The following is a 120,406-nucleotide window of genomic DNA, read 5'->3' on the forward strand; positions in this document are numbered from 1 at the left end:
GTACTTTGTTTTATTTCAGCAGGACAAATGTTTGGCTTTGTTTCAGAAGATAAATCATCAAGAATTTATATTCTAACACAACACTGGTTTTGAGTAAATCATAAAAGGTTATGAAATATTGAATAGTTATAAACTTAAAAAGTCTTGAGTTCACACAGTTGAATAAAAGAGTTTTAATACTCACTGCTACATGCAAAACATGTTCTTTGTTCTTTACTCGTATTTGCAGAGTTAAGAAAACAAGGCATTGGCAGCCATAGGTGAATGGCATTATTTCAGCACCCATAGGAACACACTGGCACAACCCACCCCTCTTCCTGTTAGTGAAAGGATTCTAGAAGACTCGCTACCTCCTTAGGAGAGGAAACATGTCACAGAGGAAAGAATGCAGCTTGGGGAGCAGACAGATGAAAAGCAGGGTCTTTCTAATGCCTGTCAGCTGAGTGATCTTGGGTACATTATACACATGGAGCCTCCATTTCTTTGCACAGCCTGGTGGGGGCGTGGGCTCGGTTATAACCTTGATTAACTCTTCCTCTTTGCTTGTGGTGCTGAAAACACTGATACAGGGTTGCCCTTCAGGTGCAGCTTCAAGGCCAGTGAAAAGCAAAGAGCACATTCCATTCATGAACTCAAAACAAAGGGAGGGCCAGAAAATTATTTTGTCCATCCTGTTAAGTAATTATATGTTACTCCTTTAAGAATCTCTGCTTAAAGGAGCAACATATAAAAATGTAAACTAACTGTGAAATGTATTCCTAGCTTTCCGGTATGATTTCCCTTCTTCTCTTGCTGGTCAAAATTTTATAATCATTTGCAAATAACCTGAAGGTTTTACACTCATGTGTGTTTGTGTGTGGTGTCGGTGGTGGTTCAAGGAGACAGAGGGGAGGCAGGGAGTGGGGAAGAGAGAGATGGAGAAAATCATAATAAAGAGAAGGTGATGCCTCACACTTAGATGAATACAAACACAATTACAAAATGTAGTCCGAAGGCTCAATATAACCAAGTGTTTTCATGAGGAACCCTAACACCTTTCACGAGTAGATTCTCTCTCCTGTATCCGTTCTCTTGCTCTCTCATTCTTGGTCTTTCTTCTCTCTCTCTTTCCCCCCAGAGAACTACAAATAAGATTGATACGGGTTTGTCACAATCAGAGCAAATCCCCAGCTCACACACTGGTCAGTTGAACACCTACTTTCTACTGTGGTTTCTTTCTCTACATACATGTGGAAATAAACAACGTCGTTTGACTCCTTAGACTACACGTTATGCTGTAACAATTGGCTGACAGCTGTCCTATAGGAAGCACTGTTGCTGTGTCCACCTGAGAGACTTGCTGAGATCTCCCGGGAGGACGGACAGCTGGTTGAGGCAGCCCCCAGGTGGGGGGTGATTTTGGCTTGTTCTCTGAGTGTGTTCCTCCAGTCACAATCTGCCTCTATGCGCTCGACCCTCTCATGTCCCCACCTTCCTCTGCTCACTCCAGTTTCCTTCAACCAATTTGAAATTTCAACTCAATCTCATTCTTACACAATGCACACTTCTCCCTGCCCTGAGGGTGACCCCCTGGAATAAAATTTCCTGCAGTCAGCAACAAAGACCTTTAGTCAATGAAATGGAACTAAACCATGTAGACGTAATGAATTCAAACACTATTTCTATAAGTGGTAAATGGGTTTGTTTATTAATTTGCTTTAAATGACAAAATTAATGCATGTTTTTAAAAACTAAAACATACAAAGCATATAAAGTAAAAAGTGAATATCCTTTACAGTGCATACTGCTAATAAAATCATTTAGAAAACTTCCTTTCACTCGACAGTATAATTTCAGTTGGATACAAGCCAGATGTGAATCACATACAAGTCATCACCTTCTATTCCATTCAGCTGGAAGGCTTAAGGGGAAGAGTGATGGGGAATTTCTTCTAGAGGAAGCCAGCTAATGTTTACACTATTTAAAATATGATTTCTAAATTGCTTAAGCATATCTATCAGAATCTAAATGGGACGTTTAAAGTCAGCGTCATATAAAAGCAATATTCTGTGAAATGATTTCTGAACTGTGGAGATTTGTCTTTCAGACTGAACATCCTAGAGCATAGAAACTGGGTAGATTGCTATATTGGAAGAGTCACCCGAATTTCTCCCGAACTTGGTACTTGATCATATGGGTATATTCCAAGGAACATAGGATCCAGGTTTGTCTCTTGGAATCTAGAATAAAAGGACAAATGTGTACGTTTGCATTTGGAAAACATCTGTGACAAGTGAAATAGAGCAGAATATAAAATAGGATAAAGACCACCCCCAGGGCGACCAGGACGAGAGGTCTGGCAATGGCAGCATGAGAAATGTGGAGGAATCCAGGAGAGGACTCAGGGTTGGGTGGGGCAGAGCAGCTACAGGAGTTTTCATCCCATTTTGAAGAGGGACAAATGAAAAATGGAATCGATCTGTGTTTCTCCAGAGAGAAGAGGTGACTCATGGGGTTAGGAAGAGCTATACCAGTAAGGCGTGCCACAAAGAGCCAGCATGTGAGGAGATATGGGGGCTCTCCCATCAATATAGGGATAAACAAGGAATAACTTGTTTATAGTTGAGAGGTCACTGGGAATTCCTTCCACAATTAAAAATCCCATCACTGAAAATGACCAAGGAGAGCTCAGATGTTTGCCAAGCAGGGGTGTGGATGTAGGCAGGATTCCTGCTACTGGGGGCTGGGAAAGGGCCCGTTGAGTGTGTGCAACTCAGACCAGGAATTGTACACGCCCAGTGCCTGGGAGGAGTGGACTGAGATAGACCGGCTGCTGGAGTGGCCCATAGTCTTGGCCTGGGTTCTGAGGCTCAGGGCACAGCTCCTGAACTTCTATCCTGGACCAATGTGTTATGGGGGAAAAAAACAAAAAACAAGGGAAGAACGTAACTGATGATAAAACAGAAACCTCCTTTTTTCAAGAAGTGCAGAACCGAGCCTCAGGACTCGTACTGTGAAATCTTTCCTGCACAAAGTCAAGAACCCACACACCAGCAGCTGGCCCCAGGCAGTCCCGCTCAGGCCTGGGTCCCCTTCCTGCTAACAGGGCCAGGCTGATGGAAAGTGCACTTCAAGGCCACGCTGCTCTTCTCCTGCTCAAGTGCCCTCGGGATTCTTGTCACCTTTTCTTCCATGGAAAACCGCCATGGTGGGCTAATAACACTTGACCACAGGACAGGGGACAAAAATTCAGAATTTGAGGACTAGAGCATACCATTTTTGTGAACTTATCTTCACAGGCCATTCGAATCTTCTCTGGGGTCAGTGGGCTATTGAGCTTCAGCGGTTCACGCAGGCCTCTCTCCTGTCGCACTGCACTCACTGCGTCATGGATGGCGAAGAACACTGAGCAGCCCAGGAATATGCCAGACTCTCCCAGGCCCTGCAAGGGGACAAGTAAACCAGATTCATTCTCTCTCTCTCTCTCTCTCTCTCTCTCTCTCTCTCTCTCTCTCTCTCCCCTCTTTCCAGGTACATGTGTGCATGTATAAAATATAAAATATAAAATATGTAACTTTCCCCTTTAAAAAAAGCCATTTACTATTTAATCCTAATATTCTCATTCTTAGGATTCCAGTTTAAGGAAATGATCCGAAATGGATTAAGGAGATAGAGGCATGAAGATGAGTATTGCAAGGTGAAAATTCAGATGCAACCTGATGGCAATAGTAGTTTGCATTAGGCTACAAGATTTGGAGTATTTAAAAAAAATTATAATGCTAAATTATTTTATCATTTAAATGTTTAATAAGGCCTTTTCTCTACAATCTTGGTAAGAACTCCAAATAACCAAAAGATGAATGCTGCCCTTCCCTCCCTGCAGGAGTATCTCATCAACATGCATTTATTCATGGAGCATAACTTACCTTAGATGAATACAGGGTATTTGAGTCTTGAGATGGAGGCAAAAAAGAAACATGAAACTCTGTGGGGATGTCACAGATGGTGGGGATTTTGTATTGGTCTGGACCACGAGTGTACAGGACACCCTGAGGAGAATAATTCAGTTCCTCGATTGTATAGAGTCCCATGCCTTGAATAAATGCACCTTCGATCTAAGGCCAAAAAAATAAAAATAAAAATAAATTAGAATTTCCATGTATGAGAAGATAGTCATCAGTAGCATTTCAACTTCATGCTGTTTACCTGAATTTTTAAAATACAGTGCAAGATGGGGTATTCAGTATGTCTTGGAAAATGTCTATGAAGTTTACGTAAAAGTTTGCCTAAAAGCCTTTTAAACACCGTATGAGCGCTAAGTTCAATGTCAAAGGCCTTGAGTTCAAATCTCAGCCTGACCTTAGCATGTCAAGGGCCCTGGAAGAGGCCTCAGGAAGCCTGGAGCTCCAATGCCCTCGTGTTTTCTTCCAGATGAAACTCTGACTGACGTGTCCACAGGTCCCAGCCCAGTAGGAAAGGCTCTCGGGCCTCTGGAACCAAATCACCCCTCCTAACATCCTCGCTCATGAGCTGGCCGGTCTCACACCTCTGGACTCAGTTTCCCCACTTGTACCATCAAAGGTTTACACGTGTTCTTCAAGCTTCCCAAACAGCTTTGAAATGCTCCAGCCCTTAGATGGGGTAGACATTTCAATATTGATGGAAAACAGCTTGTGATTTTTCAATTTTGTCAGTTACTGCAAATTTAAATAAAAATCATCTGGGGGCAACAAAGGCTGCCTCTCCATCACTACTGCTACAGTTATGTGACATTTGTTATCCCGGCTCAGCTTCAAACCCCTCGAAGCTCAAGCTCGTTGTAGGCCGAGGCTCAGCACTGAGCACCCTACTTTACCTCCACCCCACTGTGGGGCTCTGTGGGGGTCGTTCTGTCCCCTCTAAGCTTAGCCCTCCCTCGTCCCAGGCTGCACATTTCTTCAAACACGACCTAAAACACCTTTGTTTCCTTCCCCTTCTAAACAGTAAGAGATGTGAGTTGTGTGGCCTGTCTGAATAGAAAGATTCTGACTCCGGGGTAGAAACGGGAGATGATGAATAAGTTAGGAGGATGAATGAATATGTTTCCCCTGAAGAACCTCATAGCAGCCTTGGCTTTTAAACAGGAAGCGAGGCAAGTCAGGTCCACATACCTGGCCTATGTCAATGGCTGGATTTATACTGCAGCCAACATCCATGACGATGTCTGTCCTGATGTTCTAGTAATTAAAAAAAAAAAAAGTTAGAATGTTTACTGTGATGAACACAGCAGGGAGGGAACGCTGAGAGATAGTCCTGCCAGGGTGGCGTGGCTATACAGGGGTCCTCAAACTTTTTAAACAGGGGGCCAGGTCACTGTCCCTCAGACCGTTGGAGGGCCGGACTATAGTTTAAAAAAAACTATGAACAAATTCCTATGCACACTGCACATATCTTATTTTGAAGTAAAAAACCAAAATGGCAAAAACACCCGCATGTGGCCCGCGGGCCGTAGTTTGAGGACGCCTGCTATAGAACCTTTCTTTGGGCCACATTATACTTCAGGAGAAAGAAGCAACATTGTATGTCACCACGTGTATTATGTATGAATTTCAGAGTTCCACAAATACTTTTAACCCGTTTAACCACTGATTGTTTTTATTGGAAACAACAGGAGAGGGAAATATTGACTTGGCTTTGGTTCCAGCTGAGTGATGTAACATACCGAGTTCAAGCCAGTGCATGACATGAGACACGACACAGAAAACAGAAACCCTCTATGGCCCTCATGGTCCTCGTTGCGAAACTTTGTGGTGACTACAACCCAACACCCAGCTGGCTGCTTGCTGTGTCCCGGATCACAGAGCTCAGGTTGCATCAGCAAAGAAAGTCTTTCAGTTGTTATCTGCTGTTCTAGATTTTTCATTTTTAGCGCTGAAGAGACAGTAAATCTAACATTGAAACTTGGTGACTAAACATTCTCCAGTAACCTACCAATGAGGAGCAGGGCTGTTGGCACACCTTGGCTCTCCGGCGAGCCTGCACCGCCTCTGATGGGACATAGTGGTTTCATAATGGCGATGGCAAACAGATTCTACTCATAACTATTAATGGGACGAAGGAAACCCAAGAGTGTCCTTATTTGAAGAGGGACTTTCAGCTGACATTTTTCTTATGAAAATCAGAGTGATCTGGAATGTCCCGCTATAATAAAACATCAGGCCCTCATCTCTCTTATTTAAAGACGCAATGAAGTGTCAAGTTCTCTTTGACATCAGTCAGTAAGGCTGGCCGTCCATGAGACCCGTGGCCCCCATTGGAGGGGAGGGAGTGCTCTCAAGTCTGCCATGTGAGTGAAGCTTTATTTTCAAAGCTGCGGACTTACAGGGCTGGAGAGAGTGGCTTTAGGTTGTGGTTGCCAGCCTCCAAGATGGCCCTAAATGGCCCCCACACCTTGGTATCATAAGGATGAAGCCTTCTGTGGTTCCTTCCGACATTTTACCAGGATGGGTTTATGTGACCAATAGGATATGGCAGAAGTAATCGTATGTCACCCCAATATTTGGCTATAAAAGACTGTGGCTTCTCTCTTGTTAGCAGATTATGGGTGCTTATGAAATCCTTCAAGAATGTCATATGATGGCATTTCACCAAAGTGGTCACCATTGCAAGTTGTCCCCACAGTCTACATGGAAGCCCCTTGAAGTGGCTTCCTTCCTTAGTCCATTAAAAGGGCCAGGGGAGTAAAGAAGAGAGGCCACTGGTTGTTTTCCATGGGAGCAATCATAGCACCAAGGGAACTGCTGAGCTTCTATTTTCCTCTCATAATACAGAGAATTGTCTCCAGGCCAAATTCCTGGTGCTTCCTCGGTGCTCAGTAGAGGTGTATGTGGGATTGAGGTGCATCCAGCGTGCAGCCCGGAGATGCTCTCCATCAGTACTGACCTTATAAGCACCTGTCAGGCAGTCTATTTCAACCTCGGAACAGGCAGCTCCATAAACGAAGTATTCGAAGGGATGGCCTTCGCCTGTCTCCCAGTTCATGTTTGACTCGTAACCCCTGGAGGAAAGAGAATGCTTGAGGAATGTTGTTATTAGAGCTGAGCTCGATTTGTATGTCCAACCAGATGAGTAGCATGTGCAATGATGTGCCTGCACATACATGCAATAAATATGTTGAATAAATCAGTATTTACTTCCTCCTAATTAAATTTGTTTTGCCTGATAAAAACATCCCATTGTTCCCTACCAATGACTCCGTGGGCCTGGAAGTTAACTGCTGAAGTATGATTATCCACCCCATTGCTTTGAGCTAATATTGGCTCAGACAATCCTACTGTCATCAGATTGGGGAATTCCACCTGCTTCTTACACAACACACTACTTCAAAGGTTCACACTGACCTGTTTATTTGTCTTTCTGGCCCCAGGATTTAGCCTCCTGTGTGAAGGATAAGGCACCTCGGCTATCTCTTTCTTGCTTTGAGACTACTCCAATCTCCCACTATCAACCCACCTTTAAGGACACCAAATGCATATCCACCTTCAACCCATCTTTTAGGACACCAAGTGAATGTCTGGTGAAAGAGAAGATGAGCCAGCAGCTTTCCAGGACTTCCTACCCTTTTCTCCTGCTTCCCCAACCTGGAGGTGGCCATTACTAATGCTTCCAGTGCTTATTCTCCATAGCCAGACAGTGCCTGGGACTCCCAGGACAACTGGCAAGGCGCCCAAATCAGGTCAGCCTGCTCTCTGATGGCTTCCACTCTTCATATGAATAATCAGATAAATTGTTTTCCAAAGCATGGGAATTCCACTTTAGTTATTATCACATCTGGTCTTTTGCCAAGCTGGAAAGTGTCAATGCTGTTTATCTTATTATGGGTTTGATTTGCATTTTTTTCACCTTTGTTTTTAAACTTAAGGAATATACTGAGTTTTCAACAAAAGGTCAGCCACTGCTATAGGTTCCTGTCAGTGCCCTTCACTAGCCCCAGAGAACCCTCTAGAACAGTGGTTCTCAACCTTCCTAATGCCGCGACCCTTTAATACAGTTCCTCATGTTGTGGTGACCCCCAACCATGAAATTATTTTCGTTGCTACTTCATAACTGTAATTTTGCTACTGTTAATGAATCGTAATGTAAATATCTGTGTTTTCTGATGGTCTTAGGCTCTACAGCAGCGATTCTCAACCTGTGGGTCCCCACAGGTTGAGAACCGCTAGCAGGGTCACCTAAGACCATCGGAAAACACAGATATTTACATTACGATTCATTAACAGTAGCAAAATTACAGTTATGAAGTCGCAACGAAAATAATTTTATGGTTGGGGGTCACCACAACATGAGGAACTGTATTAAAGGGTCGCGGCATTAGAAAGGTTGAGAACCACTGCTCTAGAACTACCCAGTAGGATCCGAATCATTGATTCAGCTGTATTTTACTTGCGAGTCTATTTTCCCCAACAACAGCCTTTCTGGACATTTGGATTAAGTGGCAGCTAAACGTTCTTTATTACAGTGGGTCACTAGAAGGTACAGTTGGGGCCACAGCTGCAAACAGAAGCGAAACGCTTCCTCTAGATGCCCCTGCCGCTTTCCAGAGCCGAGCCAGAAAGGACGGGTTACCTGAAGTATCCGGTGGCTGAGAGGCTGATGCTTTCGTTGAAAGCCGCCTGCGCCTGTGGAAGAAGGGGTGTTGGGACACAATGAGGTGGTTTCAATCAGAATCGCTGGAAGCCTCCATTTTAACCTGAGTATGTTAAATAAAGCTCTCACTGGTAATAGCTAGGAAGAACCAACATCAACTTATTCCTTTCGGCATCCTCCATCTCCACCGGCATGTGTGGTTCACTGGTTGTGGTCCCAACACCTGTTCAATGTATGTCACTGTCATCAATGATGCCAGGCATGCTACCCGTATAGCCTGGACTGGGCAGCACATATTCTGCTCATAAAGACTTTCGCTCAGTCATCTGGAAAGACTAAGCCTATTAACACGGAACATTTCAGGAAACAATGGGTGGTTGCATGTTTCATTTTAACATCATATATCCGTAACAGTCCTAGGAGAGAGGTGATATTGTGCTAAATTGTACCATTTGAAGCAAACATTCTCCTGACTTTGCAGCGCACACAGATGACTAATAGATGGAAAAATGGGGGTTAGGCCCAAGTCCCCAAGTCTGAGAAAGAAAATAGGAGAAGTGCAACCAGACAGCAGAAAGTGGGCTGAATGGCAGCACTGCCCAATGGTGGAGGACTGAGCCTCTTGCCCTGCATCTCACCGCAGTGCGATGGCGTTTCTCCAACCAGGCTCCTCAGCCTTCCGCGCCCAGCCAGCACAGGCAAGAGGGCAGAATAAATATTCCCCAAAGGGACCGAGTGCTCCCATAAATGTGAATTATAGAGCAAGTCCTAACTCAATGGAATAGAAGAAGTCATTTCTAAGTAAGACTTCCCAAATGTTATTTCCTCCAGACCCATGCTTCTAATGTGACATGCTAGAGCCGTCGTCACGGCACACGCTCCAGGGCTTTATTGATACCCATTCCAAGTCACCTGGTGCTTTAGAACCTATTACTCGGAAAAATTTGCTGGTTGACTTTAGAATGGGTGTTTTCTCTTCCAACTACCTCACACGTAGATCAAAGGAAGCAGTTAAATATTTCCATTCCATTTCAACTATTGGTTGAGTATATAGCCAATGGCTCGCTTTCCTATTTCTAAGTAAGTGTTCACATAGTTTTTAGTTTTATAGGAAGAGAATTGGGAAGTGTTTTCTTCTCATTTTAGGAACAGCAGAACCCAAAGAAGGAGAACAAACAGATTTACAGCTATTATCTAGAAAACACCTTAATTCTTGCTTTAAAGTAAGAGTTCTAATAGGGAGTAGAGTCAGTAATATTGTAATCACCATATATGGTGTCAGATGAGTACTAAATTTATCAGGATAATCACTTTGTAAGTTATAGAAATGTCAAATCACTATGCTGTGAAAAAGTTTAGACTATATGATTTCATTTTTATAAAACTGTAAACAAATCAAATTGATCTCTAGTCACAAAAAGCAGATCAATATGTTTGGGGATGGTGGGGTAGGCATGGGAGGAAGGGATAAGTGGGAATGGAACACAAAGGAACACTGCCCATCTTTTGGGGGTGATGGGTATGTTCACTCTCTTAACGGTGGTGATGGTTACATATATGTACCCATCTGTCAAAACTTAACAAATTGTACACTTTAAATGTGTGCAGTTTACTGTAGGTCAATCATTCCTCAGTAAAGATATTTTAAATAAAAATAATAAATATATTAAAGCATTTTAAAAGGAGTTCTAGACAGAAAAACCATCTTTTTCTCTGATAGAGGATTTTCCCAGATGTAGGTTCTTCCATCATCCTGTGATACGATTCCCACGTGCCGGGAGCCCAAGGGCCGCTTCCTACCCTACGTAACCACAGCCCCTGTGACAGCGCTCTTTCTACTGCTATTCAGTTCATGCATGTCTCTTTCACGCCCCGTCTTTCATTCTCACATAAAACACGAAGCGCGTCTCACCCAGTCCTTCCAAGTGCCTCGAGGGTTCTTGCTGACGATGGGCTCCAGGCGCTTCAGGAGAGTCTGGCAGGCGTCCTAGGGATTATTTTTTCGTTAAAATCATAATCATAATTTCACGCCAACACCAATATCAACACCGCATGACATGTGCCCTTACACAGGCTACTTGAGAGGCCCAAGGAACACAGAGAAGGAAGAGACCCATCCTGTAAGAGGTGATGTGACAGGTCTCACGGGGGTGGGCTGACATGTGGCAGCCTACGCTGGGGGCCACGCGAAGAAGTCAGGACTTCACAGGAAAACTGCTGGCAAACCACCAGCCACTGTTTTTCAGCACAGCCTGGCCAGGTTTACTCTGTGGCAGCATGAAACCACGTGGAAGGCCATGTAACTGGGGCGCAGAAGGAGCCCGCAGTGGCCGCGGCAGGGGCCGTGGTCTGAACCCAGCAGCCGTGTTAGCAGATCGGGGCGGTGGAGATGTCTCCATAGAGACATTTTTGCGTAGAATTGAAATGACCTGAACACCAGTGAGATGTCAGGAGTGAGCGAGGAGAAGAGGTGGCGTTTCCAGCTCAAAGCGCCTGGAGCTGCACCACCAAGACGGGGAAGGACTTTCCACCAACAGGGTGTGGGAAGGGGATCAGAGATGGATTAATTCCCAGCATCTTCCGAGTGCCACCCGTGTACTGGTCCTGGCGGAGCTGACGACCTGGATGGCACAGCAATGCCTCTCACCTTTACTGCCAGCCCGTTGAGATCCGCCACCACGGAGCCCCCGGAGACGTTCGCATTGGGGACGGTTTCTGTGCTTGTCCCACGCAGGTGGACATTGGACAGGGGCATCCTTAACTCACGACTGGCCACCTGGAGTTTAGAAGAGAGCTGTTTTGTTTTCCCGCCAAATACTTTGGTGAGTCACACGCCCGTGCACCTGCCCACAGGGTAGCACCGGCGGGAAGCCCTGATTCGCCCACTGGGGACCGGCGGGCAGAAGCACAGGTTCTTCCAGCCGCACCAAGTTCCTCGGTATAAAAACCCGTGGCTCGTCTGGACCCCAAGTCCTGTGCACATGCTCTTTGTCTCCAACTGTCTCCTGTGCAATAGCATCAGGAAGGGGAAGCAATGCCCGGAAGGAAGAAGTGCTTTATGTCTTTGTCGTCACGAAATCAACACCGCTGAGGCCTCTCCGACGCCGCACTCTGCAAAACTGTACAAGGGCCGACCTTCTCAGAGGGGAGATGCCCTCCCCACGTTGCCGGAGGAGCTGCAGGAAAGAGCACTTCTGAGAAAGAACAGTGGCCTCATTAAAGCAGCAGCACCTACATGATCTCAAAGGAGACGATGCCAGGGTCGCTGGCCAGCACAGGACGTAGCTGGCTGCTGTGTTCTTCCTTTGTTTCTAGAGCTGGGAGGCAAAATCATACTACTAACTGCAGCTCATCCAAAAGTCTCCTCTTTCCTGCAAGCAGTATAGCTTAATAGAATTTGCTCATAGCTGTGATAAGGCCATGGCCATAGGGAGTCCTGCTATACCACTGACTTTCAGAAGAACGTCTACATGAAATGCATCAGCTCAGACATAAAGGTCTGGTGGCCCACGGAAGAAAACAAAACACCCCCCAAATGGGCAAAGATATGACCAGACGATTCTCAAGTGACTGATCACATGAAAGAAAATGTATAGTCAACATTTCTCTACTCAGAAAAATGCAAATTAAAGCAATAATGAGATACTATCATTCACCTATCAATTTATCTACAATTTTAAAACAACCCATAGCACATAACATTGGTTAGTGGTGTAATGAAATGGCTACTTTCTGGAAAACAAGTTAGTAATATGTGTCAAATGATTTAAGGCACACTCTGTGACCAGTAATTCCTTTTCTGAGAATCTATTCTAAGAAAACATTCATTGATTTGATCACAGGCTTATGTAAAAATATTCACTGAAATGTTCAACAATTGGGGAAGGTTAAATAAATTATATAGACAACCCCATGCAAGTCGTGAGGGCAAAGGATTCTAATGCCAGGAGGCAGGACTCACTCTGTGGAAGGACAGGTGAAAAACAAGGGTACAAAAGTTTATACACAGCATGTTGGCAATTTTTGGAAAAAGAAAAAAGTCAAGCCCGGCTAGCGTGGCTCAGTGGTTGAGCGTCGACCTATGAACCAGGAGGTCACAGTTCAATTCCTGGTCGGAGCACATGCCCAGGTTGTGGGCCGAAGCCCCAGTGTGGGGAGTGCAGGAATCAGCCGATCAATTATTTTCTCTCATCATTGATGTTTCTATCTCTCTCTCCCTCTCCCTTCCTTTCTAAAATCAATAAAAAAATATTTTTTTAAAAAGTCAAGATGGGAAAGGGCCCAAAACAGTAATTATTGCTAAATGATGGAATTGTGTAGGATCTTCTAAAAAGAATTATTTGCCTCTTACAAATGTTTTACAACCCCTGTTATTACTGGTATGATTAGCACAATAGAAACAGTACCTAAAAATTAATCTAAAGTAAATGAGCCACGAGAAAACTGGTGAAGTTTGATTAGAAATATCACATGTAATTTATAGTATCCATTTTTTAAGAGTCCTTACTGTGAAAAAAACAGAAATCATGCGGCACATCAGAATTTATGCATCTTTCTATTTTTTCCAGCAAAGGTTTAAAAAAGACAACTCACTTGTTCTTATGTCCAAAGGAAAGCGGCCAACTACCACACAGCCTTGTTCAGCAATGAGACTACTCAAGACTCTTCTGCCACCTCCTTTTAAGAGGGTCCGTTACTAACTGGATGGTTAAGCCAGTTTCTGCTCATAGCTTCACCATGGACAGAGCTAAAGTCCCCTCTCCTTTTGACTTTGGAACCGAGAATGTGCATCCGCGGTTTCTCTCGCAGGCACACCCCACTCCCCCCAGGGATCTGCGTCCTTACCTGGATCATTTTCGTGTGGACCCCCTGGCCCATTTCAATTCCTCCGTGAGTCACCAGCACAGACCCGTCTAGGTAAATGTGGACCAGGGCAGCGGCCTAAGCAAAAAAAGATACAAACGGCTTCCATGATCCTCTGGCTGATAATTGTCGTAGGTCTTGTCAATGAAAACATTCTCCCTGGAAAGGATCCCTTCCCTTCCATCGCCTGCCAAAATACACACTTTTCCTGGACACTTTCCCGTCACCCTGAGAGCACTGCGCAAAGCCAGGGCCACGCTGGGGCCCCTCGTGGTCACCCACGAGAGGCCAGAGTGTCGCTCTGAGGCTGGGGCAGGACCCTGCTCCTGGAGCGACTATGTCCTCAGTGGGACATTTGAGGTTACCGGCTGGTGCCTTTCAAGGACCCCCCAACATGGGTGGAGCAACAATATAGGTTTGGGGAGGGCGTTGTCAGTTCTAACAAGCCAAGTTAAATGTAGAGAGTTAGAGGAACCGGGAGAAGAATTATTTATGTGGACACATAGTCCCACAGTTGTAGGTTGCTGAAAAAAGGCAAAAAGGAAAATCCAAGGAAGATGAAACAGGTGATTTTTTTTTTCACTGCAAAGCGAGCTAAGCCCACTCTAACTCGTCTTGGCACAGGATTTCGGAGCTTCGGTTGAAAGGGAACTTGGAAGTGATCTTATCTAGCTGTACAGCCCCCCACAGCGATCCAGAAGGAAGCAAACTGCTAACAGAATGAAAGGCGGCTGCAGTCGGAAACATCCAAACTCGACGCTCAACATGTTTTACATTGAACAAGAATACGCCGTCTTGCACGTCCGCGCGTGCTAAACCAGGGCGTACGGAGACAGGGCGGAAACAAGGCAGCGCTCTCGGGTCGCGTCTCCAGGGTAAGAGCAACGTGAACGCGCGTGGTTTTCCGAAAGGCCATGTGCTCAGCAAGAGTGCGAGGCCCCCCCGTGCAGCGGCTGCCCAGGTGCGGGCTGGAGCTGCCGGGGTCACGTCGAGCTATCGGCCGGGTGTCTTAGCCTCTGAGCTTCGGTCAGAGGGGCACAGTCACCTAGGATTTGTAAAGGCGGGGCCTTCAGGAAGTTCTGTAACAAGCTATTTCCCACCTACCAAAGCTATAACCTGAGGAAGGCTTTACGACTCGCCGAGATGACGTATAAACAACCCAGGTCCTAAACCAAAGTCGATGGACTCGCCTGTCAATCACCAGATCCATCCCGAGGAAAGGACTCATTCCTGGGCCCATCCTCTGTCCCGGGAGGGCCTCCGTAGCCACCCGCCAGCCACGGGCCGCACTTGGGGAACTGCCTCTTTAATGGTGTCCCAAGGCCCGCGTTACCCCAGCAAACAGCAAGCAGAAGCCTCTACTGTTCCAAATAACACTCTGACAGTGGCAATGGGCCGTCACCTGGTCCCAGTGTAAACTAGGGAAGCATGGGGACATAGGGACACGGGTCACCCTTTCTCTGAGGACAAAGACACATACATTCCCAGCCCAGGGGAGAATTTCGGAGCCTTAAGGAAGGCATGGTGCCATAATAACCAGCCCAGGGCCTTGGGGAGGTAATGTCTGTTAACACATGGTTCCTAGAAACGCTGTCTTCTGCTCCTGGCCATTTATTCTCAAAATAATAAAGACAAGGTGTGGCATCCTCTACAGAGAGCCCGGAGCTGGCTGCCCTGGGTGCTGCCCATCGGATGCCAGCTGGTGCCCGGCAGTGGCTGCTCGGGGCTCCACCTCCCTGTGCTCTGCTGGAACGCGAGCCCCTGAAAGGAGACCCGCGTCCTGGGGCAGCCCTTGGAACGCAGCACAGCCTCTCACCCCAGCCAGCGCTCCATGAAGGTTTGATAAGTGAATTCGCGACAGCACGGCCACTCTGTCTGTTTCTTGAGCTTGTGGGCTCCGTGTTTGGTGTCCTTGGCTCCGCCGGCATGTCAGACGTGGCGAGTGAAGTCGGCAGCTGGCGCCTGAGGCTGAGGGACACTGCAGCGGGCGGTGGCCCTCTCACACCGTGTGGCCTGCTGGCAGCGTTCCCATCAGCGGCTGCCGGGTGACCGGTTCCACAGCTGCTGCAGGCTCCTGGAGCCGTTTCAAATGTCAAATTTGGTTCCGTGAAATGGCACCACCGGATGGTTCACGGTGAGCCCCGCAAAAGGTCATTCCACGGAGCTTCACCCACGCAAGCAGCACGCCTGGAGAGCTAGAGCAGACGGCTCTGCAGGATACACTGGGGACTGCGTCGGTGACATTTAAATCTTCAAGCTGTGACTGCGGTGCTGGTGAGACGCTTGCTTTGGTCCCACAGATCCCCAGATGTCTGAGCCATGCCAACATGTGAGTCCCTGCTCTGCGCCAGGCTCCATCCCAGGACGCTGGGAAGACAGAGGTGACTTAGCTACGTGTGTCCTTCGGTGTTGACGGTTAGGAATGAAATATGATGCAGGTGAGGTATGCTTGACCCCGCCGCTGTGGGGAGCACAGGCTACTTCTGCTCAGGGAGGCTGGTGGAATGATAAAGGCATCCCTGTGCCCCCCCCCCCCCCCCCCTCCCCCCGCAATTCTTAAGTCCGATCCCGGCTCTGTCACTCACTGGCTGGATGTCCTCGGGCCAGAGAGCGAACCTCTGCAGGCGCCGTTTCTAAAATACGATCACACCTACCCAGCAGACAGGGGCTCAGTCAAGTGGGAAATTACAGATCATTCAGCCTCGGGCCTGACACACAGAAGGGGCTCGGACATCACTTCTGGCTCCCTCCTGCTTGGCTGGCGTCAGAGTAGCCCTTCGGCATCTGGCACCGGGAAGCAGCTTGGCTGATCCCGATTTTGTGAGGCAGCCCTAAGCTCATGTTTTAAACATGGGTGCTGGTTAGTTTCCGGGGGGCGGGGGAGGGCCTGGTGGCTGGGCCAGCTTCTCAGTGGCCTCAGAGAATGAAGCTGTACTGGTGGCTGCTGTGTGGTTTCTTCCCAGCTGAGCGGAATCCCACCTCAGTTTCCACGGAAAGGCTGAGAAAGCCCTGCTTCTGGCCCCGCGCCCTCCTCTCAGCAGCCGTGGGACTCAGGCAAGTCCTTTAAGCTCGGGGCCTCCGTCTCTCATCGCCGAGATAAGGCTACACGTCTTACAGGTTGGCCTGAGGGTTGAACGCGATAAAATCTAAAAGAACTTCTAAACGTAGAGGGTGCTTAGCCATCCTCATTATTTTTTAAATCTAATTTTTTGAGAAATGCCTGATGAGGGAAATGAGACAGACCTGGTCCACCAGAGGCCAGATGTTAAGTGATGGCAGCCATTAAGCAGGCACAGCTGCATGCCTACCACAGCCCACAGCCCACGGATCTTCCTCCAGCCCACAAACCAGGCAGCTGTTGTCCTGGGATCCCAGCCAGCCCACACCAGGACAGCAGTCCCGACTGGCTGCCGGCTACTGGCGAATCAGTTTCCCCAAAACTGTGTACCAAGACTCCCTGCTCACTCCTCCTTTTCTAGCAGCACTTCCCCCCTTTCGAATAACCTTGTTTTTGTCTTTATTCCTCAGCCTCAGCCTCAGCCTGTCCCCCTCATCTGGGTAAATTGGGTGCAGATGAGTAAACGACTCTGTGTTGTTTTTGTCATCGCAAACAGACAAGAGATGGTTCAGCTGTAATAAGATCACCCCTTGTCGTGTCACATTGCTCCTCTGGGCGAATCCAGCTACAATCAAAACTGCATGAAACGTTCTGATGATTACACCGAAGCTGAAGCAGGATGGGCAGGTGAACGGATGACTACGGGGATGAGGGAAGGGCCTTCCCACCCACTTCTCTTGGCCTCCTCTACTCCCTCGACTCCCAGCCTATACACTAGTGCCCCTCACAGCCCCACCCCCATTTATCGGTCTTCTGTCATCACTTAGCACACCTGCCACATCTTCATCAGGCCTCAGCCAAAGGTGTGAATACTGCAAAGGGGAGTGACAATCATATTGAGGGCTCTGCCACCTTATTCATATATATTCATAGAGATAATATACTAGTGTGTGTGTGTATATATATATATATATATATATATATATATATATATATACATACATACATATATATACTAGTGTGTGTGTGTGTATATATATATATATATACACACACACACACACTAGTATATTATCTCTATGAATATTGGTAATAGGGTCCCACATCACAGCTATAGAATGAGCAAGGAGAGACCAGTCCTTCTTCAGTTCTTCAGGGTAAGTTGCATTCAAGAAGGAAGAGATGGCAATAGTAAGTGGGATCTAGCAACCAAGCAGGGAGTTTACTTAATCAATGAAAGAAATTAAACTATAAGAATAGATTTTCAGTCTTCCTCTTCACACTTTCAATGCTTATGAAGTGAATAAATTGCTAAAACTGTGTTCTAAAAATTCTTTACATGATCTACTTATCATTTAGCTTACCCCAACCCACCAAAACAAGCGCCTTGCAGCTGCCTGCTTCTAGGTCACAGCCCAGAGACACCGAATCACAGAGGAGTTGAAAGAAGAGTCTTGGCCGTCACTGGTCCCACCTTTGGGGCCGAATGAGTTGACTCAGCTGCTTCCTACTAGGGCCAGGAGTAGAAACTGGGTCTCCCAATTTCCCAGGAGGGATGCTTGTCACCAACCCCGGGGATGTGGGCAAAGAGGCTCTGGTCTCCTCTAGAGAAAAGCCAGTTTGATTGAGCACAACTGTGGTGACGTTTAGCGAGCAGATACTGCAGCCACAGGGCTCATTCACCTCCACGGAAAGTTTCCCGAACACCTTCTCATCTGTCTGTCTGGAGAACTGACCTGACCAGCAGCCCGGGAGCCAAGGCCCACAGGATACTTCACGGGGACCATGGCCAGCCCCTTCTTCTTCCAGGAATTCTCCGAGTTGAACTTCTCCACAGCCGCTTTCCTCAGGGAGTAGGAAGACGTAGCCAGACATTCCTTCCAACACTGGATCAGGACCTTGGCGTTGATCTCTTGTTTGTAGTGTGTTTGATCAATTTCCTTGTACATGTTTATGGTTCGGACCTAGAAAAGGAAAGGAGATGAAAAAGATGAGGGCGAGGGGACGTGGCAGACAGACTGTTCCATCCACTGTCCTCTTAGTCGAAATCCGCTCACCCTGTAAGGCCCAAACTGAGTTCAATGTATGCCTCGTTGAAGCCTTTCCCAACATGTAACAGTCTCCTCTACTCGGAGCCTCTGTCGAATGGTAGCACTGCCATGCTGCCCATGCAGCTCTCATGTAAGTTAAGGGAAGGCATCCTTTCCTCGTGCTTCTCAAAGAACTAACCCAGTGCAGGTGCACTGTGGACTCTTGATACTGGGTGAATAATTGCTGAAGGGTAATCCCGAATTTAATTTCCAGGCTACATGATCTACGTGATTCAGATGATAGAGATGCTGTGGCAAGATAAGATCACTTCCTTCCAAAAGGAAAATGTGAAAGTTTGTTTACATATAATCCACAACTAGGGTGAAAAACCCTGGAAAGGTTCAACCCCAGGATGTCTGAAGCACCGAGTAGAATCCTTCCGGAATTCCCAAAATTGGAGACTAAGACCCACAGCTGAGAATGAAAGGTCAAGTACTTCACGTTCTCAGTTGAGAAAACTCGGCAGCTGAGGCCTCAAGCTGAAAAGGGCCATTACACACATCTAGTCTCCCCATCCTCCTAAAAAATTCCCAGATCATTATAAAAAGATCACTGGAAGGAAGTTAGTGAGCTGTGCCATTTTGGGCAAGGCAGTTATTATTATTATTTTTAATATGTATTTTTATTGATTTCAGAGAGGAAGGGAGAGGGAGAGAGATAGAAACATCAATGATGAGAGAGAATCATTGATCAGCTGCCTCCTGTGGGCCCCCTACTGGGGACTGAGCCCAAAACCCAGGTATATGCCCTTGACCAGAATCAAACCCAGGACCCTCCAGTCTGCAGGCTGACACTGTCCACTGAGCCAAACCAGCTAGGGCTAAGGCAGTGTTTTTAAGGATGGCTATTCTTTCCTTCAACTTTCCCAGGGGATGAAAGGCGGTCATTATCTGATGTTCTTCCCTAGCACTACCAAGTGTGACAGAGCATCAGGGAAAGGGGCTGTCGTCCGATGGCCAGGAAGGGTCCCCCACAAGTTCAAGGGACATGAAGATGGCTCCTGCCTGTGGTCACAGGTTCTCAGGCTGCGGGGGAAAGAAGTTATGGGCTTTCTAAGGATGGCTGCAGCATGGGGCACAAGGGCATGGGCGTCAGGGGATGCCACACGAGGGGCCAGTTAAAGGGCAGGTGAGACTGAACTCCCCCTCACAGAGGACTGTCGATTTTCAAGAGAACTGGCAGAAATGGAGCCCAGATACAAGACACTTGAGAAGTGGCTGCATCTAACCAAGGAGAGGACAGAGAGCTCGCAGGGAGCAGTCCCACAGGCAGATGCTGCCTGTTTCCCTGGTTCTCCCTTCCTCCTGCCCCAACATTGCAGCATAAGACTGAGGGAGAAGGGGCAGAGAGCACCAAGTCCCCCACCTAACTCCACTCCGGGACCCTGGGTGGAAGAGTTGCAGGGAAGGGCACAGAGCTGGAATGACGGAGTTGAGACTGAGACTGGAAGAACTGAAAGGAGACCATTGTGAATGAAGGGACTGGAACTTGCCTGAGACGCTGAAGGAGCGAGGAAAGAAGGGGTGACAGAACCTGTCGGTAGCAATTACACCCCAACCAATGGAGACTTCTCACTAAATGAATTAGAATCCAATGCTCACTTTTCAATATCTCCTAGGCCCCACGATTTATTTTATGCTCTTGGTTAGAAAATGGTTGCAGTAATACATCAGAAATATGATATGTTTTAAAGGAGATTTCCTTGTTGTATTAAAACTCCTGATAGAATTTTGGGCTTTATGCCTGGAAGACACAGTAGTGATTAACCTTCTGAATTCCCCATTTTATAACCAAGAAAAATGGGTAGAGGATTTTTATAAATTTTTAAATAAATCTTTTTATAAATTTTTTATTTATGGTTGACAGTATTACGGATGTCTCCCATTCTCTACCCCCCTTGTCCTGTCCCCAGGATTTTTGAGAAGCACCCTGAGCGGAACAAGGATCACTGGACTTGGGGTCCCAGGTGAGTTGGGTTACCCAGGGCAAATCACTAAGCACCAACAGGCCTCGTCCTCCTCAGCATGAATGACCCTCAGTGGCCCTCCTACCTTGAAAAATCGGTATCTTTTGTGTGTGGGACTGATTTAGCCTTACCTCTTCAGGGGACAGGCCACACTTGGCTGCCACATCCGTGATGCAGGCTTCGGTGATCAGCCCTGCCTGCGGGAAGCCGAACCCACGCAAAGCCGTGTTGGATGGCAGGTTGGTTCTGCACGCCCACCCTCGGCAACGCAGGTTGGGGAACTTGTAAGCATTATCCAACTTCAGGAGTCCCATTTCCACCACCTGGGGAAACCCAGAGTTGATGTGATGAGACTTCGTCCTCTGTCCCTGTTGCACCATCCTGAGAGCTCAGGAATGTCCAGCCCCCTCTCCATCACATCAAACATGCTCAAACAGATCCAGAGCTCAACTTCAATGCATCTTTGCTGTAAAATAATATTTAGGGACTTGGCTAATTTTTCTCGGAAATCATTTTTTATTTTCATATTTTAGAGCAGATGCATTTTTTTCCAGGTTTCAAACATTCCCAAAAGTCTGTGAAGCATGCATAGGCCCTAACCACTGAACCCCTAGAAAGTACTGAATATGAATCGTATCCTAGAAAACAGGGGAAAAAAATGTTTGGGCATTTGGATGAACGCATTGGTTCTCAATGAGGGGCAAGTTGGCCCTCTTTCCCCCTGGGACACGTGGCAGTGTCTGGAGACATCTTTGGTTGCTTAGGACTGGAGGAGGGTAGCTGTGCCACGGAAATCTGCTGGGTAGAGGCCAAAATACCACCAAACATCCCACAATGCACAGGACAGCCCCCACCACAAAGGACTACCCAGTCCCACGTGTCAGGAGGGCTGAGGTCTAATGCTCGCATCTGGGGAAAGAGCTGGGAGTTTCGGAAACATGGAGAGAGCACACGGGTTCAGACTTAGCCAATATCTTCGGGCTCACAGTGGGGCACCAATACCATGTGGCTATCCCTGCAAGGAGGGTCTTTATGCTTTCCTATTGAAATATAGGTGGCTGTTGGAAATTTTCTAGAATAAACCTTTTTATATAACACGTTCCAGAATGTGAACTTGCTCCTTAAAACACTTACAAGTAGTGACTCGTCCAGGGTGGCGCCTCCGTTGCCATAGTGCTCCATGTCCAGGGCCAGGATCCTGCCGTCCTTCATGAACCCCGCCTGCGGAGAGAGAATTGGCCTCTGACACCCCAACCTCGGCGTGTGGGGGGCCGAGTCTAAGGGTGCTCTGCCACTTGTGAAAAGCTTCATGACACTGGATTCGGTAATGATTTCTTGGATATGACGCCAAAAGCAGAGGCAGCGAAAGAAAAAATGGATAAACTGGACGACATCGAAATTTAAAAATTCTATACATCAAAGGACACAATCAACAGGGTGAAAAGACAACCCAGAGAGTGGGATAAAATATTTGTCAATCGTGTATCAGTTGAAGGGTTACATTCAGGGTGTATAAAGAACTAATCCAACACAACAGCAAAACAACAAACAACCTGATTAAAAAATGGGCAAACTTTTTTCTTATAAATTATTTTCTGCTGTGGAAAAATTTCTGGGACAGTTCTACAAAAATACCCTGATATGCCTAAAAATGAAGAACCTGTTGGCAAATCATTATAATTTCACATAACACTGTTGTTATAGGAATCATTCTATATTTAGCTCTTTTTATGGGTGGGAATAGTATGCTTATCAGATCTACTTTCATGGACTTATATACTCATATTTTTTCCAGTTATTCCCTCTGGATCAGCCAGTACCAGCCAGCACCTTTCACAAGTTGTCATCTAAGAGCTAAGCAGCAACGTTCCAATCCTATCAGCCAGTAACCAAGCAATTAGCACAAGAAACAGGAAGTTAAACAGAAGCCCAGTTCGTTGGTTTGCTCACTGTTACTCCCCATTACAGAGGAGCCATGTGCTGCCGTCTGCACTTGGGGAACGTTACAACACGAGTAAACATACAACACGCTCCTCCCTCCCTCCTTCTACTCACTTTGTACTTCCCAAGGTAAGGGTGGCGGCCCGCAGTTATTAACATGTCTTCTCCCCGCTCCAGGATGCAGCGGACTGCACGGCCATGTCTAACACAGAAAAGAGCGAGAGAGGTAGATGCCACGTAGGTATCCTCCGGGGTTTATGTAATCCCTTGTGACGGCTTGAGTGGCATGCACACGCATGACAGAGCAGAGCTACTCCCTGAGCCCAGGCTGTGCCCATCTCAAGTGTACACAGTCGGTCAGGGGGCCGTGGCTGGCATTCACTGCTTATGGGAGGGGGGCTCAGGGGGGGTCCACAGTATTGCTCTGGGGGTACCTCCCCCTGGGCCAACAACCTCCGCCAGAGGCAGAGTCCAAAGACCGGTTCCCAGTGGAGGTATGCAGGTGGTGTTGATTGCCAAGGGCTCCCCGAGAGGACAGGCCTGGAATCAAGGCCTTTTGTGTCACGGGATAGAGGGCCTGACCTATACTCTCAGCACAGAGAGGGAGCCTTTAGGAGAACCTGCTCAAAGCCAATTCCTGTGGAAATATGTTGAGCTTCTTGAAGACAAATGATAATTTAAACAAAGGTAAGCACAACAAAAGCAGAACCTCCATTTAAGTCAAGGGAACACACACACACACACACACACACACATGCACGTGCACACGCACACGTGTGCTCAGGCTAAGTAAGCGCCACCCTTTCAGGACCTGTTTCTGTCTGCTCTCCAGGTAAACACTTTAGTATTTTCACTGTAGTTTTTATTATTTTCAGTAATTGATTTTCATTTTGGTTCTTTTAGTATGTAGTTTGACAATATAAGATAAAAAAAAGTTGTAATAACTGGTATAGAGTCTGTGATTTTAAATAATCTCCACCTTGGTTCTTTCTCTATAATTCTGATATTGCTAATATTCAGCACACCCTCATTTAATTCTTAGTCTATTTAGCAGATTTTCTCCACTTACTTGTTGGCTGCAAATGCGGTGATGGCTGCCAAGACCCCAGTCTTAAACGCCTTCCCCCCGAATGCTCCGCCAACACGCTTCACATGACACATGACCTTGTTCGCCGGGAGATTCAAGACCGAAGCAACGATGTCCTGGGAATGATAACAGTTCTCTTTAATCGAACCCATCTAACCCATCTCTTTAATCTAACCCATCTCTTTAATCTAACCCATCAGTAGCAAGGGAGGTGGGACAGCCCTCCCACGTTTTGATTCTATAATGTACATGACACACTTAGTATAACTGTGTGGTTATACTAAGTAACAGGACACTTTCCAATGACCCAGGCGTGGACCCATGCTCCTCTTAGTGGGATTTGGCTACAGTGACATTGCCAAAACTATCATTAATATTGAGGAGTCTGTTCAGTAGCAATGAGATATTTCTGTGCTAATAATTTTTTACAAATTTTTCCCTGTGAACTATACCCCAAGTATCCTTTCACACTGATCCCCGGGGATACATTTCCCGAAGCAGTGAGGTTTTGCAGCCTTCCAAACCTCGTTCAGGTCGGGTCTTCCCCTGCACTCTACCCCTCTCCGCTGGGAAATGCTCTCTTCTCGCCTCCTGTTTGGATTACTGCCGTAGTTGGCCAGTAGGTCTTCCCTGGATGCAGGTCTTGCTCTTTTTTACATCCTAATGTTTAGAGGTCATGTAACACTTCACAACTCATTTTTATAGTTAGGGAGCCCAAAAGGGATAAATGAGGGGCCCAATGTCACACAGGACGTGGGGAGCAGAACAGGACTGGAATGGAGTTTGCTTGACCCTTCTTAGTGTTCCACCTTCTACTGGCCTCCTTCTCCACATTCCCACATTCCCACTTGCTCTGTAACAACACTGCTCTGGTAACAACACTCCTGAATCAGGACCCCTCTGCTTTGTCCCCCTTACTTTCACCATGATACTTAAACTAGCCACTTCTAAGGTGCATCCTCCATCCCAGCTTGGGCGGTCCTTGTATTATCCCTCCTGTTTTATATGCATGCTGCCTGATATATAGGCAATACGTGTTTGCAGAAGGGGCAGGTGAGTGAATGGATGAATGGATGATGGATGGATGGATGGATGGATGGATGGATAGATGAGTGGTATTTGATCATGGTGTGAAATTGCCTGGAAATGGCATCTCATCTCACCATCTAGACCAAGATTGGGGAATGTTCGGCCCGCAGGCCTTATGAGGCCCCAGAAATCATTTGGTCTGGTCCTGCCAAGGCATTAGGGGTGAGTTAATGAAATGTTTGACTAAATACAGCAGGCTAATTTTTAAGTTGGTAATTTTGTATGGCCTGAGAATGATGTTATAAATATCCAAATAGCCCTTGGCAGAAAAAAAGGTTCCCCATCCAGATCTAGACAAACCTCATTCTCAGTATAAATCCAAACTTAAGACTTCACCTCCAGGGGACTTTCTGGATGATTCTAGTTCTTAGCAGCCCCTGTTCTCTTAGCTCTTCCATATACTAGTATGTAAATTAGCAGATTCACATCAGGTTGCATTCTCCTCAACACGTTTTCCTAACTGCTTCATGTGACTTTGGAGGGCAAACCGTCCACTTTTTTCTTTTTTCTAGTTTTATTGAGAAATAATTAACATATATCACTGTGTAAGTTTAAGGCGGAAAGCCTGATGGCTTGATTTACACATACTGTAAAATGATTACCAAATAGGTTTAGTTAACATTCATCATCTCATAGATACAATAGAAAAAAATTCCCCTCAGGAGGATAACTCTTGGGATTTACTTTCTTAACAACTTTCTTACATTATCTTTCAACAGTTTAAGTGAAAGTCATCACTTCTTTTATATTCTTAACAGTGTCGAGAATATAGCAAAAGAGCCCTAGCCAGTTTGGCTCAGTGGATAGAGCATCAGCCTTCAGACCAAAGGTCCCTGTTTGATTCCTGTCAAGGGTCAAGGGCGCCTACCTCAGTGCAGGCTCCTCCTCGGGGTCAAGGGCACCTACCCCAGTTGCAGGAGCTGGGCCCTGGTAGGGGTGTGTGCAGGAGGCAACCAATCAATATGTTTCTCTCACATCGATATTTCTCTGTCTTTTCCTCTCCCACTCTGAATACCAATGGAAAAATATCCTTGGGTGAGGATTAAAAAAAAAAAAAAAGAGTATAGCAAAAGAGACGTGCAGATTCCATATCATTTTACAGTTACAGATCCACAACAGAAGGCCTCTACTCTTTTAAAAATATATATATTTTTTAATTAATTTCAGAAAGGAATGGAGAGGGATAGAGAGATAGAAACATCAGAGACATCAATAATGAGAGAGAATCGTTGATCGGCTGTCTCCTGTACACCCCACACTAGGGACTGAGCCTGCAACCCAGGCATGTGCCCTGACTGGGAATCTAACTGTGACCTCCTGGTTCATAGGTGGAGGCTCAACCCCTGAGCCACACTGGCCAATCAGAAGGCCTCTACTCTTATAATACTAACTTAAAAGATTTAAAATAGATGGTTATTAATACCCAAATGGATATTCAGTTTCTGAAATGACATTTTTATTTGTAATTGCTCTTGGTATACTTTGCTGGTAGAAACCATTTAACTACATCCTCTCCATCATGGCCCTATGTTACCTGTATGCCTTTGGGATATTGTGTGGACACGTAGATATCCATTTCTTGATCCTCTCCTTTGGGAACAACAAGCATGCTTTGGGTTTCCATATAAAAATGTTCTTGACCTCCCAAATGTATTTCACCTGTAAGAGGAAAAGACACCAGAATCAAGAAGGCTGTCAGATTAGACAGGTAGCATCTCCCAGCTGTTTTCTCATTATGGAGACAGTCTACTGGCAGTGCTTTTGCTGACAGGGCCACAGACAATAATCTTTAGCTGTCATTATACCTGCAGATCTAAAGTACAATTCTGTAGAGGAATCTGTCGTGTCTGCCACTACAGTAGATCACGTAGTCCTAAGGAAAGTGGTATGATCTTGGTGTGAAATTGCCTGGAAATGGCATCTAGAGTAGAAATGTCTAGAGTAGAAATAATATGACAAGGAGACTTCTAGTTTTAAGACAAGATGGTGTAGATACACATCTCCCTGTTCCTTCTGCTAACAGCCTGGACATCCTATATAATAAAATCCTAATATGCAAATCGACCAAATAGCGGAATGACCAGTCGCTATGACATGCACTGACCACCAGGGGGCAGATGCTCAATGCAGGAGCTGTCTCCTGGTGGTCAGTGCACTCCCACAGAGGGAGCGCCTCTCAACCAGAAGCCGGGCTCATGGCTGGAGACTGCAGCGGAGGTGGCGGGAGCCTCTCCTGCCTCTTCAGCAGCGCTAAGGACCCCTCGGGGGATGTCCAGTTGCCGCAGGGAGCGGGCCTCAGCTGGCAGTTGGACATCCCCCCTAGGGGTCCCAGACTGCGAGAGGGTGCAGGCCGGGCCGAGGGACACCCCTCCATTGCATGAATGTCATGCACCGGGCCTCTAGTTATATATAAAAGAAACATAAGAAGACTCTCAAAGATAGAGAGGGCAAGGCATCAGCTAGGGACTTTGGGACCCAAGGGAAGATACAATGGTGAGTTCAGTGGGTTATGCTGCTGTTGTTTGCTTCTGATAGCCTATACTTGGTACCAGGAGAGTCAGAAATCCAAAAACACTACCAGGCAAAGATGGAAAAAAAGTCCCAAGAAAAGCCTACTTTCTCTAAATGAAGGACCAAGAAAGGAGAAGCCTAGCAAACCAGAAAGCTTTTTTTTTTTTTTAATATATTTTATTGATTTTTTTACAGAGAGGAAGAGAGAGGGATAGAGTTAGAAACATCAATCAGCCGCCTCTTGCACACCCCCCACTGGGGATGTGTCCACAACCAAGGTACATGCCCTTGACCAGAATCGAACCTGGGACCCTTGAGTCCGCAGGCCAACGCTCCATCCACTGAGCCAAACCGGTTTTGGCCAGAAAGCTTTTATATAAAAACCACTCTACTTCAGCCTAACACTACAGAAAAAACTGTGGACCTCTCTTTGTCTGCAAAAGTTGAATGGAGAGCCTAGTCTTCTACCCTTATCAGGTTGTAATGAGGTACTGAAGACCCTCTGCTGGGTGATGTCATAGAGACTATATAGGAACCTAGACTTCCACTCTCTACCTGGCAATAAAAAGGCATCACCACCCTTTTCACACCAATACAGGGCCAGAGGAGTTCTGCTAAAACAAAAGGTTTAAATAAGATCCAGAGTCTTACAACATAATACCCCAAATGACCAGAGTACAATAAAAAATCACTCATCATAACAAGAATTCAACTTGAATGAGAAGAGACAATCAACAGATGCTACCACTGAGAGGACACAGGTCGTGAAATGTTCTGACAAGGATTTTAAAGCAGCCATCATAAAATAAATGCTTCAATGAGTATTGACATGAACACTTAAAGAAAATTTCAACAAAGGAACGAAAGATATAAAATATACAACTGGAAATTTTAGAACTGCAACAACCAAAATATAAGAGGCTCAATGACTGAAATAAAAGATAAAAAATTTGTGTCATTGAAGTCAAGCATGTGAAGAAGTAATAGCTGAAAATTTCCCAAACTTGGTAAAAGACACAAAACTACAGATTCCAGCAGCAGAGTAAATCCTAAAGGGATAAACCAAAGAAATCCACGCCAAGACATCACAGTCAAACTTCTGAAAACTAAACACAAAGGAAATACCTTGAAAGCAGAGAGAGAAAAACATTCCCTCATCTATTAGAGAAAGATACTTCAAAAGACAGCAGATCAGTAACCATGAAGGCCAGAGGAACTGGTAACACATTTTTCTTCAAGTTCTAAAAGATCTGTCAGTTTTGAATTCTATATCCAGTGAAAATAGCCTTCAAGAATAAAAAGGAAATAAAGATATTCTCAGATGAAGGAAAACTAAGAGAGTTTGTCTTCAATAGACCTATCCTAAAATAACAAATGGCTAAGGTAAGTTCTTAAAACATACAGAAAGTGATTAAAGAAGATCTTGGAACATCAGGAAGGCAAGAGAGCAATGGAAAGAATAAATGTACAGGTAAACACAATAGACTTTCCTTTCCTCTTGAATTTTCTAAATGGTATTTGACGCAGAATTACCACGTTGCCTCTGGTGATTCTCAATGTATGTAGAGAACATTTTACAGACAATTATGTTGTAAATGAGGGAGAGCATATCTGGGCCAAAGGAATAAGGAATGTCCCATACCATGTCCAGGTGTGGTTGTCCAGTAAATGTAATGAAGATAAAGATTCACCACTTCATCCTATACATTAGTTACCTGTATACTTGTCACCACTTCCAAAAATCTACAAACAGTTAACATGGATGAGAACTGATCACTGATTGTCCAATAAAGTTATAAAACAAAAACACTAGTGATAAATCAAAATGGAATTCTAAAAAATGAGTTAAGAAACTCATTGGATGGCATGGAAAAAATTAAAAACAGAGGTTAAAAAAAAAACTCATTAAAAAAACAAACAAACGGAGCACAACTATGACAGTCATCATGCTAGGAGGGAGGCAGATTTTTTTTTTTTTTTTTTTTTTTTTTTTTTTTTTTTTTTGCTAATCCTCACCCTGAGAAGGCTAACCCCTATTTTGTAAAACTACTGTTTGAAATTCTCTGCTATTTAGACAGTCCCTTATTCTGTAAAGTCAAGTCTTCAATTTTTCGACAGCCCCTTATTCTGAAAAAATAACTTTGCTTTCTAGCCTGCTTGAATAATAAGGAAGATAAACTTAGCTGTCTGACCTTGTAGGCCAGAGACTGTTTACTCCCATGCTCTGCCAGATGTATTGTTTTAACTGAATAGAACTGTGTTGTTTTCAAGGCCACGAGCTTCCAGTGAGATAACGACTAAGCACACACAGGGCTGGCTCTTTAATAAAAACAAAACGTCTGCTTGTTGCTCCGCTCAGAATCTGAAAGACATTTTCTCCGGGCCGACCGGGGTATAATAAAGTGCAACTCCCATCTCTCTAAGCATTGCTTGGTTCTTCCGGGCTTCTGCAACAACTCAAGGATATTTTCCCCCCACTGATTTTTAGAGAGAGTGGAAGGGAGAGGGAGAGACACAGAGAGAGAAACATCGGTGTGCAGGCACCCCGATCAGGGCCAGGGATCGAGCCTGAAACGGAGGAACAAGCCCTTAACGGGAATTGAACCCACAACCCTTTAGTCCAAGGGCCAGTGCTTCAACCACTGAGCCAAACCAGCTACGGCAGACAGGACTTTTAAAAATTAAAAATATACCCAATAGTAGTGATTTGTAAATCATGTGAGGAAGATTCCCAAGGAAATCTTTTGTATTGGAGTCTGGACTTCCTAGCTCATCCACCATCTGAGTAAAGAAAGAGTGAAAAAAGGATGGACAGGTTCTGCTTCATTTACAAAACACAAAAACTGAAGTGTCAAGAGCTCAGATCTTGGTAGCAATGTAAGCTTTTATCAGGGCCTGTGCATTGAAAACCCCACTTAGCAGCAGGCTCCAGTTCGTGGTTTGCAATATTAATGATTGCACCTATCCACTCAAAACTAACTTTGTTAAATAGGCACTTCACTTAAAAATATGCAGAGCTAAAATAAATACTAGACAAGAGCCAGTTCTAGGGCGCTGCTATGTGGTGCTGCCCGCCCCTCCAGCCCCACACCCCCGTACCCTCCTCCACCCTGGGCATTGCTCTCAACGCTCTAGGCCGGAAACCAATTTGTTCAGCTAATCCCTGCGATAAAATTTCATCCCAGTATGGGTTTAGGAGTGATTCCTCCAGGCATATTTACATTTTAATACCGGCCCTTAAAGAAGGCAAAGCCGTCCAGATAGGAGGTTTATCTGTGCTGTGCCCAGCAGGACCGGCTGCGGGGAGGTAATCTCGGTCCTGGGGCTTCAGGCCTCTCGCAAATCTTGCTACAGAGATTGCCATCTCCCTCTCCGGCGGAAAGCCCGTCCCAGCCACGGAAAATGTAAAGAGATAAATGAGAAGCGGCTTAATGCAGAGGAGAGAACGTGCTAACTTCGGAATTGGAGAACTTAGGCTTGATGCCTGCTCGATCGCACGCCTCTCCGGCCGAGGCTGGCTCATTTGTGCGCCGTGCTCTTTAATGCCGGTGACCCCGGGGTGCAGGGGGGCTGAAATCCATCTTCACAGCCGGCAAAGGCAAACAATAACATCACCCTCTTCCAGAACACAGTGTAAGACTTGACGTAAGGCTGCCTGCATTTTATCTTGTAAGCACTCTTTGTTCTTGGAGCACCTGTTTCCCTAAGGGGCAGATCGAGGGCTGTGAGGACAATTACCTCCAATTATCTCCCATTGAAACAAGCAGTCAAAACATCTTCACCCAAATGACAACTGCCCAGTGAGAAAAACAAACAAACCTGGTGAGTGAAGAGAATGAAAACTTAAAAGCCCCCTTTTGACCTTCCTGTATCATTTGTATGTATACCTATGTACAGGGTGTGGTGCAGGTAGCAGGTTAAAATTCAGGTAAGAGACAAAATGAACACATTACCTAACTGAAATAAATAATTAAGTAAGATGCCAGGACCTTACATAAAAACATATTGTGGCACAGTGGAAGAATATTGATATTTCCTAAATATTGGTATTTCCAAGATGTTCACACCATGGACTCTCTATGCTAAACATGCTCCCTCTTCTCCCCCAAAACAAACTCAGCCTCCGAGTGTTTGCCACTTTATTCACCCTAAGAGTCACCCGGAGCACTGTTAAGACTGATCAGAAAACAGACTCCTGGGGTGCCCTGGATCCTCCAACTCTAGAATCCCAAGAAAGGGGTACAGGAATCTCCAGGCTGGTTTCATGAGCGTCTTCTAGTGAGAAAAACTGGGAAGCGATGGGTTTGATAAATGCATGCCGGCCAGGCCAGCATGTGAGCTCAACAACAGACAACCTTTTCTAGAGAAGAACAAAAACATCTTAAATAACAGTAATTGTCGCTAACAGTTACCGTCTCTGACTCTGTGCCAAGCACACATGTATTCTCTTTTACAATCTTCACAATGGATCTCTGAGATCAGTATTATTTTATCCATATAGAGGCATATTTCATTTTATTGCGTTTTGCTTTGCTTTACTGAGCTTAACAGATGTTGCTTCTCCTCCTCCTTCTTCTTTTTTTTTTTTGCAAATTGAAGGGGAGACCTTCCACCAGCCAAAAGATTACAACTCACTTTATTGCAGTGGTCTGGAACTAAACTCACAATATCCCTGAGGCCGGTGTATGCACTGGGAGGAAGAGAAGGAAGGAGAAAGGGAGGGAGAGAGTAGGAAGGAGGGATGCAAACTCAGAGAAAGAACCCGGGCTTGGGAAATCATTAAAAAAAAAAGAAAAGCTATCAATTCCAGACCAACTTTATCACTTAGTAGCTGTTGTATGAGGTCATGCCCCTTAACCACTCCGAGCTTCAATTCCCAGCCTGCAAGGTGGTTGTGAACAGAAATGTAACAACTATGGCCACAAGGCTCCCCCTTCATTTTTTCCCCAGGTAGTTTTACCGTCAGGAATTTGATCAACCACTTTATTTTTTTACTTATTTATTTTTAAAATATGTTTTTATTGATTTCAGAGAGGAAAGGAGAGGGATAGAGAGATAGAAACATCAATGATGGGAGAGAATCATTAATCAGCTGCCTCCTGCATGCCCCACCCTGGGGATCGAGCCTGCAACCCAAGCATGTGCCTTGACCCGGAATCAAACCGTGACCTCCTGGACCTCCTGGGTGACCTCCTGCTGACCTCCTGGTTCATAGGTCACTGCTCAACCACTGAGCCATGCCAGCTGGGCCGATCTACCACTTTAAGTGCTTCATCAATATTTCTATATTCCAATTTCCTTTCAGAGTAAGTGGTCACTGCATGGGGCTGGCATGGCCAAGGCCTCCCACTGTGCCTCCCTGCTGTGCTACACACACACATTCACACACACACACACACACACACATGCATTCACATGCGTGCACACACACATACACACACCACAGAGGGGACCGCGTTTATGAGTGAGGTGCCTGTTCCCCAGGAGCAATGTTAAATGTGACGCGCTTGGAAGGTTTTCGGGGTAGCTTCCCCTTCTCATCATTTTCCCCCCAGATAGTTTTACCTTCAACGATGTGATCAACCACTTTAAAAGCTTCATCAACGTTTCCACATTCCAGTTTCCTTTCGGGCTCAAAGAAGGACTTGTGTTGTATAGCTTCCTAGAAAGAGAACAGAAAAGTGAGGCCTCCAGGATGTGCTATCCAGCGCCACTCAGGAGCCACATGCAGGGCGTTGTCCGAGTCTGGGCAGCAGTCACCCCTTGCTCTGCCACCACACGCCTGCAGAGCTGAGCTGAGAACACACGCCTGCAGAGCTGAGCTGAGAACCGGGCTCCAGAGAGCTCCCCACAGAGCAAATACAAATGTCCTCATTTTGTGAAAAGAAAGACAGCATGCTCAGAAAAATCCTGGCACCCACTTGGTCCCAGAATGGAACTAATAATTCCCAGGCAGATTATTCTCTTCGTTCCACAACCCCACTGCACACGGCCAAGGCCACACAGAGCGGGGGCTCTAGGCCCAGGCGAGTTGTGTCCGGTTTTCCCATTTATTAGCTGTTTGACTGCGGGTCTATTACTTCACCTCTCTGAGTCGCATCTGTCAAAAGGGGGGTGCAGCTGTGCACACAGCTCCACGAGGGCGGTGGAGAGGAGTAAGCGCAATGAGGCACCTAAAGAGCTCACATGGCATAATGAGCGCTCAGTCAACGCCGTGAAGACACGCTAATGCTAAGGATCCGGGAGCCCTGCCTGCCAGCCCCACACTCCTCCTTTGGGGAGATGAGCACAGATTTGCACAGGGCAGGCAGTAGGGCACCTGGGACCTCCAGTCCTGGAGGTAAGATTCCATTACCAGCCCAGCATGGGTACCACAGATTATACACTGGCTCTTATTGGCTTCCCCTGGGTGCCCAATGAAGGGGAACAGTAGTGGGGACACATAACCTGGGATGCAGTGATAATAATCTAGGTTGGTTTTCTTACCTATCCTTAGGGATTTATCTCACTGTAATCCCTGTGCCAACTGGGCAATGCCACACTCCAGCATCATCTCCCACGATGACTGCCCATCCGTGGGATTCCCGCCTGCTGGCAGCTGGGATTCTCCTAATGCTGGTTCCCCTTTAGCCACACCAGTAGGTGTCTATCAGTACCTTACAGGGATGTCCTATTGGGATCCCGCCATTTCCTACACTGGAAAAGGGATTGATTTGTTTTTACTTCCGTGGGGCACAGATTCTTTGACAGAGTGTTTATTGACTGTTTCTATGACTGACCAGCTGTGTGCCCTGGGGGGCAACCCAGTCATTTAGTTTCCTCACCAGAATGGGGATAATAACAGTTTTTAATCTCATAGGATTGTTGTGAGAATGTAGTGAGTAAATGTAGGAAAGGAGCTTAGCACTATATAACTGCATAGTGAGCGCTGTGTGGGAATTAGCTAGTGTTGTTGATCATGATGACTGATGGGAGATTCTGGTCAAGAGCATATTTTTTTCTCACCAGGGTTATTGGCCTGACCCTTTGAGCCAAGAGTTTGCCCATTCAAACTATTAAAAACTCTAAAAAGCACAAGCTAGGTGAAACCTTAGAGATTAGTGACAGCGACATATTTTTTTTATCCTATTTTGACTGATACCACACTTTTCTACTGGAATCAATTCATGTGATTTTCTTATTAATCTAAGACCAGCTATTTCAGGTCGGAAATGGAAGTTGTTCTATAAATCCTATTTTTAAAAATTTAATCTCTTTCTACTTCACTTGCTGCTTGCTCTTTGAGCAACGTTGAGCCAATTTCCTGAAAAATTTCTGGTCAGGAAAGTGATAAAAATAACTTCAATATGTAGGGAGCTGGGCATATTTCCCTGCTATAAATGACTTTGATTAAATCTACTCTAATCTACTTGATTGACTTTGGAGAGCTTAATCCCTGATAAAAACACAAGATGGCTCTACTCCACAATGTCCAAGTTTCTTATTTGATGCTGGTCTTCTCTGGCAGGCAACAGAGGTCTGCTGACTGGAGTTGGGAAGGACAGAAAGAGAGTCTTATCTATTTGCTTATTTAGAATTGAATTTAGCTGGAAGGTAGGGGAAGGAAGAGAAGATAGCCACTGGTATTGGGCAAAGGATTACAAACAAAACTTTTGATGAAGCATTATGTAAACAATTTCTTATGGAGAAGTAATTCTAATTCTAAAATAGAATGTTGGGGGGGGGGGAAATAGAGTAAAATAAGGAAGCAGAGCAGGCAAGATATGATTGAAAAGGGTCTGAGAAGGGAACAACATGTTTGAACTTGAAACTGGCCAGGAAAATTTAGAAAAACTAATCACTCTTTGATTCCAATTAAACTTCCATATTTTTGTTTTCTTTGCATGATTTTATTTTAATTTTAAAACACAGAGGACACTGTCTAGAAATGAACTCTGAGCTCCTAGGCATAAAGCAGGAGATAGGCCAACTTTTCCTGGAGACACTAATCTTGGCCAAGTCATGTCCCCATTTCCTGCCTCAGGGCATGTGAGTGCCTGGAGAGCAAGGTGTCCATTATGCTGGGAAGATAATATTGCATTCCCAGAGCATATGGAGTCTGTATGTGCTGAATCTAATCTGTTCACGCTGCTTTTCCAACTTTCACATTTTGATTACTCAGTAAATTTTAAGAACCAATGAATTTATCATTTATCATTACATGGAGATGAGTCTTAAAACCTTTATAAATTTCAAACTCCTTTCTAAAATATAGGATAGGAAATGCAATTTATGTTGCCAAAATACCTGTAGGCATCATAGGATATGTTTCTCACACTCATTTAAGATATACATGAAAGAATCTAAAAATAGTGTCTCCAATGCTTGCTCCCTAGAGCATCTCGTTGGTTCTCACTGTGCCTGGGTGGAGAGTGTCTGGGTGAGTCTGGTTGAAGGTGAATACAGTAAGTCCTCACCCAACATCCATGGGCTCTTGTAACTGTGACAAAATGACATATAACAAAACCAAGTTTACCACGGGCTACCTGATGATGGAAACAAGAGTTAAGTTTTTAAGGCATCTCGTCAACATCATCACTACACAACGTTGAACGAACCAATGTTATTCAGGGACCTGCTCTATGGAGTTATGGGGTGTGTCTCCTCTTGGGGACATTGTTGGTTGTCCATCCAGCATTCCTCTCACCTGTCCCCTTCTAAACGATGCTCAGATTTCTGTTCAGGTCTCTACCACTCCCCCATCCAGCCCTTATCCTTCAAAGAAATCTGACTTTCCAGCAGTAATGAACAGATCCTCCGTTCCCCTGGTCAGTCATTAACCCAGAGCTGGACATGTGACTAAGGGGCCTGATGAGGCTGGATTTCGGGACTCATGGAATGCTGGGAAAACATTGTTCTCTCTTGCTTCTGGGAGCTCCTGGCTGCCATCCTGTGACCACAGGGGATAAAGCTCCTACTGTGGGCAGCAGGGAGAAGAGTTGGAAGATCAGGCTTCTTACTAACCCTGATATATTTGGGGCCAATGAAGCCCCCACTTTCTATCAAATGCTGTTTCCTGTTACTGTAACCAACATTTTTACTGAAACACCACAGAAATCCGCTCTTCTGGCCCCACCCTTGAACTCATTACCTCAATGGTTAGGATCACTGGCTCCAAATCCTGGTAGACAATCTTCACTCGCTTCGCAGCTCTCCTTGCCTGAATCTCAGAATCCGCAATCACGGCACAGACAAGCTGACCCACGCAAAACACCTGCAACAGAGAAGACCTTTGTGTTCCAGAAGGGCAGGCACCAGGCCCTCTCCTCTGGCTCACTCTTCTCTTCCCTCCTGGCACAGAGCTAGCCACACCGTCAGGGGCCCTTCACTAGTCCAACACGGTGCCATGTGAACAATGGCTTTGGGAGGACAGTGCACTGGTCAGAGTGAGGCTGCTGCCCCGGGCGCTGGGGAAGTTCGGGTCTTTTTGCTGCATCATTGGCAGTGGTGGCCGAAGAGGTTGAGAGTGATGCTGCCTCCCGTACAGCAGACTCGGGCTCCATCTAGGCCAAGCCCACAGAGCTGCCCAAGGGCCAGCTGGCCGAGGAGAGCCAGGCCCAGGGCATGGCCTGTGGTTGCCATCCCATGAGCAGGGCCGTTCCGAGAGGTAGCTTTTGGCTTCCCAGACGGGGAGGACCAGGAGGTGACAACCTATCTCATCCAGAGAGGAAGGAGAGAGAGGGGGGTGATGTGACACTGCTGGTGAGCAAATCTCTGCCCCAAACTGTGGGGGAGCAGAGGCTTTTCATGAGCAGACATGAGACTGGACTAGCCACGGTGTGACCAAGCACAGAACGCTGATCCTGTCACCCGCAGGTGGGTAGGCGGCCTAGGGAGTTGACACAGGGACCAGGCACAAAGTTGATGGAAAACAAAACAAAGACAAGGCTCCAGAAAGGTAAAACACTCAGGACTGAAAAAGTCACCAGGACCTTTTGTTCTCTCCCCCATCTTTTACCATGATCGCAATGAAAACGTAATCATTTATTTTTAAAATCTACATTAGACTAGTAGGTCTTTTCTACAGGGAACATATAGTAGCTTTATCATCAAGAAAAAAAAATGGTAGCAAAGCAAGTTAAATCCAGAATACACACACACACACACACACACACACACACACACACACACACACACACGGCATGTTTGTTGGGTTTGGGTAGGTGGGGGCAGTGGGGTGATAAATGAAACAAGAATGGCAAAACGTTGACAAATGTTGAATCTCTATTTTTGTGCATGTTTACATTTTCTGCAATGAAAGAATTTTATTTTTTATTATTATTTTAAAATATATTTTATTGATTTTTTTACAGAGAGGAAGGGAGAGGGATAGAGAGTTAGAAACACCGATCAGCTGCCTCCTGCACACCTCCTACTGGGGATGTGCCCGCAACCAAGGTACATGCCCTTGACTGGAATCGAACCTGGGACTTTTCAGTCCGCAGGCCGATGCTCTATCCACTGAGCCAAACCGGTTAGGGCCTGCAATGAAAGAATTTTAAAAGGCATAACATGCTATAGACAAATGTTGGAACAGGAATTGAACTAACAAAGGCAGTCCTTGACAATGACTCTGTTCCCTGCTCTCCACAAACACCTGGTTTTGCCTCTGTGACCCGGCACACAGACCTGGCCCCCAGAGGTTCACAATCAACGTAGCCACACCTCAGAGAGCAGGAACTCTTGTGCAGACAGGAATGGCTTTGCTTGTTTCGTTAGCATCGATGCAAAGGCCACAGTTCTCATTTTCTTCTGCCAAAGCCACACTCTTGGGGGAGTTCCAACCTTGACCTGAAACTCTCAGTCATCAAACTTTCGTCTTTATTAAACGAATCTGCTAGCAAGAGCCAGAGGCAGGGGCTGCCCCAAATGATGAAGCTCTTTTGGGTAAACACTGAACTGAGAAGCCTGAGTTCTGCATAAAACCTGTTGAAATGCCTTTACTGCGTTTTCTGATGACTGGAGATATGGTAGGCAAAGTTTTAATCATTTGAAACTTTCAAACAGCATTATTTCTCTACTCATTGACCTTGCTTCATGGAAAGGGGTGTGCGGAATATACAGATGAATCAGACATACAGCCTCATTCAAGGACTTTCACCAGGCCAGGGAAAAATATAGGGTGCCCTCCCAAAATGTACACACACACTTTGAATAATTATCAAGGCCGTATTTATTAAAGCACATCTCACGTTCAAAACTGAGCTATCAGCTGTTAAAGTGTGTATACATTTTGGGGGCACACCCTGTATCTAAGGCATGGAAATAAATAAATAAGCTTAATCCAAGGTAGAAGGTTCATGAAACGTCCACTTTGCCTTCTCCTCCAGACTTTAAGCTCTATGAGGGCAAGGACCACACAGGTCTTGTTCAGCTACAGTGAGCAGCCACAGTAGGTGCTCAGTTAAACAATGCCTGTTGACCTTGAGCTTAAACTTGAAGGAGGAATCAATAGCTAAGTAAACGAGCAAAGGAAAGCTGGACTCAAGTCCCATGCAAACCTCCTGCTCTCCAGACCTGAGGCTGTGTGGGGGCATTGCCCTCTGTGGACAAAAGGGCTCGAAGGCCCCTGGAACAGGAGACCAGCTCAGTTCCCTGTGTCTGCCGGAGCAAACCGGGAGAAAAGTCAGTGACTTCAGAGTGGCATCTTACTGCTTGTGTCACAGAATGGATCTATTCTCCCACCACCGCTCCCCAAAATGAGAATTAGGGGGCCAAGACAGAGCTGAACCCTAGTAAAGGTCGGTGGGGAATAACTAAAGGCCACCCCAGGATGCAGAGAGTGAGGGAAGAACACAAAAGGGAGTGACTGGCAGTTACTAGTATGTGCAAAGTTCCCTGCACATACTAGTAAGGGCACCAGGCACGCCAAGATGGTGACAGAATGTCACCTGACGTTAGACCAACAATCAGTAACTACAAGGCATGTGAGCACCAACTGTTCTGGGGTCTATTTTATTTTATTTTATTTATTTTATTTTATTTTATTTTTATTTATTTTTTAATCCTCCCCGAAGGATATTTTTCCATTGATTTTAGAGAGAGTGGAAGATAGGGAAAGACAGAGAGAAACATCGATGTGAGAGAAACACATCGACTGGTTGCCTCCTGCAAGTGCCCTGACCAGGGCCCAGGCCAGGCAGGAGCCTGCAACTGAGTTACATGAGCTTGGCCAGAATCAAACCCGGGACCCTTCAGTCCACAAGCTGATGCTCTATCCACTGAGCAAAACCGGCTAGGGTGTGTCTCTCTTCTTTTAAAATATAACTATTAGTTATAACTATACACAGATATACTTAGTTCAATGTTTTCACAAGAGATTTTATATATGATAAATCTATTAAAGCGACCAATACATTTGCTTACAAGGGTTACTGATTATTAAGGCTCTATTGACTTTCAACTACTACTAAGTTCCCACTTAGATGTCAGTGAGCCCCAACATGAAAATTGTAAACTATAATGCTTACGTGTCTTGTAAATATTTGATCAACGTGTTGTTGGTTGTGCTTTGCCAATGTGTGGATTCTGGGAAAGTGTGTATATCTGTTTCTTTTCGTATGTGTGCATTTCTGAGGGCATATTTGTTTAACTTACTTTTCACAGTGTTAGTTCCACACCCAAGGGCATATATAACCAATCCAATGTACAAAGGAACAAAAGCCTGCCCAATACATGGCAGTATGAGTGGATGAGTCAAGGTGAGTTCAGACTGGGAGAGAGAACTCCTGGATTAAAGGACAATGAAAGGCTTCATGGGGGAGACACCACTTGAACTTGGACTTGGACGTTGGACACACTGACTGGGGCCATGGCAAGAGATTCTCAGGAGAGAGATTAGCAAGTGAAAATGACCACTCTTCTCTCCTCATTTGTTCTTCTGTACTTGTTAGCAGTTAGGGTGTCAAACAATCTCACCAACTAGAAAATGTCAAACCATCAAGTACCTTTTACATAATGACTCAGCTTCTTATGTGGAAAATGAATATATGTGAAGTCATTCAGCATTAGAATATAGTGTTTTATAATAAGCATTAAAATATATAGGAATCCTTTGCCATGTGCCAAATGCAATGCTATCTTTGAGAAAATCGACGTGCCATGGTGGAGGAAGTTATTATTAAAACAGAAAGCAAAAAATTCAGTACCGTCTCTGAGTCCAGCAGTTTCTCAGGTTGGCCCAGAAAGCAGAAGGAGTTCACGCCTTGAAGGTGCTCCTCGGTTAGGACGTCCACCACACCTGGCAGGCTGAGGGCTTCCGACAGATCAATGGACCTGGATAAAGACACAGAGCAGGCTCCTCAGAGAGCCCCGCAGCCCGGGGACTGAAGGGGACAGGCTCAATTGGGGAACAAGATATGAGAGAGGCAAGATAAGTCAAAACCACTCCAGTAGTTCTCTGCCAGATGATCAGGGAAATCCCTGGGCCAAGGAAGCTATTCAATGGAGGGACAAACTAGTAAATCCTACATTTGGATCCCACCTCACCTCTAATCTTCATTGAATATCACCAACAAGTAGCTTGCCCTCCTCACACCCTTACTTGTCACTCATGTGACTTAGATGAGAAGGGAATCGTTCATGTCTACTGACGATTCTGATGAGTAAAAACTTTAACACTTACACAATCTTAGCATGAGCTCTTGAACTTGTTACAAAAGCCAAGAAAAGTTCCCCGTCCATGGCAGGCATGTCATCAAGGTAGATGGCTTCGCCCGTGGCATGCTTAATACCAGACTGGTGCATGATGGGATGGCCGATTGGGTCTTGAGGAGGCTGCTTTGGGTCTACCTCCTGTTTAATCAACAATCAGCATATCAGCTTTATAATCATATTATACACATCTCCCATAAGATGGTAGCTATATAATTAACATCTAAACCAGAACACTTTTGAAAACGGAAACTACCACTATTAACCTTTTGCACTCGGATATCGAGATTAAAATTACTCTTTGAATGTATCAATAATTTGAAATATAAAAAAATCCAAATAAATAAGTTTGTATGAAAAGAAACTCCAGTTTTTTATTCTATTGCCGCGCTTTGTAAAATCTGGGGTATTTAAAAAATTAAATCCCGAGTAGAATAAAGGAATCGAGAAAAAAGCAAGCGAGTGCAAAGGGTTAATAATAATACCAGGACAATAAGCCTATTTCAATAGTTCAATCAGGAACCTGGGATGGATGCCTAGCCCTGATGTTATTCTTATCTTTTTTCCCATTTTTTTTTAATATAGACCACAAACATCTCTAATACAAATCACATTTGTATAAGTAACTGAATATAACCCTTCTTGGTGATGTAAAATTATGCCTTTTTGCTAATGCTCATGGATTTCTTTAAATTTTACTATCAAAATATTTTTACTGTATGTATCTAAGCACAGCACATATATTCTGCTGAAGAGCACAATGACATCGTGACTATGTTTATAAGAAATGTGGAGGACATGTCTATTTTGAGTAAAGAAGCCTGCCAAGAGATTGAAGAAAAGTCCCAAAGGCTATCTTCGTCCTATTCTATAATCAAATACGAACTGGATTATTTTAGCTGAAGGCACTTGCTGTTTGGTAGTCAGCTGTGATGAATCTCCTGGGGAAAGAGGTTATGTTTGATGCTTGCTTCTATTTGTTCTGTGCCTAACGATCTGATGGAAGAAAGAATGCTGTCCCGTAAACTGCTGGTCTCTGGAAGCCGTGACAAATGCTTTCAAAGCGAAAGAACCGGCAGGGAGACAATGCTCATCATGAGCATGAGCGCGGAAGCTGCTCTAGCAATGTGGGTATCTCTGTGCGAGAAAAACCACAGGAGAAGCAACAACACTCATCTCTGGGAGGCACGCTGCTTCCAAACCCTGGCCTGCAATCCTTGATAGCAAACTCCCTTTTAAGGTTGTCAACTCCACGGAGATGGTCACTTTTCTCTGAGTGATTTGAATACCCATTAATCTGTTGTGGTTTCTTCCTATCGTTTACTCCATTGTCAAGGTTAGGTATTTATAAGCTAAAAGTTGTAGCTGTCTGATTTTGCTGACTACAAAGGTAGGTGGCAGCCGTTTTCTTTTTTTAATCCTCATCCAAGGATATGTTTTTAGTGATTTGAGAGCAAGAGAGAAAGAGGGAGAGAGAGAAATTTGATGTGCGAGAGAAACATCAATCAGTTGCCTCCTGTACTTGCCCCCACCAGGGATCAAACCTGTCACCTAGGTATGTGCCCTGATTGGGAATTGAACCCGAAACCTTTTGGTGTAGGGGATGATGCTCCAACCAACTGGGCCACCCAGCTGGGCTGGCAGCTGTCTTCTTTCCTTCCTTCCTCCCTTCCTTCCTTCCTTCCTTCCTTTCTCCCTCCCTCCCTCCCTCCCTCTTTCTTTTCTTTTCTTTTCTTTTCTTTTCTTTTCTTTTCTTTTCTTTTCTTTTCTTTTCTTTTCTTTTCTTTTCTTTTCTTTTTTCTCTTTCTTTCTTTCTTTCTTTCTTTCTTTCTTTCTTTCTTTCTTTCTTTCTTTCTTTCTTTCTTTCTTTCTTTCTTTCTTTCCAGCTGTTTTTAACAGTCAAAATAATCACTTTAAATGGAGTATGGTGTATCTGAATTTTTGAACATATTAAACTTAAACCCTGAAGGGCATACACCAACTTCAATATTCATTGCAACATACTGTAAGATTTTATAACTAAATCCAACAACATATTCAATGCTCTTGACTTAATAACACCCTCCAGGTGAAGTTTCTTAATAATAATTTCAAGGAAAAACACATGGAGTCTTATCCAGTTTACCAATGGGATGACTGCAGGTGATATTCTTATGATGTTGTGGCAGAAAATGCCGTTTGAAATGTCTGAGGGACTCTGTTCTCCCTGATAGTCAGTTTTCATTTAGGGGAGCTCGAAATAGCCCTTAGAACTTAGGTTTGATCCAACTCTAAAACATAACTCACAGAAAAGCCCCTGGGTGAGTGGGGATGGGGAGCAAAGTAGATTCACATCCAAACAAAATAAATTAGCAGCTCTTTTACAAACATTACTTCATGTCATCAACGACCAGGGCCTGTGTTTTTTGGAAATAAAAGCAAAGCGGCCCCAGGGCCCTGACACAGAATGAGACTGTGGGGCTCCGACTTCCACATATCTTTTTCCGACTTCCGACTGCCAAAGGCAGAACATGTGGCAAGCCAGCAGCTCACGCACATGACAGTACAAGGCCACAGAGCCTAGCACACCGCCTTCAAGATCAAAGCAGACATTTTTTTAAAAAAATGGCCATTGGTGCCGAAACCGGTTTAGCTCAGTGGATAGAGCGTCGGCCTGTGGACTCAAGGGTCCCAGGTTCGGTTCTGGTCAAGGGCATGTACCTTGGTTGCGGGCACATCCCCAGTGGGGGGTGTGCAGGAGGCAGCTGATCAATGTTTCTCTCTCATTGATGTTTCTAGCTCTCTATCCCTCTCCCTTCCTCTGTGTAAAAAAAATCAATAAAATATATTTAAAAAAATAAATAAATAAATAAAAATAAAATGGCCATTGGTAGCTTGGTTTTCAGTCACAATTCTTCATTGATTTTGAAACTTTACTGAACAGGAAAGAAGGCTGTGAATTCACCAGAGGGAGCTCGGCTTACTGGGCTTGAGAATCACTGAGGGTGAGTGGGTCTGCGTGAAGGAATTATAGCCAGGCCCGTAGAATAAAAAATTAAAAAAAAAGCCACTTACCTGGTACTTCAGTGCACTCTGGCGAGGCCTAGAATGAAGGTCTTCTAGAGCACTCTCATGCTTATCTGCAAGGCTAGGATAGTGAACAGGGTCCTGAAAAGTAGAACCAGCGTGGATATGTAAAATGTGCTCGAGTGGCCTCCAAAGGGAGGCTAGCGTGGTCCTTAACCAGCGGCTCTACTCTGAAGTCTAACGTTTGCAGAGGCCTCCCCCATCAGAGCCCTGGAAATACAGCAGCTCGGGCCTCCGGGCCACACGCCCTGGAAGGTCACACTGAAGAGCCGAGTGGACCTAGCAGGCCACTGCCTTCCAACAGCTCTGTCTCCTATGGCTGTCTCACAGGTTTGGTACTCAGGCACCAATAATGCAGGGAGATAAAAGCTAAATAAATACAATGGAAAGGGGTAGAATGCCTAAGCCAGGAGAAAGAGTCAAAGCACACCACAACAATGCATAAAACTCTGCACTGCCAGCCACTCGCCAACTCTCCGAGAGAAAGGACAACACAGAGGCCCACCTAGCTGCAGCCCCACCAAGGAAGCTTTCCAGGGTCCCAGGAGGAACGCTCCTTAAAACCAAGGGAAATGGGTCATTTGGGTCATTATCCAAGGCTTTGAACAATACACCTAATGGTTATTTTTCACATTAGTTTTTTAAATAGTAGGCTATTATTTTTAACTAAAGGCCCAATGCACAAAGATTTGTGCAAGAATGGGCCTTTCTTCCCCTGGCTTCCGGCACCGCCTTCGCTCCGGCCCAGAGCCACCTTTCCGCCTTCCCACACCGCCCAGAGGTCTGGAGCAGCTGGGACAGTGTGGAACACCCTTCCCCCAGCCACTCAGCGCCTGTGTATGCAAATTAACCCACTATCTTTGTTGGGTTAATTTGCATACTCACTCCTGATTTGCTGGTGGGCATCATGGAAGCACAGTTAATTTGCATATTACTCTTTTATTAGTGTAGATAGTAGAGGAATACTGAATAGAGGAAGTTGAATTGAAAGTATGAGACTATAAGGCAGAAGCTTTGAATTATATCACTCAATTCACCCAAGAAATTGTATTAGTTTGCTGTTAATTGGAGGAGTCTACAATTGGCTTTAGTTTTTTTCTCTTGTGATTACCTGGTGATAATATGTCACTTATCTATGATTTCAAGCTTTTGTTCTCAAAAATTTGATGCAACTGTTTTGGTTCTTAGTTGTTCCTCTATATGATGAGAAGATACCTCCAGAAGCAATGAGAAGAGAGAACGTGTGTCTCTCACTTAACCTTTTGCACTCGGATGTCGAGTGTGACGGTTATTGAATGTATCAATAATTTGAAATATAAAAAAATCCAAATAAATAAGTTTGTATGAAAAGAAACTCCAGTTTTTTATTCTACTGCCGTGCTTTGTAAAATCTGGGGTATTTAAAAAATTAAATCCCGAGTAGAATAAAGGAATCGAGAAAAAAGCAAGCGAGTGCAAAGGGTTAACGTGCTCATACTAATTTCTATACCACAGAAAGGATGTGCTTGGCTTCTGCTCAGTTGGTTGTAGTGTGGGATTAATGAGGCCAATATGGCTCAAGTTCCCTATGAGCCCAGCAAATTCATTCAGAGAAATTCTTTTAGTTGTGCCCTCCCTTGCCAACAATCTTTTAACTAAATGTCTGTCAAAAGGGAGACCAGGCAGAAGAATGCCTGGATGAATACTGCTCTTATTGAGGCTAGTACTAGGCAGTCTTCATCATGTTCCTCTAAAGCCCTGGGCTGAATAGCGACCACAGTCAGCCCTGTTCCTATGATGGCCCATTTCACAATGACCTTGTGGAGTGGCTGCCATCATCAGTTTACAGGTGAGGGAAATGAAGGTGAACCAGAGAAGAAAGCCAAACTCATGAAGGTAACCCCCAATCGGTGGGAGAAGTGCTTTCCCTGAGGGAAAGTATATTTAAATCATAAACTAGTTTTCTGCACCCCACCTAGACAAACAAGGGATCAGAAACAAAAGAACTGAGTGGTGTTAAACACAATCCTATACAACTGCATGCTCTACTTGCAACTCTCCCCCAAACTACAGGCCATCAACAGACAGCCTGAAGTAGGCCCAGCAAGCCCACGGGTTCCTAATCTGGATTGTCTTTTCTGTTCTACAGCCATTGGGCAGGGGGTTGTTGCCTCCACTTGGGGTATCCCCCTGGCCCCTAAAGCTGGGAAATACATGGTCAGTTCACTTACCATCCTCCTTAAAAGCTGTGACACTTCCAGGTAGAACTTGAAGAGGAAGCTGATGATGAGAGTCCTCTTGAACTCCACCTTCCCGCCCGGAGCTGAGCCTGGGAGGGAGACTTCGTCCAGGACCAGCCTGCAAGCTGCGTCCAGCATCTCTTCATTCCAGGGCCTGTGAGGGTCAAAAAGAGGACTCCTTGCCTGACAGGACTCCTTATCTCACAGGCTCAGCCAGTGTGCGAGACAAATAGCCACAATCTAGTGCAAGCTTCGAAGTCAGGCAACCCACATTCAAACCACAGTGCACCACTCTCAAATCGTCTGGCCCAGGCCCCCTCTTTGTCATCTGTAAAAGGGAAATAATAGTAGGATCCACCTCGGGGAATGGTCATGAGGAAGAAATGACAACCTGTGTTAAGTCCTCAGCCCAGGATCAACACACTCCTGTATCACTAGAATGTTGACTGAAAGACAGGTTTTGGTTTTAAGCATCTTATATGTAGTCATGCATTTAATCCCCTCAATTGTCCTGCGTGGTGGGGGTGACTGTAGCCTTTTGACATAGGGAAATTGAGGTATCGTAATGTTAAGTAAACTGACTGAGATCACACAATTAATAGGGCGTGAACTGAGATTCGGACCTACGCAATTTGGCTCAATCGAGCTCATGTTTTAACTATCTATTAGGAAATGGTAACTGATACCTGGAAGTATTCAAGAAATATTGGCTACTAGTATCACCTAAAAAGTCAGGTAAGCAAATGCATTTAGCAATTTATGATAAAACAAACTACCATAATCTGTTTTTCATCATAGTAAATTATTCTCTCAAAAAAGAATGATGTACTCATTTTGCTTACTATGTGCTATTGGGATATGGTCTCTCTCTCTCTCTTTGTCTCTCTGTCTCTCTCTCACACACACATACATATACACGCACACAGACAGACTATATGATTCTCACTTCAGAATTCACTAAAATCAAGAGCTATGGAAATAATTATAAAATCATATTGGAACTCCATGCCATTAAATAAAATGTAGTCAGCATGCTGCTTCTTACAATTTCATGTCATAAAAAAAAAAAAAAATAAAGAGCTGCTCTGTTACTTGGGGTCTGGGGACATGATGCCGTACCTTCCAATGAGTTTCTGGCAGGAATTCTGTGCGCAGATGGTGGCTGGGCCGACGCCTCCATAGGAGATGGATAACTCCCTGATGATGCCATCCCCTTCTCCAAAAAAGACTCTCATTCCCGAGTTGACTATCGCGAGCGCGTTCTGTTGCCGCTGGGCTTGTCGGAAGGCTGACACAAATTCCCACTGGAAGCCAAAGTGAAGTGGTGCGTGTAGAAACACACTGAGTTTCTAGGCAGTTTTTGTACATGGCCTCACAGATCCTTGCCACACTCCGTTAGACTGAATTGTGTCCTCCCCGAGTTGAGGCAATTAAGTCCTAGCTCCCAGGACCTGGAACGTGACTACATTTGGAAATAGGATCTCTAAAGAGGCACCTCGGTTAAAATGGGGCAATCAGGGTGAACACTAACCCAACAGGGTGGTGTCCTCATCAGAAAAGAAAATTTGGACGCATAACATGACAAAGGAAAGACCATGTGAAGACACAGGAGAAGATGGCCAGCTACAAGCCAAGGAGAGAGGCCTCAGAAGAAACTAGCCCTACTGACACCATGATCTCAGACTTCTAGCCTCCAGCACCACGCGAGAGTAAATGTCTGCTGTTTAAGGCAGCCCGTCTGTGGTGCTAGGTGATGGCAGCCCTAGCAGACTAACGCACCCTCCGGGGCAGGCTCAATTATTCCCTTTTTATAGGGAATCCGAGGCTCGGAGTGCGTCAGTAATCAGTTCAGGGTCACAGCAGGTCGTAAAGAGGATTCGACTTGAGTCTAACTCCAAAGGCCCTTTCCCCCTATGTTCTATTGCAAGGGTAATTTTTAAGCCTCCTTCAAACCTCCAGATTTAGGTAGAGATATATTTTCAAGCTTTATTGAGGGAAAACACTCATGGCACAAATATATATATTTTTTTAATTAGTAAGAAAGTAACTTTAGAGTTTGGGGTAGCGGGAAAGTTAGAGAGAGGGACAGAGACAAAGGTTTCCTGATTCCAGGAGTGACAGGAGATTGCATGACACAGATAAAAAGCAACTACAGTAGTCGCCATCGATTTTAGCTGCCTCAGCACAGGATTTTATTTTCCTTCCCTTCAGTCAAGAACTTCTACCTTTTCACTTAAAAGAAGCACCGCATGGCTTCATTGGCATATCCTCAGTGCCAGCATCCCCACTCTTGGGCTTTGGGGCCATTAGAAAGTAAAATAGGGGCGACTTGAACACAAGCACTGTGATACCACACCAGACAATCAGATAACCTAGACCAGTGGTCGGCAAACTCATTGGTCAACAGAGCCAAATATCAATAGGACAACGATTGAAATTTCTTTGGAGAGCCAAATTTGTTAAACTTAAACTTCTTCTAACGCCATTTCTTCAAAATAGACTCGCCCAGGCCGTGGTATTTTGTGGAAGAGCCACACTCAAGGGGCCAAAGAGCCGCATGTGGCTCGCGAGCCGCAGTTTGCCGACCACGGTCCTAGAAGGCCGCTAAGTGACTAACAGGCGGGAGCATAGCCACTGTGGAGACGCTGGACAAAGGGCTGACTCACCACCTGGGCAGGACAGAGTGAGACGGCTCAAGATTTCATCACGTTACTCAGAACAACATGCAATTTACAACCTGCGGTTGTTCATTTCTGGAATTTTCCATTTAATATTTTCAGACCAAGGTTGACCATGGGTAACTAAAACTGCGGAAGGGAACCCGTAGATAAGAGGGAACTAATGTGTGCACAAGTCCTCATAATCTCTCCTGCAAACACTGCGCACCGTCCCCTAACCCTCTGCGTGCTGGAACTCACAGCGGCAGGCTCTCAGGGAAACCGAGGAACGGAAAGGGCAGCCTCACCTTCCTGGAGTAGGGGATGCTCACTGAGACCAAGATTTCTTCAGGCTTGAGGTCCGCACTCGGGCACTTCCTGAGAAACTGCTCGCTTAAAGGAATCTGCCGTGCCCCTTCTGGGAAAAGAAACGACACTTTCCCTGGAATCTGTGCTATTAAACGATCAAACTCCCAAAACGTGGGCAACAATTCTACCAAATATCTGAGGAAACTGGGAGAAGAAGTGACCTTCTTACCATTAACAAATCTTTCACCCTATAATGGCATTTTGCAACATTTCTTTGCATCTGGGTTCCACCTTTTCTTCCTTCCTTCCTTCCTTCCTTCCTTCCTTCCTTCCTTCCTTCCTTCCTTCCTTTCTTCCTTCCTCCCTCCCTCCCTCTCTTCCTCCCTCTCTCCCTTCCTCCCTTCCTTTCTTCCTTCCTCCCTCCTTCCCTCTCTCCCTTTCTTCCTTCCTTCCTTCCTTCCTTCCTTCCTTCCTTCCTTCCTTCCTTCCTTCCTTCCTTCCTTCCTTGGCTTATAAATAAAAATATCTGGCACAGTAGCCCAGAGGTCGGGAAGAATAGGACCTTAGTCCCCTTCCTGAACAGCATAATTCATTTTGGGCTTTGTAAATAGGGAATAGATACTAATGCCCCTTTTGATATTCCCATCAAGTCATTCAACAAACATTTATTGTTTATCATTGGGATCCCTAGTAGGTTCAGTAGTAAATAAGTAAATTGCCTTCAATGAATCCTTATATTAGTGATCTGATATCTTTTTTTGTTTATATCTTTTTCCAGCACCTAAAGGAACTCCTGTTCTTTAATCAATATATTTGAGGGAGAAGCTGTTTAAAACTATAATGAAATATGATGCTGGGATAAAGCTAAGAAGCTTCTGATTTTTATATTCACATCACAAGTCTCTTTCGCACTATATGATTTTCTTAGAGGGATGTTACATAAATTAATCATTCTGAATGCAGATCTTCCTCCTTAGGATGATGTTGTGGTTTCAGTGATATGAAGAGTCGTTCTTTGACAATGCAGATAATAGAAAGCTAGTCCATATTTTTAAATTTTAAAAAGAGATTTACAGAGGACCAATTGGAATTTCCCAATAATTGTTGACTATGCTAGCATAATAGAAATAAATTAAAAGTCCTGAACTTAGTTGCAAAAACAAAACTCAAGTAAATAAATACAGAACTAAGCCAAACCATCGTTCAACAGAAAAAGGTCAGGAGGCTTCCATTCACGACAAATTAAGTATGAGCCCACAGCACGATGTGGGAGCCACCACGCTCCTGAACCCCTGCGAAAAGCCTTCAACAGAGGCCCAGTCATTCTCAACAGCCTGAAGTGTCTCCACGCTTGGGTCACATCCGGACACCACCAAGTGTGGCCAGTGCCGGGTGACCAGGATGGGAAAATATCTAGCACTAGACCCCAAAAAGAAAGAGAGGGAGACACAGGAAGTGTACAGAATTAGGACCAGACTGGTCACCTTTCCAGCTTCCAGAAAGGCAGAGAGCGTTATTAACCTTTTGCACTCGGATGTCGAGTGTGACTCGACACGGTTAGCATTAGAATAAAGGAATCGAGAAAAAAGCAAGCGAGTGCAAAAATAGTATAAAGGAGGGTCACTTTCAAAACTGGGCTTCCTGGGCCCCCCGAGAAACGAAGGGTAGGAGAAGCCAATTCAATCACCCTCCGAAGGAGCTGCCACTTACCTTTCGATAGCAAGTTGAGGGTGCAGCCGCCCACAGCCAGGATGGGATTTAGGTCAGAATCTACATGCCTGCTCACGACGTGGCCCCCTAAAGACTTTTTAAAACAATGAGTTAGTCTCACGCCAGTTGTACAATCATCGCAACACAAGTGATCAAATAAGAATCAAGCAAGGCTTTGGAGAACTATTCTTTCGGCCTGTCCCCTAAGAGTGAAAATGTTCGGATTTGCCGGGGACAGCCATGCAACACGCCAGTTTACTGTCACCGCATACATACAGCCACGTTCCGGATCTGGGCTCCGGCCAGAGTTCCCAGCTGCTTCAGGAGAGCGCGGAGTGTCTGTGTCCGCTCCTCCGGGAGCTTCTGCACCGCAGCAGCCAGCGTGTCCTTCACCTGAGCCAGGCTGAGGCCGGCACCTAAGGTCAGCCCTGAAATGAGATCATGTGTGAGTCATGCAGTGTGATCGCTGCCGGCGGAGATGTCCATTCGGTTTCAGGTTACAGATACAGGACCGTCCTGCTGCGTCCTGCTGCCCTGCCCGTTGGTGGTGATGGTGACAGAAGTGGTGTTGGTGATGATGGCTGTGATGGCGGCTCAACGTTTGGAGCACAAGCACTCTATTGAATGCTCCACAGAACCGCCTTGCACCCTAACAAGGCTTTGAAATGTTATTAGCCCTATTTCACAGATCAAGAAACTGAGACTCGCCCTAACCCGTTTGGCTCAGTGGATAGAGCGTCGGCCTGTGGACTGAAGGGTCTCAGGTTCAATTCCGGTCAAGGGCATGTACCTTGGTTTCGGGCACATCCCCAGTAGGGGGTGTGTAGGAGGCAGCTGATCGATGTTTCTAACTCTTTATCCCTCTCCCTTCCTCTCTGTAAGAAAATCAATAAAATATATTTTAAAAAAAAGAAAGAAAGAAACTGAGACTCAGTTAAGAACTTGACTAGTTTTTTACAGCTAATATATACACTAGAGGCCTGATGCACGAAATTCGTGCAAGAGTAGGCCTTTGCAGCCGCAGTGGCTGCCTCGATCCCGCAGCTGCAGCCCCGGCTTCTTCCAGAAGGTCGTCCAGAAGGACGTCCGGACGGCCATTTGGTCGATTTGCATATTATGCTTTTATTATTATAGATATAGATAGTCAGGAATTAGACTCCAGAGCCAGACTTCAAACTCTCATTTATATCGCTTCTCATCCTTGCCATGAAATCCACTTCCTTTATCAGAATGAAAAGAATCTGTAAGCTGCTTAATGCATAAACTTGCTCTGCTTACTCCTGTGCTTCTGGAGGCAAAGACTGTGTTCACGCATCTCTGTCTTCTGCCCAGCACTGCACAGTGCCCTCTGTGGAAGAGTTACGTTTCTCCGATGTGGCACACACAGAAAACTCCTCAGTGAAAAGCTGACTACTCAGACAATTAGTACCTCATAAAATTACAGAGAATTCCCTGAGCCTCCTCCAGAATGTTATCCTTCTTATAAGAAGGGAATCTCTCTGTCTATTATAATTTGGAGTAATTCTTTTTCTCATTATCTTCTGGGCAAAGAAAATCAATTGATTAATTCATTTTAACTAAGAAAGCAGGGACCTTTAGAACTTACCATTATTTGCATAGTTTACAACATTCAGTTCTTCAATTCTATCGGGAGAAATGATAACGGGGTGAAAGACACCTTTAAATTTCACTTCGGGCCCTAAAGGTTTAAAAAAAAGAAGAAGACTAAGATAAAGGGGGCTAACCACCTTGTTAATTTTGAAATTGGGATTCAAACTGATGTCTTTAAATATATAAAAAGTACATATTCTCCTACTGGTCTGTTCATGGCCAAGTCACACACGCACAGAGAACAGCCAGCTGAATCTTCATTGCACGAGGGGACCCTTTGCATTGTCAGCCTGAAAACTTGGCTGATGAGTCCAAGACGTGTGGCAACTCAAAATTCCCTTTGGGCCCGGCCAGTGTTGCTCAATGGTTGAGCATTGACCTATGGATCAGAAGGTCATGGTTTGTTTCTGGTCAGGGCACATGACCGGGATGTGGGCTCGATCCCCAGTATGGGGTGTGCAGGAGGCAGATCGATAATTCTCTCTCATCATTGATGTTTCTTTTCTTAAGATATATATTTTTATTGATTTCAGTGAGGAAGGGAGAGGGAAAGAGAGAGAGAACCATCAATGATGAGAGAGAATCATCGATCTGCTGCCTCCTGCATGCCCCCTTACTGGGGATTGAGCCTGCAACCCGGGCATGTGCTCTGACCGGAAACAAACCATGACCTCCAGGTTCATAGGTCAATGCTCAACCACTGAACCATACCAGCCAGGCTCACCATTGATGTTTCTTTCTCTCACTCTCCCTTCCTCTCTGAAATCAATAAAAGTCTATTTTTTAAAATCCCTTTGGAAGGACCCTGGGAGCCTCCTCAAAGAGGCAGGCGGTCAAACTGAGTTCACAGAGCAGACAGTAGGAGGAGCCGGTAACTGCAGCATATACCTACGGAGACACCTCTGAGAGGAAACAGCCGTTTCAGACACAGCCCCAGATCGGCCTCCACAGGGAACAAGGACAGGACTGCTGTCCCTGGAACTGCTGCTCCTCCCCTCCCCGCCCCCAACCTGGTGCAACTCTGTGCTGGGCTCCCAACAGGGACAACAGGAATCACTTATGTCAGGAAGCTGTGAGATTCTTGTGAGCAATGCCAAGGAAGCCAAGACTCAATCCAGCTGATGCTCCTGAGACGCGCCTATTTGAGGTTCTTTTCCCCAAAGCACTCTTCCCAGGTATCCCCTTAAGAAGCCCCCGGGGTTCTGCATACCCGTAGAGGTGTTCCCCATGACGACAGGGGCCTGGGGGTACTTGGCTTTAGCCTCTAGAAGTTCCTTCAGGGTCACCGGGGAAATCCACGTCATTCTCTCGCCAGCAAAAACCCTGGTCATTGGTGGCTGTTTCTCAGCCAGGATCTGTTGCAGAACCAGTAGGGATTTGAGATTACTTTATGAGCATGTTTCCACCTGGGTTTGCTCTATCTTTGTATAAACAGGCGAAGGAGATAGAGATTTAAAAAATAAATAAGTAAAAATGACCTAAAGATACAGCCTCACTAGGAACCAGAATGAAAATGGGCAATATTTCACTCCTTCTGGAATCTGTTCCAGTGTCTCCTTTTGGTGCTTTTATATCTCAAAGGAACTCATTTCAATGTTTACAGAGGTTTCATCATGCTTAGTTTTGTCACAACATTCTACGGAAGAATAAACTCGGGTTTCTGCTAGAAGTAGAAAACATGTCTAAGTCTACAAATGTGATGTCATTTCGTAGCATTTTTTATGGACACTAACTGCTGCCTCTTATAGTCACTGTCTCCTCCAGGTGACACCCTCCCCACCCCCTGCATTGGTCCCACGCTCTTTAGACCTTGAGCGGAGGACAACAGATGGATATTACCTGGTTGCCAATCAGCCTTTGAGAGGATCCGTTAGGAAACACCCTTCCTGCCATTTGACCATGAACTCCTCTAGGACGACCCCAGCGTTGCCTTCACTTACCATTAGCTCGGGAGGAAAAATCAGTTCCTGAGTTGGATCCAGTGGCAGAAACTCCTCTTCTGAGAAGAGTTTTGAACTTGTCTTAAAAAGAGAAAGTACAATAAGTAACTGTCATCCATCAACTCGAACTACAGTACTTTAAACCCTGTGTGGAATGAGCTCAGAAGAAGACAGACACACAGCACACACACACACCAGAAAGCAGCTGGCCAGCCACAGTCCCTGGGCTATGAGTCAAGGGCTCTGACACAGACCTGGTCCTTAGCAATCAGCGTGGTTGGTGGGGAGCCCCCAGGCCCTGCACCCCTGCATGTTCACCTGGAGTCTGGGGAAGCAGAGGATGCAGCTGAGTCCAAGAACATCTCCCTGAATCGCCACCTGTTCTTTCATCACCCCGACATCTCTACTGTGCTTCTCACTCTTGAAAACAGACTTGAAGGAGGCTTTTTTTAAGACTAAGAAAGAGCCTGGCTGGTATGGAGGTCACAGCTCGATTCCCAGTCACAGCACATGCCCGGGTTATGGGCTCAGTCCCCAGTGGGGAACGTGCAAGAGGCAGCCCATCAGTGATCCTTATCATTGATGTTTCTATCCCTCTCCCCTTCTCCCTTCCTCTCTGAAATCAATAAAAAATATCTTAAAAAAAAAAAAAAAGACTAAGAAACACTGAGATATCAATGTGCTTTCTCTCCTACAGATCGCTGTGTTTTGAATGAGAGTAACATCTGGGATGAGGAATGCAGTTGTTAGGATAGATTTGTGCGTGCACGTGACAGAGATGGAGTGAGCATGGGAGAGGGGGACATGCTGACAGACCTCCAATTAATTTAACTCAGGCAGCTGTTTATTCTTCCTAAAAGTCAGCTGGTCTCTGACTATCTCCTGAGAAACCCTTATAAAAAATGCACATGTCACTGACCTTATTTCCTTCCTCAAGTTCTGGAAATCCGTTTATCCCTTGATTCAAACAGCAAACCCCATTCTCCTTACTTTGGCAGCAGCCAGAAGTCTAGGGGGTGAAAAATAAATAATGGAGAATTTATTGCTGATTCTATTAAGAATTTTTTCAGCTTTCTTGATGTATAATTAATAAATAAAATTGTATACATTTAAAGTGTACAATGTGATGATTTGATATATGTATATTATGTTAAATGATTATCACAGTCAGTTCATTAACACACTTATTATCGCACATAATTACCATTGTGTGTATGTGTGTATGTGTGTTTGTGTATGTGTGTGTGTGGTGAGAACACTTAAGGTCAAGTCTCTTAGCAATTCTCAAACACACAACACAGTATTATTAACTATTGTCACCATAATTTAAAGATCGTATAACAAAGTCTGGCACATAACAATAAATATTAACAATGGTTTTTAATATTAATATTTTATTAATAAAATACAGAGCATTATTATCACTCTGTCCTTATTTATGATGTACTGATGTCATAGTTTAACTTCCAAAGGGCAATCTTATGTCCTTCATTTCAAGGTCGTTTGTTCACTTATCATTCAACAAACATTGATCGAGGGGTTACTCACTGGGTGAATGGTGTCCAGTCTGGAGACACATGGCCTCTACTGTCAGGCAGACCAAAGTCTGATGAACAGACCGAAGAGCAAATGGGCAATTGCCCCATCATGTGACCAATGCTGTGACATGGGCATGCACAGGGGGGCTGCAGGAGCACCATGGCGGGGTATGCGACTCAGGCAAACAGGTCAGGAACAATGACCCACAGCCAACATCAAAGTGCTTAGTGCTCATTACGTGAGTAGCAGGGCCAGGCCAGTGAACGAGGGTAAGCACCGTGCCCAAGACCAGATAACAAACACCGTTACAGGCTTTGAGGTAAAAAGTAGCCCTGAACCAGTACAAATGGCAATTCCCCCAGTCACACCTCACAGCCCCTACTGTTCTGTTTCACTGGGAAAAAATACACCTACTAACATGTTCCTTTCTACTCACGTTACAGAAGGTCTTGCATGCATCAACGATGGGCCTGTATCCAGTGCAACGGCACAGGTTACCTGAAGGAGAAAAACCCAGCTCTGTCAATCAAGGAACCTAAAGAGAGGCACAGATGGCCAATCATGAGGGCCATAAGGCCCCCATCCTAGAAGGAAGTCCTATTTGACATTTCAGTGCATCTACTCCACAAAGTCAGATTTCTTTATCAGCAACTTGGGATATTTGGTTGATATATAAAGTTACTGCAAAGAGCAAAGGATATCATCTGAACATAGCATTTAATACTGCGTGTGGCACATGGCAGATGTCCACCATTAGTGTTCATCATCATCATTCAAAAACGAAAGCACACACACATATAACCTACCACCAAGGGCATCAGTTAACTGGTCCAGGGTGGGATCCGGGTGGTTCCTCAGCAGTGCGTAGATGGACATCACCATCCCAGGGGTGCAGAAGCCACACTGTGTGCCGTGGCACCTGGCGATCCTCTCCTGGAGGCACAGGAGGCATAGACATGCAGAATCTGGGGCCCCACCCCAGACCTACTGAATCACACATGCCTGTTGACAAGAGCCCCAAGCGAATTGAGGTTGGAGAAGAGGCCCTAGAAGATCCTTCTCATCCTAGGGGTCTCCCTTTCTTGGGCTGAGTGGCTGGGAGTACTGGTCCTCACCAGCTTTTGAGCTTCATTCAAGGTTCTCAGCTTTCAGAATCAAGAGGGGAGTTTAAAAATGTCCAAAAGCAGCACCCAAGATCAATTGACTGAGAATCCCCAGGGGTGTGACACAGACATATAAAGATTCCCAGGTTGCCCGCTGGTGTGGCTCAGTGGTTGAGTATTGACCTAAGAACCAGGAGGTCATGGTTTGATTCCCACTCAGGGCACATGCCCAGGTTGTGGGCTCCATCCTCAGTAGGGGTCGTGCAGGAGGCAGTCGATCAATGATTCTCTCTAATCATTAATGTTTCTATCTCTCTCTTCCTCTCCTTTCCTCTCTGAAATCAATAAGAATATATTTAATAATAATAATAATAATAATCAAGATTCCCAGGTGGTTTCAATTTGTAGTCCCGAACGGGAATCACTGAGATAAGTAATCCCAAGGTTACTCCCTGGAAGTCTTTCAGGGAAATGAACTGAATTATACTCAAGTGGAGGGGAAAAAACTAACAACAACCAACAAACCTCCAAGTATTTCCTGTACCTGCCCACTACTGCCCTAATTCTGTGGCACATAGAAGTTTGTTTACAAAGTACCATTATTGATCCTGGAAGTGATCGAGAAGGAAGCATTGCCTTTATTTTCCTCCCAAGCCTTTCCCGCCCCCCCGCATGTTCTCCTTGGAACCTAACTGCAAAGTTGCACCCCCCTTTTGGAGGCTGTCTTCCGGCTGCATTGCAACCAGGAGAGGAACAGCAGTGACTAAAGGAAAGTGTTGTCATGCCTGTGAACAGGGAAGTCTCCCCAGGGTATCCAGGCAGAATTCACTCCCTCTAGGTATTGGGGTTTCATAGAACATAAACGGAACCCACGATTCCTTCAAGTCCAGAGAATTTGAAGTTTGGCCATTTTCTTTGTCACCTCAATCGTTCCCCTCTTCAGCCCTCTCCTCATAAGTGACCCTTATCAACTTAGAGAAAAACATGTAGTAGCAGCATTTTTATGGCAAATGCATCAATAACCAAAAGACTCAGGGGTCGGAGGTGCCCTTTCACTTGAGGCAAAGTTCTAAGAAGGTGCTGCCTTAGGAGAAAAAAACCTCAAAATTCATTGACCATTCCTATTACCTGTCTTCTGAACAAGTCCCAAATTTAACAAATCCTTTGGTAGCTGAGATTTTCATCCAGCTTTAAAATCATGTTGTTTTCCACTTTATAAAAAAAAAACACAATAAAATTATATTCCTCAATGCACAGAGCTCTCGTTTCTTTGTAAGGTTGGAAGATGCAAAGCGGACAGTGGGTAGGTGCCATTTAATTAGAACATAGAAAACAGACTGATGAGTCTCCGAGGGAAGGTGGGGGAGGGCGGGAAACAATTAACCAAAGAACTTGTATGCATAACCCACGGACACAGGCAATAGGGTGGTGAAGGCCTTGGGGGTGGGAGGGCACGGGAGTCGGGATGTGGACTAGAAGGTGTCAATGTGGAAAAAAAGGGGGACATCTGTAATACTTTCAACAATAAAGATAATTTAAACATTTAAAAATAAATAAATAAATAAATAAATCTTTTTAAAAAACTCAATGAGGTCAGTGTTTATTTGTTTGTTTGTTTTTAACCAAGTCCTCTAGTCTTCGGAAAGCATCTTTCCAAGAAGTCAGTCACAAAAATCCATGTGGCCCAGGTTCCCCTCCTGGTCCCAGCTTGATTTCATCTGTCGGCTGACCAAGCAGGAGGACCCAGGCTGCTCGACTGCATTCATCTCAGGGGCTCATCATGACATGAATGGTTTTCAAAGCCCAGAAATCCCCTGAAGAGGCCCATCCTCACCTGAACTGGGTGAATCCTGGTCCTGGTGCTGCCAATGCCTTCCACTGTGGTGATGGCAGCGCCGTACACAGAACAGATGGGCATCAGACAGGCGTTGGCTGGGTAATGTCTTCAGGACGCAGAAGAAAAGCACAGATTAATCGTAGCCGATGGGAAAGGGGCCTGAACATTCACTGAGCACCTCCAATGTGGAAAGTTTGGAAGAATGTTCCAGGCTTTGTTTGCATATACATTTTATCCTTAGCTCACGTTCATTTTACAAAAGTAGAATCCGAGGGTCAGAGTGGCTTGCTTAGGGACACAGATGGAGGGCCAGAGACAGGATTCAATTAGACCTCCAAATTCTGACTCCAGAACAGGTCCCACTAACTTTTGTTGTTTTTCTTGTGGATGAGGGGCTAACATTCTCCTCTGTAGTCACCTGTGATTAATCAGCTAGAGCATATTCCATCTTCTGGGCAGGTGCTGAGCCAGGGGTTGGTTGGGGAATAGAGTGAATTTGAAATTGTGCTTCAGAAGAAATAGGGTATGGGATACAGAACTCCTCAATCCCATAAAACCTACTGCTTGAAAATGTCCAACTCAAAAATGACAACTAAAATGTTCTCATTCACCAAACAGAACTACAAATGGCCAATAAGCACATGAAATATATATTCAAAATAACCAAGAGAAATTCAAATTAAGCAATGAGAAACACAATTTTTTTAAATCAAGGAAAATGACAAAGATTTTTAAAGAGTGTAATGTGCATCATTAGCAAAAATTTGGAAAAAAGAAACTCATGTACTGCTGGATAACAATGTAAATTGATAGAGCTCTTCTGGAGACATTTCACTGGATGGCATAAAAACCTTTCAGATACATACACATTCTTTTACTCTGAAATTCCATCTCTATGGACTGTCACAGATATATGTATATATCACTGACACGTTGCTTATAATAATGAAGAACTGAAAACAATCTAAGTGATTAGTATTTGGGGATTGATTTTGGTGCACTCAAGCAATGGAATATACACAACCATTAAAATTATATTTATTACTTTCAAAAGATATTCATGAGAAGTTAAACAAAATATACAGTTCTCTGAACAGTATAGGCAGTCTGCTTCTGCATGTGCACTCATGAAAGATCAGAAGGATATTATTCATTTATAAATAAATATAAATATTTATTGAGTGCCTACTATGTGTTAGGCAGTTGCAGGTGCTAGGATTTATTGGACAAAACCCCTTCCCTTGTAGAGTGTATAGTTTAGTGGAGGGAAGGTAGACAATACCTATGTATACAGACAAAATGGCTTGGCTGCGGAACACAGACAGATCTCTGAAGTCTGACCAGTGCTCAGATCCTCTGCCTTCATCTGAGATGTAGGGAATGATGTAAAATGGTGTAATATGTGCATAATTGGAGTTGGGGGAATGGGGGAGCGAGAATAAATAAACATTTGAAGAGATAACTTGAGAAGTTTCCACAGCTGATAGAAGACATCAACCCACAAATCCAAGAAACTTGGCAAACATGAGAGAGAAGATGTTAAATGTAATGGGAAGCCATTGGTGACTTTGAAGTATGAGAGTGTTGCAATCTGATTTATACTTGAAACAGATCTGAGTGATGTGTAAAAAAGGTGCCGTATGGGGGCAAGGGTGGGAGCAAGGGGATTGTTAGTAGGCTGCAGTAGGGGTATAAGAGTGTGATGATGGCATTATTCTCCCCTGCCATTTGAGCCCTTCCTTTCCTCCCAGACAGCACAGGGTGTCAGACAGCCTTTTAACTTTCAATGGGGGATTCTTTGTTATCCTCACTGATGGCACATTTTTAATAATGCATTCATATTTCTGGGATAATGTTTGTCTTGTCACTGTGTCTCCATTATCTGACATAGTTCCTGTCACATAGCAGGTGCTCAATGCATATTTACCAATTAAAGGAATAAAACAAAGTTCAAAACTACAAAAAAATCAACCATATCTGCACTTGGCTGCCAGGTACCTGATCCTCTTGGTAACGGGGTTATATCGTGATATCATCACCGTGCAGGCACCACAGCCTCCCCCTCCACAGCCATACTTAGTTCCCGTGAGTCGAACTGGGAAAAGCACAGTTAAGGATAATGTATTTTTCATAATTCTCTTTCCAGAATAGCACTGGTCTTAGGAGACAACACTACCAAAGACTTAAATATATAGTTAAATTAGTACATAATTACCAAATGATGGATGTATGGATGCTATTATTTAGAATGATGTGAATTCTTAATTTCCATTTGTGTGTTATATCAAGTCTCCTCCCTTTCAAAACAACTGGGCCTCAGGTTGCCAAAAATTGGGCCAAACTAAGAAAAGGGAGAGTCTATTACATAAGGGCTTAAATATTTGAAAGTATGAGTACGTTGTACATTTGTTCTCCACCTTACCTGTGTCTTTGATGACATACAAAGTAAAATGTCAACGTGTAAGTAATTCTTGGAATATTTCTATCACATTATCCACGTTGGCCATCTTTCTCTGCTTCTTGGTGGCAGAAACTACGGGTTGTCCCCCAATATCTTTCTTCCTTGGTTATAAAATCCTCAATTCTTAGCTACACACATGGTTTCCCAGGATAAAAAAATATATATATTTTTGCAAGCCTCCTCTACAGCTAGATGGAGTTATCAACAATGGTGGCCAATGGGATGTAAGCATCAGTGTGTATGACTTCCAGAAGGGAGATGTCCTCAAAAAGAGAAGGGTGCCTGTTTCTTCATCCCTTACTTCTTCCTATTTGCTGGAATTCAGATATGATGGCTGGACCGCAACAGTCATCTCTGACCAGGAGGAGAAAGCTGCATGCTGAGGTGGGGGAGGGGGAGCAGCAAGATATAAGGAGCTTGGTTCCCTGACTACGTTGTGACACTGCTTTACTAGCCCTGACCTACCTACATTTGGGATCCCTCTATGGGAGTATGATAGCCATGAGAATGTGCCTCACACCCCAACTTCAACAGGGAGGGTATTGACCAAGAGACCCAGCAGCTGCACTCTGAAATCTATCCCTCCAGTTGTCACTGGCTCCCTCCCTATTTCCTTTCACTCTGGCATTTCATTTAATAAGACATTTAATCCCATTTTTTTAGTCTCTGCTTCCTAGAGGATCTGAACTAATACAATGAGAAAGGAATAAACCTCTATTTTTCTATCTTGTTTATTGCTATTGGGGATTTTCTGTCACTCACATATGAACTGAATATGAAATATTACACATTAGTACGATGGATAACCAGGAAGTCAGTGTTCATTGTTTTTACACCCAAAGATCTTAAATGACTTCCAGAAGATAGTTATTGATGCTTTTTGAGTTGTGTACTCTTTGGGGAAAGAAAGAAATATACCAACTCCCATTGTCACACAATTTTGTATATAATTTAATGAGGTCTACAGAACTCTGGGAGCCCACTGGAGTTCATGCCTACCAGGCTGAGAATCCATTCCTCAGATAATTTATTTAGAAAGTTTTTCTAAGGTACCATTCTCAGGCTTAATTTCTCCATTGTTCTTTTACTTTAGTTTCAGGAGATTTCTGTGCTCTCTTTTTCTGATGGGCATGATGATTAGTCCTCAAAGACAGAATGTCAATATTGTGACTCTTGATTCTAAAGGATGCTTAATTAAGCCTTTCAACATCCATTGTTTCCATCCCCACCGCTAGCTTCTCCATCTATACAGTATACTAAGTGCCAAAACAGAGATCGGAAAGAAGCTGGTTCTTCTGACAGTCTCAACTGTGCACTGCCTACAAAACTACAATGTCAGACTTTCTCAAAGAACATAAAACCACAATAGTAGAGAATATATGACTTAGTATGACTTTAAAAAGATATTTGAGCCCAGCCAGCATGGCTCAGTGGTTAAGCATCGACCTATGAACCAGGAGGGTCAGGGCACATGCCCAGGTTGTGGGCTCAGTCCCCAGAGGGGGCCATGCAGGAGGTGGCCAATCAATGATTCTCTCTCGTCATTGATGTTTCTATCTCCCTCTGTCTTCCTCTCTGAAATCAATAAAAATATTTTTTTATAAAAGATATTTAAAATATCACCTGATGAGGCTTTCAGAACCACCCCTCTCCCCCCTCCTATCCCACCTCTAAACACACTCAAGCACAAAGCAAAGGAAAGGATACGCTTCTTTCTCAGATATGGTAACAGCATTGTTTCAGGATCAACATTTTTTTCTATCACCTGCACCGGAAGGAAAATAAGAGTTAGGCACACACATTTGAGAGAGCTTGTGTCATTTTATAGCAGGTTTATGTTAATTTGATGGAAATGCATGTTAATTAACTCTCTTAAGTATACTAGTAAAGGCTGAATCTTGGGCCCCATCACCACTTTGCCACTGTCCTTGGTCCTGAATCATCGCTGTACACTGTTCTCCAAGGCAGTGGTTGGTTCTATTAGTAGGAACACTAGTGACTTCTGTCCAGCTTCTGCTAGAAAGTCTAAAAAGGATAATATATTAGTATAAAAGAATGGAGAGAGAGGGAGAGAGGGAGAGATAGACAGGGGAGAAAAAGAGAGAGAGAGAGAGAGAGAGAGAGAGGGGAGAAAAAGAGAGAGAGAGAGAGAGAGAGAGAGAAGCTGCTAGAATAGAATAGCCACTGAGAAATTGATACAGTTTTCTTTTAAGACTCATTTGCTTATCATGTTAAAAGAACAAGTTTCCAAAAGGAGATCACAACCAACCATTGCCCCAAAATACAACCAAAACACAGAAGAAGGTAAAATGTGAGTGCCAAGTGATCCAAGAAGGGGAAGCAAGGACACCCTGGGAAGCAAGTCTGAGCAGCACAGCTGTAGGACAGAGCACACAGATGTGGCCTGATCGAAATGTCACAATTGGTTATGTTTTCCAAAGTGATCAAGTTCTCTCTCTTTTGATTAAAGATTTGGATTTCTCTTAGATTCACAAATAAAAGCATGGCTTACAAGTTCAGAAGTAGAGTCCCCTTTCATCTTGTTTCACTAATGTTCCCTTCTGGGAAGTAGATGAGGAAAGGACAACGCTTATTCTATGGATGCCTCCTAACCCTTAATTTTAAGTGGCCATACACCCAGCAAAGAAAGATATGTGCCAATTACCAAGGTCAGATACATGCCCTAGAGAGTCTGTAATACAGTAAGGAAGATGTGGTGTGTGTGTGTGTGTGTGTGTGTGTGTGTGTGTGTGTGTGTGTATACACATACTGTAATACAGAGGAGCTCCCTAGGCAAACCAAACTAAATTGAACCTCAAATGGAAAACTTTATTTTACTTATTTTCCCCAATTCATTTAATGGCTTCACCATCTGCTAGGTCAGTGGTCGGCAAACTCATTAGTCAACAGAGCCAAATATCAATAGTACAAGGATTGAAATTTCTTTTGAGAGCCAAAATTTTTAAACTTAAACTTCTAACGCCACTTCTTCAAAATAGACTTGCCCAGGCCGTGGTATTTTGTGGAAGAGCCACACTCAAGGGGCCAAAGAGCCGCAGTTTGCTGACCATGGTGCTAGGTCATCTAAGATTAGAATTCTTAGCTATTTTAAACTTTTCCTTTCTTTCGATCTGCCATAATCAGGGTTGCCAAGTCCTGCCACGTATACTTCCAAAATGATTCTCTAAACACCCTTCACTTCTACATCCATTCCCCGAAATCAGCCCTTATTACCTCCCACCTGAACAATTATCACACCTCCCTAACAGGCCTACTGTCTCCATTCTTGGCACCCGCGATGCCACCCTCTATGCCACTACCAGAGTGATCTCCCTAAAATCCAAGTCCGATCATCTCCTGTATCCACCTAAATTCAACACACACCCCCGGCTGCCAAACTGCCATGCTGTGAATTCCCCAATCACTCAGGGTACGTGTTAAAATGAAACCCTATGGAATCAGAATTTCTGGGGGAGGGAACCAGAAAATGTGCATCTATAATGAGCACACTGAGTGGGTATTGAGTGAATTTACATTCAAGAGTACCTGGATATGCCTGGCTGGCTGTGGCTCAGTGGTTGAGCATCAACCTATAAACCAGGAGGTCACAGTTCAATTCCCAATCAGGGCACATGCTTGGGTTTCAGGCTCGATCCCCAGTGTGGCCCATGCAGGAGGCAGCCGATCAATGATTCTCTCTCATTACTGATGCTTCTCTCTCTAAAAACACATTTTAAAAAATGTGTTTTTAGAGAGAGAATAAAATAAAAACACATTTAAAAAAAATACCTGGAATACAAGAGATTCAAACTTCTCGGAATAGCCCACAAGGCCTCTGTGATACACTGACCATCATCTCCAGCCACTCAACCCGTCAGGAAGTATCTTGAAGAACCGGCCGATCCCAGTAGTGCACGAACCTTTATCCTTCACCACACGTGCTGATAGAACCCCTTCTGCCCTGGAAGCCCTCAGATTCTTCTAACTTGACGGAATTCTGTATGCCATCCAACGCCCTGCTCAAATACTCTACGGCCCCCGCCCGCTCTGCTCATCCGCTCTGTGCTCCCAATGTCCACACACCTCTCACAGAATGTTTAACCTGCATCACAATTACTTGTGAGGTATAAGTCCTTCTTGATCCCTGAGAGAAACCACCTTCTGCTATTCTTCTTTGTGCCAAACACTGAGCTAGGTGCTGGTGATATATCATAGGGACACGATAAATGCTAATTAATTTAAATGAGTCGCTTGAACATGATATATACAATTTGCTAGGAGAACACAGCATGCATTCTCCCTTTCTTCCTTCCTGCTGCCTGGAATAGGGATGAAATGGCTAGAACTCCAGCAGCCCTTTTAGGCCATGAGGCAACACCTTAAGAGCAGCAGAGGAAAAAGAAAGAAGGAACCTGGGTCCCAGATAACACTAAAGCTTCTGGAGCAGTTCCACAGTGTCTATCCCCAGATATCATTTCTTTAAAAATAAAAAAATAAGAAGAACTTACCTTGTTGGAACCACTGTTAATTTGGAATTTGTTGCCATTTGTAGCTGAAACTAATCCTAATTAATACATATGATGGCAAATGCACAGAAGCCCAATTTGAATGGAGAGACAGGATGTGGGGAGCCCAGAGAGCAAAGAATAGTGTTTGAGGCTGGAGACACATTGTATTTTTTGGAAGGAGTTAATGGAAGCAGCAGGCCTTGTTTGTTCTGGATGTCTCAAGAGATTAGAGTTTGGCTCAAAGTCTGCTGGTTAAACAGGTTTCTTTTTCTTGATTTGGTGGATGGCATATTTGGAGGAGGGGAGTGGGAGGAAGGATCCAGTGAACACCATGTCCTGGAGGGTCTTGGCGTGAAACAGGGAGGTCAGGACCAAGATGGTGACTAGGGGTGGGGAGGGAGTGAGGCACAGTTATCCTCACTGACGGGGTCAGAGTCATTGCACATTCCCGTCTCAGGACGGCCTTGGGTGTTGCAAGAACAGAGTGTGTCCCTCTTTTTCTCCACCAGCCCTCTGGGAGATTTCAAGTTCACGTTGCATAAGGATGAGAAACCACGTTCCTCTGGGCCGGGCTGAGGGGACTTGCCAGGTCCAAGACAGAGGCAGAAAGAAGAAAGAGAAGGGAGATTAGGGGGAGGGAGAAAGGAGGTGAAAGAATGGAATACGAAAGGGAGAGGGGCACATGTGAAAGGACCAGGCGGACAGGTAGAAGGGGGAGAACGAGGTATGTATGGAGGGACACTGTTTGCAGAGAAGAACAATAACCCACAGCAGCATTAGGGCAGGGGTTCGAGGGGACAGCCAGGGAGGACACTTCTGCCTGAGCTTCAGGTTGCTATAAAGTTCATTTTACTTTGTGGTTCTTCCTGCCATAGCCACCTCCAACCCCTCCGATTTTCTTTGAATTATCACAGCCATCGCAGCAGCCCCAAAATGTCCTCTCCCAGCCCCGTAAACCGAAAGCCCAGGACAGCTCTGTCCAGATTCTTATCTTGACATCAAGCCCGTACATTTTGTTGAGCAAATCATGCTCAGCTACCTTTTGGCCCCCTTGGTACGTCTGGGCAGGTTCCGGCTCTATGCATGAGACAAACGATTTTCCATCCAGGTCTTAGAAATCATTATGGAATGCTTACTGTGCGCCAAGTACCTTGCTAACCACTCTCCATGGAATTTAATCTTCATCCCAATTCCAAGCAAGAATGTATTGCTATTAGGTTCGTTTTGCAGAGAAGAAAACTGAGACTCGGAGATATTTAACAGCTTTTCAAGGCGCCAGAGCCGCTGAGTGGCAGAGCAGAGAGGGCAGGAGTCAAACCCATGACCAGCTAGTTTCAAAGCCCACACCTGTGATCGCTACACCTCACTGCCACGTAGAGGGACGTGCTTTGGTTCCAGAGTTGTATTAGAGACTGGCATCTGGGGCATGATCCACTCAGGGGCTCCTGCCCCTTAAACTCCATGTTAACTGGGACGCCTGCTCTGGGGGCCCCTGGTAGAGCAAGGCAGTCCTCAGACATCTCTCTGCAACTAAATCTCTGACCAGTGGTCCATGGTCTCAGACCCTGCTCAGCCACACCTTTTGGAATCTTGGGGGGGATTTCTCATAAACCACAGACCACAGGCCAATCACATCACTGAGAGTCTCCTAATCGGCTTCTACGCTTCCTTTCAAGGGCAAGTTTGTTTTTGTTTTTTAAATATTTTTTTTATTGATGTCAGGAAGGGAGAGGGAGAGAGAGATAGAAACACCAATGATAAGCGAGAATCATCAGCTGCCTCCTGCACGCCCCCTACTGGGGATCAAGCAAACCCAGGCATGTGCCCTTGACCAGAATCAAACCCCGGGCCCTTCCGTCCGAAGGCCGATGCTCTACCCACTGAGCCAAACCAGCTAGGGCGAACCCTTATTTGTTTAATATGCCATTCAGTTATGCCAAAGAAGAAAAAGTGACATAATGCTTCCCCCCATTGCCACGTGTTACTCTGCAGATTGGGAACAACAAGCTCGGCTTACCCAGTGGGAAGCCAGACAGCAGGGGCAGAGGCCGGCTTTATGGGAGCTGCAACCCGTGCCGTTTGCGCGTGGGGAGCAGTCCCCTTTAAGGAAAGTAACACAGAACCACAGAGGCTCAGGGCCCTGGTGCCGGACCTCCCCCAGCTTCCTGGGGAGACCCTCGCACCAGCGGGGGAAGCGCTGTGGCTTCTGTGACCAGGAGCAGGGGTGGCAGGTGGCTCCGAAGGCGCTGGCACGTGGGAATGCAAGTAGCACGGCTTTGGTGGTCAGCTCTTCAGGAAGCCCCTTACCTTCCTGCCTCAGTTTCCCCCTTGCAAAATGATGCCAACATGCTGGGATAACATTCAGAGTGACAGGCCATGGCATGCGTGCCGGAGCTTGGGGGTGGGGGGGGGGGAAGTTTTGTGAAGGGTGCCCTGGGGCTTCGACACCGCCTGGAACCGCCCCGGGGTTCTGCAGGTTCAAACCCATGACCAGCTAGTTTCAAATGCCGCCACAGATGCCAGATGAGCTGATGTATATTTACAATCACATTGAAGTATTTATCATTGTTACCTCATTGAGTACTTTCTTAAAAAATCATGAATAACTGTTGAATTCTGTCAAGTGGCTTTTGGCCTTGATGGAGATTGTATCAGTCGGGGTCCATCCAAGGGAAGAAACCGCAATCGTTTTATAAATTGTTAACCCAATGCTAGAGAACTGACAAGAGGGGAAGAGGCCGAAGGGACCAGTAGAACATCGAGGAACGAGAGGAACGGGTGGGATTGGAACGGAAAGGCTTGGAGGCAGAGTTGGGGACTCGGAAGGTGTGCCCTGGCCGGCAAATGGCACAGGGCAGACGCCACACCAGCTGAGAACCCTCTGAAGACCAAGCCCCAGAGCCCAGCAGGGACTCAGCTCTGCCAGGAACAGTCTGTGACTTAGAATTTCCTTATCTGTGGAAGGACGGAGTGGTCTGAGCTAGTTCACCTCCTGGCCCTGTCCCAACTCCGAATTGCTCCTGCTCATCCACCTCTCCCCCTCCCCCCAACTCCCCAGCTAGCTCAGCCCTGAGAGACGTTCTCGGTCTATTGAGAGACATTTTCCCGAGGGGTTGGGGGAGGGAGAGTTGGGGGCGCTGACCTTGATGAGTAAGAAGAGCGACTTCTCTCCCTGTTTACGGGGTGAGGTGGGTGGTCATGGCCTGTGCGTCCCCACGCACTCGGGCGTTCCCTGCCCCCGGGGCGGCGGTGGGGCGCTGGGGCAAATCCGCTGGCCACCCGCAGGCTGGGGCTCGCCGGGGCTCCCCTGCGGGCAGGAGCGGGTGCCCTGAGCCCGGGGCGCCCGGCAGGAGGCCTCCCTGCGGTTCGAGGGCCCGGCGCCCGGTCCCGCGGGCGCGCTCACCTTGCGGCCGTTCACGTAGAAGAGCAGCGCGGCCGCCCCGTCCATGGCGGAGGCCGGGTCTGAGGCTCCGAGGGGGGTCGCCGGCACCTGGGACCCTGCGACGCCGACCGGGACAGCGAGCCGGGGCAGCTGCAGCGGGAAGTCCGGCACAGAGTCCCGATCAGGATCCCGAAGTTCTGCGAGCGCCTTCCAGATAAACTCCCCGAGATGAGATGCCGGCGCTCACTGAGCGGGCTCCCTGGCCTGGACTTGGCGGAGCCCGTCCCTCCTCGGCGCCCCTCCTGCTCCCTCCTGCTCCCTCCCGCAGGTCCTCCCGGGGGAGGGCGGTCTGCCAGCTACCACCCCCCCCCCCCCCTCCCCGCCCCGCCGGGAACAGCAGGTTTTCTCCGGACTTCCCCTCCAGTTAATAAACAATCCCATTTGTCCCAGCCCTACAGGAGAGTTACTGAAGGACAACCAATGGTTTTGCAACTTTATCTCCGTTTTATAAATCAGTATCCAAGTTCATTTTCAAAATCAAGAGCTACCTTAATATGGAGACCAACTTTTTAAAAGTTTCATCACTATTCATGGTTTATCTAGTTACTAGTAAATAACCACAAAGTTCATCTAGTAAATATCAAGAGGTGCAAAACATCTTGGAAAACTTTTTTAAAAACGTGGGAAGTGCTGAAAAGCATAAAAATAAACATCACCCATCGGCCTGCCTACAACTTAGCATTTACCGGTTAACTTGGTGGGTCTCTCTACGTTTTTGAAATCTGTGCTAGAACACCTGTTAAAGATTCAAATCAAGCAGCACTGGGCATTTTCCAGGCTAGGTTTTACTATTCCACCCTGGAAGCTGGAGGAGGGAGAAATTTCCAACCTCCATGGCTTCCTATTCCTGCCTCAGTAGCAACGGGGGGCTCCAGTTCGCAGCTTTCTCACCTTCTCCCCCAGACTGGCTATAGCCCTCCAGGGAGACAGCACCGGCCAGGGCACACCTTCCAGCGTCCCGGAACTCTGCCTCCAAGCCTTTCCGTTCCAATCCCACCCGTTCCTCTCGTTCCTTGATATTCTACCGGTCCCTTCTGCCTCTTCAGCTCTTGTCAGTTCTCTAGCATTGGGTTAACAATTTATAAAACGATTGTAGTTTCTTCCCTTGGATGGGTGTTTGAGGGATTTAATACAATCTCCATCAAGGCCAAAAGTCACTTGACAAAATTCAACAATTATTCATGATTTTTTAAAAAGCACTCAATAAAGTAACAATGATAAATACTTCAATGTGATTGTAAATATACATCAGCTCAAAACCTGGCATTTTATTCAATGGGGTAAAACCAGAGGCATTCCCATGAAAATCAGGAACAACGGACATGAAAACCACTATTCCTACTATTTAATATTTACTCAAGGAAACAGCTACCCAATCAGACAAGAGAATGCAAAGAGCAGCATAAGAATTGAGGGGACCTGTCAGAATGGCTATCATCAACAAATCAACAAACGACAAGTGTTGGCGAGGATGCGGAGAAAAAGGAACCCTCGTGCACTGCTGGTGGGAATGCAGACTGGTGCAGCCACTGTGGAGAACAGTATGGAGTTTCCTCAAAAACTGAAAATGGAACTCCCATTTGACCCAGTAATCCCACTCCTAGGAATATATCCTAAGAAACTAGAAACACCAATCAGAAAAGATATATGCACCATGTTCATAGCAGCACAATTTACAATAGCTAAGATTTGGAAACAGCCTAGGTGCCCGTCAGCAGATGACTGGGTCAGAAAAATATGGTATGTCTACACAATGGAATACTATGCTGTCATAAAAAAGAAGGAATTCTTACCATTTGCAGCAACCTGGATGGAATTGGGGAACATTATGCTAAGTGAAATAAGACAGTCAATGAAAGAAAAATACCACATGATCTCACTCATTTGTGAATAATAAAGAACATTATAAACTGATGAACAAAAAGATAGATACAGAGGCAGTAAAGCATCAAACAGACTGTCAAATTACAGGGGGAAAGTTAGGGAGAGGTGGGGGAGATATGAGATCAACTGGTGGACTTATATGCATGCATATAAGAATAACCAACGGATGCAAAACATTGGGGGATGAGGGCATGTATAGGAGTGGGGTGGGGTGGGCAATGGTAAGATATGTACACATATAATACCTTAATAAAAAAAAAATATATATATATATATATATAAAGAATTGAGGGGAAAGAAGAGGAAAAGCTAACTTGGGTTTCAGGAGACATGTCTGGAGAATACTACAGATTATACATAATAATTAACATACAGAAATCAACAGTTTTCATCTATGAAAACAATAATCAGTTAGAAGAGAGAATCAAAGAGAAGGTCCCATATATATTAGCAAGAAAAAAGGTAAAATACCTAGGCATAAATCTACCTTCAAATGTATAAAACCTCTATGAGGGAAACTTTGAAATTCCCCTAAAGTCTCTATAATTTAAAGAGATGGTAGTGGGGCACAGAAAGACAGACTAGACAGAAAACTGAGAAATAAATGTAAGTGCACATGGGAATATAACATTTAAAAAGGTGGCATTTCAAATCAGTAGTGGAGAACATGGACTTTTTAATTAATGGGAAGTCAGTTGGAAAAAAATAAAAACTGCATTTATAACGCAGACCATACCATTATACTTCATACCATACAACAAAATACATGTGAATCAGGAATGTAAATGTAAAAACAAAATGAAACCATAGGGAAATGTGTTTATAATCTGGGAACAAGAAAATTGTTCCTTACTGTGACCAAATTCCACCGGCAACAAAATAAAGGTTGATAAATCTGACTAAATAAGATGGAAAATAATTTGCATAGGAAGAGAAAAGAAGACAAACTCACAGAAAGAGGAAAAATAAAAATGAGGAATAGGATGATATTGCACATAGAAAACCCTAAAGACTCCATTAAAAAAAAACTACTAGACGTAATAAATGAATTCAGCAATGAAGCAGGATACAAAATTTACACCCAGAAATCTATGGCCTTTTTATACACCAATAATGAACTCACAGAAAGAGAAACTAAAAAAAATAATCCCATTTACCACTGCAACAAAAAAATTTAAGATACCTAGGAATAAACTTAACTAAGGAGGTAAATGACCTGTACTCAGAAAACTACAGGATGTTGAAAAAAGAGACAGAGGAAGACATAAACAAATGGAAGAATATACCATGTTCAAGGATTGGTAGAATCAACATCATTAAAATGTCCATACTACTCAAAGCAATCTATAGATTCAATGCAATCCCCATTAAAATACCAATGGTATATTTCACAGACTTAGAACAAACTCTCCAAAAATTCATATGGAATAAAAAAAAAACCCTGAATAGGCGCAACAATCCTGAGAAAGAAGAACAAAGTAGGGGGATCTCAATACCAGATATCAAGTTATACTACAAAGCCACTGTTCTCAAAACTGCCTGCTACTGGCACAAGAACAGACATACAGACCAATGGAACAGAACAGAGAACCCAGAAATCAACCCAAGCCACTATGCCCAATTAACATTTGACAAAGGAGGCATGAACATACAATGAAGTCAAGACAGTCTCTTCAATAAATGGTGTTGGGAAAACTGGACAGATACATGAAAAAAAAAAATGAAACTAGACCACCAACTTATACCATACACAAAAATAAACTCAAAATAGATAAAAGACTTAAACATAAGACGGGAAACCATAAAAATCTTAGAAGACTCCATAGGCAGCAAAATATCAGATATACATATGTCGTAGCAATAAGTTTACTGATACAGCTCATAGGACAATGGAAACTAAGGAGAAAATAAACAAATGGGACTACATTAAAATAAGAAGCTTCTACACAGCAAAAGAAACTATCAACAAAACAAGAAAGCCCACAGCATGGGAGAACATATTTGCCAATGTTATATCTGATAAGGGTTTAATCTCCAACATTTATAGGGAATTCATATATCTTAACACATTGCGGATGGTTCACAAGAATTCTTGCTTCATATTACACAGTGTTTTACAAAGTATCACACTTTAAAAAGATATTAGCTTGTAAGAACATGCAATAAATAACTTCAAAATGCAATGGGTATTTAATTTTAAAGCGTGCCTTTAACATTTATGTAAAACGTTTTTTGTACTCGTTCAACAGAAACTTATCTGGCCACTGGGTAAAGCTAGCAATAAAACTACTGGTCCACAATGTGTTAACAAAAGGAGGATAAACAATCCAATAAAAAAAATGGGCAAAGGACCTAAATAGACACTTTTCGAAAGAGGACAGAAGGCCGAGACATATGAAAAAATGCTCCAAATCACTAATCATCCGAGAGGCGCAATAAAAGAAGACAATGCGGTACCATCTCACACCTGTCAGAATGGCTATCATAAGCAAAGGACTAGTGCTGGCGAGGATGCAGAGAAAAAGGAACCCTCGTGCCCTGCTGGTGGGAATGCAGACTGGTGCAGCCACTGTGGAGAATAGTATGGAGTTTCCTCAAAAAATTAAAAATGGAACTCCCATTTGACCCAGTAATCCCAATTCTAGGAATATATCCCAAGAAATCAGAAAAGATATATGCACCCCTATGTTCATAGCAGCATAATTTACCATAGCTAAGATTTGGAAACAGCCTAAGTGCCCATCAGCAGATGAGTGGATTAGAAAATGGTGGCACATCTACACAATGGAATACTACGCTGCTATCAAAAAGAAAGAACTCTTTACCATTTGCAACAGCGTGGATGGACATGGAGAGCATTATGCTAAGCGAAATAAGCCAGTCGGAGAAAGATAAATATCACATGATCTCACTCATTTGTGGAATATAATCAACAACATAAAATGATGAACAAAAATAGAACCAGAGACCTAGAAGCATCGAACAGACTGTCCAACCTGATGGAAAGCAAGGGGTGAGGGAGTAAGAGATCAACCATAGGACTTGTATGCATGCATATGAGCATAACCAATGGACACAGACAGTTGTGGGGGGGCGGTGAGGCCATGTGCTGGTGGGGTGGGAACGGCTGGGGAGAGGTCAATGGGGGAAAAAGGAGACATATGCAATACTTTAAACAATAAAGAATTAAAAAAAAAAAAGGAACAGGCACAAAAATATAATCCCAGAGAATGACTGGGAGGTCCAAAGACTGAGTAATAAGTAACAGGAGTACAGGAAAGGGAACAAAGATTGCCAGGATACCAGCTCTTAACCGCTGTGCCAACGGTTCCTTAAAAAAAAAAGCCTCTGGCCCCCATTCAACCCACATTGTTGACATAATGAGTAAGTTCTGTGGGACTCTGCACTCCTACAGCAGTTTTTCTTAAAGTCTGATACTAGGACATCTGCCCCAGAATTATCTAAAACATTTGTTAAAAATGAAGACTTCTGGGCCTACCCTGTCAGTTGTCAGATACTCTGCTTTCCCATCTAGGCAGAATAGAATTGGACTAGTGATTTGAATATACAATAAGCTATGTTCATTGGTCTCAAATGAGTAAGAATTATTACTCTTACTACACTAGTAAGTGATCTTTAAAATACAGTTATAAAAACCAAATTCAAGAGAGCCTGAAAGGTTAACCTAACCCCTCAGCCAAGTAATCAGATTACACAAAACAGAAGTAATACAGAACCTGACACCTAAGTAATTACGGACCAAGTATTCTGAAAGAATGAAAGAATGAAGGGTGAGAAAACTGGCCAGCGCAGGAGACTTCTACAATCTTAAAGGTGTTCACATATATTAAACGATTTGAAAACAAAACTAAACAAGTTAGCTTGATATACAACAAGATAACCACTGCAAAAGTATTTATTATACATTTTATTGGTTAAAAGGTTAACAGCTATTGTTTAGTTAAATCTATTACGTTGAAAAAGGTGAATGAGCAGGAATATAAGTTATAGAATAACAAAAAAGATTTTAAATTTTATAATACAATTTAATATTACAAAATAGCTGTATTATGCACATATATAAACATAAAAATGGATAAATCAATACTCCATGAAAAGGCAGAAAATGAAAAAAAAACTTCATGTATTTCCTCTTCTAATTATATCCCTGTTTTGACTCATTATGGTTTCAGATTTCAGAAAAACCAGAATTCATAAATTCACCTTATCTTCTCATTTTGCTGCAAAGTAGAAAAAAAGGGAAAATTAATAACAACACAAAACAAATGCTTTTGTTGTGAAGCATGGAGAAAATTGATGTATCATACTAGTGGCATGTTAAGATTTGCCATATATCTGAAACTCTGCGAGAATGGGAATTATAAATAAAATGTAAGAAATATTAATTAACAGATTTTTTACATTACATGGTTTACTCTAAGTTCCTTTTAACTACAAACTTTAGCATATATGAAAATGTGTAACTTTAAAACAATTAAACACATGCTTATGTACGTACCACCTGTTAAATATTACCACACCCAGGCTCCTCCAGTGCGTCCACTTCTGATCACAGCCCGCTAATCCCCCACAGTCACCACTCTCCTACACTGTGTTAATCACTCCCTTGCTTTTCTTTACAGTTTTAACCAGCTGTATATTACACTCCTAAAATGTATAGTTTGGCTTTAGTCTGTGTGTGATCTTTATGTCATTCTGTACGTGCTTTTCTATAACCTTTATCACTAAATACCTTGACTTATTTTCAAGCGTCTCCTTTATTGAAGCATTAAACATTCTTATTGGATATTCTCTATCTGATTCTGCTATCAGTTGCTTGTGCTAGTCTCTTGTTCCCTTGTGAGTGCCGTGTTCTTTGCTGTGAGCTGCTGTTTCATTTCCCTTGCAGCTTTATCTGTGGAACATGTCCTGTGCACTGAGATGAAGGAGGGCTCCTCAAAATAAATATTTGCATTTACTTCCAATAGACAACAGGGGGCACTACAAGGCAGCGGCTAATACTAAATCCTCAGCTTGATGTTTTGTGTGACTTCCAGATATTGTGAATTACAGCTGCTATACATGAGGGTTTGGTTTTGGTTATGAATTCTTAGAACATTTTTTGCTCCTCAATTCAGTACCAGAATTATTTCCTGGAGCTTAAAAAAGGCTGGTGGGAAGGTTATTTTTAGTTTGTTCTTTTATTTGAAAGTAGCTCAACTTTACTAAGGGAGATCCACTATTAGACTCTTCATTTTAGCTAAATCCTAGAATCTGCCTTCTGTCCCCAGCCCCATACAGCTGTGAATCCAATGCTTAGGCAAACGCCTTCAGGCAAAAGCCAGTTTCTGGCTCCACTAACATTTCTGGCTTTGTCCCTAATCCGAGCTTTCTCACTTCTCTAATAGATACATTCAAGGAGTATTTTGTTTGTCTGTTTTGTTTTAATATTTTGTCCCGTAATTCTACTTTAGAGGGTTGATCTATTAACCTAGTATATAATGTTGCAAGAAGTGGAGTTATATTATTTATTTATATGATTTTTGGATGAAATATGTAACACATGGTCCCAAATTAGAAGGTATAATGGGTAGAAGGTTTCTTTCCCTCCTCTGTACCCCTCTTCAGAGCCAATAAGATACCCTTATTTGGGGTAATTAGATAGAACCTAATTAATTCTTTCAAAAGAACTGCCATGGGGATGTTCTATTGACCATGTGCTGGTTACTGTTTTAAAATACCTGTCAAAGCCATCATGTATTTCATTTCATAAAAGAAGCAAGCACTAAGAGTGTAAAGAGCCTGGCCCGAATGGCTCAGTGGTTGAGTGTCGACCTATGAACCAGGAGGTCAGGGTTCAATTCCCAGTCAGGGCACATGCCCAAGTTGTAAGTTTGATCCCCAGTGTGGGGAGTGCAGGAGGCAGCCGATCAATGATTCTCTCTCATTGTTGATGTTTCTATCACTCTCTCCCTCTCCCTTCCTCTCTGAAATAAATAAGAATACATAAAAATAAAACAGTGTAAAGAAAAATTTAAGAATATATCCTAAATATCATCAGGTTCTATAAAATAGGCTACTTCATTAATCTTTTTTAAAAATGAAATTGTGAATAAAACACATATTAAAGACATTTGAACCTTTTTGAGATAATCAAAAAATTGGCTCTGAGATAACAGGAATTATTGATAATTTTGTTAGATGTGATCATTTTTGTCTAGTTTTGTTAAAAATTTTAAGAAGTTCTTACTTTTTAGAGATATACACAGAAGTGTATATATCTTTATTTGCTTGAAAAATACAGTAACAAAAAAAGACAGATGAAGTAAATATGGTAAAGTATTAATAACTGGTGAACCTCAGGGATGGGTAAATGGGGAAGTAACTATTTCTCTTCACTGAGATATGTTTGAAGTTTAAAAAAAGAGTATTATTCTTTGAGGCCAAAGGATACATAAACCACTTTGAAAACCACTTCCAGGGAAGAAGGTAGAAAATAAATTAAGGGGAGTAACAAATATGTAAACAGTGATTTGTAAATTATAGGCAACATTTTATAAAAACTGTTCAAAGAATAAAAGAAGACGTTTCTTCAAATCTTACTCAGATTATACTGTGATTGTTACATGTCAATAATATATACTTTACTGATATTCAGAAGTGTTCAAACACTAATTCAGGAAGGGATTTTTGAAAGAGTATATATCTTATAGTATCACACTAAAATCACGTTAACTTCACTGAAATACTTACTCTCTGAGACTTGGCTCTTTCAAATTGAGAGGAGTGCACCTTCTTCGTTTTGGCAGCTCTAAAATAAGATCTTCTGACTTGTTTTCAGATGTAGCAGTGTTATTTGAAACAAAGTTGGTATTTGTCAAGTCCTGTAGTGTTCTGCCACCTGAAAAGAATATTATTTTCACAAATATTTATAAACATTTAGAAATATGAAAATAGAGATGGGCTATTTAGTGGTTTGCAAAAAATCACTGATAGCAAATTTTTAAACTTAACAATAATCAAGTTGTAATTTTAATTATAATAGTAGCACCACAATTATTCGTAAATCAGTTTTAATTCAGAAATCACTTATAGGCTGAGAAAAATTCTTCATGGTTCAGCTCTGTTCACAGAATCACACAAATTACTACACTCATTCACATTTGCCTTTCATTGGCCGCTCTGTGCAAGGCACCACGGAGAAGAGAGATGAAAGATGGCTCGCGGCCTCTGACATGTCCTGTAACTCTGCACCTTCGCTTCAGTGTTCCTTTTACCTGGAATAGCCTCACCCATCACATCCTGGGTCCTCACCCTCCTAACAGCATTATTTACAATAGCCATGGAAACAACCTCAGTGTCCACGGATAGATGAATGGATAGAATTGTGGTCCATAAGTAAAAGGGAATATTATTCAGCCAGATAAAAAAATAGGAAAGCCTACCATTTGTGACACACAGATGGGCCTTAAAGACATAATGCTAAGTGGAATAAGTCAGAGAAAAACAAATATTGTATGATCTCACTTATGTGGAATCTTAAAAACAAAACCCAGACTCATAGAAAGAGGTCAGATTTGTGGTTAGGAGCCAGCGGAGAGGTAGGGAGGATGGGAAATGGGCAGTAGATGGTCAAACTTCTAGTTATCAGGTAAGTAAGTACTAGGGATGTAATGTACAATATGATATAGTTAACACTGCTGTATGATATATAAGAAAGTTGTTGAGTAAACCCTTAGAGTTCTCATAACACGGAGAAAAATTCTTTTTCTCTTCTTTCTTTTCAATGTATCTCTATGAGAAGATGGATGTTAGTTGCATCTGTGGTAATCATTTCACAATATGTATAAATCAAACCATCATGCTGTACACTTTAAACTTATACAGTGATATATGTCAATTATTTCTTAATAAAGCTGGAAAAAAAATCCCTATGCTCCACACACATGAAGTAAAAATGTTAGGCTCCCACTAGAAAATTTTAATTGATATGGGAATGCCTAATGTTACAAAATTCTAATAATAAAGGAACATCCATAGAATTCAATGTTAAGGGAGAAATGTGAGGTAAGTAATGTTTTATAGAGTATGATTTTAAGAAAAAAAAACCCATAGATTCAAGTCTGCATGCATATGCCAGAATGTTGACTGCAAGTTCTGGGTGATTGTTTTTCCTACCATTTTCTGATTCTCTACTTTCAATTTTCTGCAGTAACTGTTACTTTAATAACTGGGAGAAAATTAAAAGTAAACCTTAAGGTAAAAATCCGACCTATCCTTTAGGGCCTCAAATTCTACCTATTTCATGCCTTTGCCAGTTCCTTTAGTCAAAAGTACTCCCCATTATATCCCTTAGCATAATATGCGTGCTTCTAGTAAAGCAGTTACCACTGCATTTGTAACTTTTACATATATGTATTCTGAGGAAAGGGAGTTGGTACTATTTATTTTTATTTCTCTAAAACACATAGAATAATGCTTTAATCACATTAAATATATACTGTTATCAAAATCCCATGCTAAACAATCTTGCAATTGTTATTGATAAAATCAATCCAGCACAATTTCTTGTAGTATATATGTAAAACACACAATTTCCTTCAAACGTATGAAACAGGAAATTATCTGCCTAATGGTATTACCAGACAACTCTGTGCGAAAGGCCAATCTGTTTTTTAGGTCATAAATGTCCAAGACATTCTCACCAATATCTTTCCAAAGTACTAAGCTTTCTTTAAATTCTTGGAGCAAGCTAGTTTTTAAATTCCATAGAAATACTTTACCAGTTAAGTGGGGGAAAATATACACGTTAACACTTGGTCACTTCCGGCACTGACCTACCTGCTCCTGATTTCTGTGTTCTCTGGGGGACTTGAACCGTCGTCCCTGTCATCTCCTCCTGCACATCATCACTTACTGCACAGACTGGTGAGCTCTCCAGGACGTTTCTTTTAATCAAATTTTTACTAGAAGAAATACACAAAGGTCTTGAACCATCATGAACACTCTTATGGGAAGGATCTTGTACGTTAGGTGAATATATCTGAGATAAAGAATTAAACATCTTTGTATAAAAGTCTGGCTTAGTTTTCCCATTTTTCAAATTTTGTTCATCAGCTTGTTCAGACCCAACTGGCAGTCTCTGACTGGTGTCAGATATGATGTGCATTACTTCATGGCTATCTGGAGAAGGATCTATTAAAGTCTTCCTTTTCTTTGATTTGGATGTCATTTTACTTCTTCTTTTGACCTGGCACTCTCCTTTCATCACTTCTGCAAAGGGGATATCACTTTTTTTATTAAAAGTTGTGCTTTGCTTCGGATTCTTATGTGGTCCCATTTGGTTACCAGAATCAGAATCTGCTTCATTAGCAACATGTTTTAAATCTGATTCTAAGGAGAGAGATGTCTGTGAAGAATCTGTTAACTGAAAAATAGATTTGTTTTTACTTTTTGCCAAAATGTTCGTCTTGCCGGATGATTCTTTTCCGGGCTTTTTAACTTGTTTGTAAGGATTTGAAATTTGCTCACAATTTTCCTTTTCATTACTATTGATTTCCATACAATATCCACTGATAATATCCTGGCATTCAAGTCTCTGTTTAGATTCATTTACTTTAAAATTGAGATCTTTTGTATAGCTTTCTTGGCCATGCACATCTTTATCATTATCCATATATAACTGGTGCACTTCAGAAATGATTTCTGTCTTCCGATTCACTTTCTGCCTTTTTATTTTTGAAACATTTTGTTGAGCAGGTTGTATATCAGTTACATACCTTTGCAAATCCAACATATTCAGAGTGTCATAATCATATAAATTTCCATTATCTTTGGTAGAAAGATAAGCTGCTTGAAATTCATTTGTGACTTCTGGGTTTACAGAAATAGTTTCTTTATCCTTTCGGGTTGGGGAAAAGAAGTTACCATTTTCTGAGTCATGCACACCTTTGTTATTAAACTCACTTATTTGGTTTGCTTCTAAAATTATTTCTGTCTTCCGACTTCCTTTATCTTTAAGCCTCTTATTTATTTTGGATCCATTTGGCTTTGCAGGTGGCATCTCAGTAGCCTGCTTTTTCTCCCAGCAAAGGTTTCCAGTCTCATAACAGAGGTTCTGATAACCTCTGGGAGATGCATTAACTATCTGAAAATCATTTGAGTCCTCCAGGTTTAAAGGAGTGATTTTATATTTTGGGGCTAGAGAAAATAGGTTATCCTTTTCTGGGTCATGCGTAACTTTGTTATCATTCTCATGTACTAGGTTTTCTGAAATTATTTCTGTCTTCCGACATACCTTTTTCCTAAGCTTGTCTATTTTTGATTCATTTTGACAAGCAGTTTGCATATCATTGGCATGCTTTTTCACCTCCAAAATATTCTGAGTCTCATAATTAGACAGGTTTCTATCAACTTTGGTAGAAAGGGCAGGTGTTTGAAAATCACTTGGGTCGTCTAGGTTTTCAGGGATGATTTCTTTATCCTTCTGGGTTAGGCAAAAAGGATTACCATTTTCTGGGCAATACACATTTTTGTCCTTACATAAATGATTCAATTCTGATATCATTACTGTCTTCCGGTTTACTCTCTGCCTGAGATTATTAGCTTTTGATTTATTTTGCTGGACAGGAAATGCTTCGGTGACCAGCTTTTGTAAATCCAACACATTCTGGGGTTCACAATAACTTAGGTTCCCATTACTGTTGGTGTGAAGAGCAGGTTTTTGAAACTCATTTGAAACTTCTAGGTTTCCAGAGATGATTTCTTTATCTGCTTGGGTGTGGATGGAAAAGTTGCCCTTTTCTAGGCAATGCACATCTTGATTATCCCCATATATTTGGTTCATTTCAGAAATTATTTCTGTCTTTCGATTTACTTTCTGCCTAAGCTTCTTAATTATTTTTGATTCATGTTCCTGAGCAGATTGTGCATCAGTCACATGCTTTTTCAAATCCAACGTATTTTGTGTCTCATAATCACATAAATTTCCATTATGTTGGGTGGCAAGGTCAGCTGTTTGAAATTCATTTGTGATTTCTAGGTTTTCAGAAATGGTTTCTTGATCCTTTTGATTTAGGAGTAAGTGACCTTTTTCTAACTTATGAGTCACAAATGTCTGCCTAGAAGCTTTATTTTTATCATAAGCTAGAGATGTCAGACATATGTCAAGTTTACTCTCCTGCTGGAATTTATCTGAATTTTGGGAGGAGTATGTTTCTTCTTCCTCATTTGTAACATGTAATCTTTTCTTCTTCTTCTTCCCATTCTCTGTACTTTGTCTGTCATCTTGATCAAAGTCATTATGAAGAGTTATGGTCTTCCGTTTGTTCAACTGAGTCAGCTGTTCAGTACTGAAGATAGAATTTGGATCTTCTGAATTCCCACTGTCATTCAGGCCAACAGCTCTTTTTTCTGGTTCACTTTCAATCTTTTCTTCAACATTCATTTCTGAACTATTTTTAATTTGTCTCTTTGATCTTTCTCTCTTCTTTTCAGAGCTTGAATCTTTCACTTTCCTGAAAGTTTTGATTCCACAGTTATTTGGTTTATTATTTCTTTTATTTTTAGTGCCTTTTGAAACTGTAACAATTTGGCTTACTACTTCAGTAGCAGTTAAATCCATGTCAGTATCATACACAGTATTCTGCCCCTGAATGTCATCATTACCCTGAACTTGATTCATGCACTCTGCAGTAGGTTCACTTGCAGACTCAGATGAGTCAGGAAGGCACTGTATGTTTCTTTGCATTTTAATATTCTTTTCATTAGTCTGATCATTTATGTTATTATTCCCATTTAATTCTGGGCTTGAAATCCCTTCTTGATTTAAATCTGTCACACAAGGATTGTCTGGACAAGGATTATTTGATTCCAGAAATGATGCAAGCTTTTTCCTTTTAGTTACATTATTAAAAGATGGTATCTCCTTTTTGTGACTGATAGGTTGGGAATTTTTCATCTCACTCATCAGAGAACTCTTGGAACTTTGTTCATAGTGGGGAGAGTTTTCTATAGAATAAAGGGAAACAAAATTCAGAAATAAGTAATGACAGGTTTATAATTTTAAACAAATTAGATTAGAAATCAAGCTGTTTTACAGAGAGGATTTCTAACCATGTATTCTGTTCAACTACTTATACAGTATCTATGCTGATAAAAAAATAAAGTAGAAATGATGAGAGTAGTCCTAAGTCACATTTTACATATGTATCAATGGAGAATATATACTGAGAATTCACTCTGCCTTGACTCCAACAGTTGAGTGGAGTATAGCCAACAGTAGAGTCATTAATATATATTTCTAAAGTGAAGGGGGCCAGCAAATGACCCCAAATAACAGTGATAACTACTATCAGAAGGCTATCAGCAGACAGCTAGTTCCTATAAATTATATATGGAATGTACACATATAAATTTTTAGAAAGAAAAAATAATTCTAAGGTTTAAATTCAATATATCAATTGGAAAATCTATGGTAAATACTAAGCCAGATTACACCACACAATTATTTTGAAATACATTTCTAAATAAAATGTCATCATTTTCTCTTGCTCAACCATTATGCACGCTCAAGTTTTTGCTTTACTATTAATTGGTTATGATCTTGTAAAAGTCACTACACCCATCTAGGCCCCCAATTTTCATTTTTATGAACAGGAGAAAATGAAAACCATATGTGAAACTAATATGGTATCTTTCTATTCATAAGCTAAGATGTCAAGGAAAGCTCTTTAGGCTGGCTCATTTCTAAATACTGCTTCCAGAGTAACAGTATCAGGCCATTGTGGAGCTGACAGTTGTCAGCATACTGACTTTTAAATGAAAATTTTCATCAGCATTTTAAAATAGTAGAAGTTAGCAAATCTGTAACATAAGAGATTTAACTTAACAGTTTATATACCATGAATATCAAGAAGAAAATGTGATGAGTATAACTATTTAATACTGATACTCAAAATGAATTTTAAAAAAATCTCACCTTTAGGAAGTATACTAATAATAGAAGAAATCTGTTCTGAGTCATGTAAACCGCACACATTTTGATTATTTTCTTTAAGACGTAACTCCAAATTATACTGAGCTGATAAAGATTGTCTTGTTGATACCGAAGTAGGAACATCAGATGATGTCTTTGATATAAAATTGTTTTCACATTGTATTTTCTCTCTATCTTCATCATCATCATCATCATTTGAAGTTATTGGAACCCTAAAAGCAAGTGGGAATGAATGAAAAGTTTTGCATTTTACAAAAATTAGAAAATTACATAGACAGTTCTTTCTATAATCTATTTAAGAACCAACCACAACCCCCCACCCCCACCCCTCTGGGCACCTTTTTGTGTTAAATGAAGACAAGTATAGGTAGGAAGTAGGTAGTATCTAATAGTATAGAACTTGAAGTAAAACAAGAATGCTTATCTTCATAACCCTAGTGGCACCAAAAAGAGATAACTGATATAATCACTGGTTGGGCTATTAGGGTAATAATAATGAAATAATTAAAGTCCAGACATACTTTTAAACACCTGTATATAATATTTATAGTTTTCCTTTAATTATATGGAATACCCAAAACTCTTCCTCTGGTTTCAGACAAGTACAATTGTATAAAAAGTTATGTGTGATAAAAAAATAAGATGAAGTTAGCTATTTCCAAAAACATCCATGTAAACTGAAGCCATATTCCTATAGTACTTAAATCTATGGGAGTGGGAGGGACACAGAAATCCACAAAAATATATTGTTAAACTGACCTTTTTGAATTCAACGAACGAAGAGTAACATCAAAGGAAGTGGGAGGGGGGCCAGCAAATTAACCCAAGTAAGTGATATTACCTAGTTTGGGTCTATTATAAATAGTGCTGCTCTTTATATGCCTTTTGAAATGTATACACACATTTCTATTGGGTATGTACCTAGTAGAAGCCCTGGGTTTACATACAGTTTGTGGCTTTAGGAGAAAGTTACAACATTCTTATTGTGTTCCCATTATTTAACATGCTTGCTCTTGAGTTTTGTAGGTTTTCCTTATCAGATTAAAGAAGTTAATAAGAAGTTCCCTTGTACTCCTAGTTTGCTGAAAGGTCTTTCATAAATGGCTGTTGAATTTTATCAAATGCCTTTTCTGTCACTACTGAAAAGACACTATTCTCTCTTTTTTTCCTATTAATGTGATGAATTTTTAAATTCCAACCAAATATCTATGTGTACACATGTCTTACGTAAATTGACAAGTTGACTCTAAAATGCACATGGAAATGCCAAGGGCCAAGAACAGCCAAGAGAATATTCATGATCAAAAACATAAATAAATGCAATGGAGATTCACACCTTCAAATAACCAAGGCTTAGAACAGTGAGTTCAGAAACAGATGCATACACATCAGGTCACCTGACTTATGAAACAGATGATATACTGCAATGAGGTGGAAAAAAGATGGTATTTTCTAAATAAATGGTGCAGGATAGTATAATCTCCATATGAAAGAAATAAATTATGAGTCTTCCTTCATTATACCCCAAATTCTAGGTAGACTGAAGATCTAAATGTGAAAGCTCTAAATAGAGCTTAAAAAACAACACATCATGACCTTCCAATTAGTAGAGTTTCTTAAAAGGACACAGAAAGTAGTAACCATAGGGAAAGGGGGATTAATAAATACAACTTAGTTATTGAATGAGAGTAAGTTTCTTCAGAGCCCTTAAAATACAATCTGAGCAAGACTCTACAAACCATCTCTTTCCTACCTTAGTAGGCAACTATAGGTTGATAAAACCCAAATATTATATAACACATACAAAATTATTGTGTTATATATAAATCTAAGTACTCTGAATCAATGTAATTGAAACTCATGTAACTAAAGGTCCATCTGTGCCTCTTTCTTCTCTAGAATCTATGGAAAAGCTGAATTATTATTTCAAAATATAAAACTAAATTTTATTATATTATGTCTTCAATTTCTTTTGCTGGTACAATTTTAACAAGTATTTCATTATTAATTTTTAAATTGTTTTTTATGTTTCAAGGAAGTGAACCAAATAAAAACTTTCAAAGTCCACTTAGAGGTGTGCAGGCTAATATTTAACCAAGTTTTGAAACAATTACCTTGCAAATGGAAGACGCATCGACATGCACTGTTTACTAACCCGTTTATTCAGGCTGGCTGGGAGTGGAAAAGGACTCTGATGGAACTATTTTGGGGGAAAAATACAGAAAATAAAAAAGAACAAAATTTCTAATCTCATTAAATTATGTTTGTTATTAAAGCACCAAATTATATAAGAATACCAATAGTAATGGAACAATTCTTGCATTAGTCTTTAATAGTTCAATGAGAATCCTATATAATAATAGACAAATATGCAAATTGACCATACCTCCGACACACCCAGAAGCCACGCCCACAAGCCACGCCCACCATCCAATCAGAGCGAGTATGCAAATTAATCCAAACCAAGATGGCTACAGCCACAGAGAGCAAGGTTCCCTAGGTAACAGAGGAAGCCAAGCTTTCTGCCAGCCTTTGCAGGCCTAAGCCTCCACTCAAGCTACAAAGTTTCAATTATAGAAGGTAAACAAATTCAAACAAATGGCAGCAGAATGGAGCTTGAGAGAGCAGGCCAGGGTTGCTGCTGGCAACAGGGGAAACAAAGCTTTCTGCACACCCTGGCCGGGCCCACCCGCTTAAGGCAACAAAGTTTCAATTATAACCCCAACACAAATGGATTCGGGGAGGGAGCCCCAGGCTTGGCTCTGCTCCAGGCTACAAAGTTTCAGTTGTAGAAGGAAAATAAATTCCAGATACCAGGGTCTCCCCTTGTGTCCCAGGGGGCGTGGCCCACCTGCAAACCACCACAGGCCCCTCGCTCAGGCCTCCCCATGCCCCAAGGGAACCCCACCTTGATCAGGGACACCCTTCAGGGCAAACCAGCTGGCCCCCACCCCTGTACCAGGCCTCTATCCTATCTAATAAAAGAGAACTATGCAGATTGATCATCACTGCAACACACAATATAGCTGCCCCCATGTGGTCAAAGATCCTGCCCCCATGTGGACACAAGATGGCCACCACAAGATGGCCAGCAGGAGAGGGCAGTTGGGAGGCACCCGGCCTGCAAGGGAGGGCAGTTGGGAGGCACCCTGCCTGCAAGGGAGGGCAGTTGTGAGGGACCAGGCTTGCAAGGGAGGGCAGTTGAGAGGGATCAGGCCTGCAAGGAAGGGCAGTTGGAGGTGATCAACCCTGCAGGAGAGGGCAGTTAGGGGTGACCAGGCCAGCAGAGGAGGGAAGTTGGGGGCAAACAGGCTGGCATGGGAGTGATTAGGGGGTGATCAGGCTGGCAGGCAGAAGCAGTTAGGGGCAATCAGGAAGGCAGGCAGGCAAGCAGTTGGGAGCCAGCAGTCCTGGATTATGAGAGGGATGTCCGACTGCCTGTTTAGGCCCGATCCCAGGGATCGGGCCTAAACGGGCAGTCGGACATCCTTTGAGGGGTCCGAGATTGGAGAGGGTACAGGCTGGGCTGAGGGACAACCCTCCTCCGTGCACGAATTTCGTGCATCGGGCCTCTAGTAATGTGATAAGGTTAAACATAGTTCATCTTTAATCATGTAATCCAAAGAGAATCACTACTAACATTTTGGCATATAACTTTCCAAACTTTCTTCTATGCATAAGAATAGATACACAGTGTATAGTCACACATATATGATATCTCTACATATACAGTGTTTTGGATTCGTGGTTGGATAAAGAGCCAATTTAACTGATACGTGGATTTTGACTGTGTGGGGGTTGGCACCCTTAACTCCACATTGTTCAGAGGTCAACTGTATATGAAATATGCTTATGTCTACATATTAGATTTTATAATATACTAGAGGCCTGGTGCACAAAATTCATGCACAGGGGGGGCGGGCCTGCAAGGCTCACAAATTTCAAACCGATTCATTTGCCAACTCAAAAACCATGGCTATAATCTCAACTGCTATCTTATTTTAATCCTCCTGAGTATTTACATATTTTCTTCTCTCATCCCTCCCAAAACTAATCCTAGAGTTTTGAGAATCTGGGAACTTGGGCAAAGGAGAAAACAACCAAGAAATCTGAAATCTCAGTTCATTACCTCAACCAAAACCAACAGTGTCCTTTTGTTTGTATTGGCCCAGCTCAAAGGATCAGATCATGTGAATCATAAAGCACAAAATACAGGTGTCCTTACTGACTATGACAAGTCCAAAGTGTAATTGTGTGCTTTTTCTTGGTGGCAGTGTCAGGTACTCTACGCTTAAACGTTTGCGCTTAAACGTTTGCGTTTCTTTAAGCCTCTCTCTCTGTCGTACAGGCACACACGGTTGCATCATACTCAGATTCGCCAGCTGGGACTGGGGAGTGTGTGTTTTTCCTACCGGTCCTCAGCGTTAGCTGTCAGATGTACTAATCATTGCGTCCTTGCTGCATCTACCGCAGTGGAATGCAAGCTCCTGGCAAGAACAGCGCCCGCCCGGAGAGCATTCCTGACAGATGCGCGGTGTGCTTTAGCCAGGCACTGGGCTGGAAAGGTTCCTCTAACCACGAACATCTGCTTTCAATCCCCGGAGCGGGCAGGGCGCAGGCTGGCTGGGTCCCCGCTAGAAGGGGAAAGGGTTTTACACTCACTCCGCTAGGCTGCCCGACCTGAGGAACAATCTCTCAGCCAAACTCCTCCAACCCTCGTGGACAGGCTGTCCAAAGCTCTCGGGTGCTTAGAGAATGCCGAGGTTCCCTCTCTGCGAAAGGGAGCGCAGGCTCGCCTGGCAGGAAGTCTGGGCACTGGGGAGCCGGGGTGCAGGAGGGAGCTAAACGCAGGAGGCAAAAGCAGCGCAGAAAGGAGCGGAGTGCAGGAGAGAGTGGGGGTGCAGGAGAGAGTGGGGGTCTCGGGAGCCGGCAGGGACGCCGGTGAGAGCCAGAGGCCATAGGGAGCTTGGGGAAACGGGATGCAGGAACTGGTGGGTGCAGAAAGGGGTGCGCTTACAGGCACGGGTGGGCGACCGGGAGGCGCTGGCTGGGAGATCTGCAGTGGACTCCCCAGAGCCTCTGAATTGTGGGTGCGAGGAGGATGCAGGGAGTTGGGGCGCGGGGGTTAGGGGGAGACAGCTAGGGGCGTGCCTTTGCCCGGACTGGCTGCAGGAGTCTGACGTGAGGCTCCGGAGGTTGGCTTGGGGGAGTGGGAGTGGGGTGGGGTGGGTATTGGGTGCCTGGGCTGCGGGCTCAGCCGCTCAGAAACATGCTGAGGTCCTGGCAGCTGTTCCAGTAGCAGAGACAACGCGCAGTTCGCGCAGGGAAGGCGTCTGGCGCCCATGCTCCGCGCCCCGGCTGCCCTGACCTGGCCGTGACCTCCCTCTGTGGGCCCAGCTGCCCCGACCTCTGGGATGTTCCCCCAACGCGGCCCAAACCCCCCCCCCCCAAATCCCCCGCCCCCAGCCTCCGCAGCTTGGCATGGGTGAGGGGAGCTCGCCCTGGGCGCCTCCGAGCCTGCAACCTGTCATCAGCCACGCCTCTCCCCGACGGCGGGGCAGCCACCGCGCTGAGGCTGCTGGTGCCTGTGCTGCCGCCTGCCTCGCTGCTGCCCCAGCCAGCCAGGGCCCCGTGCCGCTGTGGCTGCAGTGGACAGCTGGCATGGGCCTGCTGATGGCGCTCATCGTGCTGCTCATCCGCTTGCCTCGTCACATGCTTCCTGGCCTGGCCACCGCCATCTTTGTCACATCAATTTTCTTAGAGAAAGTGTATTTAGAAAGTGGCAGAGGTAGCAGAAGAGAGCCAGTGGGCTGCGTGGTCTCAGGAAACAAGTTACAGAGGTGAAGGATGGGTGCTGGGAGCTTAGGAGAGAGAAGGGTAAAGGAGGGGCAAGGAAAAGGCTCAGGAATGTTCCTGAGAGGGAGAGCCACCTGTCCATCTTCTTTCAATAACACAAGTTCTTTCCTAGTTTGAAAAACTACCTTTCTACCACTGTCTTTCATGCTTTTTAGTGTGTTTAAGGGCTATCAGGTTCCACTGAGCTGTCTAATCCTGTGTTACTTTTAATCAAAATTAAATTTTACGTAAAAATTACAATAACCAATTATACCAAATGATATTCTATTAGCCCATTAAAATTAATATTATCATTCCTTTGCACAAAGTTTAAGATATGAATCTCTAATCTTGATGCTACTTAACTAACCTCAATTATTCTCAGTAATGCTAAAAAAAACTGCACTACTTATACACAATTCTACTTACCTCAGAAAAATTGCTCATTTCAATTGTGGTTATCAAACTATTGTTCAATTGTGCTTTTATTTCTATAAGCTTCTTATTCTGTATAAGTAAAAAAAAAAAAAAAAGACCCATTTTAAACAATTAAGATTTGGAGTTTATTAAATCATACATTTATGAATACAATCAGCTGAGAAGACTTAAAACAAATAACAGAGATAACATTGGACTAAAAATTGAGATTATATTGAGGTAGAAAGGTTACTATACTGTATAGTTCAAATAGGCACACATTTTGAATGCTTTTGAACTATCAGTCATAAATTTTTCTACAAACATTTTTCTATCTTCTTATAATAATACATTATATGGCAAGTAAACATAGTTTGTCAGTCACAGGAATTTAACCTTCAATTGTAGTAGGTCATTTTTCCATTTTTAAATTTATTGCTACTTATTTTATAGTTAGATCTATAGTTTCAGCCTAGTTAATCATTAGAATTTACTACCCTGTCTATGGACAGAGTTGCAAATTGGAAGGAAAAGCAAAGTCTACAATATTCATTCTATTTGGCTTAAAGTCAGTGAAACACCGGGGCTAGAGGAGAATACTAATACTCTAGGAACTCCTTTCCATTCACTGGAGGAATGTAGTAATGCACAAAGCTTTGCTTATGATAAGCAATCAAAGGTTAATCAAGGTGTTATGCTTGTGTGCAGAGCCACAAGTAAATATTTAGAATGTAGACTTAAGACACCTATTTTATTACAGTTTGCCCATGAGCAATGCATGCTCTTTCAGTAATTTTTTTCATAATTGGAGGTTTGAAAAACATATCTAGAGCTTCTATAGTAATATAGTTAAGATTTTTAGTTATAATTTAGAATTCAAACATAATAGTTTTCATACCAAATTATTTAGCTTTAGGCGAAGAAATGTGTTCTCAAAATTCAATTTTTCCACTTCTTTTTGCAATAACATCTTTTCAGTTGCCATTCTTCGAGAGTTCTCTTTTTCTCTACTAAGAGCCTGAGCTAATGCCCTGTTGTTGTGCTTTAAAGATATTTTGAAAATAGAAGAATTATCTGTAAAAAAAATTTTAATAATTAATATTGAACATATACCTTAACAAATTTCCCTATTCCTTAGTAAAACTCTTTTAGACAAAAGGCATTTCACTTTATAAGTTTTAACTGGAGGTTGGAAAAGAAGAGAATGACAATACAGATGTAGTTTTGAAAAAAGTGTACTTAGAGTTTGGAACTGAAGAAATAAAAGCCATCTAGGTGATGAATAAAAGGCATAATGAGAAAGTCAGAATGTCTGTGGATACAGAGTTAGGAATCAGAGGACTCTTCTACAGACACAGCATTCTAGGTAATTAGATCAGCCACAAACACTAAATCTTGATCCCTGCTGCCCTACCTTCCTTTTTGCCTCTGACGAGGAGGTAGAATGGAGAAACTGATCCTGCAGCTCGAACTGGAGATGTCCCATAGAAATTAGGGTGGCCAGTCTGCCAAAAATTTAAAGCCAGTTTCTATGGCTCCAGAATGGAACACATTAGTTAATGCTCCCAGAGTCCATTTTTCAAAACCTTGAGTGAAAGGGAGCATACTTACTACAATGTTGGATAATCACCTACACCCTGTGGGATACTTACTACAACGTTGGATAGATCACCTAAACCCTGGGATATGCTACCTCCATCCCAAGAATCCTCCCTCGTATATGCGGGCATCTACTACAATCTAAATCGGACCCCGCTCTTTACAAGCACTGTGTAAACATAATTTAAGTCAGAAATGCTTTCCGTTGTTAGGAAAGAAATTTAATTGTGAATTCCTTGGTAAATCTCACCTTAAAAATAGTGTGTTCCCTGTGTACACTTAGAGCATACTCATATCTTTATAATTTTGATTTACATGCCACTGAATAAAAGTGTATATATGTAAAAATGTTTATTAATAAATAATATTTTTAAAATACTCAGGGAAAGTCTGGGAATCTAAAAAACAGAGTCCAAAAAAGCACTTTATCTTTGGCACCGAGAAAGCAGCTTCCAACAGCCACCTCTGTCACAGCAAAAGGAAACACACTAGCACAGTGGACTCCACAGCTAAAGGAGAATACCTTTTCCTGTTGCAGGCCTCAAAGTCAGCACACTCCTTCTCAGCAGCGGTGTGCAATGGTCCTGCCAGAGAACAGGAAATAACCTCTACAGGAGGTGGTCTAACACAACCCACGGCCCAGGACACCTGGGCAGGAGCAACATGATGACTTAAAGATACTCAGAAGGTTTGGCTGTTTCCCAGGCACACAGTTACCCTTGGCAGGTGCCTTCCCCACTCCTGCTAAGGTGGGTATGACCCACTGAGACAATTTTCAAAAGCATTAAAAACTTATCTTGGGGAGTTTTCCCCATTTCTTTCTTTTTCTTTTTTGCCCTTCTGACATCCTAATTCCAGAATCCATGAGACCCATCTCCAAAGGGCTCAGTGCCCTCCTAATGAGCTTTGGCTATGTAAGATCACCCACTACAGCAGCCTATGTGGGCCAACCCCTCTAGATTACCCATCAGCCAATTGCTACAGCATACCATAACGATCTACCACTTTTTAAAATATTTTCCAGGAATGCCACATTGGTATTTTCCTTGCCATGTAGGAGGTAGCTGCCTTAGGCTGCACCAAGCTCACTGCTGAAAATTCAGCTGTCACCACTGGGGGAAAATCATCATAATCATTCAACTAGTAGGAGTTAAAGGAAATAGAAAGGACTGAAAGGAAAAAAAAAAGCATCAATTCTCCAGGGAAAAGTAAAAATGTGAGTATATGTAAAACCAATGGCACTTACTGATTATTTTTGTTTTGATTTTGGAGGCAAGAGAAACATTCAACTTAGCAGTCTTTGACATTCTTCTGTCTTTCACATGCCTCTTAATTCCTGAGGGGAAAAGTGATCCCATTTCCGTTACTTGATAATCCATCACTGAAAAAAAAAAAAAAGGGAAGGAAATCATAGTATTGATTAATAAAAGAAAAAGAGTGGTACATTCTAAAAAGTAACAATCATGACAAATGATATAATTTGTCTGTACATACATATCTATAAAACCCCTTGTATAAAACCGGAGAGTATGAATGTAATTAAAAATGGTTTAAAGTAGAATCCAAAAAAAAGATAAGTGACTGTTTTTCATTTAAACCTGTATTATTTTATCTTCATGCCAGTAGCTAGGCTAAGCTGGAGACAGAAAACAGGATATGGCTGTATAAGAATGTATACTATGGAATGCATGATCTCATGTGGGTATAGGCACTTTTTGATACAATATACGAAGTGTAACCTTAGAGATGCACACAGAAGAGAGGGGGTGTTGGAGGAGTAGGCAGGGAATTTAAACTTGTCTATTTGTCTAGTAGAGTTATGGTCTATTTGATTAACTAGAAGATGTTTACATCATGCCAAGAATGATAGATATAACACACAATGGCACAGAAAGTGATTAACTCTGCCTGGTCCAAGGGAAAAGGACCTGAAAAGGTTTTATTTAGAAAATACAGTTGATGTCGAGCCACCTACTCGGACAAGACCAACCTCCCAAGTCCCCCTCCCCTTCCCCAAGCCTCCTTGTCTCCACCTGCAGGATCTAGAAGAAACCCTGCCACCCCCACCTTCCTAACCCCCAATACTCAGCCTCTCCACCACTACCTACCTATGGAGGCCACAGGACTAATCTCACTATGCCCCACCCTCCCAGGCCACTCTCATCACCCTCACCACGGTCCCCCTCCAGTTCTGCACATCCCTCATTTGGTCCTGCCGGAGGGTGAAAAATGGTCCCCCAAAGATAATCTGTGTCATTCTAAACAGGATGTGGAAAAGGGGTCTTTACAGTTGTGACTGAGGATCTTGTGATGGGAGATTAACCCTGGATAATCCAGGTAGGGCCCCCCCACCCCCATCATTAGCATCCTCACAGGAGAGGGGCAGAGACTGGAGTGCTGTGGCCAGAAGCCAAGGCTGGCAGGCAGACACCAGACCCCGAAAGCCGTGAGGGATGAACGCTCCCTTAGGGCCGCCCGAGGAGGGCAGCCCTGCAGACAGCTGGATTTCAGCCCCACGAAGCTCGGTTTGGCCTCCTGGCCTCCGGAACGGTGAGAACAGACATCTCTGTTGTTTTAAGCCTCCCAGCGGCTGGTCACGTGTTACAGCAGCCCCGGGGAATGAATAACGGTCTCCCTGTCTCACCCTTGTCCAACCCGCAGAGTCCTCTGGAACTCACAGCCCATCGAAACCTCTGGCCTCAATCTCTTCCCTGAACGGTCCCCCTCATTATTATTCCTCCGTGGCCCCTGTCTCTGACGTAGAGATCTCAGCTGATCTCTAAATCACAAACACTCCTTTCCACGCCCAGTGTTCCTGAATGGGACCCCTTATCCACAGAAGTCATCGTCCCTGGTCCCTGCGGAAACACTACCTGTCCCTCGAGCCCCAGTTCAAGTTCCAGGTCTTCCCAGGCTCCATCCCTCCTCCTGCAGCTAGCCTCCCTTCTCCACGGGCGCCCCAAGGAGCGGGCTCCTTAGAGAACTCAGGCGGGCAGCCTCTAGCGCTCCCTCAGCAGAGGGTTCATCGCTCTACACACTCCCACCATCACCGAGCAGAGCAGTCGCCCAGAGAGAAACAGATCCCTCCCTGCAGGGAGCTGACCTTCCACCTGGCGGCTCGCCCCCTCCATCCCCCCCGCCCCAACCGGGCGTTCAAATCCCGGGGACTAAAGGCAGCGATTTAGATGCAAACTAGGGCCTCCCCTAACCACCAGCCGGACGGAGGGGTGCAGGGGCCGCGGTTCTGAGAGCCAAGGCGGAGGGTGGGCGTGATGAGCGCGGGTCGCGGGGCTGGGCGGACCGAAGACGCCGGAGGACGATGCCGGGGGGTTCCGCCCGGGAAAGACGCGGATCCCGCCGCCATCAGGGACGGCCGAGCCGAAAGCCATCGGCCGCCGACTTACCGCTGCTTCAGAGTGAGGGGCACCACCCCGATCCCGGAGCTGCGCGCCGCGGCCGAGGCTCCGGTTTAAACCCCGCGGCCGTTGGCGGTTGCCACCTCAGCCAACCAGGTCCCGAGAAGCCGACGCGAAAGAGCGCCGGACCCGGAAGTGGGAGGCGGAAGGGGCGGGGCCTCGCGCGGGCCGGGAGGGGGCGTGGTCGGGCGTGGAAGGGACGCCCCGCGGGCTGGATCCGGGGTCCTGGCGCGGGCGTCCGGCGGGGGAAGAGGGAGGTAATCCTTTGACAAAATTACCTCCACCAGCCGGATGTCCCAAAGGCTTGGCAGCCGCCTCCAGCCTGCCGGGAAGTTTTGTTGTCTCTGCCCGCCCACGTTTTAGCATTGCTTGTGCCGCTTTGCCCTGTGATGCCCGCACTGTTCCTTTTCACTGAAAAGCTCCCCCCATTTTCCCTTTAACTTTCTGAGGAAAAGCGGCAGTGACATTTCGTTGTAAATCCTGCATCTCATCAATATTTAGTTCTTGTACTAATGGTCTGTTTTAGCTAAATATACAAGTATGGCACTTGCCATTATACTCAAACTACATATATATGTAATATATGTCACAAATGTTATATATGCATAATATATGGATATGACATATTCTATATGTTATATATTGCATATGTTATATAGGTCTTATATACATGAGGTTTCCTCATCTGTAAAATGGAGGTTAATAACAGCATCTAATATGCAATTATGATGGTTCCAATCAACAGACCCTTTTAAAAAATAAATATTTGTATTGATTTCAGAGAGGAAAGGAGAGGGAGATAGAAACGTGTATGATGAGAAAGAGTCATTGATCAGCTGCCTCCTGCACGCCCCCTACTGGGGACCCCTGCCCGGGAATTGAACCTTGACCTCCTGGTTCATAGGTTGATGCTCAACCACCAAGCCACAGCCGCCTGGCCAAATATATTAATATTGCTTTCTTCCTGACTCATTTTGTAGCTACACCTCCATTAGCAAAACAAATAGAAAAAGGGAGACAGGGCAGTCAGAGGTAGGAGAGTTGTTCAAATTTTTATCAAGACATGCATACCAACATCTCCTTTTTAAAAAGTGCTGATTATCACCTGGCTGCCGTGGCTCAGTGGTTGAGCATCGACTTGTGAACCAGGAGGTCACGGTTTGATTCCTGGTCAGGGCACATGCCCGGGTTGTGGGCTCGATCCCCAGGGGGGGACATGCGGCAGGTAGCCCATCGGTGATTCTCTCCCATCATTGATGTTTCTCTCTCTCCATCTCCCTTCCCCTCTGCAATCAATAAAAACATATTTTTTACAAAGTGCTGATTATCTTATCTCAAAGAAGTTGAGAGAATTTCATGAACCAAGGGCTTTTTAAATTACAAAAACTCTTGAAAATGTAAATTCTTATCATATACAACCATAAACTTCAAAAGTATAATTAATTGAGCTACTTAATTTAACCTAATTTCAGCTTGCTTTCATTTGGGTCTTGGTATAATGGATAGAGGCAAGAGCCCTGGACTAGGGGTGAAGATGCAGTTATTTGTATCTTGAATACACATTATCGATATGTTCTTAGTTGCAAACTCCTTACCTATAAAATAAACCAATTAAATTAAATGAACTCACAGTTCTGTTGTGATACTCTCTGACACAAAGAACTGATTTTGCTTTTCTCCTTTCATTTTCCTTTATTCTTACACTCATTAGTTGCCTGATTTCCTCTATCTAAAGGTAGAGTCTGGTGTATTAAAATTTGATTATCCTGACCCACACTCCCCACACTAATAAAGGAGTAGAGGGAAGGAAAGAGGAAGGCTAACGGCCAAACAGCACAACAGCAACAATCTCCTTTAACATCTCAGCATTACTAAAACAAAAATCATCCAGGAAATGTCTCCCCTGAATAGGAGCCAAATAGAAGACACACTGCAAATCAATAAACTAATAGAACAAAACAGAAACAGTGGACTTACATTTCATGAAACCATCTGATCTGATCATCTGTATTGGTCTGGCAAGTTGAATTGCACCGAGTAACCCAGGCCGATAGACACAGAAAAGGACAATGGGTAGTTTAAAGCATTGCTGGAGAGGATAGAAATATAGGCTCTAAAACAAGCGAGAATGAGGGGGCCTTGGCAGCAGAGAAGGACTGAGCCACAGTCATGCTTCCAGTACGGCCTGTGTACAGAGCAAGAGCAGAGCAGACTTTTCCAACACCTTGTGACAATCCGATATGGAGTCACCGTCAGCCATGACATTCACCAGTACGTTCAGTGGCAATATGCCCCAGGCCGAGCTGATGAGGGTAATGGGAATGCCCTTGGGAGGGGCCCAGAATGCCCCAAACCACAAGTCTGGGCACCAACATGAGTGGGGCCGCCGTCTGTCTTGGGCCATAAGAACGCAGAGATCGGACAGTCAGACCCTGGAGCGTGGCTGTTAGCCTGGGTCATGCCCCGAGTCCAACAGGACCTCCACTCCATCCGACTCAGGCAGTCCCTGGCGCTGCCTGGCTTGAAGCTGACACCACCTCTCCATCCCCAGATGCACCCGTGACAGAAACTTCCTGCTGGTCATTTAAAAAATATCCTAGGAATCACTTTACATTAATTCATAGAAAATGACCTCATTCTTTTTTACAGATTCATTATACTCCATTGTATGTATGTGTCACCGTTTATTCACATACTCTCCTATTTATAGAAATTTATTTTTTTTCCCCTCTGATATTTTGCAATTGCAAACAATACTACATCGATACTCCCTCCCCTGGGAACTGTCCTTTAAACCACTTCACAATCGACATTCCCTTTTGCTTAGACCACATTCCGCTTGCTAAGACCATTCATTATCCTTCCCCTCCGGACCTTCCCAGGATCCGGACCCACCCAGAGAATTCTCAGGCCAGAAAAAGCCCACCCAGAGTCCTTTAAAACCTCTGCCTCCCCATTCCTGGGTGCTGGCGCCATTTCGGGGCTCAGCCCATTTGGTTTCCCAGATTACCTAATAAATGTATCATTCTTTACTTACCCCTTTTGGCCTCGTGTGTTCCTCCTTCAGCGACCCTAACCGTTACCGTGGCAATTAGCTAGTTTATCAATATTAACAATAGGAAGAGAGCAAAGGGGAGGCCAGACGTTATAAGCATGGCCATCGGGGCAGCTTCACCGGGAAGCCACAGCTCACACTTCAGGGAACTACAGCCCACTCCCTGCAGATCACTGGGGAAGGGACGGCACCCAGGGGGAGATGGGCACATGTGCAGCGAAGCTGGGGGAAGGAGGGATGGTGCTTGGCTGTCAGTCTAGCCTGGGGAAAAGATCATTGGCAAGAGCATGAAATCTTGGAAAGTTAAAATCTCCAAGTAAAGAGTTCGGTCTCCCTTGCCTGCCTGCTTGCTCTTAAGCTCTCTTGCTCCATGACCCGCACTTGCCCGCCATGTGGCCTTAAGCACTGCGTGGGCCATGGCCCTGTGGACTCCACAGGCAGGATGCTGGACTGGACGATACTGTAAAATGGAGCAGAAACTCTGGATACTGGTTTTTATTTTTTTAAAATGTATTTTTTATTGATTTCAGAGAGGAAGGGAGAGGGAGAGAGATAGAAACTTCAATGATGAGAATGATTTATTTGCTGCCTCCTGCACGCCCCCTACTGGGGATCAAGCCTACAACCCAGGCATGTGCCCTCGGTGGGAACGGAGCCTGGGCCCCTTCAGTCCGCAGGCCAAGGCTCTATCCACGGAGCCACACCGGCTAGGCCTGGATACTGGTTTTTATTTTGGCCCCACTGCAGACAATATTGGACTTTTTCCCTGGCGGGATGGACAGAGATGGGACCTTGAGGGAGAACCCCCTTAATTTTACATAATCAATAAAGCTTTCCACAAACACACGTCCACCCGTGGGGACCTCAGGAAATCGTTTTCCCCACAGCACCCCAAGAACTCCACTCCCACCCACAACACAATGTCTAACTTTGTCATACTTTTGGAGGTGCGTCATCAGAGTAGATTTAGTGTGAACTTCACTTGTAAGTGAATTTGAACATCTTTTCATATTTTTGAGAAATGTGTGAGAAATGTGTGTGTGTGAAGGGGAAAGTATTTTCTGGTTAGTAATTGATCTTTGCTTATTTTTTGTTGTTCAAAAGTGTGTTTTGTTTTTTTTAAGACATGGTCAAATTCAGCAAATTTACTTCTTATTGGATCTGAATTTTGAGTCATAGTTAGAAAGTCTTTTCCTATATCGGACGAAAGAGAAAATCATACATACTTTCTTCTAGTACTTACATGGTTTCATCTTTGACATTTTTATCCATGGCCCATTTGGAGTTTATTCCTGATTATAGTGTGGAACTTGGTTCTAATTTTATCCTTCTCCAAATATAAGCCAGTTGCCTTACCAATACTTATTAAATTGCCCATCTTTTCCCAAGTAATTTGAGATACTATGTTTATCACATGTTATATTTTCGTATGCGTTTAGACATATTTCTGGGACTTTCTATTTTATTCCACTGGTCTATTGGTCTATTCGCTCACCAGTTGCCATAGTAGATAAACAAACCTGATTTATAGTGTATTTTAATGACGGGTAGGACTAGCTTCCCCTCATAAACTTTTCTTTTTCCTGTTTTCCTGGCTATTTTTGCATTTTTATTTTTCCATATGAATTTTAATGTCAACTTGTCTAGCTCCATAAAAGTCTTGTTGGTATTTCTATTGGTATTCGTTAAATTTATAAATTACCTTAGAGAAAATGGATATATTTATGTTATGGAATATTTTTCCATTTGTTCAAGCCCATTTTTGTACTTTCAAGTTTTCCTCATATAAGGTTTGCACATTTCTTGAAAACTTCAATCTGAAACAACATTTTATCTTCGTTGTTACTATTGTATTCTCTATTTTCTGGGTATAAAGTATGTATATCCATAAGATCTATCTTATTAACCACTCTGTTGTACTAAAAGTGACATATTAAACTTTCCTACTACTAGTGTATTTCTATCAATGTATCTTTAAATATCCTATGTTGTGTTTTTTTTTGCTTTATACACGTGTTGCTGAATTATTTGGTGAATAGAATTTATAACTATTATATAATCATTGTGAATTGTAATATTAAACTATGTCATGGGTCAGGGACATTGTCATATTCAGTCCTTCACTCCCAGTGCTTAGTCCATAGCTAGTGGTCAATAATTATAGATTGGATAAACCTTCCTTCTCTCACCCAACTATTAATATCTGAAGGGGTAGGTGGGTTTACCTCTCATTGTCTTATTCCCTTCTAAGATCCAGAGGAATTAGGAACCAATTATTATGGACTCGGGGAAAGTACCTTGAAAACAGGACTGTGTTTGTTTTCTTCTTGAAATACCTAGCAGTCTTTTGCAGAATGCACGGTGAAGCTGGAAAATGAAAGAGAAAATGTAGTGGTACACAAAAGCTTGGAAGAATGTCAGGTGTACAGAAATGCTCAATAAATGTTGCTCCTGCCTCAATTTTGCTTGCTCGAACGGGAATAAAAACATCGGGCTGTCTCACTTATGACACAAGAATGCTCCGTGTGAAAAAGCTTTGCAAACTCCAACTACTATCCGAATGGGCGTATCTAAGTGCAATATGTTAATACATCTCGGCATTGAGCAGCCCAGTTTGGAGGGAAGGGCCCTCACCCAGGGGTGCGAAAACCTAATTCATTATAACTAGTAACACTTTCGGTGTTTTCTTCCTATTTAAAAGCAGCCGCTGACGGACAAGACCGTCCCCCGACGCCCAGCCCAAGTCCCCGCCGGCCTTTCCTTTCCCTGAAGGATGTCACTCAGAGGGCGGGGCGCTGTCTGGGCGGGACCAGCTCGGGGGCGGGGCGCCGGCTGGGCGGGACCAATCCGGGGCGGGGCGCTGGCTGGGCGGGGGTGGGGGTGGGGTGGAGAACGAGCTCGGGGGCGGGGCGTTTGCGGGCGGGACCAATCCGGGGCGGGGCGCTGGCTGGGCGGGACCAGATCGGGGGCGGGGCTATGGCTGGGCGGGACCAATCCGGGGGCGGGGCGCTGTCTGGGCGGGACCAATCCGGGGGCGGGCGCTGGCTGGGCGGGACCAGTCCGGGGGCGGGCGCTGTCTGGGCGGGACCAGTCCGGGGGCGGGCGCTGTCTGGGCGGGACCAGCTCGGGGGCGGGGCGCTGTCTGGGCGGGACCAATCCGGGGGCGGGCGCTGGCTGGGCGGGACCAGTCCGGGGGCGGGGCGGGGTGGGGGTGTCCCGGGCGCCGCTGCCGGGCGGGGCCGCACGGGGGCGCCACTAGGGCCGCGCTGCTCCTGGAGTTGCCGAGCATCGGAGGAGGCTCTCCCTTCCGAGTGGGGCCCCGCAGTGTCCCGCGGCCGCGCCGAGGGCCGCGCGGGCCGCAGGTCAGTCGGGGAGGCCGCCTACCCGGCCTCGCCCGTGCGGAGGATCTGGGCCCCGGGTGGGCCGCGGGCCCGGGAGGCGGCGGGGCGCCCCGAGAAAGGGCCCGGGCCGCGCCGATCACACGGGAGGCCTGGGCCGCGGGCTCAGGCTCGGAGTTGAATCCGTGAGAGCCGGGCCGCGGGGAGACTCCGGCGGGCCTCCTGGGGCCCCGGCCCCTTCCATCCTTCCCGCCCGGCGGGAGGAGTGCGGGTCCCTCGAGCAGCGCTTCTCCAAGTGGGTCCGCGGGCCGACTCCCACCCGCTCCTCCGACTTTCGGGTCCGCACTCTGTGCCGCGGCCCGGGATCCCGCATTTCAGCCGGCGATGCGGATGGTTTGGATACAGGTGGTCCCAGGCCCGCACTCGGGGGACACTTCTCCGGAGGGCAGGGCACTTCCGCCGCAGCAGGCAGCCTCGCGGGTGCATTTGAGGACGGGCCCCGTGACTGGACTGGACGCGGTGCCGGCCCTCTGCCTTAGGGGCGCCTGCCTGAGGCCGGGGTGTCTCCTCCCAGCACTCAGGGTGCTGCTGTGCTCCCGGGGTGCACAGAGCGCAGGGCCCGGGCCAGCAGCCTTGGGGCGAAGCTGTGCTGGGGAGGCAGTGTGGGTGCAGCAGGCAGAACTGGGGGGCCGGCCCTGTGACCGGGATGGGGGCCGTCCCCACCCCTTACCACTCCCAGGGCAGCCTTAGCGTGGACCCTGCACACACCCCCTCCACCGCTTTCCCCAGGGCCCTCGTCCGTCCATAGGCACAGCGAGCCCCATCCACAGGGCTGTCCTGTGAGTTAGGGAAGGCCTGTGGGTGCCTCCCGCCGTGGCTGGCACTCAGCAAGCACTCAGTCAATGGGAATTATTAAGAGTGACACAGGCCCTGCCTTCTAGGGGCGGATAGCCCCCCAAACTAGGGATCAAGCCAGTGAGGTAAAATGCAGACAGGGGTGCACAGGTTATTTGGAGAACGGTGCCCCGGTTCTAACTCGGGGGTGACTGGGAAGGTTGTGAAGGCTGTGAGGTTTGCCTGGGGCTTTGAAGAACAGGTGGGCTTCCGGGGAGCTGGTAACGGGCCGCATGAACCAGTGCCATCCCAGGCCTCCCAGGTGGCTCTCTCACCTGGATCACGGGGCCTGCTCCCAGGACCTACAGGCAGTGCAGGAAGTCACACCCATAGTGGTTTTTGAAGGCTGGACCGTTGGTCCGTGATGGTTTCTGACCACTGACCGCGTTTGACACACATGGTTGTCTCCTGCCCCACTTTCATCGGAGAGTGGATACATGGGAATATCTACGAAAGGATCGTAATTGGTCACGCGGTAAAGTGAATTGCCATGGATGGAGTGAAGCCTCTTGGCAGCCATGTTACCCTTGCTATGGCATGTGCATAAAGCTTCAGCCATTTCAGAGTGCAGAAGTTAGGGGATTTATTTTTTATTGATTTCAGAGAGGAAGGACGAGGGAGAGATAGAAACATCAAGGATGAGAGAGACTCATTGATCGGTTGCCTCCTGCATGCCCCACACTGAGGATGGAGCCTGCAACTCGGGATCGAACCGTGACCTCCTGGTTCATAGGTGGATGCTCAACCGCTGAGCCATGCCGGCCAGGCAGAAGTCAGATGATTTAGAGATGCTATTTGTTCTTTTGGACCAGTCTAGCTACTGGCAGACATGGAATTCTGATCCCAGTTGATACATTATTTCTTCCTTAATTACACAATTTAAGAATTACAATTACTATTGTTAATCATTTCTGTCCTTTTGTTTCCTTAAATCTGCAGAGCCAATATCAAGTCCCTAGTATACACCTTATGGTAAAATGTATATCATTATAGGTAATATTTATCACTTATTAAGTACTAACATTGAGCCAGAGACTGTTCTATATGCTTTTCACATGCTTGTCACTTATTCCTCAGCTAATCCTTGGAGGTAGGCACCGTCCCTACCTCCATTCTATAGATAAGGACACAGGCAGGGGAGACCAGTATTGCCTGAGGCCCCGAGCTAGTGCGCGGTAGAGCCTCGCAGCCTCATCCCATGCCCACCGTGTCCTCTGCAGTCTAGACAGCCCCCTCAGACTTACTGTATTTTATTATTTTTTAATACATTTTTATTGATTTCAGAGAGGAAGGGAGAAGGAGTGATAGAAACATCAATGATGAGAGGGAATCATTGATTGGCTGCCTCCTGCACGCTCCCTACTGGGGATCGAGCCCACAACCCCGGGCATGTGCCCTTGGCCGGAATCGAACCTGGGACCCTTCAGTCCCCAGGCCGACACTCTATCCACTGAGCCAAACCAGCTATGGCCAGACTTACTGTATTTTAAAAAGATATGTGAATATTGAGGATCAGAAGCATACCTCACCCTTGCTTTTTATATGACAGACAATGCATTATGTTGTTTAATTCTTTAAACAGTCATCCACAGCTGTGATTTCATTGGTAATAGTTTGTTATTATTTACAAGTCCTCTGAGCCAGAGTTTTCCAGATTCTCAGCTTATCTCAGACTTCTTTCATATTGTATAAAGTCCTTCAATTCAGTATTGCCAATGCTGAGGGATTTATTTGAAATCACAGTAAAATGTATTTATGATTATCCTTTGTTTTTACAGAGGGGACCGGGACCGCCATTGTTTGCAGTTTCTGAAAGCATTTCAAGGTGTCTGCGGGAGCAATGGGAGATCACAAGCAGGAAGAGATGTTAGATATTCTGCGACTGAACGTGGGAGGCTGTGTTTACACCGCCAGGCGCGAGTCCCTGTGCCGATTTAAAGACTCCATGTTGGCTTCCATGTTCAGTGGTCGTTTTCCTCTAAAAACAGATGAGTCAGGTAAATACTCCCATCTGTAAGCATGATCATCCATATTCACTAACATAGGAGTCTAGTTTAAATTCCCTTTGATCTTCTGAATTACAATGAAATAGATTAGCTTAGCTTACTAATTAGTGAGATCGTTAGGACTGTATGGAGATTTATTAAATCCACGGAGAAATTAAACACCAGTTCCTAGAACCTGTGATGCTTTCGCTGAAAGTTGACAAAACAGTGAGAGTGTCTGAAGGCCCATCATGACTTGATTTACGGGGATTATATTTTGAAAGTTTGTTACCTTCATGAAACTCCATGGGTAAAGGTATTGAGGCCGATTAAAAATATTAGCTTCTCTCTGTGGTTTTTCAAGTTAAAAAATATGTATTTCTGGAAAAGCAGTTGCCTTCATAGCTGACAGGGCTGTCATTGTTAGTGTAGAGTTAGTGTCAAACTTGTCACCTGGTGCAGCTGGAATTTGCATGTCTGAGAGGTCCCGGGGCTCCTGGTACCCATTCTTGCTTCTGTGCTAGAAGAGAGGGCTTGTGGGGTCTTGGGCATGAGGGGCTGTTAGTCATCCCTGGGTCGGAGAGATGGCTTTGCCAGCGGGATGGCAGTGGAAAGCATGGGAGAGTCACCGATGGCTGGTGCCCAGGGCTCAATGTCCATCTGGACAGAAAGGTTGCTGGTGGAAGATGATAAGCAGAGATTGAGTTTTTTTCTGCCCCCAAGTTTTACCTTCTTAATCCCGTCTTTTTTAAACTAATCAAGGGAGAAAAGGAATTACTGAGTAACTCACACAGAACTGTTGTTTTTAAAAAATTCTGCTAAATTGCCCAAGAAAAGCCTTTTATCATAAAGTAATACCAGCAGAGCATTTAAAAATTATTTTATTTTATTGATTTTCGAGAGGAAGGGAGAGGGAGAAAGAGCATCATGAGAGAGAGAGAGAGAGAATCATCAATGATGAGAGAGAATCATTGATGGGCTGCCTCCTGCACGCCTCCTACTGGGGATTGATCCCACAACCTGGGCATGTGCCCTGATGGGGAATCGATCTGTGATCTCCTGGTTCATAGGTTGACCTTCAACTCCTGAGCCACGCCAGCAGGGCGCATTTGCTTTTTTAAGTTCAGATTTTCACAGTACAAAGGGACTAATCTTGTTATAGAAGACCAGAAAAAAACCAAGCCTTGCTTAGAGAAAGGGAGTTACATTTTATTAAGGGCAGGGCCAGAGAAAAATGTGCCTTTCAAATTCTGGGCCCCCCCACATGGAGGAATCCTTTTCTATTTATACTTTTCCTAGCTCTTTTGTCTCCCAGATTTGGAATGAGACTTCCAGGCCTTCTGGGAAAGAAGGCCTACGTGCTGGGAAGGGGCCATGAGACCCTATCTCAAGGCCTGGCCTGGTGTCAGCACTGACAACTCTGTCTGGGGCATAGTCCACGGCCTCTCTGGAACGGGAGTAGTCTTATTTTCCTTATTATTTAAGCAAGCAAGCGTTTACAGAAGCCGGAATAGCAGTGTTAAAATTTCAAACAGCAGTTTTTATACAAGATGGATGCTTCAATCTGATAAGTCCAAACACATGGAAGGCTGGAGCTGGGAACCCTGGGTTTATATGTCAGCGCTGCAGATCAACACAAACACTGGACATAGTAACCGGCCCCTGCAAGCCCTCATTAGAGAGAAACTCACAGGCCTTTCCGGCCCAGCTGGCCTGAAGTTAGGGGTAACTTTCCATTTCTGCCAGCAGTCTGAGGTCTCCACAGCTTCTGCAGGGGCTTTAGTGGGATTCTGGTCATTGCACCCAAAATTCCAAATGGAGCTCAGAGCATGCATTTTCCTACATGGAGGGTGGGAGTGCAGAGGATCACCACATCTGGCTAAACCTGTTTGAAACTAGATGTGAACTTTCTTGTGAGAGACATTCCTACCTCCGTCTGACCTTAGTTTGACAGGCGGAAATGTTGTCAGTGGTCATATGTATCTGTGCCATGACTTTGGAACCGAATCTTTTCTAGGGGCTTGTGTTATTGACCGTGATGGACACCTGTTTAAATACCTTTTGGATTATCTCCATGGAGAAGTTCACATTCCCACAGAGGAGCAAACCCGAGTCGCTCTACAGGAAGAGGCTGATTACTTTGGCATCCCTTACCCGTACAGCCTGTCTGACCACTTGGCCAATGAAATGGAGACATATTCTTTAAGGTCAAATATAGAACTTAAAAAGGTCTTGGCATTTTCTTAAGTTTTAAAAAATATATATGTACACACACACACATACATATATACATATATTTATTTATTTATTCTGTACAAAGCAATGTGTGTTATTATGTGACTCTGCTGTCACATAAACACAACACGAGGCAGTTTTACTTTTTTATAATTTTGAAGACACATTTTTTAATGACTACTAGTCACTTTTTAAGGCCAAAATTCTATTTTGGGAAAATGCATTACATCACTCGGAGGTTTATGGAGCTTTTATTTTTCATTGAAGATTTAACACTTTTTAATGGCTATTTTATAGAACTCTTCTTCTCTTGAAGGTCGTTTTGAATTAAGAGCAGTACTGTGGGAGTGAGGGTATGGTGGTATTACTTTGTTTACTGAAATGTTGTTTTTAAAGACTGGTCATAGTATATAAAAGTGGTCATAGTGTATAAAATTTCTTACCCGAATTAGTGAGTATAAAGTTTGTTACTAAGTTAGAACATCAGTTTGATTAATTCACTTTGAGATCAGTAAATTTTTTAAAAGATGCTTCTGTTTTAAATCACATTTTAAAGATCTTTATTACTTAATTATCTGCTTTTTGCTTTATTGATAAATATTATGTTTCTATTAATTAGCACATTTGGACATCTAAGGAAGGTCTTTTACCTAGATAATTGTTAATAGTGAAAGCGGATCTGAATTAATATGAATTCTTTGATTTGGATATCAATGTTTAGGACAGCAATCTGATGCATGGCTATTGGGAGAGCAGCATAGAGAAAGTTCACTTGGTTCCAGATCCCCTTCAGGATTTTGCGTGATTGTATGGGTTCTGCTACTGAAGTTCTTTATAAATTGAGTTGTTAGATAGTCTTTTGATGCTTTTTGCCACATTTGCAGAATGGGCCTAAAAAAACTTGACTAGAAGGTTGGGTGGGTTAACATTCATCTTTTGAAGTCCCAACTCTGTAGTCTTCTGTTCCTGGTTTGTATGCAAAAAGGACATAGCATGCACACATTCATTCTGCTCACCAACACATTTATTTCAAATGTTTTAGGCATAGGGAGCACTGTTCTAGAGATTGTGTGGGACAGAAAGAAATACAACATGGTTCTTGCCCTTGAACAGTTTATGACATAGTTGGGAATTCTCACAGATGTGCAAGTAAAGTTAAAAACCGATACAGGAGTTGATAGCCGTATTAAATGGCAATGCAAGACATGGCAGGGTCCTATTTTCAGTCACTGAGTGAGTACATATTAAGCATCTCCTTTGTGTCAGGCAGTGTTTCAGGCACTCTGCCAGGCACTTGGGCTATAACAGATAAAAGTGCTTGTCCTCAGGCGCTCACAGCAATAATGATGCCATTTCTCCCCGGGAAGGTCCTTGCTACCCCGCTGCGCAAAGCCTTCCTGCTCTGTGCCCCTCAGCACCTCACAGGCTCACCTGGTGGCACTTACCACATTGTGTGCTGCTGGCTTATTTAATGTCTGTCTTCCGCATCAGCCGCAAACTCTAGGAGGGCCAGGACCCTGTCTTGCTTAACATTATATCTTCAGGACTTTAGACAGTGCTCAGCACATAGTAGCTACTTAATATTCAAGTGAATGAATGAACAGGTGGGTAAGTGCCGAGTGAGTTCAGACAGTCTGTATTGAGTTCATATATTCATACCTTTCAGTGCAAAAGAGCAAGTTAAAATCCGATTAATCCATGATTGAATTTGGATTTAAAATTAAGCATCAATCATGGGAGGGTTAGTAGGAGATAAAAGGAAGATTGAGTCAAGTGGGAAATTTGGGGGAAATTAAAGGGAGAAGTAAAAAGGTCTACTTTTAGTTATTATGTGAAGATTTAAAAATGAAAAGTGATGATGCTGGTAGTGAGGTTAAAGAAGGAGGAATAAAATGGAATTTCCATCAGGAAAAGGGTTCTCTAGATGAGAAGCTGTTGGGTTTTTGGGTGATGCTTTTTTTGTGACTTGCCCCTCACCCCAAGATCAACACATGCATGTTTGGTTCTTAAAGGCATAAAGACTAGGAATAATCTTTTTTTTTTTTTTGGTGTTATGACCAACTGAAATTGCGGCTTTACTAGAAAGTAACAGCAAATTCATTTTTTAATTAAAAAATTACTCTCCAGAATTAAATTCAAATTGATGTATATATATTTTTTTGCTCCAGGCTTTAACAGACTTCTGTGATTCGTATGGTTTAGTTTGCACCAAACCAACAGTTTGGGTTCTCCACTATCTTAACACATCCGGTGCAAGCTGTGAGAGTAGAATTATTGGAGTATATGCCACAAAAATGGACGGAACAGATGCTATTGATAAGCAGCTAGGAGGAAGAATTCACAGTAAAAGCATTTTTAAAAGGTATGTCCATATTTAAAAATAAAAAAGGAACAAAATGAAGTCTTGATCTTTTCTAAGAGGTGTTTCTGAATGGTGTAGAGGTGTTCCTCTCTTTTCCGAGTCCAGCACAGAAAAGGAACGGGTCTGGTTCCTGAGTGGAGGAGCTGAGGATTAAGAAGTAAAAGAAAGAAAGAAAGCAAGACGCAGAAATAGAAATAAGCTGGGAGCCGGGTGGGACGCTGCCACTCTGATGGAGGGACAGGACCCTGAGCCCACGCAGCGCATTTATTTTATACCCCCAAATACCAGGAAGTATCACCAAAACTTAGGGTCAAAGGAGCTTATTTACATTCTTGAGTAGGCCTGAGCATTCCTGGTGCTTGACTGGATTTACATATCTAGACCCCCTCCCGACACCTGGACAAAGGTAAAAGCCAGTACTGAATAACACTTTCCGCCTTCTTGGGGAATGTGTATCCAAGACCCGGCTCTGCCAGTCACCTCGGACTCAGCTGACAACAATTTAAAGAATGTCCATATGCCTTCCCAGGGGGCCCTCAACAGAATGGAATATGTGGTTGACCAGAAAAGACCATCAGCAGCTCTCAACAACGCAGAGTGAGCCTTCCGGGCTGTTGAGACAGAAGTTGTAATTAAGACCATTTCACAAATAAGCTGTGGGCTATCTATGTGGCCTAGTACTGTGGTTCTCAGCTGGACATGGACAGCAGAATTTCCTGTGCGACTTTATAAAAAACAGAAAAGGCAGAAGGAAAAGCAAAGCCAGATGCGTGGGTGTCTCAACCATAGCCTCGGGGCAGAAGCCCTGGCCAAGGAGCCAGCAGGCCCACTGAGTGACCCCCGACTGGCCTGTGCCTTGGTGTCCCGCTCTGAGAAATGATGAGAGACTTTCCTGGTCCCTCCCAGCCTTAAAATTCCATGACTTGAACATGTTCAATTCTTAAGGGTTATTCTCTTAATATTTTCCCTGTAATCTCACTTACACTGGTCAACTCACTTAGCAATTTTTAAAAAAAGTTCTCTGGGATATTGAATTAGGGCACATATTAGTGACAAATGCATGACCACATGAGTTTGTTTTTAGATGGTTAAATATGTCACCATTTTCTGAATTCTTTACAGGCAGAGATGTTTCTATATGAGATATATAACTGCCTGGCAAAGTGCTAGGAAAGTCCAAAGCGTGCGACTGCTTTTAACTTTTTAGAAAGCATGTAGTAGAGCTTCACTGTTATTTAATAAAGTTTTAGTCAGAGTTGAGTCTTTTCTAATGTTATTGGAATTAGGTGATTTTTAGAAATGTTATTTTAAAGACTTGTTGATTTGTCTGCATGGTCTATATATAGTAAAATTAACTAATATTTTACTACTGTAAAAAGAGATCAAATGTGGGTTAGTATATTCATATAGTATATAATACTCATATAGTATATAGAATTATATATGTGCTTAATGGTCACAGAACAAACTTTTTCCTTAATGAACAAGCACTTACTGTCTGTTAGCTGTACACACACACACACACACACACACACACACACACATTCATACCTAGGTGGTATATTTTCATTACCTTTTGCAATCTTTCTAGAGAGGCGGGAAATAATGTTCAGTACATTTGGAGCTATTACTCAGCGGCAGAACTGAAGAAAATGATGGATGCCTTTGATGCCTGGGAAGGAAAAGGTACAGTCCAGTTCTTTTATTTCATGGCAGAAGGAGACGGACCCTTAGTAAGACAAAGTAAGCTTAGATATGCATTTCTTTTTTTGACAAAGTATTTTTTTGGGTGGGCCTAGGTATTTGTCATTTCCTGGTAACAATGAGATAATTTACTTCCAAATCTTTAAACCTTGTGAGTTGCTAGATATGGTTAATAGTTTATAATTCAGTAACTGAAAATATGCTTCTATTAATTATGCTTATTTAGTTCAATTAAACAAGAGGTTACTTAGCACCTACTATGTACCTAGCACTGTCCTAGGAAGTGTATCTCTAAGTTAAGCATAAAATGTATAAGCATAAAAAAAATTAAAAGAGACAGAGGAAATGAAAATAACACTGGTAAATGCCTAAAGAACTCGTATAAAACAATTAAAATAATCTTTAAATACACACTTTGAAATTTGGCCATTTTTACCAAGCTGCTGATATGAGAATTGATAATAATAATGCTATTTAATCCTAAAACAACTTCCTATGCTCTTTACCATTTTATTGGGAAGGAAACTGAGTCTCAGAGAGGCCATGCCACTTGCTTAAGGATCACAGATGATTAACTGTTCTATGCCCAAGATGTCCCTCCCCCCGCTAATTAGTAAGCATTTATTGAGTGTGAAGTGCAACCATTATACTAAATCCAAAAAATGGGCCCAAAGATAAATAGCACACATCTTAGTCCTCAAATAATCTTGAAAGTGCATAGAAACAGAGATTGCAAGACATTATAAAATGGAATAAAAAGAGTGGAAGAGGCTTTTAACAACTACATCAGCTGTTCCTCCTTTAGGTGGGGTGCCAGTACCAACCTCTTCTTTCCTCATCTTTGCTTCCCTCACTTTTCCTCCTTTTTCTTTTCTTTTCATACCCCTCTAGCAGACAGGATCAAGTAGAATGAAAGGAAGGTCTATGGAAAGCCCTAAGTCAGGAAGCAGAAGTAAGAGAAAGGCCAGTTGGAAGCAAGAAGACATTTATTGTTATTTGTGAACAATACGTATTTCTAGAAAACTCAGAAGAATCTACTAATGGTATTTTAAGTGATGCGTTTAGTAGACTAAATTAACTGTATATAATATATGTAAACAAAGAACAGCTTATTTATGATAAATTAACTAGAAAGTATAGGGGAAATCCCATTCACGAGAGCATAAATAAAACAAAAATAACTAGGACTGCCCTACCAAGAAATGCTTGAGTGTTTTATGAAGAAAACTGCTAGAATGTATTTAGCCACCCATCCATCCATATGAAATGAAGACATGAAGGCTATGGTGAGACACGCCATGGTCCTGAAAGGAAAATCTGAATATTATAAAGATGTCAGTTCTTCTGAGATTATATGGTAAGTTTAAGTTTAAAACAATTCCTACCAAAATATCAATAGAACTCTTTGGGAATCTTGAAATGATTCTAAAATTCCTTTGAAAGAATAAACGAAAAATAACCAAGAACATTTTGGGAAGTAGAGGTTATTAGAGGGATGAGTCTAACTGTTTGATAATAAAACAAGCTGTAGCCCGGCCGGCATGGCTCAGCGGTTGAATGTTGACCCATGAACCAAGAGGTCCCCAGTTTGATTCCGGGTTGTGGGCTCAATCCCCAGTTGGGGGGCGTGCAGGAGGCAGCCGATCGATGATTCTCTCTCATCATTGATGTTTCTATCTCTCCCTCTCCCTTCTTCTCTCAGAAATCAATAAAAACATATTTAAAAAAACAAAAACAAAACATGATGTAGATAATAATAAAAACCATGTGTTCCTGGTGTAAGAATAGATGCAGAGAGCAAGAGTAAACCCCAATAAAGTTATAAGAATAAAAACATGATGTAATAAGAAAGTCACAGAGTTGATTGACTAAATATCAGTGAAAAAAATGATAGGCTATTTACTATGTAATTGAGAAGTTTGTTTGAGTGAAAAACATCTTTGACCTCACATCATTTATCAAAATTAGCCCAGGTAGATTTATGAATGAAAAATGAAACTGTAGTAAACTAAAAGGAAATTAAGCAAATAATTGATTTCTTAGGAGGGAAAGAGATGAGGCATGAAGCTCGGACGCTCTCCCTGGCTCTTCTTCTGGGAGACAGTGTTCCTGCGCCGTGTGCAGTGGACAGAGGCTCTCCTAACGATGCCCTTCTCTTCCAGGCGTCAGCTACTGGCGGGTGCCGCACGAGCTGATAGAATGCTGGACCCTGGAGGAGCGGCCTTTGCTGGGGAGCCTGCGCCACATGGCCCCGATTCGGAAGAGGTGAACTCTGCTCTGTGGATGTTTTTTGATGTTTGCTTTTTAATCTGTGACCTATATTTTTTCTGACTTTATTGGGGGAAATGAATAGCAGTTCTTGACCTTACTAAAAGCCTGTTAATCACATAGATGACTATTCTGCCTTACCACCGAAATATAAATCTCGATAAATGCAAATTTACCAAACCTATGTAAAAGGTACAAGTATTCTTTAAAACGGAGTTCGAGTATGTTCTTTTGGGGAGAGTGTGATTTTAATAATACCAGTGGAGACAGTGGGAATGCTGCGGTAAAGTAGTTTTCCGCACAGAAGTGAAATCCAGGCTTTATTGGTAATAGTCAAAAACTGTATTTACTAGATTTAATATTTGAAATTTCCTGTGACTTATTCTGAATTTTTTTCTCCTTCTCAATGCCACAAATAGCATTTTAAGTTAATGGTATTTTCTTGTCTTCTTTAAAATTATTAGCATTAAAATCACTCCACATCTGTTCGCTGTGCTTTAAATACATTTAAAAATCATCTTTGTTATCGTCTGGGAATTATTCATGGCTTGCAGATGTTCTGATTTCTGGATTTCTGCTCTAGAACTTGATTCAAAGCCTCTGTGGAATTCTAGAATGCTCTCTTACTTGTGCCCTCTGGATCTTTCTCAGAAATGCTGCGTTTATTCAGGGTTTAGTAATTAATTATCTCTTGTTAAAATAGATTATTTTCCTAAAGCTCTCATTTTGTTATCATTATTTATTTTGCCCATTGAACCTATAGTTAGCAAACATCATTTCGGTGTGAGCAGCGGTTCTCGGCTGGGGGTAATTTTGTCCCCCGGGGTGTTAAGATAGGTGTGGAGACATTTTGGGTTGTCACATTGTGGAGCGGGGCATGCTACTGTCATCGAATGGGTAGAAGCCAGGATTGGCATTAAATGTTCTAGAATGCACGGGGCAGCCCCCATAGCAAAGAACTAGCCGACCCAAAGTGACAAAGGTGCCAAGACTGAGAAACCGGGTTCTGGAGTCTGGTGGGCTGGAAACACTCTTCTTCGCAGGAAGCCTGGGAACAACACTCGGGATGTGTCTGGCTGTCCCCTGATCGCGCCAGGGCTCTTGGGAACAGAGTGATACAGAGTGATACGTTGTGTAGTTCTCACATAACATCTCATGTCCACATTGTGACTTGTTCGTATTATATGTGACTTAAAGGGGTTCCTATTCAAGTTGAAACAATCTCCTATAAACTTGCCGATGTACTTACTGACCGTGGGAAATGAGGCAGGTTGATACGCATCCACCTCTTGGCTCACATTCTTGACGGAAACCTTTCTGTTCACCTTAGAGGCGAATTTTGGAGCTGGTTTCATTAGCTACTGACCGTGTACGTGCTGACGGGCATGCTTCTGTGTTTGCAGGAGGCTGATGGCGTTGGATGAAGGGGAGGAAGGCGTGAACTGTAAGGCTGGTCCTAAACCTGTCAGGTTTTCGGGCCCTTCCACCAGCACCCAAATCAAGGTCAAGAACTCGGCTTCAGTCCGGGTGTCCCCGTCTCCAGGCGGAATGCCAGCTCAGCACTCTGCACTGTCTAAGGCCCTGTCCCTGGTGGGCACTGAGGTGCCTGGGCACTCCCCATCCCATGGGCCCGGGGGTCCTGAAAATGGGGCCACAACCCCCCCTCCAGCCAAGGTTCTGCTGTGCGACAAGAAGGCCACCCCACCCCGGGTGATAAAGCTGAAGCGGACTCCACTGTGTGCCACGGGGCCTCCCCCGCCCACCTGCCCAGCAGCCAGCCCCGCGGGGTCCCCGCCAGCACCCCAAGTGCCCACCTTGGATGTGCGGACTGAGAACAGGCAGGGCAAGACCGATTGAAGGGAGCGCTGGGCTCCAGACGCCCTGTTGGCCTCCCAGGGCTGCCAACCCGGTGAGACACAGTGACACTGTCGATGCTCTAGAGCTGACAGCGTCATGTTGGCATTCAGGATAATTACGGGGAAAAGAACCTGTGACATAAGAGTGGAGGAGGGGAGACTTTAGGTGGTTGGGACTACAGTTACTTCTCATTTTCCCAACTTTTAAATGATTACTTGTCTACAGACAGTTTGAATTTCCGGTTTTTAATTTCTTTTTAATGGTTGGTTGGTATTAGGGCGACAAACCAGTACAGCAACATCATCACTAGAGAAGTTTATGTTGTTGCTGAAATAACTGTGGGCTGTAGGCACTTTGTAATGTGTGTCATAGCAGCCCAGGGGGAGGAGAGTCTGGCTGAGATCCTCCTGCCTTGGACCAGAGGGTGCTGCAGGGCCCCCTGGTGGTGGCACAGCCCAGAGGGGCGGAGAGAACGCCGATCAGGGGAACTCGCCCCAAGTTGCTCTCAGTCTCAAAGGCAACAGGAGAAGAAAGATGGGGAGGGGCAAAAGATAGAGACCACACTTTGACGTTCACTTAATTAAACTGTTTTCTTTTCCAGATTGGCTTTTCTTTTTATTTATTTACTTTTTAAAATTTAGACACACACACACACACACACACACACACACACACACACACGTCCATTTGTTGTTCCACTTATTTACGCTTTCATTGGTTATCCTGTATGTACCCTGATGGGATCAAACCCGCAGCCTTGGTGTATCAGGACAACGCTCTAACCAATCTAGCTACCCAGCCAGGATCTAGGTTGGCTTTTTTTACTTTTTTCCATTAGCAGATGTATTTGTACATCACAAGAAGGCTTCTTGGAATAAGAACTATATAGCATATTTTTTTGAAAATGCTTTGGAAAAGAGAAGTTGACAGTTTAACTTTCTAACTGAAGTTTTGTTTTCCAGAACTGACCATTGAAGAGTCATTCTGATTATACAATATGATCTTTATGCATAAAAGATCCACATAACTTGAATGTAATGTTTTTAAGCAGAATCTTTGGATTAATCCTCTTTTTCACAGCTGTTCAGTCGTGTGCGTGTACTCATCCATGTTGTGTTTTGCAATTGCGTCGCGTATGGCTGCGTCCGTGAGCCGTGTGCCTGCCGTCGGTGTGTTAACAAGCTCACAAAGCGGGTGCTTTCTCCTCAGTGCTTCTTGTAGTTGCATTGTTTGGAGAGAGTAAAGTAACTATTCAAAACATTACTTTTTACAAAATAAAGTAAAACTTTTCCATAAAAAGTGACATTTTCTATTACTGTACTTATTCTCAAGCCTTGGCGCCCTTTAGTATTTGAAAGCTTGCCAGTTTGTGTGGGTTATCTATTTCTGCTTACAAAATTGCTTTCCTGTGTAGGTAATGTATGAAATAATGAAGCCAATTACAGGCAGCCTTTTAAAACAGGTGCTTTATTTGGCTAAAAACAATATTTAACTGAAGAGTCATGGGTGACATTCCCTTGTAGAATATATAAAACGCGCAGTTCCTTTTGAAAAATACTATTATAGAGAGTCCAGGTATCCCGGAAATCAAAGACCACCGTGACTTTTGAGAACTTCCAATGAGGGCATTATTAGTACTGCTTGAGCTAGGACATTCTGAATCGCTGATTCATATAAGAAAATACGCTACTACTAATAAACGTGTGATGCTTACTTTATACCTAATAAACATTTATCTGGAAAGGAAACATCTTGAAGATTAATCATGGGTGATTCAGTCAACAGCCTTCATTTCTTGGTATCAGGTGGTTCCAGGGATAGGCTGTTTAGCACATCTAGCCTCTCTAGGAAGAGAGCTTTTGGAATAACTACTGGGCTGTGGTGCTGCTGATTTTTAAGTGTTTTTGTTTTGATATCGCCTTATGTTGCAGTTTATAAAGTATTTTCATATTTTTTATTTCATCGTGTGCATCAGGAGTCAAAGTCAAATTCAGACTGTTGGAGAAACATGAACCATACGTTATTTGGACGTGGTTCCCTGGGGTTTAGGGTAATTTCACAGGAAAACACATTTTTCCTAATACCAGACCCTACAAACACGAAAGAGTTGGTAACTCATCATAACCCATTGTTCTTCCTGGAAAAAATAAAGATTAATAATAGGAAAGCATGCTTTATAAAGAGTGATTCAGTATCATTACTTTACGGGGGGTTAAGTTTATATAGTAGTTGAATCAGGGGACACAATAGAAATTCTTAATGGTAAGTAGGATATTAGGGATTGCTCATATGAAAAAAGATCATTGATGATGCTCTTCCAGGTAATCTCTCTTGAACACTGGTTTGCCCCACTTAAAACTGGTTAGTTATATCACGGAGAGCCTACGGCTGGCCATAGGGACCTACTGAAGGATTCATTTTGTGTATATTTTTAAGCAGTTTTGTTTCAGTATTGCTTTATGTTGCAGTTTGTAAAGTAGTTTCATATATTTCATTTCCTCGTGTTCATTATGCTTTTCAGTTTCAGACAACAACATACTGCAGCTCTCCTTTCAAGTCCTTAAAGATCAAGACAATGAGCTTTAGCAAAGTTAAGGCTGTACAATAACGACAGCCTCCACCTGAGCCCCCCTTACCCACATTTTAGCCCCATAATCTGATTTCTGCAGGACGACACAGCATCACGGACAATAGGATAAGCTAGAGGGAGGAAGTGGAGGTAAAATGTGAATTTGTTTAATATTTTAAGTTTTTGAGCAAAAAGTATTAAATATTGGATGGACATGTCTGTCTCCAACTCGACAGGGACTCTGTCTCCCTGTACCTGGTGTACAGTAGGCCTTCAGTAAACTTCCGAACAGTTAGCCCCCGTCCCCCCACCCAGTTATTGTAGAAAATGTATCTGGTAGCAGTGTTCAGGGCGTGGAAACTGACTTCCCACCTGGCAGAGTTTACACCCTCAGAACCAAGTGGGCCTCCTCAGTACTGTGATCATGGCTCATGACCACAGTCACCATTAGCAGTGGCTACAGCCGTTACATGGCTTGTGAAGTTATTGAAAGGAAGTCAGAGTGGATCACCAGATCCCAGAGAGGTCGCTGGCGGATACTCCCTGACTTCCGAGAAGGAAGCAGCAGTCTGACCTCTCCCCGCCATAGGCTCCTGCCGGGATTGCTGATGCAAAAAAATTTTTTTTTCCATTCACAGACTGAAACCTATTGCTATCTCAGCAAGCGCTAACATTGAAAAAAATTGTTGAATCACTTTCCCGTCTCTGGTTCAACACAGTACAATGATTACCCAACGATACCTTGACTGTGAACATACAGTCCCATTTGGCCTTACCGGAGAAGTTGTTCATAGAAAACATGTTGATTTGAGTACCGTGGTGAATACGCAGATTGTCCTGTAAAGGGAAGAATGCTGGCATTCATATGACTGTAAGGTTGCCTTGCAAAGAATGGTACTGCCTGCAATCCCTTTGAGTAACTTCAGCCTGCCTTTGGTGGGAGGCTGGTTAGATACCAAGTAGAAAGTAGGAACCAACAAAGGGAAGGGAAAGAGCGTCTCCTACGGCAAATGGAACGTTTTTTCAAACGATTCACATGTGTGTTTTCCCACGTTAACGAGGGACTTTCTAACTGGAAAATAAGGTCATTTCTCCGGATGCCAGAACTCGCCCTGAAAGCGGCCAGCAAGCCGCTGACTAGTCAGTGCAGGGCGGCTGAGCGGATCCCTGTGGAGGCCCCGTGAGTGCGCAGCGTCGGGAGCGTGTAGCGCAGCCAAAGAAGGAAGCGTCACCAAGAGCTAACAGAACGGAACTGGTGTCCAGCTGTTTTCCGAATTTCGTCTTCACGGCATCTGGTTGGGAGGGCAGCTCGGCGGGGCCGGTTCCACCTGAGTCTCGTCAGTGTCACGAGGGAGACACGTGGTTCGCTTTGTTATAGGAAAACCGCTTTCCCTTTGTTCCCGTGGTGCGGCCCCAGGTAGCCGTACTCTTTAAAAAATAATAATGATGCTAAAAAGAACCTGATCGTACTAAATGCACAACTTCGGTACAGCCAAGAAGTCAAACACCGCCGTGAAATGACACAAGTGTGGCACTTCGTCTGCAGCGCCTGAGAAGTGGTTACCAAGCCAAGTCTGCCCTGCTTGTTGACTGAACAACTTTCCATCTTACGTTGCTCCTCACACTTTTCCTTCTTTCACCCCGAAGCCCTCCTTCCCTTAGAAACATGGTGCTCAGTTACGGGAATGGATGTGGGGGCCCGGCGCTTAGAAGGGAAACGCGTTTTGAGCAGAGAGCACATTGCGGGAAGGAAAAGGGAGAGTATTTGCTAGTGTGGGAAAAGGCACACATCGCTTCCTTCTGCCCAGGTTTCTTCAAACGATGGACATTCTGTTTCCAGAGCAGCCCTTTCAGGAACTCGGCCCCAGTTCCTCGGGTTGGGAGGGGTGGGGACTCGGCCTCTATGGGAATGGTGCGAAGAGCCCGAGGACAGGAGAGACTGTCCCTTAGAGCAGCCGTGGGGGCCGCCCTGCCCGCGGGCCCTGCGAGGCCCGAGAAGTCACGGGTCTGGGCCTGCCAGGGCTTTCGGGTGAGTGAATGAGATGTTTGACCGAGCACAGAGGCTGATTTCTGAGCCGATAATTCTGTACGGCCCGGAAACGGTGTGATACCAGTACATGTCCAAATGGCCCCGGCAGGAAGAAGGTTCCCCACCTTGGTTTAGACCGTGCTGGGGTTGGACTGTCTGGATCTGGTAACCTGAGCTGAACCCATCAAGAAGCCAGCGTCGTGGGGGGAAAGGCCACGTGTCCTTGTTCATCCACCCTCTGCTCCCTTTCTCCACGCCCCTTGCTCCCTGCGGTCAGGGTTTTCAGCGGCGACACCACTCACATTTGGGCCGGGGTAGTTCCTTATTTCGGGTGGCTGTGCTGTGCACTGGAGGAGGTTGAGCAGCATCCCTGGCTAGTACCTCCCGCCCCAGTTGTGACAATCAAAATGTTTCCAGACTTTTCCAAATGTCACCGGGGGGTGAGGGGTGGGCACAAAATCTATTACCCCCAGCCAAGAACCATTGCTTTACTGGGTGATTTAATCTGAGCAACATCACTGCCTCTCCAAATTGGGGTGGTGGATGAAGACGAGCACATCGGAGCTGTCCATCCCAGCGGGAACGGAGCCACGGGAATTGACGGAGGATGATACCAAAGGAAGGCTGCCTCCCGCCTGCCACTCAAACAGTCTATTAG

General features: G+C 44.0%; 3 protein-coding genes across 5 annotated transcripts; 1 reads left to right on the plus strand and 2 right to left on the minus strand.

The window, feature by feature from the left end:
- Positions 1-1,675: 1,675 nt before the first annotated feature.
- AOX1 (aldehyde oxidase 1) lies at positions 1,676-69,500 on the minus strand. The gene is made up of 35 exons (XM_054722964.1): positions 69,266-69,500; positions 63,062-63,119; positions 60,892-60,988; positions 58,891-58,999; positions 56,760-56,886; positions 56,390-56,451; positions 55,334-55,423; positions 54,415-54,495; positions 53,685-53,829; positions 52,470-52,562; positions 51,140-51,291; positions 50,864-50,957; positions 49,153-49,262; positions 47,307-47,491; positions 46,179-46,341; positions 43,957-44,049; positions 40,874-41,043; positions 40,398-40,524; positions 36,341-36,463; positions 32,776-32,872; positions 26,234-26,358; positions 23,593-23,726; positions 22,638-22,725; positions 21,717-21,803; positions 20,714-20,905; positions 18,262-18,489; positions 13,450-13,545; positions 11,252-11,380; positions 10,517-10,591; positions 8,584-8,636; positions 6,901-7,015; positions 5,130-5,195; positions 3,906-4,094; positions 3,254-3,421; positions 1,676-2,219 (listed from the first exon to the last, which is right to left on the minus strand). The coding sequence occupies exons 1-35, from the start codon at positions 69,308-69,310 to the stop codon at positions 2,169-2,171; spliced, it is 4,017 nt and encodes a 1,338-aa protein (XP_054578939.1). The 5' UTR covers positions 69,311-69,500; the 3' UTR covers positions 1,676-2,168.
- Positions 69,501-75,187: 5,687 nt separating this feature from the next.
- On the minus strand, positions 75,188-95,504 carry SGO2 (shugoshin 2). Its single transcript, XM_028153150.2, has 9 exons — positions 95,441-95,504; positions 93,283-93,417; positions 91,336-91,511; positions 90,450-90,527; positions 86,300-86,385; positions 84,168-84,397; positions 80,030-83,197; positions 77,942-78,089; positions 75,188-75,429 (listed from the first exon to the last, which is right to left on the minus strand). The coding sequence occupies exons 2-9, from the start codon at positions 93,413-93,415 to the stop codon at positions 75,414-75,416; spliced, it is 4,035 nt and encodes a 1,344-aa protein (XP_028008951.2). The 5' UTR covers positions 93,416-93,417; positions 95,441-95,504; the 3' UTR covers positions 75,188-75,413.
- A 6,247-nt stretch (positions 95,505-101,751) lies between these two features.
- On the plus strand, positions 101,752-115,750 carry KCTD18 (potassium channel tetramerization domain containing 18). Of its 3 annotated transcripts, XM_054723262.1 has the most exons (8): positions 101,752-101,869; positions 103,679-103,732; positions 104,518-104,736; positions 106,742-106,953; positions 109,128-109,321; positions 110,913-111,007; positions 113,188-113,290; positions 114,697-115,750. In XM_054723262.1, the coding sequence occupies exons 3-8, from the start codon at positions 104,580-104,582 to the stop codon at positions 115,148-115,150; spliced, it is 1,215 nt and encodes a 404-aa protein (XP_054579237.1). In that variant the 5' UTR covers positions 101,752-101,869; positions 103,679-103,732; positions 104,518-104,579; the 3' UTR covers positions 115,151-115,750. The 3 variants fall into 3 exon arrangements, with proteins under 3 accessions (XP_054579237.1, XP_008144700.2, XP_054579238.1); XM_008146478.3 differs by lacking the exon at positions 103,679-103,732; XM_054723263.1 differs by lacking the exons at positions 103,679-103,732; positions 109,128-109,321 and having other exon boundaries at positions 106,742-106,931.
- Positions 115,751-120,406: the final 4,656 nt, after the last annotated feature.

The sequence above is a fragment of the Eptesicus fuscus genome, chromosome 11 (assembly GCF_027574615.1).
Source record: "Eptesicus fuscus isolate TK198812 chromosome 11, DD_ASM_mEF_20220401, whole genome shotgun sequence".
NCBI classification, from domain to species: domain Eukaryota; kingdom Metazoa; phylum Chordata; class Mammalia; order Chiroptera; family Vespertilionidae; genus Eptesicus; species Eptesicus fuscus.

What these genes read in the sequence shown, in the direction of transcription:
- AOX1 (XM_054722964.1), bottom strand. Translation starts at nt 69,310, where the DNA reads ATGGACGGGGCGGCCGCGCTGCTCTTCTACGTGAACGGCCGCAAG. An exon ending in CATGCAAGACCTTCTGTAAC is followed by an intron (nt 55,424 to 56,389) that starts GTGAGTAGAAAG and finishes TTCACCCCCTAG; the next exon opens with ACTTCTGGCTGCTGCCAAAG. An exon ending in AACTGCTGGACTCAGAGACG is followed by an intron (nt 36,464 to 40,397) that starts GTACTGAATTTT and finishes TCTCTGTTGCAG; the next exon opens with GTGTTTTGCGTGGGTCAGCT.
- SGO2 (XM_028153150.2), bottom strand. Translation starts at nt 93,415, where the DNA reads ATGGATTATCAAGTAACGGAAATGGGATCACTTTTCCCCTCAGGAATT. An exon ending in ATGCGTCTTCCATTTGCAAG is followed by an intron (nt 84,398 to 86,299) that starts GTAATTGTTTCA and finishes ACTTGCTTTTAG; the next exon opens with GGTTCCAATAACTTCAAATG. An exon ending in AACACAGAAATCAGGAGCAG is followed by an intron (nt 78,090 to 80,029) that starts GTAGGTCAGTGC and finishes TATTCTTTTCAG; the next exon opens with GTGGCAGAACACTACAGGAC.
- KCTD18 (XM_054723262.1), top strand. Translation starts at nt 104,580, where the DNA reads ATGGGAGATCACAAGCAGGAAGAGATGTTAGATATTCTGCGACTGAAC. An exon ending in AGTAAAAGCATTTTTAAAAG is followed by an intron (nt 109,322 to 110,912) that starts GTATGTCCATAT and finishes CAATCTTTCTAG; the next exon opens with AGAGGCGGGAAATAATGTTC. An exon ending in TGATGCCTGGGAAGGAAAAG is followed by an intron (nt 111,008 to 113,187) that starts GTACAGTCCAGT and finishes CTTCTCTTCCAG; the next exon opens with GCGTCAGCTACTGGCGGGTG.